Genomic DNA, 126,967 nt, shown 5'->3' with positions numbered 1-126,967 from the left:
GAACACGTGCAGGGGCTCCCTGCTCTAAAATCAAATCAAGATTGATACTATGCTATTATTTAAGTATTGGACTCCAGATTATCTAACATGAGGATCAAGCAATTTGGGGGATAAGCCATAGCTAGGTACACGGTAGCATAGTTGTCATGTCCAGGACGAGGTTCAGATCGTGGGATTGATTGTTTCGTGTATAAATTGGTAGGTTAATTCAGATTTATTCTAAAACTAGTATTAAAAAACATCATTTTGGATAAGATTATTAGAGAAAAAAAATTGAAAGATTTTACTTCGGATAAAAAAAAATTAGAGCTGATCCTGTCAAGTTGTTAGTTAAGTTAAGAAGTTATCGGTTAATTTTCAAAACAATTAGAAAAAAAAAACCCCTGATTATATTAGTTTTCACCAGTAGACTGGATTTAATAAACATTGCTGGCAGCCCTTGTAGAATGTCACCATTGGCCAATCTGCAAGGGTTTAGATTAGATAAGAGGCTTGGCCTGGTGATTCTGATAAGTTCTTAATCATAGAATAATCCTTGTGTTGCTTTGTATATTTGCCTGATATTATCATTCCCAAAGAAAAAGCCTATCTTGCTCCCCCCGTCCACTTGCCTTTTTATCCACGAACAAAACAATGCTCTGTCTCCCAAGTAAAAGTCTTTCTAAAAAGAAAAAGGAAAGGAACTGAAAAACTCCTAGAGCATGAAGAATCGTGGGAAGAACCAGCTGGCATTGGAAATGAAGACATGTTAGAAATGCTTGCAATATTCACAATTGTCATTTCGAGACCATGTTCCAAGTATATGCTATAGCTAGTTATTTAACCCATATTTTATCACGAGTCAAATAATTTTTTTAATAAAAAAAATAAATATGTAAACTTTTCAAATGTTTTTTTTCTAAATCTAATTATAAATCAAAAGACACATGCATGAGTTTAATTAAATATATCGAGAATCATATGTACTAATAAATACAAAAAACAAAATATTAATGTGTTTATTCAACTTGTTTTATTGCAAGTCTAATAATTTTTTTCCCGACGCTAAAGAATTAATGTGTAGATTAACATATTTTTTTACTTTAAATAAAAAGTATAACTAGAAACAAAAAATTCGACACTTATATATAATAAAATATAATAAAAATCTCATGTGTTGATAAAAAATATTTAAATTCTCAAGTTGATTTTCATCTTACCAGGAGAACGGAATAATGTTGCAATTGCTATAAATAAAACATTATTTCCTTAGGTGTTATATAATAATTTAAAAAAAACATGTAAAGAAAAAAAAATTACAAAAATAAAAAGATAAAAATAATAAAAATGATATAAACAGGTCAAGTGCAAAGTAATGAACACTTAAAGTGTGAAAAATAAAAAATAATATTTAAAAAAAAACTATAAAGAAAAAATAAAATCAAGATAAGAAACAAATAGTGATAAATAGACGTAGTGAAAAATGATTAAAATGTCAAATATAAAAAAGAAAAAAATATAAAAAAAACTTGTTTTCTAAATAAATAAATAAAAACAAAAAATTATATTTTTTATTTGAAAATATTTTATTATTATTATTTGTATAATAATGTACATATAATTAACATACATGAAGGTAACGCTGCTAAATATTCCAATAATAATTGCTAGTAATTCCGAGCCAATTTTCTCACAATGAAGTTAATTTTTTCTATTGATTAAGCTTTAAATAAGCTATCGATACTAAACTTATTCATTTACGATAAATTTTCCGACCCAATCTCAATCAAAAATTCTAGAATGATCATTGGTCATGCTTTTGATATGTATTTAGAAATATAGTGCAAATGTGTTTTTAAATTTTTTTATTTTTATTATTTTAATACACTGATTTTTAAAATAATTTTAAAAAAATAATTACAACTATAAACTATCCCAGATTAATTAATTACTTGAACAATGGTAACAAATGGGGGGTAATCGCCACCCAACTGGAGTGAAGTGCAGTTGTAGCAGTTAAAAAAACATCATGGTAATGATTATGCTATCACTTCTACAATTAATGGGTTTGCAGGCACAAGTGTGCAGTATAACTTAGAGATCAATCTGTTTGCTGGTGAGCCGAATCAAAGATAACGGCTCTTGTTCCCTCCACCCTCCCTACCAGTTACATTACACTCACTTGTCCTAAAACTTTCAATGTCAAGTTGAACGAACTTTCAATAGATTTACTTCTCCCCGAAAAACAGGAGTCGTGAACTAAAACAGCGCGTGCAATCCAGACCTCCTTTTTGACGTGGTTAACTGAAGACAATGCTAACGTGGTGCAAGTGAATATAGTTGAAGATTTTTAAAAAAGGTATTTTTTTAGTTGAAAATATATTAAAATAAATTTATTAAGTTTATTATTAATAAATAAAAAATATTATTTTTAAACTTTTAAAAAATTAAAAATTTAAAATACATAGTCTAACTCGGTCCCTTCTCATTTTTTTAAGAATGTTTTTTTTTTTTTAATTCATGTTATTTAAGATTTTTTTTAACATAAATATCTAGATCAGTTTACGTGCACCTCCATTAATTTTACGGACCCTAAAATTAACAACCATGTAAGTTTTCGGTGGCTCTGAGATTTATGAAACTCGAACTAGTGATATCTAGTGAGCAAATCTATAGTTTGACCAGTTAAACTACACCTCTCAGAATTAACCCCACCCTTTATATTTACCGTAGGAGAATAAATTTTGTTCGGTAATGATTTTAAAGTTTGAATTTCTTACTACTAAATTAAAACCCCCCCCCTTTTTTTTAGAAACTATTTATCTGTGGTATGTTTTATTTAGAGCTAATTTAACAAACAATTAATTACAATATAAAGATTTCCAAACTTCATCACGGTGAAAGCTAGCAAATCTCTCGTTTGTTTATCTTTTGAAAGAAAAAATTTAGCATAACAGGGAATTGAATACTTAAATTAAATAGTCCATTAATAGCAAATAATTAAATATATCGTGCACCTGTCTGCATGGTAACTACGAAATCGCAATTCAATGACCATGTGCTCTTGATCCTCTGCAGCAATTTTTTTTTTTTTTTTGAAGATCCTCCATGCCAATTTAAATGGGTGGAGAAGGTATATCCTCCATGCATGCATGTATCTAATCTATTTATAATAGCAAACCTAGCAGCATTTTCTTTTAAGAGCTGTCTTAAAAATGGAGATATTGACATTCGATACCAGAGAGTTAGCTTGCTAGTTAAGCAAATTGCAAGAAAAAATATTTTTTGTTGTAGTAAGTATAATACTCATTAGAAAAAAGAATCCTTGTGCGAGAAACATGATCCAAATATACCATTATCCTTAGGATATATTATTTTAATTGAATGATATTAATTGTGATAATGGTATATTAATTTGGATCTCAAGCATCTCAAGCTTGCTGCAACCGCAGTGCGTTTTTTTTTTAAACTTAATATTGAAGCATGATCCTAAGGCTAAATAGTCAATTCCATGAAGAACATGGAATGTAAAATGCATTCATAAAATTTTAACCCGATACCATCATCGAATCAAAAGTTACAGTTCTTATGAAAAAAATTGCTCAGATGCCCGTAAGGCGCAAATTCTCGTTGGGAAAATGGAAATTGAATCGTGGAGATAAGTTTGTAGCAGCGGCACCAGCCTCTTAATTTTATTTTTGCCTGGGAGAGATCACACGAAACCTCCTCCTCGGTGCTCAGTGCTCACAACTAGTTATCAAGCCACGTTCGGTCATTGGAGGGACAGGGTGACATTGGGACCCACTTGAAGAGGATTTTTGAGACTTTTGATGGGGGCTATCAAGCTGATTCATAGGAACTCGTATAGTAGCACGTTTCAATTAATGCTCCTGATGGACCCATCACGGGATGTTGTGTCTACGTGTCAACATCCTGCTACAGTTGAGGTTCTGGTTTAATTTGGTTACATCCTTTATCCTTATCCAACCGTGTTTTTTATTTTTATTTTTATTTTAAATTATTGTTTTTTATGTTTATTAATCATTTTAATATATTAATATTAAAAATAAAAAATATATTAATAATTTTTAAAACAAAAAAATAATTTAAAAAATAATATCTATCAACCTGATAGACAATTGTCTTAGAACGCCTGATTTAATGTTTGCTGCTGCTTGGTAAAGGGTTCAAGATTGAGCTTCAGTGGTGGATGGATAATTTGTTTGGAAAGTTGAATTCTACGGGATTCTATGGGGATGTAAGAATATGTTTGGTATTGTAGTTTAATTGTGTTTTTTTTAATTTATTTTTAGTTTTAAATTGATTTTTAAAAATATTTTTAGATGTTTTGATGTATTGATATGAATAATAATTTTTAAAAAGTAATAAAATATATTATTCTAATGTATTTTCAAGTGAAAAATATTTTTTAAAAAATAATATTTATCACTCTTAAATTGACTGTAAATTATTTAAGTTAACTATTATTATTTCAGGATAGAAAAATAATAATAAAAAAAAGAAGAAGAAGATATGTTCGTGTCTTTTTTATTTTTTTTATCTTGAGAAGATAAAAAAATATTTTAGAATTGTTGCAAAGATATATTTATTTTTATATTTTAATTTCTGCGCTTACCATTATATATACAGGACACGCGGTGCCCCCATGAAATGAGCTCAAGCTCATTTCACATTATAAATTTATTTCTATGAACACCTGGGCTTATCCTGGGAGATGAACAGGGAAGTGTAGCTCACCACGGTAAGGGTGGCAACGCCAGCGTAGCTGCTCTATGAAAGGTGGCTAGACCGCCACAAGAATAGCGAAAACTTCATCAGAATGCTTCACTTATCAAGCAAATAGCTAATCCTACCCTTATTGGTTGCTGGGAAGGCCACTTGATTGGTTGTGTTATTGTCCAGTAAAAATCGATAGCGTTAAAGGGTTAAGAATATTTTATTTTTGGATAGACAAATATTATAGGATTTTGTGCAAAGATAAGAGAGAGAATCACAGCCAGGGGGAGAAAAATAAAGAGAGAGAGAAAAACCGGGTCGGTCATTGTGGTTACTGGTTGTGCGGGCCTAGCCCACGCAACAAGACGTGGCCCAAACAGTCCTTTTTTTAATGTATTATTAGCTATATATACATTTCTATATTTTTTATTTTGTATTATCACATATCAATTCTAAGAAGAGCCAATCCGTCAGCACAGGCTTTACAATCACATAAAAAAAATATCCGTATTTATTGAAAATCGTATGATTTAGACTGGATATAATAGTATGAATTATTCCCCCCGTAAATAAACTATAGCATTTATTTTACCACACTGAGCATCATTATCTGATAATAATGTCAGGAAATTAACAGATCATATGCACTTCTTCTCTGGAGTCTTCTTCTTCTCAGCACATGCATGGCCGTTGAAACAATTACAATGAAGCAGGAAAACGTGCCTGTGATGTGATTTTCTTGAAGTATTTGACAAGCACGTAGACATGGGCAGATACAAAGGAAATGATCTGTCCAAGCTTCAGGCTCCGAAGTCCAACACGACATGTTGCATCGCTGCCTACTTTCAACTATTTAGCTCTTTCATATGTAACTCAAAGAACAGCGACGGAGCCGTCTTAAATTTTAATATTATGTTTATAGTTGTTTTTAAATATATTTTATTATTTAAAAAATATATTAAAAATATATTTTTTTCAAATTATTTTTAATATCAACATATTAAAATAATCTAAAAATATATAAAAAATCAATTTGAAACAAACAAATCAGATTTTTTTTTCAAAATTATCTTTGCTTTGCAAAAACAAACGGTTCCTAATACATTTAAATTAAGAGTTTGCTTTGTAGCAGCTGTTAAAACTATATTTTACTCCAATTACAATTTTAAAATGCCTGGTTAGTTAATATATATTATAATCTTGCATAAATTCTAATAAAAATTCCTAGTTATGAAAAAAACTCTTTAAATTTATTTTTTAAACCCTATCATTAAAAGTGTGTTTGGAAATATGGTGCAAACCACGTTACTAAAAATTTTAAAAACTTTTTATTTTTACTTAAAATAATTTTTTCATGTTTTTAGATCGTTTTAATGTGCTGATATAAAAAATAATTTTTAAAATAAAAACTTTTTATTTTAATATATTTTTTTTAAAAAAAAAACTTTGAAATTCTAAACAGGCACTAATACAACCTCACTATCGAACGTAACTACTGTTGAACCATACATGCTGCTGTAAAGGACATGGCCCATATTGAAGATCGGGAAAAGGAAATTATGAGTGTATCCTAGCTTCAGCTATCAGTGAATAACCAAGGGTTATTAAATGCATTGCCATGGCAACTTAAATTTCTTGCGGAAAGGTGACCTGATGGATGGTAAAGGGTAATGGCACACCGAGCCAGAGCGGCGCGATGATTATTCTGCGCCGACTCTCATGTTCATGGACAACATATCCATTGTTGAATTTAATGGCTAGTCACCCTCCAGAGGAGGAGTTGCTTTAGCATGAGGTCCCCTCTTTTTTTGTTTATTGATTGATGAAGGAACTCTTGCTGGCTGTTGTTATGAAGATCATTGATGCTGTGCAACGGCATGCTCGCTAGAAATAGCTTCTACATGGCTTAGGGTTTTAATTAGAGAAAAAAACAGACCATGATGCATAGACTTAATTAATAATAACCCTTTAATGGAAGGATTTTTTCTATGGATTAACCAGTTCTTGTAATAATATTTTTAGATCAGTCTAATAATTATTAAAATTAATAAATTAATTAACCTAAAATCCAAAATTAAACAATTAAAAAGCTTAAAATAAATATAATCTTTCTTTATTGTTACTAACCTTTAGAAGTGTAGTTTAATTGGTCAAACTCTAAACTTGCTCTTTAGAGATTACTAGTTCGAGTCTCACAAACCTCAGGGCAACTGGAGGCTTACATGGTCGTTAACTTCATGGCCCGTGAGATTAGTCGAGATACGTGCAAACTGGCCCGGACACCCACGTTAATAATAATAATAATAATAAATAATCTTTCTAACTTTAAATTAAATGATTCAACATGTAATCAAGAACAAGTGAAATGGTTAAATGATTTATAAGACAATTAATTAGGATTGAAAGAAGTAATAGCCACATGTTAAACATTCATTCTCGTACGTGAGAGATCAGCAATCAACTATCTATACTAGAATAATTGTTTACAATTATTAACATTATATGCACAACGTACTACCTCTTGATCTCTTGATATAATGGCGTGCCCATGTTTTTATCCTGCCCGTGGTTGCGCCACATTCAGCTTTCTGGGTCGATATTTTTCTTATGCTAATTCGAGCTTCGTTTCAGGTCCTGTGGTTAGGTCTAACTCCATGTAAAGAGGAAAAATAAAGAAAGAAAAAACATTTGCACAGCAACTTTGAGTGCAGTAAAGTGGAGTAATTTTAAAAGTCACTGCTCTACTCCAACTTTTCTTTTGTCCAGTTAATTCAAATGTCAGAAAAACATGCCTTTGGGTAATTGTCTACCTTTTCTTGCACGCATGCTTGTGCCACAGCCATGGAGCCATAGCCACTACAGGAACGGTGCCAAGAACGTGAAGACACTTTTTTTTTTTTTTGAAAAAAAGTATAATATTTTTTTTTTTACTTGAAATTATTTTTAAAAAATATTTTTAAGATTGTTTTGGCATGTTAATATTAAAAATAAATTTTTAAAAATAAAAAATATTATTTTAATATATTTTTAAATATATTATACTTAAAAAAACAACTGTCAATAAAAATCCAATCATCTCGAGGGTGGCTGGGATTACACGGGCTACAGTAATCATAATATTTTAATTATTTTTAGCCGTCAGATTTTTCAATTATGTGTAATGAAATTGGCAGGGAGGGGTTGGTTTTCATACGTAGAATCATGACCGTGATTAGTGACCATCTTTTGATTTAACTTGCTTCCGCCGAATCATTTTTTTGGATTGCCGTGCCTCTCGTTGATTTGTTCATTCTTCCCTGCTTGCAGCAAGACTGTATTTGTTCCTCGAATGTCCTTGTGTAGTTATCGTATAATTGCTGCAGGTATCTTGTAAGATTTTTTCCTTGTTACAACACTCGGGGCCAACCAACAAAATAAATCCATGAATTGATTTCTAAGGAAGAATATCCGAATTCTTTTTTTTTTTCTCAGACACCAAAATTCAATTATTATTTTGTAATAAAAAAATCATATTGATGTGCGTTTTGTGGTAGATACTATGGGACATGCAAAATGTTTGATAATAAATTCAAATTCACTTTGAGTCGAATAACTGTGCCTTGGTTTTTGACCGTGAAGAGAGAGTAGTGGGATAAAATATTCTTGAAGGTTTGAGCAATATTTTTCCGTTGATTCAGAACAAAACAAATTGATGATTCTTTTTAGCCGGGATTCGTTTAAAAATCAAGTTGACTGGTGTGCTTTTCGGACTCCCAGCATGTTAATCCACAGATGGCAACAAGTTACTGCAAAGGGAGAAGGATGTCTTCCTAATTCTCGTACCGAACATTATTATCCCGTAGGCCATAGTAGCATACTATTCAAACGAATTTAGCCTTTTGTGGTGTATACTTTTCATTCGAAGGCTAGTTCTCATTTTTCATGTAATGTTCTAGCTAGAGGGATGATTACCTTTCCCTTCCCCCTTTGCCTTGAATCTACACGTCGCCATAACTTGTGAAAGTGAAGGTGAGAGGGATGGGTGCGCAACTTTAACATGGATTTAAAAAAGAGACCAACCTTTATGGTTATTTAACTAAATTCTTCGCGTCTTGGTCTTCGATTAAGGTTAACATGTTATATGATGTCATGAGAAGTTTAATTCAATGGAAGGTGTTTGGATTAGTTATTTTTTAAAGTGTTTTTTATTTAAAAATATTTGAAAATAATATTTTTTTTATTTTTAAAAAATTTATTTTTGATATTAACATATCAAAATAATATGAAAATATATAAAAAATAATTTAAAGTAAGAAAAAAATTAAAATTAAAATTATTTTTTAAACACAAAAATAATAAGGACATTAGTATATTTGAACTACATTATCATAGGTAGTTTCAAGAATAATAATAAAAATAAAAACTATCCACGAGACCAATAAAAAAGTATACCAATGAATGTTTTTCAAGAGATTCTTCACGATGTTTCACATGAGATGCTTAATTTTCAATTACTAATTTCATCACCAAAATAGAAATAAAAAATAAAGTTTAGAATAATATTCAAAGGTTCTAAGTAGAAAATTCTTGTATGAATTTATAAAAATCATAGGAATAAAACTATACAATTAAAAATTGTACTGAGAATAACTTTTCTAGTTGGTTTGGCGAGGCTCTATTTGCTTTTGATTTCTTTTTGTTTTAAATTATTTTGATGTATTATTATTAAAGAATATATTATTTTAATATTTATAAAAAAAACATTTTAAAACAATAAACTCGGTTAAAAACACAACTTCACTGTAAAAATATTATATAATACAACAGCAACTATTAATTAATTGTAATAACAATAATTTAGAGGGTAGTATCTCGTTGACTCGGGTCAGAGCAATCAACTTGAATGGATTAACGATGGGACATCTGCCGGTCTGTATACCCACTTTGGCTTAAAGTTAGCTAACAACACACGTAGTGGATTAATACCTAATCTCAAGCATTTTGAACTACTCTCAAAGTCCACTTGTTATCAAGCTACACGTGTCCATCATGTCCACTAAACTTTACAAATTGATTATTATCGAATATCTGTCTCTTTATAAAATCAATAATTACAAAGACACCACCTAACAACAAAGAAATCTCACATTTTCTCTCCTCGAAGCAAATTCATATAATTTCGTGAGCTATAATACAATAAAAAAGATGCGATCATCGTGTAGCTCAAACGCCCTAAACCATCTCCATCAAATCAACATTATAGACAAAAATGTTTCCCTTCTCTGGTAAAATTAACTTTTTGATGCTGGGCCAACTTGAAATTCATCCTGGTGATATGCTGAAGCTACAAAATCCAGGCTTTCTTTAATTGCTTGACCGACTGATAGCCAAATGTTTCATCACGCATGTTAATAAACTTGAATAATTAATCATGAGAGATTAGTTAAACTTGTCAGGTTATAAGTTTTTTCCTCATGTTACTAGTTCGAATCAATAGAGAACCTTTTCTTTTTTATTTGTATGAATCGATATTATTACATTCCAATTCCTTCCCGACACCTCCCAAGAAAAATCCTGAATTAGATCCCAAATTGACGGGTTAGTGTGAGCTTATCCATGCGGTTATGAACTCTTCGAATATGAATTCATTTTCTGAAAGATCCTGGCTTTCGTGCTTTGGTGGGTCTTCAAGATCCTTTCAATGACTTATGTTGTGTTGTGTCACAAACCTCATGATCATTGGAGGTTTACCTGATCATTAATTTCAGGGTATTAGAGAATTAATCGAGATGTGTGTAAACTGATACAGACATTCATGTTATAAAAAAAATTAATAAACTTGAAAAATTAAAGTTTAAGTGTGGTATAGAGATCGGATAATTGGAGCCTCTACGTTCGTTCGTTATTATAACCTTGTAATATCACGTTGAATTGTTTTTTTAAGCCCAAAACAATCAGGCCTACTTTCAATTGATGCTATGTTATATAAGTTAGGCCTCCATTCTTAACTATAAACCCATGAAATGGGAAAAATGGGCTTTTGGGTTTATTATTTTTTCTGATAAAATGGGCTTCTGAGATAGAAATGGAGCAAAAGAATGGCTGAGTGTATATAATTCTTGCTACGATAACATTTTGTAGAGGGAAATCATTCTCGCCATGATGCTGTAAGAGTGAAAAATTAATCCCAAATGGTATATATAGTGGTGGGATTTTCTGTAACTTTGTAATTAAGTGTTGATCCAAAGTCTTTGGATCTTGTTAATTAACTGATGGATAAACCGATGCTATCAGCCTCCAATTCGATGTCCTTTTCTTTCAGCTTCTATCAGATTATGGCAGACTGGCAGTGAAGAACTCGCCCAAAATTAGGATATTCAGTACCCAGAAAACCTAGGTTAGGATCCTATGTTTCTCGGCTGCCTTTCCATTAAAGATCCAAACGCAGTTGCCAGCCTCACTTGGAGACTGATCGAACTGGATAGGTTTAGATTAAGTTTGTACAGGGTAATCGGGTTACTAAATATCCGTCCAATCCATTTTAGTTTTGGTCGAGTTAATATATTATCTAATTCAATTAGAAATTCAATCAATAACTATGAATCCACCATGTGAAATGGGCCCATTCAACATCCATACAACTAATTATATAATTTTGATTCATGTAAACATGGTTTTTATAATAAATTTCTATTTGCCTAAATTTCTATCAAGCTACTAGCTTAATTAATTGAAAATAGTTAAATGATAAGAAATCATCTAGAAAAAGATAATATATTTGATTTAAATTCCTAATATTTGATTTAAATTCCTATCACATGCTTTTCTCAACCTTGACTATTTCACATGATTTAGTTCTTAAGAGAAGATATATTAAACTTGACCCATCTTGCCAGGTTGACCTGGAATTCATAACCCGAGTGATTCAACATAACCCGAGTGAAACTCAATTTTTTTTTAAAAAAACCTAAAAAAATATAATATTTATTTATAAATAATTGATCTCACATATTTTTTTTATAATCTATATCCCCATAAAATATTTCTTATATTTAGACTATACATATGGAGATGTTTTTTTATTTTTCTACGTGAGATAGCTATATATATAGCATACATTCACAATGAAATATTAAAATCTCAAATATTTTTTTTAATTTTTATAGCATACATTCACAATGAAATATTAAAATTTTTTATTTTTTTTAATTTTTTTCAAGTTGACCTGGATTAACAAATACAACTCTTAACCAAGTCAACTTTTAAATTGAATTTAAAAATAATGATGCATAAAAAAAAATTCACATAAAAAGAAGAAGCACCTAGTTACTAAAACATGGTCATTTTCCCAAATTAGAGAGAGAGAGAGAGAGAGAGAATGGACATTAATTTATTGGAGGAAGAAAAAAAACAAATACGTTAAACACCATTAAAGATGTGTAAGGTAGACAAATGCCCTCCTCGCAAAGTAAAAAAAAAAAGAAAAAAGAAGGAACATTGAAACTGAATTGCTACTACTCTAAAAAAATATGCTAACTTCATAAAACTCCTCTACATTATCGAATTCTGTTGTGAAGAATGACATCAGATCAAACTGTGTGTGTATAGATGAATATTATTCACATTAGTAGAGGCAAGACCCCTCATTTCCAAATCCCATCACCACACGGAGAGCAACCCTCTTGTGCAATATCGGTGATTTGGACTCCTGAATCATATGTCATCCCAGGCTTCCAATCTTCAGGCAGGACTTTCTGAGCCCAGATCCACTTCCCATCAAATCCAGCTGTTACCACAAATCTGAATTGAAGTGCTCCTGCTGGAACTCTGTCTGTGTCCCATACTGCTCCATGATTCCTGCTCATGAAACCCCAATTTGAAGAACCAACCTAAGGAAATTTAGCAAAACCAACAACAAGTCAGCATGGTTTAAGCATTACATTGAAAAGTATGATTAACTCCATACAGTAAGTTAAAGCTCTGACCTTAGCAACGTCCATGGCTACCACCTCTGTCTGGCCGCCTTGATACAGCAGTTTAATGGCCAAGTAATTTGGTTTTTTGCTTGATTCTTCTACTCGAACAGCCAAATTCTGATTCTTGTATTCACAAGGTACCCTGATCAATGAGACAAAGGGGATGCAAATTTAGAAAAAGACTAATAAAATATAAAATACCTTTTTATACTTCTTTTTAAAAGTTAGTCAACATTGTTCTGAACTTTTTTTAAAAAGTTAAATCAATTTTCAACTAGTATATCAAATCAATTCTAACCTAGTTTATTTAAAACCTAAGCTAAGTCTCGTATCTCACCATATCATCAAGTTTAGTTTAATAACACAGAATACTAGCTGTAGAATATTGTGCGAATCCACTCAAACTCAATTATATAGTCATGTTACCTGCGATTTTATGGACAACGGTTTTACATTTCGACCGTTACCAGCATTAAATGTTCTCGTTTTTTGTTCCTAGCTATAATATATAAAATTATATAAAGTATGTCCATATTACATGTATTTCTTTTGTGGCTGGTATAACCAAACCATTACCTGCAGAAGCAACTAAAAAAAAATCATCATGTTGATCAGGTATTTAATTCATATATATGATCATTATTTTAACCAAAGAGATTCTATTATATATTATGATAATTGAGATAAATAAATCTTATAATATATGCTCTCACCTTTTATATTCCACGTCCAAAATCCCGTGTTTCAAGACGTCTTGACCCATGCCCTTGTTGGCCATGGCCATGAAAGCTCTGCTACTAAGAACAAAGTCTGTTTGGTTATTGTTATTAAGATCAGTCACAATCACTGTAGTTCCTCTGCTACTACATAAAGCTGTGTTTTTGCATCTTATCTGCCAAAAGCCAGTAAGAGATATGATCAATCATCTAAAAAATCCACAGGAGGGAAAGCAGACAAGTGGTGTGGTCTAGTACTAACCTGAAAACAAGCACCACATCCAGCTCCATCTTTGTAAAGAGAAGAAACAGCAGCCGCAAGGTGTCCACTATTAAATCCTATTGCCATGGAACCATATCCACAAGCCCCAGCTGCACAAAACCAGGAATTATCACCAATTAAAAATCCCATTCAAAATACAGGAAAAATGAAATTAAAAGAAAAGGAAAAGTGATTCTTACTTGAAAGGGCCGAGGCCTTGGAGAAATATGCAACCTTGGATTGGTGAACACATCGATCACAACCAGTAGCAGAGGAGATAATCAAGAAAAGAAAGCAAAGAAAGACAGCCATCCTGACAGCCATCCTGTTCTTCAAGATGTCACAAAAGGAAGAAGAGAAATCAAGCATTGTAGTTGACGCAATCTAGTGAAGAAAAGGAGGGTTGAGATAAGAGAAAAGAAGTGAGAAGTGAGGTATTTATAGGGTAGTGAATAAGACTGTAGAGTGGACTACAGGTCAGCATTACGGAGTAAAATCTTGATAAACTATAAAAAAGAGACACAAAACGCGGCAAGACAGAGTAAAGAAATGATGGGGTCAAGCACCGACTAATTGTCTAAGCGCTGACAGCTGTGGAGTGAGAACTAGGAGATATAATTATATGCAAGAGGATGGTGGGATTTTGTTAGTGAGGCAGACTACTTTTTGCACTCCTAGGAGAAGTTTCTTCCTCGTTTCCGTTCTCTACATGATCACACCTTCGATAATTTGAGAGAGAGGTTGCCTGAACTCACTAAAATTGTTATAAATTGCCCCCCAAAAAATGACACTTGACCTATCTTAATTCTGGGGCCATGTTCGTAAAACTTCAATAAAACTGTAAAAACAATTGATTGCTGTAATACTTATGTTTTGGTACATCCAATCCCAAAAACCCGAACTAGTCTATGTATTTAAAGAGAATTCTTGCCAATAAATTTGTTCTCTTCTTGTCTTTTCCTTCCTTCACTGTGATTTTTCTCTAAAAAAATACCAAGTAATTCAGCTCTATCTAAACTTAAGTTCATGAGTTTCAAATATAAAAAATACCAAAGATGATTACTGTGCATTAGCATGCATATATATATATATATATATATATATATATATATATATATATATATATATATATACTTACAATTTATAATATCTAAAATATATATTAAATATTATTTCTTCACTGAATTTGTTTAACTCATCCCTCTTTATTAATATTATTTTAAGGTTTTTTGTTGAGAATTCCTGCTATTTTTTTTTTGTTGGCATGCTTTGCTTGTTTTCACAAGACTTTTCATTTAGTTTTATTTTGATGTTTTAGATGCTTCATTATTACATTGTTTTATTTAAATTTTAGATTTCATATTGTAGTAAGTATTATTTGATTTTTTATTGGTTTTGAAGAATATTTTGGAAGTTTCTGAAATGCTGTATAATTCTATATAATTTATTTTTTGATATGTATGTTTGACACTTAACTTAGATGACGTGTCCATATGACATGTTTGACACTTAATTTATTGGTAATGTGGTTTAACCAGTTTTTTAAAGTATTTTTTATGTAAATTAATTTGATTTTTTGAGGTTTTTTCGATGGTTTTGATCTACTAATGTTAAAAATAAAAAAAATCTAAAAAGTAAATCATTTTAACATATTTTCAATTGAAAAACTTTTTTTGAAAAGCATTCTGTCCCACATTACTAATTACACACAAAATCAGGAAAAAAAAACTTAATTAATTTTGATATATAAAAAATTAATTTAAAATAACTTGATACATAAATATAACTTATATATATATATATATAGTATCTTTTTGCACAAGGATGTGCACTGGTGGAAAACAATATCCCTTAGTTGGACTGGGACGTATCAATTATATGTGTCTGCTGATAGTGAAATCTTTCTATGACAATAATGCACAATCAAAGATAACAAGAGATTGATTTATGGATAATTAATTTGATGTTTTAACAATAATTTTGCCACTTTGTGAGCCTCACTAAAGGTGCTTACGTGTACGGTCCCAAAAATAAAAGAAAAAAGAATAATTTTGGAGGATAAAAGCTTGGCGAAGGCGATCATTGCTGAATAAAGAGTGGGAAGATAAGAACAATCTGTGCTTGCGCAAGTCCCACTCGTCACGCAAGATTTTTGCCAGGTTGAACTCCCTAGAAGATGGTATATATGATAATCACAGGGAATGTACAATCAATTCTAAGATATTTAATGAGTAATTACTTGTACTTACTTAACACATTCACTTCGAAAAAAGAAATAAATATAAAAATAAAAGAAAAAATCATATCCAAATCCATCAAAAAAATAAAAATAAAAATAAAAATCTTCACTTAAATAAGAAATTTATCATGTGCATTTGCAAATGTCGAGTCGTTTTACATGGAAATATCCATATTCTGCGGTGGATAGATTTTTTTCACTGAGAGGAGGAGGACCGATCTCTCTCTCATTTATGTGATCGAAGCAAGTAATCAGGACATTGGATTTGATATCAGACTAAGGTTTCTTTATGGATCCACAGCCTACCATTTCTTCTGACTTTTGCCCTTGGATCTCTCTTCTCTCTACTCAAAGTCAAAGTTCCTTTGTGTTCGAAGATAAGGGTGGTGCTAGTAGCTAAGGGACATTTGGCATCCATCTAGGTTAAATATTCATATTCAAATATCGAGTTTTGTTATATCCATACTGAATTTAAATCTAAAATAACTGTTGAATTTAACTAAATATAATTTTTTTATACTTGAGTTTTGGATATTCATCGAGTATTTATAACTTAAACTTAAACTCAAATAATATAATTTAAAAATATTTAGTATATAACTAGCTTAATATAAATATATTTTTTTCAAATTTTAAAGTTATTTATTTCGGATTGAGATCAAGTTCGGAGACTAGTGTGTATACTCAACCTAAAACCATGAATTTTTGCTCTTGATTTTTTTTTTTACACATTCATGTCGTTTTAGAGGAGTATCTATCAGTTTGGGTGAAATAGCCACCCCAAATTCCTAGCGTACACCACTAAAATCAGACACCATCAATTTAAGGATGCTGGATCCAGCTGTTGATAGACGCCATGAATATGATAGACATAGAAATCTGGATTTTGGGTAGATAATTGTGAAGATTAAAAATAAAATAACCATAGACTAGAATACTTTTATCTTTGATTTTGTAGGGGACTATTTCAGTTGGCCAATTTTTTTAAATGCTATTTCTCATTAAAATTAAATGTCTTAAAAATATTTTTTCCAATTTTTCATTCTAGTAGTTATTTTCTCGGAGAAAATTTATCTCTAAATTTCATATTAAGCCTTTAATGGCATCTTCCATCCCCTGACAGTAGCTGTTCTGTCAGTTTTAACTTTTAACCAAGCAGTTCCAAAAAGAAAGCAAACGAGTACTCAATGTTTAGCCAGTCTTTTCACTGTGATGGCTATGGTTCTAAGGGACAACAGTTATCTTTAGCTCAAGCAAATCTGTGTCCTCTCTTGTAGGCTGATTTCTCTAAGGATCTTCATAAATTGCGTCAGCAACAGTATTTCCTTGGAGTGTAAGAATAACTGTATTGCCATTCCATGTTTAAAGAGTATTGTAAGATTCCAGTCTCCATTTAAAAGCAACCTGCCGAAAAATTCATGTAGCTCACCATGCTCTGGAGAAAAAATGGTGTTGAAAGTGTCAAAGTTGGTTATGCTAAAAAGGCCACATCTGCCTGGAGTGAATAATATTTTACATATCTCTTCCCCGTTTCCTATCTTTCTTTTTTCAGACACCATATCTACACACGCAGGGAGGAGGAGAGGAAGAGGCAATTTCACTAACTATTTCGTTGTTGTTTGCTTGTGTTAATATATGGAAGTATGCCTAGCCTAGCAGTTGTGACCAAGCAATTGAGCTGGAGTATACAAAAGAAAGAATTTCCCAATGGAAACTTCCAAGGACAAAGGAGAATATGAGCTATTCAGTTTGCCTTCTCAGTTAGAATCAAAATAAGATCTGTCCGAGCTTTTTCCAGGGCATTTGTCAAGTTCTCAGGCTTCCTCCCTCCTGCCTGAGCAAAATTAGGCCTGCCACCACCTCCTCCGCCACACAACTTCGCTATAGGTCCTATAAATTTCCCTGCCTGAATACCTATATCAACTACTCCTGGAGTGAATGCGGCAACCAAACTCACCTTACCTTCATCTGGACAGGAGCCCAAAATTATAGCTGCTGGGTCTTGCAGTGTATCCATTAGATATTCAGCTGCACTCTTGAGTGCATCAGCATCAAAATCATCCATGGACTCGACTAGTACCCTGAACATAATCAAAACAACCAGTCATTCTTTTGTCCCAAAACATGGTGAAAGTGTTTAGCATGTTTGACAATTACATTACATTACAGCTAACAATTTCAAAGACGAGGAACCAACCATCACACTGAAGCGACAGAGCCAAGTGAAACAACTACATTTTACGAGTCTGCAGAACTAACACTCAAATCATTGATACAGATGATGCCAGTTCTGCTCCCTCAGGATTGGAGTTTCTTCAAAAATCATGTGCATATTTAAACCATTAAATGGTTGAGATTCATTTTCTTAAGTTAAGCCTTTTTGTTTATCAAACTAGGAAATGTCTACTATTACTAGGAAAAACTATGTAAGATGAAAAAAGAAAAGGTCAATTTAACTCTTCAAGTGGAAAGCGCACGCAATTTGGTGGGTGATATGAAAATTAGGCATATTTTGAGAAGCAAGAGTTTAGACACAATAAGTATTATGAGCATGTACATGTAAGCACTCAAGAAGCACCCTTTACCTGATTGTTTTCGAAGTTCCCACTGAGAATGCCTTGCTAGCAATCATTGATGCTTTGTACACTGCTGCTTTTGCACGCAAAGCAGAAACTTCGTTTCTTACCGTCCTTAACTCCTCTAAGAGATTATCCACCCTCGTTGTCACCTCTTCTGCTTTCACCTTCAAATGCAGCAATAAATAAACATAAAAAACTATCTTCAGCTTGGAATCAAAACCACATATTTAACAAACCAATCCATCCCCAATATATCCATTTATTTACTTGCAGATTTACATATACAAATAGGCCAAATGCAGAATGGTTCTCCTTAGATAATACACACACAGGCAGACAGAGATCTGGAATGATGTAGATTAGATGGAAAAAATATACACATCCAATAAGAGGACTGAAACAAAAACATACTTTGAGAGTGGAGCATAAGAGTTTCATCTGGGAATCTCTTGCATTAATGTATTCAATGAAAGCTTCACCAGCCACAGCTTCTATACGTCTGATTCCAGATGCAATGCCCTGTTCAGATATGATCTTGAAGGCACGTATTTCAGAAGTGTTGCTCACATGGGTTCCACCACAAAGTTCCATGGACACACCAGGAACTTCTACGACTCTCACCTACAACACATCAGCATATGTAGAGATATATAAACTTGGGAACTTGTTTCCTTTGGTGCTTGATATGGTTGGTTAGTATCACTATTCAATTGTAGGTATGGCGCAAATACTTGAAAACTCTATGAGAAGAAGATACGATAAAATACACTTGTACCTGCTCCCCATACTTTTCTCCAAACATTGCAATGGCCCCAGCTTCTTTTGCATCAGTAAGTGACATCACCTTAGTCTGAAGAAGTGTTCCATCCCCAATCCATCCATTTATCAAGTTTTCAATTTCCTCCAGTTCACTGTCATGAAGTGGTCGATGGAAGTTGAAATCAAATCTGAGACGATCAAAAGCAACCAGTGAACCAGCTTGTGATGTTTCTTGGCCAATAACTTTCTTGAGTGCAGATTGTAGCAAATGAGTAGCAGTATGGTGAACCTGCAAGATATCACTCGAACAATAAGATAGAAGGCTTTCAAGGTAGAAAGTAGGTTGCATAAAACTATCATATCATTGCATATTAGCACTGCATTTGGCATACTTCAGTTTTTTTTTTTAAAAAAGGTTCTGCTTGAAGGTAAGCATCTATAGATGTCCATTTGAATTTTAACCAAGCTCATGCAGTGAGCATCTATTTAGGCAGAATAAGAGGTAAACCATGGTTAAGCACCTTAGCCCGCTGCCTCAATTTTGCATCTACTGCAGCTTCCACTTCTCTTCCAACTTCTAGAACTCCTTCTCTAATAGTACCCTTATGAACAAATACACTACCTAGAGATTTTTGAACATCTTTAATTTCCACAACAGCTGTCTGTTTGCTTTGATCTTGTGTAACATATAGAAATCCATGGTCCCCAATCTGACCACCAGATTCAGCATAAAATGGTGTCTTGTTCAGCAAAACTTCTACTTCACTTCCTTCAGAAACCTGTATCACTGATTTCCCATTTAACAAGAGGCTTTCAACTACTGCTCTTGCAGAAAGTGTGTCATATCCTAGAAATTCAGTATCATGAACATTTTCAGCAAGATCCCCTCCATTTTCAACTGCAAGTTTAACAACATTGTGTGCAGCCTGAGATTGACGCCTTTGGTTTTCCATCTCAACTTCAAAACCATCCATATCTATCTTGACACCTTGTTCTTCAGCAACTTCTGTGGTTATCTCCACTGGAAACCCAAAAGTGTCATACAGTAGAAATACATCTTTCCCAGATAAGCAAGGTAGGGTTTCACTTTTTTGAGCATTTAATAGTGCTTCTGCAAGCATTTGGTCAAGCAGCTTTTCTCCTCTCTCTAATGTCTGCACAAAACGAAGTTCCTCCCTTTGCAACTCATCAAGAATGCTATGTCCTCTAGCCTTTACATCTGGATCAATATGGGGGCTCAATTCTATTACTTTTTCTGCAATGGCTGGTAAAAACACTCCATCCTCTCCACCCCCCTTTACACCAAGCAATCTGCCAGTACGAACAGCTCTTCTGATAAGCCGACGAACCACATAGCCTCTACCAATATTTGATGGAAGCACTCCATCTGATATAAGATATACAATTGCACGCAAATGATCTCCTATAATCTGAAAAAAATGAAGAACTTCAGGTGCACGTTTGTTAAAAAGAAGACTTTGTTGAAATGAAATACTTGACATGTAGTAGGTAAGTTAAGCATCAATGTACTTTAAGGTTCATTTTTGTTCGATCATCGGCTAGAGCATATGATATATTTGCCAATTCTGCGGCCTTCTCTATAATTGGATAAATCAAGTCAGTCTCATAATTGTTTGGAACCTGCAGCAAAATAAGACTTGAAGAAAGATTAATTATGAAGCAGATACGCAATACAAATGTTGTTATGGATATATGCATCGATGAAATGATGCCCACTAGTTAAAGAAACCTCAATGGAGATATCAAAATTTCTTTCCTTTCCCTTTTCTTCTTTCTTTTATTATTTCTAAATATGCAAAAGAAAGATAGTTAACTTGCTAGTTTATGATGGTGGCAAAACTTATGAGTACCTTTTGAAGGATGCGAGCCAAACGCTCCAGGCCAAGACCTGTATCTATATTCTTTTGTTTTAAGGGTTCAAGTGATCCATCATCCATTTTATTGTATTGCATGAAAACCAGGTTGTAGAACTCTATAAACCTACTATCATCTCCAAGATCCTGCAATTAATCATCCAGAACAAACAAAAAAAGATAAAAGCAGTAGCATGAGAAATTCTACGGGCAGAAACTTTCAAACCCTCTCCCCCCTCCTCCTTGAAATAAAAAAGGGAAAGGAAAGGAAAGGAATCATAATACTTACTGTATTCTTATATCCCCTTTCAGGATGGAAATCATAATAAAGCTCGGAGCATGGACCACAAGGTCCAGTGGCACCACTGGTCCAAAAATTGTCTTCTTCACCCATTCTCTTTATACGTTCAACAGGAACACCCACCTGATGCAAAGTTTTTTTAATACATAATAAATTTTTTGTGGAAAACAACTTGTTATAACTGCAAAGGTTGGATAGCTTTGCATAAAACACAGGAGCTAGTTACAGGGGAAGTGAACATACGATCTAATGTGTTGCAATTGAAAAATTCTCATGCAGTTTACCTCATCATGCCATATTTCAAAAGCTTCATCGTCATCTTCATAAACACTAACCCATAACCTGTCAGCTGGCAGTCCAAATCTGCCAGAACAAATGAAATAAATTTAATACGTTTCTCTTTAGTCTTTCAAATTAAGAATGGATGAGCAAAAGTTTTATTATATCCATGCATACTCCTTGGTCGAAAGCTCCCATGCCCATTTAATAGCTTCTTTCTTGAAGTAATCTCCAAAACTGAAGTTTCCAAGCATCTCAAAGAATGTATGATGTCGAGTTGTTCGGCCAACATTCTCCACATCATTTGTACGAATACACTTTTGTGCAGTTGTAGCTCGAGGCACTTGTCTGGGAGCCTAGACAGAAGCACTAGAACCATCATAAGCTCAAAAATTTTAACCCATGGAAGCAAAAAGTTAATTAGACTTAGCTAAACTTAACACACATGCTACGTAGACAAATGAATTAAAACAAGTTCAGCGATTGTTCTTTCATAGTCAGTGTCCAATAACACACTACACCAGGTTCCAAACTATCAGAATCAAAATAGTTTGTCACTAACCTTCCCGAGGAATATAGGCTTGAACTGAAGCATTCCTGCGATAGTCAGAAGAACAGTGGGATCATCTGGCACAAGAGAAGCACTCGGAAGAACCTTATGGCTACGGGAAGCATAAAACTCAAGGAAACGACGACGTATAGCATCCCCACTTACAGGGTTTTCCTTAGTCTTATCCTCCACCAATTCCTCAGTCACCGGCTGTACTGACGCTGAAAAGAAACATGATAAATACTATATTCTTCAAAAATTGAACCTCATAGTTCACTCTACAAACTCATATCTCAAATTTCACACCATTAATTACATCAACCTTGTGTATTCCTTGCACCAAACCGCCTTTCCCTGGCTCCTCCCAAAATGAAATATCCACACGGAAATATACTGGGTGAAAAAAGGGCAACATTTCTTGTAGTAAAACCTGCAAAATTCCCCACACAAATAATATATCTAAAGACCAAATGATGCCACTAAATATAATGACAAGTAGAATATGCATAAGCAGGTTCCTTTTGAATTACCAATCAATTAATTTATCAAAAACGTTAAGACCCAATTTGAGATTTCAAGAAAAACCCAATATCAAACACCATCTTTGCTCAATTATGCAATGCCATAGAATGTTAATCAAGCAAGAAACAGACCATGGCAGTTTTAAATGCTTATGAATAAACTAAAAGTGCAAAGTTAATTCTTTTTAAGTCTAAAGTGATCAAATTTTGAATCTTTTTTAACTAAACCAGAGACTTGAATAACAAAAACATTGAAAAAACAAAGAACTTAAGGAAGTAAGAAGGAGCTTTTACCAGTGGAAATGGAAGAGCTGTAATTTGGTTGAATTGTGAAGGAGGGTTTTGAAGATGGAGCAGTGAGAGGTCTCCTCCCGCCATGGATACCGTGTAGAGTTTGTGGTGGCAGTTTCAGGCCACCCATGTCTGTGTCTCTCTGTGAGGAGGTCAAGTGAAGGGAATTTGCCTTTTCTTTTTGCCTTATTTTTTCAAATGGCCGTTTTTATACGTGGGAAGGATAAGCCATTTTAAGGTGTCCACATGTTTGGCACACAATTTTCTTAGATTTTTTTTTTTCCGAATTAGTGATTTAACTAGTCCCTATAATTTACAGAAGTAATAATTAGTACTTGTAATTTTATAAATTGTGAATTTAGTCCTTGAAAGTTATTTTGACTTAAGAAAATCATCCCATAAACTTCACGAACATTCTAAATTTTTCTTTATTTTGTAAGAAATGATAAAAAAAAGAAGATAAGTAAACAAGATGAAAAAAATTTATTTGAAAAGAAGTCACTTTGAATTTTTTTTTACTAAATTAAGGATAGTCAACATTGGTCAACGATTACTCAATTATTTTTATACTTATAGGGATTAATTAATTAGTTTAGATAAACTAGTGAGAATAATTAATAATTAATAATTAATTCTCTCTCTTTTTTTCCTACGGTTCGGGATTTAAGAGTTAAAAGAAATGGAAAAGGGTTCAAATAAAAGAAACATAGAGGCTACTGTACAGATTTGATTTTCAAGATCGTGAAACACACGGATAGGCAGGAGATTACGTGGGCCAAGAGTTATTGGGTAGTCCACAAAAACCAAACGGGCCCACTAAGAGCCCATTTGAAATCTACATTCACAGTATCTGGAAGTGGGCACAGAATGATGGGCTCCTCCATTTAGTTTTGAAAATTTGGGTTTGATACAATAAATAGGTGATACTTGAAATTGTCTTCCTATAAATTGTTAGGCCAGCAGCAAATTCCTAAGTTAGGCCAGCAGTCCTTTGAATGTCCTGACCGATCGGATGCCGCAAAATGACCTTTCTTGAATTTCAGCAGTTACTCTTGCTGATTTGAGGTTAGTACTAAAACAATGTCACAAGCTGGAAGCCTGTGCCAGCAAAGGGCTTCTGATGAATATACAAAACAATGAACAAAACCTCATTTTCCATTTTGAGCAATACATGATGTGACCTACCCAACGCAAGCAAAAAAACAGAACCTAATTGAGTATAATACCCTGTTTATGCTGCCCAGTTACCTTGCAGACAATAGAACTAGTCTAAATAAGACTGAGCATTACAAGATTAAATAAATAATTGCGGTTTTTGTACATGAATTTGACGGGTAGAAATGGATAATCATAAGCAGACTAGAAACCTGATGAATTATTTTTATCTTGATGGCTACAGGCCGATTTCCATATCTTGCAGACTTTCATGTTATTGGCCTTTTGTGATCTGTATGTTTATGGTCTTCATAGTAACCAGACCCTGCCAAAGGACATAATATTTTGGTAGATTATCTGCTTGAATAAAATATCTGATATCCTTCAGGGATATTCCAACATAAGTACATTCTTCTACATTGAATTCCCAGAAAAGGAATCCTATGCAGGAAGGATTGTCTCAAGTAAATCCTGTGCATATATAAGTTATCTAGTTGTTAGTCAAGAGAAAGACAGCATGATTAGTCTGAAAAAGCTCATCAGAATTGCTAGCAAGTGACAGAAGATAGGTGTAGTTAGGATTAAAAGAATTTCTTGTTAAGAATCACTAGCAAGATGGATCTTAAGAATGGCAACCCATCATTTGTTGCTAAAAAAGGGCATTTTGTTGTCTACACTGCAGATTGGAAGCGTTTTGCTATACCATTAGAGTATCTTAGCAATGAAATCCTTCGCGAACTCTTCAAGATGTCTGAAGAGGAGTTTGGAGTATCAAGTGACATGCCTATAAGGTTTCCATGTGATTCAGCATACATGGACTACATTTTAGCACTCATCCGACGAGGCATAGCCAAAGATTTTGAGAAAGTTGTGATCAATTCCATTACCACTGGGCAGTACTGCTCAATATCTGCTTCTTCAGATCACGGATATGCTTGTGCGACATGCTTATCTTGGAAACTTTGTCTAAACTCTGAGCTTCAAAGACAAAAACAAACAAGAAAGGTAAAAGGAAAAGGTCAGGCATAGGAGAGTAAGAGTTCCTTGTGGAAAATGTACAACCAGTTGTAAATTTCTGGATAAGGTATATAATCATTCTTCAGAAAGCACAATTCTCATCCAAGTAGGAACCTGTGGCTACTACTTGTTAGACAGTTAATGGACATGTTGGGCCAATAGTCCTTGTCTTCCAAAGCATATAATTGCTGCTCTCACAAAACCATCAGGAACAGATTCACATGCACATGTAGGCTTATCCATGTATCTGCCTTCTTGTGGATCACAAATTAAGTTTTGATTCGGCTAGATCAAGCGACACCAATTTTGGACCTTTTTTACTGTAAAACCGCTTGACTGAAAACATGCATGTCTGCATCCTTCCATGTCCCTACATAGGCCAACATGTCCACCTCCCAAACAACCCCACAAAACCAACCTCTCACATGGTTTTGCTTTGCATGTATCGAAGTGGGTTGGAAGTGTCGGTAATGGAATTGTCTCTGGCCTTGTGTATATATAATCAACCCACTTCCGTTTCCCTCTATCCAAAGCAGGATTAAGATTTCAATATTACAAGATCTAAACATCTCCTTTCTTAGTTTCATCAGCCTCAAGATGATCAGTGCCAAGAAGCTCGTCAAATTGGCAAGAAAATGGCAGAAACTGGCTGCCATTAGTAGAAAAAGGCTAACGTTTCCGCAAACAATTAGCAGTCTTGATTCGGATGACTGCAGCACATCATCAACAGCAGAGAAGGGTCACTTTGTGGTGTACACCACTGACAAAAAACGTTTTGTGCTTCCCTTGGATTACCTTAACAATGAAATTGTTAAAGAGCTATTCAATCTAGCAGAAGAAGAGTTTGGATTGACAAGCAATGGACCCCTCGCCTTGCCATGTGATGCTGCCTTCATGGAATATGCAATCACCATGATCAAGAAGAATGTGGCTAAAGATGTAGAGAAAGCATTGCTGATTACCTTAGCTAGCAATCGATGCTCATCATCTTTGAATTTTCATCGAGATGTAACAAATCAACAGTTGTCAATTCTTAGCTTTTGAAATACATTACAAAGTTAATATACACATTAATAAGTTAATTAAATTCCAGAATTTTTGCTTATGTTTATATGTTCTTCCATAGTAAATATTCAAGAATTTAAATCCAAAACATATTACTTCCTGTAAAAGCAACTACATCACTGACAGGTGATCTCTCTACGCAGACCTAATTTCGTTTCAAAGATTTTCTTTTTCTTTTTTGTAAAGAAAGTAATGCAGTTATTGGAATTCTACATCATAAATTTTAACAAGTTCTTCTCCCCAAAATTTTATCTTAAAGGTTAATAAGAGATGGCATTTGTGAATCGATACTTAATGGTTACACAGAAAAGGCATTCTTAAATCTTAACCGCAGCTTTTTAAAATGCAGAAGATTTTGAAAAAAATTATGGACTGTGACTGTAAGGAAGTTTTGTCTATTTAACTTTGGTTTGATGATGAATATAATTTGTGAAGTGATGATGGTTTTTTGTTGCTGGATTATTTTGACTACCAGTAGCTGGATCATCAAACAGAAAACATGGTGCGCAGTGAGAAGACAGGAGCCAGCCAATCCTGTCTGACTGATAAATGCAACACGAAAAAAAATAGATAAATAGGAATGAGAAAAGGTAAATACATGATTATCATGATTATATTTAATTATCAGTACAAATGACACCCCATTTGATGCATCCCATGTTCTATACAGAAATCTGCAGTCCTGTCAAGTACTCAACTGGCACATAATATCCGTAGTCAAGGTACAGTATGAATGATTTTATGCCTTTGGGACAAATTCTCTTCATCTCTTACCTGAAAGTCTGGCGACCAGTCGATCACTTTTTTCACTTAGACTTTGCTTTTTAGTTATAGGAGACAAAGTAATGTGAGATTCTCAACAGTACACGGACAAGGCAATCTGATACATGGATTAGTGTGTCTGTAAACCCATTAAAGTAGGCTTGGTTGAACCACATATTTCCTGTTTGGTAGTTCCTCCTGAATGGGTCCAACATGCCTGTGTCTTGAACGTGCTTCGGATTAATTTTTGTGGATCACAAAGTTTGATGGAAGCTAGGATCATGAGACATCAAATCTGGTCCTATTTTACTGTTAAACCACTTGGCCATAAACATAGATATATGCATACCTTCCATGCTCAAACTTGATGTGCTGTTATTCAAGGGGAATAGGGAAACATGTTCACCTCCCCTGCAACCCCACATAAACCCACCCGTCACGTGGTTTTGCTTTGCTTGACTGCCTGGACTGTTGAAAGTATTTATGATGGAATTGTCTCTGGCCTTGTGTATAAATAATCAACCCACTTCCGTTTCTCTCTATCCAAAGCAAGATTAAGATTTCAATATTACAAGATCTAAACATCTCCTTTCTTATTTTCATCAGCCTCAAGATGATCAGTGCCAAGAAGCTCATCAAATTGGCAAGAGAATGGCAGAAACTGGCTGCCATTAGTAGAAAAAGGCTCACGTTTCCGCAAACAATTAGCAGTCTTGATTCGGATGACTGCAGCACATCATCAACAGCAGAGAAGGGTCACTTTGTGGTGTACACCACTGACGAAAAACGTTTTGTGCTTCCCTTGGATTACCTAAACAATGAAATTGTTAAAGAGCTATTCAATCTAGCAGAAGAAGAGTTTGGATTGACAAGCAATGGACCTCTCACCATGCCACGTGATGCTGCCTTCATGGAATATGCAATCACCATGATCAAGAAGAATGTGGCTAAAGATGTTGAGAAAGCATTGCTGATTACCTTAGCTAGCGATCGATGCTCATCAACTTTGTATCCTCATCAAGAAGTCAGAAATCAACAATTGTCAATTTGTAGCTTCTGAAATACCATACAAAGTTAATATACACATTGATACATTAATGAAATACAAGAATTCTTTTCATGTTTGGTTTCTCTTTCATCAAAAACAATTCTTGAAACATCCCTTTGATAACATAGCCCCCAGATCAATCTTAGTTTAAAGTGAAATCTAAAATTGTCCTGGTTAAGTACCTCAACAACAATTAGAATGAAACAACCAGAAAATATAGCATTTAAGGTCTGAATAATGGAAAAATTCAAGTTTCTGAAATTGAAACTTCAATCTACAGAGACTACAAAGCTCTTTCTAGCCCTTCCCATTCATTAAACCAGTTGCTTCTTTTTAAATCCAAAATTTGTTACTTCCTGTTGAAGAAACTACCTCAAGACTAGTGGTGTCTATAAGGGGACTAAATTTCTTTTTGTAATAATTTTCTTAAAATCTTTTTTTGATGAATGTGTTAGTGTTCTTAGCATTCTGCATCATAAATCCCAAAAGACTCTTTCCCCTGAATTTTTTTCTTGCAGGTGCAGAAGAGTTGGCCCAGTGAATAACTATAGCTTTTTAAGATTTTGATGTAAATTATGGACTGTGAGGAGATTTTGTAGATTTGAATTTCCGTTTGGCGATGACTAGAATTTGTTAAGTGATCATGGTCTTCTTTTTTTTTCATTCATCACCAAACAGAATTTGTTCATCAAGATGGTTCTTTGAATTTTCATCAAGATGTTAGAAATCAGCCATTGTCAATTTGACTTCTGGTTTGCTAATGACTAGAATATGTGAAGTGAAGATGGTCTTTTTGTTTGCTGGATGATTTTGACTACCAGTAGCAGAATCAACAACAGAAAACATGGTGCACAGTTAGAAGATAGGTGCCAGCTTATCCTGTCTCACTGATAAAATGCAACAGAAAAAATAAAATAAAGATGAACAGGCAAGAAAGGAGCTAGTGAATAAATGAGAAAATTTAATGATCACCACAAATTAATGACACCCTGTGTGATGCAACCCATGTTCTATTTCATACAGAAATCTGCAATCCTGTCTAATAATCAAACGACACATAATATTCGTAGCCAATGTACAGTATGAATGATTTTTTGTCGTTGGGACAGGTTGCCTTCTTCATCTCTCACCTGAAAATCTGACCGTCAATGAAGAGCATCATGAGACAAAAAAATGGGACCTATTTCAATGTTAAACCACTTGATCGAAAACGTACATATATGCATACCTTCCATGCTCCACATTGGCAAACAGGTCCGCCTCCCATAACAACCCCACATAGCCCACTTCTCACATGGTTTTGCCTTGCATGTCTGCCTGATTTGTGAAAGTGTCCATTATGGAATTTTTTCTGGTCTTCTGTATATATAATGCGTTCACTTCCATTTCCTTGTATCCATCAAAAGATTAACATTTCCATATTCTAAGATCTAAACATCCCCTTCCTTAGTATAATCAGTTTCAAGATGATCAGTGCTAAGAAGCTCATCAAATTGGCAAGAAAATGCAGAAACTGGCTGCCATTAGGAGAAAAAGGATTGAATTTCCAGGAACTGTTAGTGGTAAAGATTCAGAAGATTGCAGCACATCATCAACAGCAGAGAAGGGCCACTTTGTTGTGTACACTACTGATAATAAACGCTTTGTGCTTCCCTTGGATTACCTTAACAATGAAATTGTTAGAGAGCTATTCAATCTAGCAGAAGAAGAGTACGGATTAACAGGCAATGCACCTCTCACATTAGCATGTGATGCTGTCATCATGGAATACACAATCACCTTGATCCAGCAGAATGTGGCTAAAGATGTAGAGAAAGCATTGCTGATGACCATAGCCAGCAGTCAATGCTCATCATCTTTGTATCTTCGTCATGAAGTTAGAAATCAACAATTGTCAGTTTGTAGCTTCTGAAATACATTTTAATGTTAGTATACACTTCAATACATTAATGAAATTCAAGATCTTTTGTCATGTTTGGTTGTTTTTCCATGGAAAATGGTACTCGTCATCTCTCAAAAGCGTTAAAAGTCTCCCGTAAATTAATCTGGAATACCTCGTTTTGACAGGCCCCAGATACATCTTAGTTAAAATGAAATACATCTTAGTTGAGAGTAATTACTAGATGTAGTCTACAAAGTTGAACTGTTCTTTCACTTAATCACTTGAAAAATATTCACTTGGAATAAAATAAAATGCTATTTCTGGCACTTGGCCGTTCCTTCTATTTTTCTTTATTCATGACAAGTGCAAGAATCAAACAACTAAGAATCTTTTTCCATGCCATTTCAGCACTTCCTTCAATACTATATGAGTGAGTGACGAACTCGAGACCATTACGTCCCATCCCAAAGCTTTAGATGTTAGATGAGACTCAAAAAAAATGATTTATATTATTCTTTAATATTTTTTGTCCAAGAAATTACTGTTGACTGAAAATCTCAATCCGGGCACTCATAATTCTGTTCTTTACATTTTCCTTCTTTTTTTATTTTTTATTGTCACATGGAAAAAGTAACAATAAATCCAAGCTTCTAACCTGCACATAATTCTGGGCTAAATTAGTGGATTGTAAAGAATTGTTGTGGAATAGAGATTCGGCCTGGTTTGTGTCAAAAAATACTGAGATAGAATTCCGAATTCGGCCCGGTTTGTGTCAGGAAAACTTTGAAATTGAATTCCGAAGTGGTGTGGTATTGCTACTGATGACAGAATATTCTGCTGTTAACAGAACGGTGCTAACTGCTGTGCAGTAATTCAACTAAAGGATTTTGTTTATTCTGTTTTTGTTTGATGGATTATTTCCACTGCAAGGAATTAATCAAGAAACATCAAAACATGATAAGGTAAGAAAAAAAGTTAAGCAATTCAACTTTAGACTCTGCTTTTCAATTGTTAGAGACAAAGGCAATGTGAAATTGAACGGGAGATTGAAAACATTACACAACCTCCTGAAAATGGAACCTGATAAATGGACCTCTAAGGGTGACAGCCTATTAAGGTAGGCTTGTTTCAACCACAAATTTCCTGTTTGGTAGTTCGTCCAAAGCGGGGGACCAGCATGCTTATGTCTTGCAAAGCATATGCCTAAATAAGAAGATTCATTTCAGCAATTTGATCAATTTGTTCTCTGTGGTTCTCAAGCACTAGAGCATTTATGATCAACCAGCTTGCATACCCGTTATGCCATTGAACTGCTTGACACATATTGCATTGATTGCTTACCTAAACCAAGCATGTTCTAAGCATGATCCTTCACACAAGCTGGGCCACTTGCAGGTAAAGTGTCTGCCTTTCCTAGAGGATAAATAACTAGCCAACATCATCGCTTTCTCCTCAGCTCAAGATTTGAATTTCAGTGTTTCAATAACTGAATTGATAGCCTCCTCCTTCTCCAACTTCACCAGTCTCAAGATACCATCACAATGATCAATCTCATGAGACTCGTTAAGTTCACAAAAAAGTGGAAAAAACTAGCTGCCCCGGAGAGGAAAAGAATTTCAATACCAAGAAGCGGTGAAGATGAAAACACAGACAACAATGACAGGTTACCAGTGGCAAATAAAGGCCATTTTGTCGTCTACACCGTCGATCAAAGGCGCTTCGAGTTCCCCATTTCGTATCTTAACAATAACATCTTTAGAGAACTCCTGGCAATGTCTGAGGAAGAGTTTGGCTTGCCGAGAACTGGTCCTATAACGTTGCTATGTGATGCAATGTTCATGAAATATGCAGCCTCCTTGATGCAACGAAATGTTGATAAAGATATGGAGAAAGTATTGCATATAGACATAAGTAGTAGTGGTAGATGCTCATTGTCTTTTCATTCTCTACTCCAAGAACAAAGTAGCCAGCAATTACTGGTTTGCTGAATTTTTGTACATGACCAAAGACATAGTTGTAGTTAATATTAATATACTACTTCATCAGAATTCCCATCAAGTTTCTCCATGCTTGGTTGCCTAGTTTCAATTTTTTTCAAGATTTTCCATCCAAATCCAATATTCTCTGTCACTGGGCAAGAAAATGCTCCAAATGGACCTGCCATTTTGAAGAGCAGGGGCTACCTGAACCATTCAAACGACATGTCGGTTTTGGCCAATCAGAATGGTTAAATAGAAATAGTGAAGGCAAAAGGCCCAAGGATTACAATACGTAGGCCCATCAATGGATGTCTATTCACGTTCATGTATTTAGAACACCATAGCAAATACGATAAATGAACCCGACCCGACCAAAACCCGGCAATCTTTTTAGGGTTTCCAGGTTCCCGAGTGTTTTTCCCCTTTATATTAACGTAGATTAAAGCGAGATGGATAGAAAGTTAGGTTTCTCATACTTCTACAAATTATAATTAAATTATAGAGAAATTCTCTTATTTGATTAATTTTTAAAAAATAATCTTAATTGTTCTAAAATAACATACAAAAAACTTGTTTAAGTAGTAGATTAAACTTACGTAATTAATAAAACTTCAATCAAATAAAAATATGAGACCTAATTAAAAATAAAGAAAAGATAATAAGAAAAATAAAAAAAATTCTAAACAATAACTTCTGGGATTAATTTAAGTATGAAAGCAACAAGCTATTTAGTTGGTTATTGCATCCACTGTAGAAACCAGGTCTGTAAAATACATTAGTCTAATCTCAGCCTAATCCAACAATTTAATAGAAGGTTTATATTCATTTTTATCGAACAACTTATTTAATTCATTAGACTTCTTGATAGATTTGGACTTGTTGATCATTACGTATTTCATGTAAGGAATACAATAACTTTAGATTAGTTTTTATTAACATAACTAAGCCTTTTTTAACAATCTTTTTAAATTTATAGTGTGTTTGAAAGTGTGATAGCAGTTATTTTTAAAAGTTTTTTTTGCCCGAAAATGCATCAAAATAATATTTTTTTTATTTTTAAAAATTAATTTTGACATCAAAACGATCTGAAAACACTAAAAAAAATTAATTTCAAGTAAATAAAAAATAAAAAATAAAATCAAAATTTTTAAAAAACGCTTTTAAAATATAAAAATAAATAAGATTTAAGCTTGAAATGATTTACACATCTCCTTTATGAAACAACAATTCAAAGAAGATAAGTTTTATTCTAATGGATGGGTAAATTAACCTATAATAATAGATCTGATGGTACACCAAACCATGTGCTCTTGTGAAGGCACAATTTAATTGAGAATATCTTTAGTTCTGTTGAAACCAACATAGCATATTCACCAAACTTGTACCGATCAGTTGTAATTTTTAGATTCCATTAATCTCCTAATTGATGGATCATAAGGCTGTGACATAGGATGTTAGATTCACAACCTTAAAACACAATTTTGAACCACATATTTTACTTGTTTGGCAGTTCACCTTCGACATGTTGGGACCAACATGCTGTAACTATGTCTTCCACGCACCAAAATCTGCCAAATCATTTACTCGCCCTAGTTGCCAAACTTCTTCATTCTTATGGATATCCTTAACATGGATATATAGATTTTAAGGCATAAGAGATATATTCTTGCAATTTGGTCTGTATTTCTTGTTTCTTGTGGCTCTCATGGATTCATGCCTTTATGATCCACCCGCTTGAGACCCCTCATGCCTTCAATCTACTTGGCACAAAACTTGGTTTGTTATCCATTTGAATCAAACATGTCCACGCCACTCAATCTCCCATCTCTTCCATGCTGCACATGGTTATGGCCCACCAGTTCCCTACACGAGAAAACATACAAGTAAAGCAATGTCTCTGTGGGGTGGGTCTATATAACGAGTGCATTGCCATTTCCTTCTCAACTCAAAAATCCCATTTCAATAATCACCAAGAATTACTGAATCTCCTCTTCTTCTCCTCTAGATCTTCACTAACTCAAAGCAAAATGATCACCCCCGTGAAACTTATCAAGATGGCAAGGAAGTGGCAAAGTCTAGCTGCCCTAAAGAGGAAAAGAATTTCATTACAAAGAAACCATAGTAATGCAAGTACTAGCAGTAGCAACATGCCAACAGTGGCGGATAAGGGCCATTTTGTTGTCTACACAGCTGATCAAAGACGTTTCATGTTTCCTATTTCATACCTTAACAACAACATTGTTAGAAAACTCTTGGTAATGTCTGAGGAAGAATTTGGCCTGCCAGGCGACGGACCGATCACATTACCGTGTGATGCAGTCTTCATGGAATATGTATGTTCTTTGATCCAAGGGAGAGTCGACAAAGAAATCGAAAAGGCTATGCTTATGTCAGTAATTAGTAGCAGATCATGTTCATTATCTTCTTGTCCCAGTCAAGGGCAAACTCGCCAGCAGTCTTTAGTATATAGTTTCTGATCGAGAGTATCACACAAATTTTATAATAGAGAATAGACTTTCAAAAACGCCAACCAAACTTTCTTTTTGCTTGATTATTAATTAATTATTTTTTTCTCGAATAAAATGAAAGCATCAAGGAATAGTATGGAATCACTTGAAGTTAGTTAGATTCTAATCAAATAAAGCTTCTTTAGATTCATTCGAAGGGAACCCTTGAGGTTTCAATATTTCTATTGCATTCAAGTTCCATTGTGTGGTACCACAAAAATATATATACCGAAAGCTCTGTTTATCTAGCTAGTGCCAAAATTAATGATGTTAAGAGCATAATTAGTACTCCATTAATATTCCATTTTCTTGTATATACTTGAGTAATCTGAGGCCAGAGACTAATTAACGCCAGAAATTGCCTTTCTAGTTTCTAGACTTTTTTCTTTTTGGTCTTCGAGCTAGATCGATGGTATCTTTGAACTATATGCAGCACCAATATAAGAGATACAGATCATTTACACCAAAATTGAGAAATTCGTGAGAAATTCATGTTCTTGTGGAATAACCAACCCGCAAGAAGCTAATCATTAGAAGCAACGTGCAGCTGCAAACCAGCCTTTAGCATTTCCTTGCAAAGTACATATACTATTGCATCTCTTGCGTGAAATCTAATCATAATCTCATCATTACTAAATTTTATTTTCCTGGGTAACTTGTAGTGTTATATATAATCATATGCTTACTTTCATTCTGAGGCTGGAGAATTAGGGTCAAATCCTGGTGCAAGTTGCAGTTCAATTTGAAGGTGTCGTCGTCGGTATCGTTAGCTGATGCCATAAATTCCTACGTTGCCAAGTCTCTTTCTAAAACACAGTACTCGTACAAGAAAATATAGTTCTTCATCATTCTCTAAATAATATATAGCTAGCTATAGCCACTTGTAAAACAAGTAATCTTAATTATTCAAATTAGTATATTCGGTCCAAGCTGGCCGCCAGCCGGCAACATAGAATTTTTTTTTCGTGTAAAATTCTATCATGGATTATAAGAACATCTATATATTATTTTTTTCCCCGCCCAATCATACACCTTATTATATTGGACCATGAACTGATTATTAAATTAAAGATTCTAGCAAACTGGAATGTGTTGATCATTCTATATGATTTTAGTAAATTTCTTGATTACGTGATTGCAATTTGCATCCTAAGAAACAAGATAAAATAATAATTCAGATTAGCCCTCCTTCATACACAATCTCAAACTGACTCACATCTTCCCATCAACTGTCAAAAGACAACAATTATTTTTCCCAGTTTAGACGTTGCAATGTTTCTCTATGTAGATGAGATGATTTACGCAAGGGGAAGAAAACTCAAACCTTTCGGTGGACTTAGCATATTTAATTATTAAAATTGTTGACATCACATAGAATCTGAATTCTATGCTCTGATCATCTAATATGATATATATATTACCTCAGGTTTGAAAAAAGATTTTGCAGCTACGTTATGTGAATGATTTACATGAAGATTAGAAGTGAAAAATGTTCCCTAGCTAGAATCTCTGTTCATTTTCCCTTTATAACTAATTCACGTACAGTATGAAAGGGATTTTACTGCTCCCAAAGAAGTCAGACAAGAGCTACATGTTGTTGACCATGCTGTTATAAGTGCCACGAACAATCCAGGTTGCTTCATATCTATTTTCAGCAGCAGACTTGCTTGAAATTCAACGATCAATACTTTTCTCCCCGATTTTTCTCTTGTTTCACATTTGTTTTTTGTAGGAACACTTTAAATAGTTTTTAAAATTGTTGTTTCTCTTCACTTTGATGTATAAATCAACAGTTAAAAAAAAACTTATAATATTTTTTGACAAGAAAAAAAACTTGAAGAAATAGATTGAAGCAAAGATCAATTATCTAATTTTAATTAAAACAATTTATTAACAGTTCTGTGATTGCAATATTGTTTCTTGAATTTACTTAATCTCTTATTTTTTTGTAGCACGACCAAGAATAAATTAACTAATCAAAATTTATACATCACTCTTTATAAAAATTTTGACAGAAGGAATATAAAAGAAAAAAGTTTTAAAAAGACTAGAAATTTTCTCTATTCTATAAAATCATATCAGAATTGTCTAACAATTAATTTTAACATAACTTTTAAAATAAAAGGATACTATTTTTTGATTTAAAAATACACAATTTTATTTCAATTAGACATGAATTTTTATTCACACCCTAACATTTTTATCTTTAGCTTGGGCCATCATGCTTTAGTAAAGGAACCTGTAATTAATTAGGAGGATGCAAGGGACAAACAAACATTGACCAATTCGACTGGCGTCAAAGGAAAATAATGGGTAAAGCATGGCACACATTTGCCCACTTGACCAATATTTTGATGTTATGATGATTAATTTTTTTTAATCAGCCTTCATACCTAATGGCAATTGGGAAGGGATTTGTAACTTTTTTGGGCATCAAGAATCTTTGATTTTAATCTTATATAACTAATTAACTTGTGCTATGTAAAAACAATTAATAAAATTAAGGCATGCACCATGTGGTGTGTGCTGTCTACACGTGCTTTCCCCCTAATTACCCTTGTAAACTCACTTTTTTAGTGTGAGATTAATCAATCAAACTCACCGTCAGCGTCATATGTAATTAATGGTAGCTAGCTAGGTTATGCATTAGCATCAAAGGCAATTCCAATTAAGCAACTTGATTTATATACTTAATAATGGTTTCAAGAAAGGCTTGCTTTAGCTTATAGTAGGTAGGACTGATTCCAAATTACAAGTCAAAGCCAGATAAAGATAAGGGCATTTTTAGTTTTTTTTTTTTTTTAATTAATGCATGGCGGTATGCATCCTGTACTGTGCTGACAAAAATCTTTGCAGCCAACGTAGCAGGACCGGCAGCAGAAAGGCACTACTTTGACAAGAATAGCTGGTCTTGTTCTGTATGGCTGGCTGCTACAGATCTTTTTTTTTTTTTTCAGGTCTTCGAACCCTTGTGGAATATTATTGTAGCCCTTTCTTTAGACTAGAGATTTTACAAATGATCCAAAAGTATTGTTTCTTATTTACACGCACTTTATGACCATATGGGGGTATGGAAAGTTTTTAGTGCATAAAATAGGAAATCATGGTGTCTATATATATAGTTTACTTCACTGATTAATTTGTGGGCAAATTAAGGGAGGGCCAAGAGAACACCATAGGAAAAGAAAAAAATGGGTGAAGTTGTTGATGCAAACTCTACTCCCGTGACACCAAGGCCTAATGTAAACTCTACTCCTGTAACACCAAGGCCAGCCTCAGTGTCACCAACGCCACCGATATCGGCTCCTCCGTCGCAATTTCATTCGCCGTCGTTGTCTAGATCACCTTTGCTCACACCTGATCATATTGTTCCAAGCAAAACTCCAAGGAACTCAACCCCAAGAAATGCAACCCCAAGACTTAGAACTCCTCGCTTTATGACCCCTTTAGGTAGTCCTCTTAGAAGGGCTCTCCAACTCACAAAACTTGACCCTCAAGATGCTTGGCTTCCAATTACTGAGTCCCGAAATGGAAACGCATGGTATGCAGCGTTTCATTGCCTTTGCTCTGGCATTGGTTTTCAAGCACTCGTGCTCCCTGTTTCCTTCACTGTCCTTGGTTGGTAAGTAAAAACAACATACATGATTGATCTTTGGTGTGGCAAGTTATACTTTTTGGACCAGTTCGTAGTCTAGCAGAGCTTTACTTTGTTTTTTTTTTACAGGGCATGGGGCATCATAGCCTTGACAGTTGCATTCGCATGGCAGCTTTACACTTTTTATTTACTTGTGCAACTACATGAAAACACCGAGACTGGCATTCGTTACAGCAGATATCTTCAAATTATGAGTGCAAATTTCGGTACGTGTTCGATGTTTTTTTTTAACTCCCAACCTTTAGTATTTTGATGAACTGAAGAAAAATTTCAACTTCATGAAGTACACAGCTGAAATCTTTGGAGAAATGATTTCTGAAAGAATATTCAATGAAATTAGCATTACTCTTCCTTAAAGGTCCATGTCACACTGCGTGAAAGAAAATTAACCCTGGTTTTTCTACACAAGTAGAAATTATGCTTATTTGGTAACTATGTGTTCTAAACTATGGCTTCTTCAACAATTCAGGTGAGAAGAAAGCAAAGTGGCTAGGCCTATTTCCAATCTTGTACCTATCAATAGGTACATGTGTGGCTCTAAACATAATCGGAGGATCAACATCAAAATTATTTTTCCAGACTGTATGCGGTCAATCATGCACAGTCAAAACATTAACACCAGTAGAATGGTACTTGGTGTTTGCGAGCGCTGCAGTTCTTCTGTCTCAGCTACCAAACTTGAACTCAATTGCTGGTGTATCACTTATTGGATCCATCACTGCTGTCGTGTATTGCACAATTATGTGGATGGTTTCTGTTAACAAGGATAGGTTGCCTGGCATAACTTACAAGCCAGTTCGTGGACCAAAGGAGGTTGACAGGCTCTTTGAAGTTCTTAATTCACTCGGGATCATTGCTTTTGCATTTAGAGGTCACAATCTCGTACTTGAGATCCAGGTACCATAAATTTCAGCTACTTCTCAAGATTTCCCACCCTTTTTTTCCACTTTGATGTTACATATTAGCTATCAGAGCAAGAAAAAATGTTTTGAAAATATTTCTCTTACAATTGGCATAGATAGGAAGCAATTCAAGCATAAGCAAAGACTTGGCTATGTCATCCATTTGATCCAATGGCTGATTATTCATGGATATGTAGGTGATATTGTCAAAGATTTTTCAGGTTCACAAGATCTTACTGCATCTTCACGTGTGCTGTGAGAGCGTATTTTAGAAGAGAAAAAAATCATTTTCTTTGGCCGATTTTTCTTGATTTATCTCTAAACTTGAAACTTTTTTTCGTTGTTGTTTTATCGTCTGACAAAAGGAGATTTTCTGTTAGAGTGACTTGGAAATTTAGCAAATTGGCCTACACACGTTACATATGAAACCCTTATATATATATATATATATATATATATATATTGAAACAGTCTTGCTTCAGTCTATTTTCTTATCAGTTTTTTTTCGTGCAATTTCCAAGTCTACGCAAAGAACATAGAAAATACCTCGCAGCAATTAGTTGACCATTGACATTTGACCGTGTTAAATTAAATTAAATATGATATTATTTGATTTTCAATTGTTGAGATACTAGTTACAAGAGCAGGCCTGCTAAGCCAGGGTTTTTAACCTAGATCAACTTACCCGAGCCATCAAATCAACTCTGTAACTATGAAATGTGACAGACAATGTACAAATTATTATATCATGCCCTTCGTTTTATTAGAATTAAAAGAATAACCCAATATTTCTAAAGTGATTTGGGTGCGTTTTGATGTGTTTTTTTTTTTTTTCAGGCTACTATGCCCTCGAGTGAGAAGCATCCCTCCCGTGTGCCGATGTGGAAGGGTGCCAAGGCTGCTTATGCAGTTATTGCAGCATGTTTATTCCCCCTTGCAATTGGAGGCTTTTGGGCTTACGGCCAAAGGGTACTGCTATAATTAATTTTCACCATTTCCATCTCTCCAGACTAATTTTCTGTAGAGTTTCGTTGTTGTCTTCTAAAGCAAGCACATGTTTTCTTGATTTTCAGATACCAAAAAATGGTGGCTTGCAATCAGCCTTCTACGCGTACCGAAGGAATGACACCTCGGAATTTATCATGGGACTTGTTAGTTTACTTATCATAATAAATGCTCTCAGCTCATTCCAGATCTATGCCATGCCAATGTTTGATGAGTTGGAGTCGATTTTCACCAAGAGGATGAAGAAGCCATGCCAATGGTGGCTCCGAATAATCCTGAGGGCATTTTTCGGATACGGGGTCTTCTTTTTGGCCGTCGCAATCCCGTCTATCGGGAGTGTGGGTGGTCTGGTCGGAGGAATATCATTGCCGGTCACATTGGCTTACCCTTGCTTCATGTGGCTTAGGATGAAGAAGCCAAAGAAGTATGGCAAGATGTGGTACCTTAATTGGAGCCTGGGAATCACTGGTTTGATTCTGAGCGTGTCTTTTATGGCTGCCGGAGTATATGTTATAAAAGAGAATGACAGTAAATTTGAGTGGTTCAAGCCCAAGTAATAGAATGAATATGTGATGTGAGAAAGGAGGAAGCTAGATTTATAATTATTTTTTTTGCTATTAAATATGTGATTGTGAGATTTATTTGCAGAAAAGCAAATAAATAGAAAAAATATATATATATTTCCTTAATTCCTTGTATCATAACTGTTCTGTAATACACGATTCATTTCTCTTCCTGCGGGCCTTTGTTTTACTTCCTTGAGCCTATCAATTTGGCCCACTAATTATTTCTGTATTGAATCGAGCCTTGTACTAAATTGGGCTCGTGACCAGCCCTCTTGATATTAAATTGTTATCCACTAATTTTGATCCATTTAATATATATTCACATAAAGACAAAAGGGGTTAACACGTTGGGCTTCGGCTAGCCATAATTCACTCTGGGCTCATAGGAAGTGGGCCCTTTTAGCTTGGGTGCAAGCTTCTTCGCCCATCACTATATCATCGGGCTTCGCCTCCGTGTACTTGTCTGATTGTTTATGGTGATGAAAAGGGAGTTATTAAAACCTTCTTGGGGGTAGATTTATAAAATTATTAACTTGAAATTATGATTGACTCAACTATTTAGTAACCTGATTTTCGGGTCAAATCCTGGATTGAGTCCAGCAACTAAGAGAAAAAAGTAATGAAATTATGTTGTTGGTTTTATTGAGAAGAGAATCTCATGAAAGTAGAATTTGTGATCAGGGACGTAATTAAATTATCCAACGATTCCAAAATTTAACCACATTTGCATTCCAAAACATTGACTCCGGTTGCTTTGACGATACGTGTGAATGAGACATTTTGCATATACAGAAAGTAGTGCGACTTAAATACTAATTTTAGATTACTAATTTTAGTGGGACTAAAATTTTATCTAGTTATTAATTTTAGATTATAAATTTATTTTTTAAAAATTATTAATTTAAATGTCATAAAGTTCCGTTACTAAAATCTTATCTAGATATTAATTTCATGTTCTTAAAAAATAAATCAGATATGTGGAAGTTAGCCGTACATCAACGGTTACTTAAAAAAAAAAATCAGAAGATACGCGCTTTCAAACAGTTAGTAGCACAAAATAAAGCAAAGGGTAGGAGAGGGTAATGTCTTGTACTGTAACCAACACAAGTCATCATCACACGCACATCATTTATCTTCTTTCTCTGTTCACGTGAATGACGGGTACTTTCCTTCACCTTTTTGAATTGATTGACAAACACTCACACGCGCTTGTAAAAAGATATCGTATTTTTTTTTATATATATATATATATATAGACACATATTTAGAGGTATCTCTATGCATACGTGCATTTGTGATTGTATATATGTTTTTTTTAACATTTAGGTATTTTCAGACCAGTTTTTTCATCAAACTAGATTAAAATGTATTTCATAAAACGGTTATGACAGTTTTTTATATGGAATCTAATAATAAAAACATGAAAAAAACATGAAAAACATGTTTTTATTATTTATTATTTATTATTTATATTTTTGTGTTGTTAAGAATTGTACTCGACAATAAACACAACCGCAACCTCTTCACATACAGCTTTTAATATTATTTTTTTACTATATTAAATTATTAATCACTCTTAATTATGCTATCTTTTAAGAAAGCAAGTGACCCAACTTAAATCCAAAATTTTTTATTTTTAATTTGAAGATAAGAGTATTTTTTTTATTAGCTTATCAATTGAGATCAATTTTTTTATATATACGATATTAAAGATATTTCTCGTGCGAATCTAATATATTTAATAAAAACTAATAATTTTTTTAATACTAGCCTTTAATATTTAAACCCAGGAAATCAAGTAAAGAAAAAAAAACCTTCAACAATTAAACTAAACTCCCTTGAATCCGGAATATGAAATCAAATAAATTTACCTAAACCAATCCCTCGTGACTGCATGTCCTTGTCAGTCTGGGGCCTCCTTTTCCTTATTGTCAAGATAGAGGGGTCACATTTGCCCCACCCAACAAGGCAACAACGTAATCTTGAAAAACGAAAACCAAGAAGAAGAAGAAACAGAGCAAACTTGGGTGACTACAGGGAAGATAATGTTGGCATTTTAAGCAGGGTGGGAGACAGGTAAGAGATTGCATGTTTTGCGTAACTTGTACAGTTGTATATTCGTGAACGCACAGGAACTCGAGAAATCGGTATCCATTATCCACGTTAATGCTTAATTGTAAATAAAATTATCTACTTTTCAATGGAGTGATTGGCCTTTATTTTAATTTTCATATTTTGAATTTCCTCTGAACATGAGGAGCCTGGTTATCTTTCAAAAATCATGGTTGTGACCGGTGGGTCAAGCAAGCAACAGAAGCTTTTCGCAGGTTTTTTGGCTCCATTTATAATGTAATTCTGCCCTCGCCGGCATAATTATTGGCTGCTACTTCTGGCAGATACCTTCAAATGGACGGAAGTTGACTGTTTTTTCAACGTCATGGACACAACACATCAAATTTTGTGAAGGGCCTAATGTACTTGCTAATAGAGTTAACTGCCTTGGTTCGTTCCAAATCAATGCCATCCCGGTTTTCGACAAACCTAGAATTTACGTGCGCACTAACATGGAGAGCAAGCGATGCCCATGGTGGATTCGCACGGGTTTTCTGCTCTCTTTCGGAGGAGTGGCCTTTCTTCGTAGATGTGGCTGTTCCTTTTCGGCCTAGCCTAGTTCCTTAATTGGAGGGATTACCTTACCCCTTGTACTGGTTTATCCGTGTGGATTTCTATTAAGAAAACCCATAAAAAAGGTCATGTAGTCATGTTTATCCGTGTGATGATTAGGTATTGTTTTGTGTTGGTGGTTGCCGCAGCATGGAATTTGACTGCAAAAGGCTTGCATGGCAACTTCTTTGAATTCAAAGTTGAAACCCCCATGGCAACTGATACTTGCGGAGGAAAACGCTACAGATTTTGTAGAGCATGTTAATTCACGTACAAGATCAATCTATGGACTTGTTAACATCAAATCCATAGAATCTTAATTTGACAACGTCCAATTTTATTTGTACCGCACTCCGAAGCTTCCTTTCCTGACCAATTTTATGTTCATAGCAAGTCGCAAAGATGTAAACTTTTGAAGGACATGCTGCTAGAACTTGGACACCCATGGAAGAGGCAAAATCACAAATTAAACCAAACCGCCATCCCCAGTCCTACTCGTTGGACCCAAGCAAAAGTAGAAGACAGTAGCAGGCCCCAATCAACAACCATTGTTTTGACAAAGAGTACTGTCACACTGCAAAACTATCTAAAGCCCAGAAAGGACCAACGCCAATTTTCTTTTCAAAACCTTGCAACAATACGCAGTAAAATTTACATTCCGAATACGAAGATAAATCGCTCCATTCTTCTACACCAAACATCCATCTGACAACCTTGATGAAATGTAGAAGACAACAATAACATGGTGGGCAAAAGAACGAGCCAAAACATAACTCGTTGGTGTCAATTGAGAAATAAAAATACATCTTACGAACCCCTTGAAACTGTGCATCATTCAGAGATAAACACATGCTTCTGTCAAATTGTGGGGCTTGCCCAGTTTTTTACCAGTTAGAGTAACAGTGCATCTAACACGATTATAAAACTTTGACTTCACCAATCTTCCCAGAATGTAGGCCCTGGACCTCAAGGAAAATGTCAGGTTAAGAGGCACTGCAACTTTGTTTACATGCTCTCTAGCATCAGCAAGATGGGGCACCCCTCCATAGAGGGGAACTTGGGAACTATGCACCACTGTCACCACTGTCCTCCGGCTCTTCCTCGGCTGAGAGAACTTCTTCATCTAATTAGACCCAAATAATAAGTAAAAAGAAAAAAAATATGATCTTAATCCAACAAAATCCACAAATTAAACGAGTAAATATTAACCACACAAATTAATAACTTGGATTACTTATTCTATGAACTTTGCATTCAATGAAGGCTCAAATACATTAACATGCAAGTGAACCTCGATGATACGGTCCCCTCACATGCAAAGACAACTGGGACACAGACCCTTTGGAGTTCCATGCAAGTCCAACAACAGTACAGACTTTTTAAGATCATCCATGTTAGAGATTTTTCTTTCCAAGGACCACAGCTCGAGGCAGATAAAATTGACAAAACAACAACCAAAATTAAAGATTAAAGAAACCAAATGCATCTATCCAATTCAAGATGATGGGTTCCACTACACTTCCCAACAAAAGAAACTGGATTAAAGTTCGTGGCAGTTTTTGCAGTCTTTTACAGGCACTCCAAATTTGTAACCAATAGCATTCCCTCAATCCTTCCATGTCGCATTTCCCAAGGTATCCTCGGGACCCTTAAACGACTAAAGTCTGACGACATAACAAAATGGTGAACCCGCCCCATCAATGTTATTCACAATGACCATGTTACCCGTAGCATAGCCGTTATTACATGTTAAAACCAAGGATTAAGAAGACTTTAGAAGAGTTTACCTGCCCAGAGGCAAGTTTGAGCTGGAAATAGTGAATTTCAAGAGGGGTAGAGGTGACATGGACGGCGAAGAAGGTGGCGGGATTTCTGTAATGAATCTTGACCGTGGAATTTAACGACAGCATGTCTGTTGGCACTCCTGTTTGATCATTCCCTGCTTGAACATAAAAATTCTCGAACACCATGCTCTGCTTAAAAAGAACACACAGAAAAGCACCTTTTTAATCACTTTTAATTATTTTATACCTGTGCTTTAATTATTTGATTTTTACTGATGGTAAACTAAAAATGAAATAAATTAACATGATTAAAGGCTAAAAAATAGGGATTACGCAAACCTAAGAGCAGCGGTCTAATCCTAGCCCAAATTTATAGTCCCCCTATGCCCTAGGCATCATCACCAACTATTCAATTTCCCATAAGACCTCCAAAAAACGAGCCACTTAATTGACTCGGTTGAAACACACCGATTCAACTCGGTAAATTTTTCAAGATAAAAAAAAAAAAAACGTACCTTGACTGAAATTTCAGGCTTGTAAGCCTTGCTAGCACCCCACAAGATCAAACAAAACACGGTAAACAGCAGAACAAAGAACAATAACCCAATGAAATACAATCTCACTTTACGTGCACCACCCCCGCCATCTTTTTCATCATCGTCATCACCATCATGATCATCTCCATCTCGGTCATCAATCCTTATATGTTTCCAAGCAGATAAACTTCTTGGCATCTTGAGTGAATTAGAAAATCTTGACGTAGATGACTCGCGAGAGTGGTGAATTGGTGAACAATGGTAGTAAAGGTGTGGTGGTGAGACGGTTGGGCTTGACCCGTAAGACATTTTCTCCACATCATGGTTTGATGGACTTTGAACGTAGTAGACTGGCCTTCTTGGTGACCTCGGCAGCCATGATGTGTCGAGACTAGTTCCATCTGAGTCAGTCTTGGTGTGCATCCTTTCTTTTCTTTCCCCTTGAAAACTGCTTTGAGAGAGATAAAGAGAAGAAGATAGATGTGTTAATGCTAGGGATTGGAGTTTTTGTGTTTTTGTTTATGTGGGGTATGGCATTGGAGAGCCAGAAGAAGGAAGGTGATTATGATATGATGCCGAGACAAGGTAGAGGCAGGCAGTGGCAAGCAAAGAAAGCTGACACCGGGAGAAGGATTTATAAAAGGGGTTTGAAACTTTGAATCACGAGACAGGGTAGCTCTGGAGAGTGTAATAAAATCTACTGACAAAACCTTCCTCGCGGAGGGCCAACTGTTATGAATGTGAGCTCTAGTTGCCTGGATCTTTTACTTAAAGCCTGGTGGGTTGGTCTCCGATCCTATCTTTCTAGGCCAGGTTCATCACTGATGAGGACTTCGGCAACGGGTATAAGCCCATGACTAGTGTTGATATTTATTTAATTTAAAGGGTAGTATTTATTTCCATCATAATTGTTTTTACCTGCGCGCCGTAATAGGCCGTAAATTTATCTTTTTAAAAAATTCTCTGCCTATACAGGTTGTTTTCTCAAAATAAAAATAAAATGGAAGTATTAATTAAAAAGTTTATACAAATAAATTTATATAAATAAAAAAATTGTTAACAATGATAAAAAAAAGGCTGAAAAAATTAAGAGATTAACGTGGATAAAAATATTTAAGAATTATTTATTTAATTATGTTTAATAAATTTATTTTAAAAAATAAATATATAACATAAATCAACACATGTAAAATTTATTAAATAAAATAAAATAAAAACAATTTATGCAATGCTATACATAAAAATGTTTTAAATTTTAAAAATAAATTTAATTTATATATATAATATATATATATAAAAAATTATAGATGAATCACATTAACCTCATACAAAAATTAAATACACTCAATATGATAAAAAAATAATTGTTATTTTAAAAAGGCTAAATAAGTCAAAAACAAATTACAAGAAATGGGTATTAATCTAAACATAAATGAAAATGATATTTTTAAAATAAATATAAAAACAGTAATTATAAAAAAATTAAAAAAAAATGAAAAGAATGAGGAGGTGATGTGGGCATGGCCCATAAAGAAAGTGCCCGTGTGTGGGTCATGTTTTTTTTAGCTTAATAATACAGATGACGCGTCGCTCGTCCCTTTATTTTACCAAAAAAAAAAAAACGCGTCATCCTAAATTTATTTCTTATATAAAATTTTATCTTGATGGTCCACATGTATGACAAAACATTGACTCATGAGTGGAAAAGGAGAAGATTTGGAGAATTTCGGAATCCTTTGATCAAGGAAGAGGTACGGAGAAAGAATTTCCATTCCTAATTTATTGGTTTTTCATTTTTTAAATGGAACATTTCAACATTCCTAACATAAGTAACTGCCACTCCGAGACCGTTTGATTTGGTATGTTAAGAGTATTTTTTAAAAATAATTTTTTATTTTTAAATAATCTTTTTTATTTTTTAAATTATTTTAATTTATTAATATTAAAAATATTTTTTAAAAGATAAAAATACTATTTTAATGTATTTTTAAATAAAAAATATTTTGAAAAGTAATCACTACTATATTTCTAAATATTTTTAAATTTATTAGTTTGATTTTATATTTGTTAAAATTAAACTAGCCTAATTTAAATTAATAAATCTTTAATTGAATTATTTTTTACAGACTTTAACAAGCGAGCTTTCAGTCTATAATGGGAGTTTTCGATTTAGTGCGATTCATTTTTTTCTTGTTCAATTCTATGTAAGTTTTTTTTTTGTTGTTGTTTCTAAAGTCTTGAATTTACACGAACATAGCTGATGTTTTTTTAAAAAAAAATTCATAGCTAAAATTTTTCAACAAATTCAAAAAACTATCTGATCGGTTAATTTTGGTTTGGATTTTACAGATATTTTGAACAATTCAATTAATTTTATCGCCAGTAACAATATTTTTCAGTAAAAGATAGAATTAATGTACAAATGATGATGTTTTTGTTCGTGATAGGGGTTGATTTTAATGTTTATGTTCAGACATGCATGAGATTTTGTGTTCATCACTTTTATCGATGTTTTGAAACCAAGGATTGTTTTTAACCACCAGTTAATTTTTTTCACTGGTGGTCGTAGTTTTTGAAGCGTGCTATAATTATTTAGTTTCTGACGAGGAGTGTGATGTGTTTTTTTAAAAAATATATTTAAATATTTATTTTTTAAAAAAATATTTTTGATATTAACACTATAAAACTATATATAAAATTAATTTAAACTACAATTTTTTTTATATTTTTTCTCAAGATATAACACCACTTTTAAATATAATTATAATCTAAGTTAACCCGATCTAAAATTCAATTTACACATCATATGATCAACTCATAAAAAAAACTCGAGTTAAACTAATGATGATCATCGGGTTGAACTCGAGAGCCAAGCCCGTTCTAGAACATCTAATTTGAAAGGGAAGAATAAAAGTTTGATAATTGAAACCCATGTCCAAAAATTTAAAAAACAAAAACATATGTTCTTAATGATCAGTTCTCAAGACTTACAATTGAAAGAGCTTCAATGCATAATATTTCCAAACCCAATTTTCTCCATTTCAAAGTTAACAGTGACAAATTACAAATTGTGAAAGAAGAAGATTTTATAGCCCATCACTACTCAACTGGGCCTCAACACTTCCAACTCCATTGATCTGTCCCTCCTCAAACTCCTTGATCAAATCAAGATCAACATTCTCTTCAGGCTCCCACGTGGCCTCATCAATATCCGTCCATTTCACAAGATACTCATTCTTCCCATCATCACCTAGCCTCTTACCCACCACTCCCTTTGCCACGGCATACTCTAACCCTGCCTCAAAATCCATCACCAAATCCTCCCCTATAAACTTTGCTTTCACCCACTCATTATCACTGCCATCCTTCCATTTTACCAAATACTCCAAGTCCTTCCCTTTCCCTCTTTTCTCCAGTATTTCCTGTACCTCAGCGTACTCGAATATTCCCTCCTCTAAGTTTCTTATTACACTTTCTAACCCCAATCTTCTCCCGAATTGCATTGGGTTCCCTTTTGGGGTCACTCTTAAAATTTCCTTGGCCAAATCCAAGGGAGTTAATCCTCTATCATCCTTCACCTCAGGATCAGCACCTAGGTCAACCAATAACTTAACGACACCTGGCTTAACATAGCCAGCTGCCATATGAAGAGCCGTCAGGCCACCACTGTTGTCTCTATGATCCAGTTCAGCTCCAGCTTCGGCTAGGAGCTTAACACACGGCTCAGAGCCGAGCCCAGATACAAAAAGCAAAGCTGTGCGTCCGTCACTATCCACAGCATTAACATCACGTCGTTCATCTTCATTCTCCGATAGAATCTGACTAAGAGCCGACGAGTCGGCCTTCTTGGCTGCTGTCCACCATGGCGTCTCGTACTCGGCCACCACATCTTTAGCTATGAAATCTGATGGGACCCACGAGGGCGTATGGCCGTCTTTCCACTCAATGAAGTACTCCATGCCTTTACCACCTTCAACTGCTCTGCTTCCGATGATCTTGCTGACTTCTCCATACGACTCGTCGTCTTCGATGTTTTGAGTGGTTTCTTGAAGTGGGTTTTGTGTTTCTTGTTGGTCTTGGATAGCAAAGAGTGTGAAGGAATTGTAGGGTTTTCTACCATGGTTTTGTTTGAGGTGTAAAGGAGATTGATAGGAAAAGTAAGAAGGGATTGTGAGTTTTGGAGAGAGCTTGAGGCGTGAAAGAGCTTGGTTAACAAAGAGAGAGTCCATTGATGAAGCGAAGTGAAGGATTTTGTTCTTCTTTTTTAACCTTTTTAAATATTTTTGGTTAAAGAAGTGACTGAATTTTCATTGGTGGGGTCTTTTGTAATCTGAAATCTTGGGCAGGAGAGATGGAGGGAGGGAGGGAGGGAGAGAGAGAGGATAAGAAATCCCATCCATTTGCATGGTTTTGATTATGGCATGGGCAGGGGAACGATGGAATTGTGGTGTTGAATTTGTTTGGTCTATGTAAATTATTGGAAAAACCTTTTTTTTTGTGGTTAAGAATCAATACGACTACAAACTGGGTCGTTTATTCTATGGGTAGGTGATGGCCAATGGTGGTAAACACAAAACAAAACCTATCAATCTTGCCAATCTCTCGTTTTATTCAGTTCTTATTTCCTCCCTTTTAATACAAAAAGAAATATGGATGTAAAAGAATAGAAAAGAAAAACAATTCATGTCCATTATGGGATTGTGGCTATGGTTGTATAAATGTTATTAAATCAAAAGTATTATTTTAAAGTTTTTAGTTTAAGAACGTAAATGAAATCACAGTGGCGATGGTGTTTTCAAACAAATATTTAATTTATTTTTTTGTGTTTTCAAATAAGTATTTATTTTTTTTTTGAAAAAATGCATATAAATATTAGTTTCCTCCCATATATTTTGAATATTTTTAGAATAAAATCAATGTATAAGATTAAATAAAGTTTTATTAAGTGATCTGAACAAATCCTTTTGTTTTCAAGCAATTTTAATACATAAACACACAGCTTGTTGAGTTCAGAAGAGAATTGTAATCAACGCCAATGAAATATCAGCTTTGAACATGATAGGGGTTATCTTTCCATGATAATTAAGGTAATGGTATCTATATATATATATATATGAAAGTTTTCCCTAGTGGTATTGGCGACATGCAGGCAAGAATGGCTTCGAGAGACGGGCTGAACATTGCGCGGGAAGAAACCAACTCAGGGCCATGGTGAGTTGACTAATGGCGACGACGATGATGGGCCATTTGACCATGTTTCTCCGCCAGTTATTCTGCGCATTCCAAACCCAATGTTTGTTAGTGGAGACGGGCTGGTTCTATGATTTGAGAATCTGCATATCAATGGTATACTTTGCTCCATGTATCTATTCAAACTTTTATATATAGTGCTGCTTCTAAGCTAGCAGCTCTACCCCAGCAAAAACAACCAACATTTAAATGCTTGCTCTAAAAAATAGTGCTGATGACATCTTGATCAACTTTGTTGAGATAACTAAACCAGAGTTTCCTGATATATTACATTTAACATGTTAAGCATGGCTCCCCAGAGTGTCGGGCAATAAAATGGGATGTATTCTTTAAGTTAACCATGGGAGAAACAAGGAGATTAGCTTAACAAAACAAGTACATAACATCAGGGAGTACACAACTCAACATGAAAAGAAGGTATACAACTTCCTTATTACACCACAATTATGGTGATTGCATAGTGCTATATGTAAAGAAGAGAGGCTCAAGGCACTTCCTTATTATTACAAATCAACAACTGGAAATACGGGAAACAGTACCAAGTATCTATGAAGGGTTCACCCATTCTTGAGACTGAAGATCCTCCACAAGTTTTTTATCCAGGTGGAATGCTGTGGTGAGAACTTCAGCATTAATAGGCCAATTGGCTCCGAAGATCGCATTTGCTACCGTGTTTACTCCAGGATTTTGGCTTGTTAGTGCAGCAATGGCAACTGCGGGGGTGTTTCCAACATTCATTTGAAAGTGAACGAGGCCAAATGGAAACACAAAGAGATCTCCTGGTTTCAAAATCTTTGAAAAGAGGCGATGATCTGGGTTTGATGTGACAAAACCAGCATAGAGAGTGCCTTCTAAAACCAAAAGAACCTCCGATGCTCTAGGATGATAATGTGGAGGGTTTAAGCCACCATTTGGTTCAAAGTCTATACGTGCCAAAGATACACCGAGAGTATTAAGCCCTGGCATTAGATCAGCCGTTATGAGATTAACATGCCCTCTAAGTTGAGTTGATGTGTTTCCAGGAACATTAAGTCCTGAATACGAGAAATCATCCGCGGTGGCAAAGCTCGGATTCTTGCACAGTTTTCCATTAACAACCACTGCACACACAAGCAAAGTGTTAATATTGATATATATTATGAGTTCGTCACTCGAAAATATAATGATTTTATAAAGAAAAAGGAACATTGCATGGTCCTAGCTAGATGATCATACGAGCCCCACAAGGCCGGCGTAACAAATTTTATGTGCGAGCATATAGAACTCGACCAAAACTGTAAATATATATAGATCACTCATGTTGGATTGGGATTTGGGATCTTAAAACTCAGATGAAACGTTGAAAAATGGCAAAAGTGAGAGAGAGAAAAAAAGGATTTACCAGCAGAATCAGCGTCATTTATTCCTACACAGAAGTCTTGGAGGGGGCTGGGATCATAGGCAGTGGCGAATGAGGAAGCCAGAGCCAAGAGAGCAGAAACCATTAGCATACCAACAACTTTCATCGTGCTTAATTTCTCTAGTTCGCTACCTTGGATTTTTTTTTCTAGTACCGTTCGTTAATTGGTCAAGGAATGAGAACTTGCATGCAAAACCTGGGTATTTATAGATGAGTAATTATACTCGTTTAAGAATGGGTCATAGGCAGTGGCGAGTTTTGTCTTGAACATTGAAATTTGACAATTGTATGCGGAAACTGGTTCACCAATATACACCTTCACTAGTTAAATTTACGTTCTTGGTGCAAAATATATACGACAACAGTTAGTTAGCCAAGGAGAGCTCGTGATAAACAAAATTAATCACGACAACAACAACGCCGCCTGGAGCCTAATTATACGACGACTGAATGGAGGCAAAAGACTGGGCAGAGTGACAACCTGACCACATCATGCTTAACATAGATCGTGTTTCATTTTAAATTATTATTTTATTGACGTAGATAAACTCAAGAAATTAATTCGAGGAATTCATCTATAATTTAATTAGGTTTATCAAAAACAGTCAAGTCAAAACTTAAAAAAAAACTAAAACTGTGTTATTAAAAGTTAATATTATATGTTTTTTATTACTTTTTTATATGGATTTCCAAAAAAAAGAGAGGCTATCACACCAAACTTCCAAGTACTCAATTAGGCCTCGTTATATATTGGCAAAAACAAATTGTTTTTTAGTCGCATGCATGTATTAAGAAGAAATCTGATCTTAATTACCTAACTATCAAGAACTTCTAGATTTTTCAATTTCTTATACTCGGAGAGAACGTTTTCATCTTGTAATCTTCATTGTCTTATTTTTCATTCCGTGAACAAAATATCCAAAACCATATATTTCACAGCCAACCTATTATGTCGTTTTAATTTTTAATTTTTTATTTTGGTATGGTTTTCTGTTGTGCTTCATACGACGCTAGCTACATGAAGTTAACGAAATCCCCTAGACCGAATGAAAACTTTTGGTTTGCACCCACGGTTATATATCAACTGACAGAACAGAACGAGTTCAGGTTAATTATACTTGATCATGAGACAAACTAAAAAACAGAGTACATGTTTTTACCTTGAGTTCAACTCATTGCTTTTGACGGTATTTGATAATATGATTGTAGTTATTTTTTTAAAATAATTTTTTATTTAGAAATATATCAAAATAATATTTTTTATTTTTTAAAAATTATTTTTAATGTTAGCGTATCAAAACGATCTAAAAATACACAAAAAAATTAATTTTAAATAAAAAAATATTATTATTTTTTAAATTAAAAAAACACAGTTTGCACCACATTTCTAAACACTTTTTAATCTCTCCAAAGAGTAGACTGCATCGTTTCGCTCTTGATTATACATGTCTTCGTCTTGTTCAAGGGCCCTAATCAGTGGCGGAAGTAGAAAATAAAATTAAGAGGGACCAAGATTTTAATTGCTTTACTACTTAAGCTAAAATTATAAATATCATTAAAGGAGGGGCTAGAAAAAAAATTCCTTGCAGGGACCGGGTCCCTGCTAGCCTCTCCCTGACTCCGCCCCTGGCCCTAATCATATTGGGATTGTATTCTCATATATATATATATATATATAACATGCAGTACAGCTCCAAATACATTGTTTTTTTTTTTTCAAGGAATATTGCCATCTTCAAGAGACATGCATGAAATGATAAAGGTACCCTTACATGCCAGATTTCTATGCAAAATGGTGATGGGCAGTTGGCACCAGTTTATCATTTTCAAACGATAATTTTGTTTTTTTCTTTTGATTTTCTTATTGAGGATGTTAAATAGGCGTGTTTATAGGCAGAATGGTGTAGGCCTGGGTGTTAATTTCCCTGGTGCGGATAGACTTCATTCATTTTCCCCTTCAACTCTTAACAATCTTCGTTGTTGTCTTGGCCACTGCCACTTAATTCACCATTGTCTTTTTGGTCTTTAAGTACTATATATTCTTTTCATGGCCATTCACACCATTCAATTTGAGTAGTGCCAAGTTCCATATATATTTTGTGGATCGTCAACATGAATCGACTAATTGTGCGTAATGGAAAATACAATGAATAGGAGTTGAGGTCCGTGACGGTAGGGCAAGAGGACTGCTCTTCTTCAATAGCGTTACGTCCATAATTAATTTGTGCAGATTTTTGTTTTTATTTTTTGCTTTAGTTGCCACCCACTGTTGTTTCTTCGATAAGGAGTGAGAACTTGCATGGATTATATATATAGGTGTTTATAGACGAGCACAAGTACTCTTCCCAGAAATGAACCCATAGAGAATTGAACTCGCCAAATCGATCGTCTACATTTTTCGATTCCTATTCCTCTGAAGATGGTGTCTTCATCTTGCTCTGATCTCCATGCTCCTTTTGCCTTTAAACTCCTTTTGGATGTTGCTTTTTCTGCTGTCTATGACATTCTCGATGCTATTAAGGGTTCAGCTAGCAGATACCCCAATGAGTCCATTATTCTTCATCAGCATTGGTAGCAATGATATTCAAACACTAGTACTGTACCCGAGCAAGATTTCATGTCTGCTTTGGAATTTGAATACGAGAAACACTTGAGGGTAAGGTCTTTCCTGCCTGTTTGGTCCATAATTCTATCATATTGTTCAAAAGCATACTGGAGCAACTTTTCTGCCCTGTTGATTTTTGCAGAACCTACTTAAGCTTGGAGTAAGAAAGATTGCTGTGGAGTTAAGAGGTCCAACGGTGAAGGCATCTGCTACAAAAATGCAAATCTCTGCTCGAATCGCCATGAATATTAATTTCAAACAATTGGCTGAGGCTTGGTTAGCCAAAACTAGTTCTTAAAGATCCCACCACGACAGTAATAGAGAAAAGAAAAAATGATTTTTATCTCTTATTTTTACAGCTTGGGAAATAGTGAAGAGTCAAAATAGTATTTTTATGTTGGAGAGTCATTTCTATGTATTCATCAAAAGTGTTAAAAATTTATTTAGTATATTTATATACAAAAAAAAGGGTTTTCATTGGAGTTGTAGTAGTTAGTTGCAATTAATAAATAATTTTATTAATATCAAATATATTAAATAATTGGTTTTTCTAAAAGGTTTTTTACTATTAAAGTATACATAAACAAAAAAAATAAAATTAACTATATTTTTCTACCCCTGCAAAACTATTAAAGTATATTTTTTACTATTAACTATATTTAATTAAAAGGTTTTTTGCTCCAGGTATCTATTCAAACTTTTATATATAGTGCTGCTTCTAAGCTAGCAGCTCTACCCCTGCAAAAAGAAACCAACATTTAAATGCTTGCTCTCAAAAATAGTGCTGATGGCATCTTGATCAACTGTGTTGAGATAACTAAACCAGAGTTTCCTGATATATTACATTTAACATGTTAAGCATGGCTTGCAATCTAAGGTCCAAGCTGGACCAGGAGCTTTTTCCCCAGAGAGTCGAGCAATAAAATGGGATGTATTCTTTAAGTTAACCATGGGAGAAACAAGGAGATTAGCTTAACAAAACAAGTACATAACATCAGGGAGTACACAACTCAACATGAAAAGAAGGTATACAACTTCCTTATTACACCACAATTATGGTGATTGCATAGTGCTATATGTAAAGAAGAGAGGCTCAAGGCACTTCCTTATTATTACAAATCAACAACTGGAAATAGGGGAAAGAGTACCAAGTATCTATGAAGGGTTCACCCATTCTTGAGATTGAAGATCCTCCACAAGTTTTTTATCCAGGTGGAATGCTGTGGTGAGAACTTCAGCATTAATAGGCCAATTGGCTCCAAAGATCGCGTTTGCTACCGTGTTTACTCCAGGATTTTGGCTTGTTAGTGCAGCAATGGCAACTGCGGGGGTTTTTCCAACATTCATTTGAAAGTGAACGAGGCCAAACGGAAACACAAAGAGATCTCCTGGTTTCAAAATCTTTGAAAAGAGGCGATGATCTGGGTTTGATGTGACAAAACCAGCATAGAGAGTGCCTTCTAAAACCAAAAGAACCTCCGATGCTCTAGGATGATAATGTGGAGGGTTTAAGCCACCATTTGGTTCAAAGTCTATACGTGCCAAAGATACACCGAGAGTATTAAGCCCTGGCATTAGATCAGCCGTTATGAGATTAACATGCCCTCTAAGTTGAGTTGACGTGTTTCCAGGAACATTAAGTCCTGAATACGAGAAATCATCCGCGGTGGCAAAGCTCGGATTCTTGCACAGTTTTCCATTAACAACCACTGCACACACAAGCAAAGTGTTAATATTGATATATATTATGAGTTCGTCACTCGAAAATATAATGATTTTATAAAGAAAAAGGAACATTGCATGGTCCTAGATGATCATACGAGCCCCACAAGGCCAGCGTAACAAATTTTATGTGCGAGCATATAGAACTCGACCAAAACTGTAAATATATATAGATCACTCATGTTGGATTGGGATTTGGGATCTTAAAACTCAGATGAAACGTTGAAAAATGGCAAAAGTGAGAGAGAAAAAAAGGATTTACCAGCAGAATCAGCGTCATTTATTCCTACACAGAAGTCTTGGAGGGGGCTGGGATCATAGGCAGTGGCGAATGAGGAAGCCAGAGCCAAGAGAGCAGAAACCATTAGCATACCAACAACTTTCATCGTGCTTAATTTCTCTAGTTCGCTACCTTGGATTTTTTTTTCTAGTACCGTTCGTTGGTCAAGGAATGAGAACTTGCAAGCAAAACCTGGGTATTTATAGATGAGTAATTATACCTGTTTAAGCATGGGTCATAGGCAGTGGCGAGTTTTGTCTTGAACATTGAAATTTGACAATTGTATGCGGAAACTGGTTCACCAATATACACCTTCACTAGTTAAATTTACGTTCTTGGTGCAAAATATATACGACAACAGTTAGTTAGCCAAGGAGAGCTCGTGATAAACAAAATTAATCACGACAACAACGCCGCCGCCTGGAGCCTAATTATACGACTGAATGGAGGCAAAAGACTTGGACCCTGGGGCCTGGGCAGAGTGACAACCTGACCACATCATGCTTAACATAGATCGTGTTTCATTTTAAATTATTATTTTTTTATTGACGTACGTAGATAAACTCAAGAAATTAATTCGAGGAGTTCATCTATGATTTAATTAGCTTTATCAAAAACAGTCAAGTCGCCACAGTCAAAACTTCAAAAAAAAAAAACTAAAACTGTGTTATTAAAAGTTAATATTATATGTTTTTTATTACTTTTTTATATGGATTTCCAAAAAAAAGAGAGGCTATCACACCAAACTTCCAAGTACTCAATTAGGCCTCGTTATATATTGGCAAAAACAAATTGTTTTTTAGTCGCATGCATGTATTAAGAAGAAATCTGATCTTAATTACCTAACTATCAAGAACTTCTAGATTTTTCAATTCTTATACTCGGAGAGAACGTTTTCATCTTGTAATCTTCATTGTCTTATTTTTCATTCCGTGAACAAAATATCCAAAACCATATATTTCACAGCCAACCTATTATGTCGCGGTCTTAATTTTTTTTATTTTTTTTTGGTATGGTTTTTTGATATTGTGCTTCATAGGACGCTACATGAAGTTAATGAAATCCCTTAGACTGAATGATAACTTTTGGTTTGGGCACACGATTATATATTAATTGACAGAACAAAACGAGTTCAGGTTAATTATACTTGATTATGAGACAAAAAAAAAAAAATAGTGCATCATTTCGTTTTTTTTTTTTTTACGTAGATGTCCGAGTCAGATTGCGCGCACTTCGATCAATTCTACGGGCTCTAAAATTAACGACCATGTAAGTTTTCAGTAGCCATGAGAGGACCCGAACTAATAACTATTGTAAAGCAAACTCAAGACCTGATTGGTTGAGTTACCTTTTCGTCATGATTATTGTAAAGCAAACTCAAGATAGTGTTCTTCTTGTTCAAGGGCTCTAATCGTATTGGGATTGTATTCCCATACATATAAAAAAAAATATTCAGTACATCTCCAAATACATTGCTATTTTTTTCAAGGAATATTGCCATCTTCAAGAGGCATGCATGAAATGATAAAGGTACCCTTGCATGCTAGATTTCTATGCAAAATGGTGATGAGAAGTTGGCATAATTTTATCATTTTCAAACGAGAATTTTATTTTTTCTTTTGATTTTCTTATTGCGGATGTTAAATAGTCATGTTTATAGGTGCAGGCCCGGGTCTTAATTTCCCTGGTGCGGCTAGACTTCATTCCTTTTTCCCTTCAACTCTTAACAATCTTCGTTGTTGTCTTGGCCACTGCCACTTTCATCGTTATCTTTATGGTCTTTAAGTACTGCATATTCTTTTTCATGGCTATTCACACCATTCAATCTTTCAATTTGAGTAGTGCCAAGTTTCATATATATTTTGTGGATCGTCAACATGAATCGACTTGTGCGTAATGGACAATACAATGAATAGGAGTCGAGGTCAAGAGGACTGCTCTTCTTCAATAGCGTTACTGTTAGACTTAGTCTTAATAATTTTAATAAGTGTCCTAGTTATTAGGACAGTGTTGTTAGCATTTGATATTCTGTTTTAGTTTTACCTATTCTTAAGCAAGGATCCACATCTTCAGGGTGTTGAAGACGTGAACTTATTTTTAGCTGTTTCTGTTGTTTCTTGTTCTGGCTATTTAAGCCTTAGTCTCATTTGATCAATTTATTGTATTATTCTAAGCATCCTGTGTGAAAGAATAATATACATCAGTTTTTTATCATTTGGTATCAGAACCTAAAAAAAGGGGACCTGATTGTGTGGGGGTGTGAGCAAGTATAGAGTGTGTGACAGTGAGATCAAACACGAGTGTGAGTGAAAGTGTGTGAGAGTGTGTGTGACAGTAAGAGCAAACACGAATGTGAGTGAAAGTGTGTGAGAGTGAAAATCAACACAGAGTGTGTGAGGGTGAGAGTGAAAATCACACCGTGAGAGTGCAATCAACACAGAAAATCGGGATGTCAACCACAGACAAATTCGTGCAGCCTTCCATTCCGAGATTTGATGGCCATTACGATTTCTGGGCAATGACAATGGAGAATTTCCTTAGGAGCAAGGAGATGTGGAATCTTGTGGACGAAGGGATTCCAACACTGGCTGTTGGAAATGCAGCAGCAAGTGAGGCACAGAGGAAGAGTGTAGAGGAGATCAAACTCAAAGACTTGAAAGTTAAAAATTTCTTGTTTCAAGCAATTGACAGGGAGATTTTGGAGACAATTCTCGACAAGAGAACATCAAAAGCTATTTGGGACTCAATGAAGCAGAAATATCAAGGGTCCACAAAGGTTAGAAGAGCACAACTTCAAGCTTTGAGGAAGGAATTCGAGTTACTAGCCATGAAAGAAGGAGAGAAAATTGACAGCCTCTTGGGTCGAACTCTAGCCTTGGTTAACAAAATGAAAACAAATGGTGAGGCGATGGAACAAAGCACAGTGGTGGGTAAGATACTTAGATCATTGACTCCAAAATTTAACTATGTTGTTTGTTCAATAGAGGAGTCAAATGATCTAAGTGTCCTGAGTATTGATGAATTACATGGAAGCCTGCTTGTCCATGAACAAAGGATGCAAGGACAACAAATAGAGGAACAGGTGTTGAAAGTCGCATATGATGAGAGATCAACCAGAGAAAGAGGCAGAAACATGTATAGAGGAGGACGAGGTAGAGGACGAGGCAGACAAACATCCAACAAGGCTCTGGTTGAATGTTTCAAATGCCATAAATTGGGACACTTTCAATATGAGTGTCCTGATTGGGAAAAAAGGGCTAATTACGCTGAGTTGGATGAAGAAGAAGAACTCCTTTTGATGTCTTACGTTGAACTTCACAATTCGAAGAGAGAGGTCGTATGGTTTCTTGATTCTGGTTGCTCTAACCATATGACAGGAAACAAACAATGGTTTGTGGAACTAGATGAAGAATTCAGTCACTCGGTGAAACTTGGAAACAACCTCAGAATGCCAGTGGAAGGGAAGGGCAACATCAAGACTTGAAATAGAAGGTATAACTCAAGTAATATCAGAAGTTTACTATGTTCCTGAATTAAAAAATAATCTGTTGAGCATTGGCCAGTTGCAAGAGAAAAATTTGGCTATTTTGATGCAAAATGGAGAATGTAGAGTTTATCATCCTAGAAGGGGTTTAATTATGCATACACAGATGACATCAAATAGGATGTTTGTAGTATTGGCAAATATTGTGTTGCATGCATCATCTACCTGTTTAAATGTGAGCAGCAATCATCTCGGTGATTTATGGCATAAAAGATATGGCCACCTAAGCTTCACAAGTCTGAATTTACTGCAACAAAAGGAACTTGTCCAAGGACTTCCAAAGTTTCAAGTGCCAACCTCTATGTGTACAAGCTGCATGAAAGGAAAACAACACCGAGAAATTATTCCAAAGAAAAGCAATTGGAGAGCAACACAGCAGCTGCAGCTCATACACTCAGACCTTTGCGGACCTATCACTCCGGAATCACATGGCAACAAAAGGTATGTGTTGACCTTCATTGATGACATGAGTAGAAAACTTTGGGTGTATTTCCTGCATGAGAAAAGTGAAACTTTCATGACATTCAAAAGTTTTAAAAATGCTGTGGAAAAAGAATCTGGTCTATCTATTGCTGGGTTAAGAACAGATAGAGGAGGGGAGTTCACCTCCAAAGAATTCACAGAATTTTGCAGAATTGAAGGCATTAAAAGACAATTGACAACAGCTTACACTCCTCAACAAAACGAAGTTGCGGAGCGCAAAAATCGTACTATTCTAAACATGGTACGATGTCTGCTAGAAGAGAAACAGATGCCTGCTCGTTTTTGGCCAGATGCTGTGAAATGGACATGTCATATCCTCAACCGAAGTCCAACCTCTGCTGTAAAGAATAAAACACCAGAAGAATGCTGGAGTGGAGTCAAGCCTAATGTTGATTATTTTCGAGTGTTCGGATGCATAGGAAATGTGCATGTATCAAATCCACAGAAGCTGAAATTGGACGCCAGGAGTCAAAAGTGTGTGATGCTGGGGTATAGTGAAGAGTCCAAAGGATACAAGATGGTTGATCCCATAACAAAAAAGGTGATAGTTAGTAAAGATGTTGTGTTCGAAGAAGAGCAAAGCTGGGATTGGAGAAAAACAGAAGAAGACAAGAATGATATGCTTGATTGGGGAGAAGTTGATGCAGACATATATGCCTCCAGTGATGAAGAAAATGAAACTGAAGAATCACTAGAAGAAGGAGAATCCAGTCAATCCAATGATGCTGCAATATCTCACGGTAGCATCCCCAGTAATGCTGCAGCACCTGCTCTGCCCGAGAGAAGAGTCACTCGAGCTCCAGCCTATCTTCAAGACTACATAAGAGGGGAAAACTTTGAAGCAGAAGAAGAGGTACAAAGTTTTTCATTGTTTATGGTTTCTGCTGATCCTATTTATTATGAAGAAGCTGCAAAAATGAAACAATGGAGGGATGCAATGGATATGGAGATTGGTGCAATCTTAAAGAATGAGACCTGGGAGCTTGTTGATGCACCAAAGCAAGCAAAAATAATTGGAGTAAAGTGGGTTTATAAAACCAAGTTAAATGAAAATGGAGAGGTGGACAAATGCAAGGCTCGGCTTGTGGCAAAAGGATATGCACAAGAGAAGGGGGTAGACTACAATGAAGTTTTTGCCCCAGTTGCTAGGTGGGACACAATTCGCACAGTGATAGCTTTGGCAGCAAGGAATGGATGGACACTTTTTCAACTTGATGTCAAAAGTGCTTTTCTTTATGGCGAGTTGAATGAAGATGTATACATTGCACAACCTCCAGGCTATGAGATTAACGGGGAAGAGAAGAAAGTTTATAAATTGAAGAAAGCACTTTATGGCTTAAAACAGGCGCCAAGAGCATGGTTTAGCAGAATTGAAGGTTATTTTGCTAAGGAGGGATTTGAGAGAAGTAGCTATGAACACACATTGTTCATAAAGAAGGAAGAGAAGAACAGAATTCTAATTGTAAGTTTATACGTCGATGATCTCATTTTTACTAGCAATGATTCAATTATGGTGAGCAAGTTCAAAGAGTCAATGAAAAAGGAATTCGAAATGACTGATCTCGGTGAAATGAAGTATTTTCTGGGAGTTGAAATTCGGCAAAGTTCCAAAGGCATTCATATTGGTCAGAAAAAGTATGCAGAAGAAATCTTGAAAAGATTTGGGCTGGAAAATTGTAATGGTGTTAAGAATCCCATGGTTCCAGGAAGCAATAGACTGACAAAACAAGAAGATGGCAAGAAGGCAGATGCAACCTTGTTCAAACAAATAGTGGGGAGTTTAATGTATATAACAGTCACAAGGCCTGACTTGGCTTATAGTGTGTGTCTGATAAGCCGTTTCATGGCCAATCCTATGGAATCTCACATGATGGCAGCCAAAAGAATTCTCAGATATATTAGAGCCACTACTGATCTTGGTGTATTCTACAGAAAGGGATGTGAAGATGAGATGCTAGCTTATACAGATAGTGACTATGCAGGGGACTTGGATGATCGAAAAAGCACTTCTGGATATGTTTTCATGCTAAGTGGAGGAGCAGTGGCTTGGTCATCAAAGAAACAGCCGGTGGTGACACTCTCAACTACAGAAGCAGAGTTTGTGGCAGCTGCATCTTGTGCATGTCAATGTATTTGGCTGCAACAGATACTTAAACAGATTGGAGGTACTGAAAGGAAGTGTGTCAAAGTTCTGTGTGATAATTCTTCTACAATAAAACTTGCCAAGAATCCAGTTCTTCATGGTAGGAGTAAGCATATTGACGTAAGATTCCATTTTCTGAGGAATCTTACAAAGGATGAAGTAATTGACATAGAGCATTGTGGTACAAATGAGCAGCTGGCTGATATTATGACCAAGCCTCTAAGGCTGGAACTGTTCGAGAAATTCAGAGCTGCACTTGGGGTGAATTCAGCTGAAGAAATAAACTAAACTGCTTCAAGCATGTTCAGTTTAGGGGAGCAATTGTTAGACTTAGTCTTAATAATTTTAATAAGTGTCCTAGTTATTAGGACAGTGTTGTTAGCATTTGATGTTCTGTTTTAGTTTTACCTATTCTTAAGCAAGGATCCACATCTTCAGGGTGTTGAAGACGTGAACTTATTTTTAGCTGTTTATGTTGTTTCTTGTTCTGGCTATTTAAGCCTTAGTCTCATTTGATCAATTTATTGTATTATTCTAAGCATCCTGTGTGAAAGAATAATATACATCAGTTTTTTATCAGTTACGTCCATAGTTTGTGCAGACTTTTGTTTTTAGTTTTTGCTCTAGTTGCCACCCAGTGTTGTTTCTTTGATAAGGAGTGAGGACCTGCATGGATTATATATATATAGGTGTTTATAGACGAGCACAAGTACTCTTCCCAGAAATGAACCCATAGAGAGTTGAACTCGCCAAATCGATCGTCTACATTTTTCAATTCCTAGTCCTCTGAATATGGTGTCTTCATCTTGCTCTCTCCATGCTCCTGTTGCCTTCAAACTCCTTTCGGATGTTGCCTTTTTTGGTGTTTTCTGGGGACTTCGTTTTGTACTTTAACTCTCATAAATTGAACGAGTTCTTTATTATTCTTGTGGCTGCCGTGGTTCTTCTATCTTGTCTTCCATTCTTTAAAGCACTGTTCTTGGCATGGGCAGCCACGCCATTCACTCTCCTATACACTGCATTAACTCTCCACCTTGCAACTCCTAGACATACGACCAAAGTATTTTTCTAATTTTCTTGGACAAAACCGTTTTTTAGGCCAAATTACATTAAGATAGAGTTTGACAGTTGATAAATGATAACTACACTTCCACCCTGTAAAACATGAATACAAAGTGATGGAAGCTTTCAAACTCGATTTTAATTTATTTTTAAAAATAACTAAGGTGTGGTTTGTTATTGTAGTCATATTTGTTTTTTAAGATGTTTATGCTTTATAAATGTATAGAAATAATATTTTTTATTTTTTAATTTATTTTTGATATTAACACATTAAAACATTCTAAAAATATAAAAATATTAATTTTTTTATAAAACATTGTTTACCCATCTCCAAATGACACCTAAATTATCGTATTAAAATCAAAATCAATTCTTTTATTAAAATGATAAAGTTATTCTTTATAAATTTTTTATGTTGATGGTTATAGTTCGAAATGATAAATTTATATGATAAATTCACTTTTACCCTTAAAAATATAAATTTAGGCAAAAAGAATGTTAGTATACATCAGCAGTGCAAAAATGCATGCAAGAACCATGTCAATGCATAGTGATGAACTGGACCTTTATTATACTAGACTAGGCTGATATTAACCAAATTGGGCCTACACTCAGAGAGTATGGATCTTGGTTTAAATTTCTGTATGAGATACATATGGGCTCAATTATAAGCCTTGCTAGGATTGGGCTCATTGACGTTGTCTTTCCATTTTCCTTGAGTGGAAGTACATATCTGATAAATATGGTGAGGAGTTTGTAAAGCATATATTTATATTACAGCAGCTTGGATGCTTTCTCTGTGATAAGAACTTTGATATCAGCTGAAGCACTCTTTACTAGGAGAACCAACTTGGAAATGATTTCGCGGTGACTGAGATATTTGATGCTAGCTAATCCGGTGCTTCAGATGGCAATATTTCATGGTATGAATCATCCACGGGCAGAGTACTTTTGACAGTCGAGGTGGAGTCGTCCATTCTCCAGGTGAACTTTTCTTCTTCGGACTTAGCGTTGAGGAGCTTGTCTCTCTCCCTCTGCATATTTAACCAGTATTCTGGCTCCTGAAATAGCCTCAATATCTGCTCAAACAGAGCAACATTGCAATCCTTGTTAGGGATTTTAGCCTCCTATTATAGAAAGGACATGTGATGACATTTTCATGGAAGTTTTGTGCAATATTTTTATATGGAGAGAGATGAGAAATCTAACCATTTTCATCGTTGGCCTCCTAGAAGATGAGTGTACAAGGCAAAGGCGTGCTACAGAAATCATGATTTCCATCTCTTCTCTCTTGTAGTCTCCACTAAGGTGGGGATCAATGAGACGTTCACATAGACCAGAGTTTAGTAAAGACCTTGCCTGCAAGTCAAGGAGACAGTAACGCCTCAAAAATTAGAGGTGAAACCTACTCTCTTCAAATTCATTCAAATTCAAAGGACTTCTTCTCTTACCCATAGAACTAAGCTTTCATGATTTGCCTCGTTTGTTTGAATAGCCTCCTGCCCAGTGATAAGTTCCAGGAGTACAACCCCATATGAGTAAACATCAACCTTCTCATCCACTTTCCCATACATCATGTACTCTGGAGCCAAGTATCCAAAAGTCCCAACAACTTTGAATGGCTTTGTGCTTGCTGAATTTTGTTTTGATGGTTGGTTTACCATTGCTGCTCCAAAATCTGAAAGCTGAGTACAAAAGAAACATATTTTGTCAATGTTGAAACACGTATATACAAGGGACTATATTCTCATATAAGTTCTCATGACGCAAATTCAATCTAGATGGTGATAGAACTTACTTGAGGCTGGCAAGTGCCAGAGAGGAGGATGTTAGATGACTTCACATCTCTATGAATTATTGGAGGGTTGAAAGAATGATGAAGGTATTCAAGTGCCTGTGCTACACCAACGGCAACTCCCATCCGCTCATTCCACTTGAGTTGTCTCAAATTTTGCTTTAAACTACCTATTAGTAGATTATATACAATTGCATGCATCTCCTTACTGTAGCAGTACCCAATTATCTGGATTATGTTCTCATGTTTTACGTCAGATAGAATCCGCACTTCGTGGAGAAGATCCTCAGCTGGAAAATGTGTTTCTTTCAGGATTTTCACAGCTACAGCCTGACCATCCACGAGGTTGGCTCGATACACTTTACTGTGCCCACCTACTCCAATCACCATTTCAGGGCTGAAATTATTAGTAGCTAAATTGAGCTCTTGAAATTTGAAATGCTTGACAAGTCCCTTAGCTTCCAGGATAAGCAATCCATGAGACACCTTTTCTGCCCAAAAGTCTGGAACCTGGACTGCCTTCCTGATATTGTTCCTAGCTGTAATATCTGTTTGCTGTATTGATGATGCTGTTGAGGAAGATGGCACAGTCAATGATTTTCGTAACTGGGAGGCAGCTCTCTGTTGATGAAAGTAACTTTTTTTTGATGAAGACGATAGAGGATGTCGAAAGAGTGCATAAATCGAGCCTTGTTGAGAGGTACCTTGCCTCTGGAGTGCGATTTTTCCAGACTTATCCATCACCAGAAAGCTGCAAGTTGGGGGCAACTCTTTTAAGCAATCATTGACGACTGATTGTCTGATCCTGCAATACAAGAACCATGGGAGTGAGAAAGATGAAGAGAGACGCAAATAAATATATGGATGTCAGCTTCAATACCCTGAAAGGCTGCGTCCAACTGCTAGGATTGTTGCATAGTTGACGCGTACTTGATAGCCTAATTCTGAAATGTAGGAGTCCCCATTGCAAACCTTAACTAGGAAATCGACCTTCATAGAATAACGGATTAGAATAGAAACAAATAATCCTATGAAATTCTTGTAATGCCAAAATTGCATACCTGCTTGGCCTTGCAGATATCTTCATGGATATAGAAGGTGTTTGGATCGAAAGTATCAGATGGTTCTTGAACATGTATAGCAAGCACATTATCCCTTGGATTGACAACTTTATGGAGAAAACGCAGGAGCATTTCTCTGCTATAGTTATCTGACTTTAAGCCTACAATAATTGTCCTCTTCTTTTCTTCCTTCGATTTCACGAGTGGAAAAACTTTCCACTCTCTGCTTGCCTTCCCCGCCATCGCAAACAATACCGGTGTTTATTATCCAGCCACCACCTCATTCCAGAACCAAAAAGTGTTGCTGTGATTGTTAGTTGCAGGTCTTTATTTCTTTCCACAGCTTCCCCCATTGCCAACAATGTATTTATTAGCTATGGTACACCTGCTCTCATAGTTTGATTTAAAGTTTTTCTAATAAGTAAATTGCAACTTGCTGATAGATTTAAGCATTCACTATTCACTCAAGTACCTATGCATTTACCACAGTGAATGCCACCAGTTCTGTCTAATAACGAGAAATCTCTTATTGGACTATCATGCACAATGGCAAAGATTCCCCGCAATTTAACTTCACGAAAATGTAGACAGCCTGCAGACTTCCTATTTATTGACAATAGAGACAGCACACTTCAAGGCTCCCTACCCCATGACCCAGCAATGTGTCAACAATGAGAAGTAATTGTCTGTATCAAAATAATTCTCCTCTTTTTTTATTGTATGGAAGGTTTATATATACATGTACAGGAATCCTATTTACGGATGGAAAACTAAGAATATGAATATACATGAAATCTTTCCTAAACTTATTCATGATTTCTAGTTTCCTAATTTTTAATATTGCTAAATTAATTCTTGTCAACGCCCCCTCAAGTTGGTATGAAGATATCTCGTATGCCCAACTTGTTGAGAGAGCAGTGAAACACTTTATTAGATATTGTTTTAGTAAGTATATCTGCTAGTTGATCCTCGAATTTGACAAAAGAAAAAATCATAGTCTTCTCATCAAGTTTTTGCTTGATGAAGTGTTTATCTACTTCCACGTGCTTAGTTCGGTCATGTTGAACTGGATTATTGGCTATAACAATTGCAACTTTGTTGTCACAGTGTATCTTGATTTCGGTATCCATAGGACATCCCAGCTCCTTAAGTAGCATTTTTATCCATAGTACCCCATATAATCCTTTGATCATCCCCCTGAATTCTGCTTAAGCACTAGATAGAGCAACTACCTTCTGCTTTTTACTTTTTCAGGTTATCAAGTTTCCACTAACAAAGGTAAAGTATCCTGAAGTAAACTTTTTATCAGTCAGATTCTCAGCCTAGTTTGCATCAGTATAGCCAATGAGATTAAGGTGATTACTCTTCTTGAAAAGAATTCCTCTTCCCGAAAAAGATTTAAAGTATCTAAGTACTCGCAATGTTACCTTCATATGTATCTCACTTGGTTTGTGCATGAATTGACTGATTAGACTGACTGCATATGCGATATTAGAACATGTATGTGATAAGTAAATGAGTCTTCCCACCAATTTTTGATATCGTTCTTTATTTGTAGGAACCCGATCCGTATATTCAGCTAAACAATGATTCTGTACGATTGATGTATCCACATGTTTGCAATCCAACATACATGTCTCAACTAATAAGTCTAATACATATTTCCTTTGTGATAGAAATATGCCCAGTTTTGATCTGTATACTTCAATGCCCAAAACATACTTCAACCCACCCAGATCATTCATTTCAAATTCACTTGCTAGATATTTTTATATTTCTGAAATTCTATCTTCATCATTACCTGTGACTATCATATCATCAACATAAATTATTAAAACCATTATTTTCCCCCCATTTCTTTTCAGAAATAATGTGTGGTCCGAGTTGCTTTGGCTGAATCCATGCTTCTGCATTGCTAGACTGAATCTTCCAAACCATGCCCTGGGAGACTATTTCAGTCCATAGAGTGATTTTGTAAGCCTACACACCATACTTTCTGCTCTTCCAGCAAAACCAAAGGGAACATCCATGTATATTTCCTCCTTTAGATCTCCTTGAAGAAATGTATTATTTACATCAAACTGATGTAAAGGCCAATCCAGGTTTGTTGCAAGCGATAAGAGTATCCAAATTGTGTTTGGTTTGGCTGCTGGTGAGAAAGTTTCCTGATAATCTATGCCATATGTATGTGTGTATCCCTTAGCCACCAATCTCGCTTTGTATCATTCTATTGTCCCATTTGCTTTATAATTCATAGTAAACACCCATTTACATCCAACTGTCTTTTTTCCATCTGGCAATGTAGTTAGTTCCCAAGTATTATTATCCTGGAGAGCCTTCATTTCATCATAAACAGTCAATTTTCAATGTTCATCTAGCATGGCCTCTTCAATGTTTTGTGGAAGCTATTCTGAAGATACTTTTTCTATAAAAATATTTGTTGTATTTGACATGTTATGAGCTGAGATAAAATTCGTAATGGAGTATTTGGACTTTCTTCCTTCTGTTTCTGGTGAGTACCGGTTTGGAGGTATCCCTCGATTATGCTTATGAGGTAAACTATATTGCATAGCATCAGATAATGTAGGAGAGTCAGGAGAACCATCTAAAGCCAGTAGTAGTCGTAATGGGTACAGAACCCCATAAATCAGAGTGAATAATCTCAAATGGTACATTACATTTATTATGACTGATTGAGTAATTTGTTTGATGACTTTTACCCAGGATACAATCCTTGCATTTAAAACTAGAGAGCAGTACATTTTCAAATAAAGAGGGGAATAAATGTTATAAATAGCTGAATGATGGATGTCTTAATCGATAATGCCATAACCAGATGTCTTGTCCTTGCCGCTGTGATGATTGAGCAAAATAAACTTTACCAAGGTCCAGATCATCCACATAATATAATCCCCTTATCTTAGCAGCACGACCAAAAATCTTCTTCGTGAGAACATCCTGAAAAAGAGGTTTTGTTGATTTAAGGGTCAATTCTGGAGTTTGTGGTTGTAATCTGGGCATGGTTATGTGGGTTTGCTTCTACCATATTTCAGGGTTTATGATTTGAGAAAAAGAAGTTAGAAGTTAGATTTGGATGGTTGCTCTGATACAATGTCAACAATGAGAAGTAATTGTATGTATCAAAATAATTCTCCTCTTTTCTTATTGCATAGAAGGTTTATATATACATGTATGTATAGGAATCCTATTTACGGATGGAAAACTAAGAATATGAATATATATAAAATCTTTCTTAATTTTATTCCTGATTTCTAGTTTCTTGATTTATAATATTTGCTAAATTAATTCTCGTCAACGGAATGGATAATTTAGTGAAGCGAGTAAATAAGAAAAGCTTCTCCATGCTGTCCATCTTTTCCAAGGACATTTATTGGCATTGCCTCACCCTACCAGAAAAGGAATGCCAGTGATGATTTAATCCATCCGATACATATACGTCAACTTCAGTATGCTCCTCTCAGCCACACCCCAACCCGAAAAGGATAAGAAAAGTAGAAAACATCGCTTTTGATTGATTCTGGTGCATGATGAACGCCATGCTTGCATTCATGGAAATAAATTATTAGCTCAAGAAATGCGTTCCATCCAGTTCCAGGATAAGAGTGGTAGATGAAGGTTGTTCATGGAAAGATTTAACCTTGATAAATAGATATAATACATCCCACCTAATTTTTGTGCTCGAGTTGGCAGAACATTGAATCAGAGACAGTTTGAAGACATCAATTGCCTAGCCCCCAACGTCTCAATTTTACTTGATTGAAAGAAAATCATTGCCCGGCATAAATGGCGGTGCACCAATTTCACTATTATTAGTGATGGGGTACAGGGAATGCAAGCATAAGTGATATGGCAAATTATTAGACAACTCATTATTTGACTTAAACGGAGGGTCGGCCAGGCGAGCCAACCCTGTGCTGTCCCACAAATTATGTCAGCCATATGTCTTGATAGCCATACGGCACTCACCAGACTAGGGCGAGTGTGGCATATTTAGCCAACCGACCCTTTTAAGTTTCCCATCGCGTTCGTTCCCCTTACTTGTACTTGCGCTTGCTTGCTTTTGTTTCTCACTCTCGATGTGGGATATAACAGCAATCATCTGCGCTAGCTAGTTGTTATAAATAAATCACATATATTAAACTTAATTCACTAGTAGATAAAAAATATATATATATAATTAGAGTTTAGCTTAATTTGGGTTTCACTTTCCTAATCCAAATCCAAGTGGATCAACATAAAAAATATTATTTTTTAAAAAATAAAAATATGTCATTTAAATAAAAGATGATTTAACCGGCGATTTGTAAATTCATCAAATGACCTGGTAACCCAGATCCACACTTCAGGTATGACAACTAAGAAATAAATACACTATCCCCACAGAATTTCAAGTCTTCACAACCTGACCTTGTAAACCATATGGGGTGAGAAAATGGAATGAAATATTATAATAGCGAAGGTATTTTGTAGCTATTAGAAGTTTTTAAGAACCAAACGATTGATAGCATATGATTTGTGTGTGCAAGAAAAAAAGATGGTCGATGAAGACTTCAAATGATTGATGGAACCGGCAGTGAGCAAGACACCGCGGGCTGTGTTTGTTTACCAGCGGCGCAACTCGCGAACACGCACTCTGAGTTTCTCAAAGGTCCGCACATTAAAAGATTTCAAACCAAACACTTGCTTTACATGCTCAGACGGTGACGTATCCCATAATCTTTTACCTTTTGGGTTCCAAACAGGTGGGGAAGGTAACGACTTACAAGTTACAACCCCTTGTCCAGACAAATCCTTTGGCAAGCGCATAAGTTTTAGCATGCCATATGGTTCACCCTTCCAACCAGAGCTGTCCCAAACTCCGAATCCTCCAGGCTTTGATAATCTTAAGGACTGTAGGAGTCCAGGACGGATGAAGTCGGTGACTCTATCGTGATGCAGAAATGCACAAAAGAATCATGGCATTGACTTTACCTATGTCAACCAGGCACGAACAATACATCATCGGAACACAACATACTGCTCAGCAAATTGTGAAATAACATTTCATAAAAAAAATGAGGCCTTGCAACAAAGAAAGGATTGCTTATGCCCCAGTTGTTATTGGATTCAAATTTGGCTGGCAAACATACATACAAGTTTCATATAAGTTTATTTGTCCACATATCTATGATAGGATGCCCAGCGAACCTCTCCTTGACAGCAAGTCCCAAGAAAACACAGCCCATGAAAATGCAACGGCTTTCACTCACTAGCCTGCATATCCAAAATGGTTATCGATTAGATGACTTCAGACACGGTAATCCAGTAAAACAAATTCATTATAGTCATGCTACTAAATGACTAAATTTTTCTTTTTGATTAGAGAGAGATGCCCTAACAAGAAACTTATCAACCAATAGAGTCATGCCTCAAAACCAAATGAGTAAGAAATGACCTTGGGGATCTAGCATCAGAAGTGATAAAAAAAGATAACGTTAAAGCATAATTAAATTCCCACAGGAGTCAAGAAATCCAAGGACAACTTAAAGCTAAAATTTCAAAAACAACACTCAGAAAAACCTTAGAGGCCATAGTTTAAAAGTTACAGATTATACCTGGTTAAGAGGATTGTCAGGAGATTTCTTCCATAGCTTCCATATCATGTCCTTGTATTGTGTATGTGTAAGGCCTGGCTTCTCTTCCTTGAGCTTGGGGAGCTCAGCTTCTTCAAAAGCCTAAGAATGTTTAAAACATATATATGATTAGAAGAACAGGAAGAAGAAAATATCCCAGCATTGCTAAAAGAAATAGAAAAGATACTACCTATATGAGTACAGAAATTCAATTAAAGAAAGATGTACCATGATGAATCAATCACCAGTTACCAATGGAACAAATCACTAGAAGTTGATTTGAAAAGGAATGAGTAATTAAACACATCTGTGACCATCTAGCATGAGTGAGAGGATGCATGCATGCTACCACAACTCAATACAGTGTTACTTTTTCACCTCTTTACACCATAATCATGTGATGCCACAAACTACAAGCTCATTTCAATATACACTCTAAATTCATTTACGTGCCCCACATTATCTTAATAGTCAAACTCTTCAGAACAGCTACCATCCAACCATCCATGTCTTCCCAAAAACTAAAATAAATGGCATTTTACATCACCACTTCCTCCCAAAACAGCACATTTAGCATATTACGCTTCTGATTCATTTCTCTGGTTTCTCATTCTCACTCCTGATACCGCACACATTCCATTCCTGCTCTCTATCCTAAAGGCCAAACTTGCATTATACGACTTAACACTGCTTAACAACCTCATAACTCTACTCCAACACGCTCTGCTCGTATCCATAAACACTGTACCTCCTAAATTTCAATCAAATTTACAAATTTCAACAACACAATTGTACACATCAACCGAACACGCATGTGCTAACATTCCAATCAACAATCCCAGCACAAAATCACCAGTCCTAAATTCCCACAATCAAAATTTCAAAAACTTTCTATGCACCACATTCATTACAATAATAAACCCTACAACAAAACAGACAAAAGCACCAAATACAATGCCAAATTTTCAGTTTCCAGTTTTCAATAAAAAAAAAACAATAAAACGACGCACCTTAAACGAGGCCTTAAGCCTCCTCTCAGGATGCCGATCAGCAGGCAAGTTATCAGCAACACTGATCCGCGCAATCGCTTCCTCAACACTACTCGCTTCAATAATCGAGTCATCCCTATTCGTATTCGAAACCAGCACCATCCTCTCATACTCCTCTTCCTCCGCGGTCCTATCCTTTCTCTTCTTCGCCTCATCCGCTTTCCTCGCCATCTCCGCTTGTTCCTCCTCCCTCCTCTTCATCAACTCCGCTTCCGTCACCTTCACCGGAATCGAAACCCTATTCGCCTTCTTATCCGGCTTCTTCATAGCCTTCTCCAGCTCCTTCTCTTCCTGCTCCGCTAATCTGCGCGCCTCGGCTTTACGCGCGGCGGCTTCAGCTCTTTTCTCCGATTCTTCCTCACGTTTCTTCGCAGCGCGTGATTTCGACCCCTCGGCTTCGCGCCAGTACTGTTCCTCTTTCTCGCGAGCCTCGCGAGACTTTTTATCGGCTTCTGTTGCGTTCTTACGAGCTCGAGCCTCTTCGGCTTTGCTGTTCACTCCCATCTTCTTCGGCATCTTTGATTAAATTAAATCTAGGGTTTCTTTTACGTTTGGATTCGAGAGAAAGAAAATTGGCAATTTTGATTCCGCTGGTTTGTTTTGGTGGGCAGTTCACGGAACTTGTAATGTGGCGGAATGGTATTTTGGTGATGACGGTGGCGGTGTGTGGGGTTGTGGGGTCAAGTTCGGATGGGTCTGGACTTGACGAGATATGGGCCTTCGCTAAGATTTGGACCTCTTTTTCTGTGTGGATTTTATACTGTAAGATGAGATAGAGTATTAATTAGATACGGGGGTTAAACCTTTTTTTTTAATTTAAATTTATTTTGTTTTAAATTAATTTTTTTTAGTATTTTTGGGTTTTTTGATGTGTCAATTTAAAAAATAAATTTTTAAAAATAAAAAAATTATTATTTTTGATGTTTTTCAGAGTTGAAAAACACTTTAAAAAGCAATTACTATCATATTTTTAAAAATCCTCATATAGCGTGCAAAATAACTCAATAATAAGTGAATTGGTTAAAAATTATGAAGAAAAAAAAATATGAGATAACAAATAAAAGTTTTAATTATAAAAGTTTTTTAAAAAATATTTGATTTAATTTAGGTTTTGGATTTTAGAAATAAAAAAAAACTGAACGAAATCAATTTTTTAAAATATAAAATTTAAAGAGATCAAAGATTTATGTACCAATACCATCTTTTTAAATAGAAATCAAATTATTTGGTTTGAATAAGTTGTTTGATGTACCTCAAAATTCTTTTTTTAAAAAGAAAAACAATTCGATTGATATTTTTTATATAAACAGAACAGAATCAACGGATACTCACCTCTACAAGCTATGCCATGTAAATAGGAAGCTGCAACTTAAAAAGGTGAGATAGAAAGAAATTATTGGCTACGCGACCAATTTCAGTACATCAAGTTTATTATACGAGAATCTATTGGATATTATATAATTTAGCTAAAACGACAAGTTATTGTATGAGCCTGGTCGACCTCTTCTGTACAACCTCAGGGTGAGCCAAGTTAACCAACACAAAGAAAACACGTGGATGAAAATCATGCATTAAATTTGGTTGAGCACTTCATCCCGCTTTTTATTTTTATTTTATTTTTATGTTGTTTTTATGCATTTAATTATGGATTGCACAGTGTGGTCCATAGTGAAAAGACTCATTCTTTTATTTTTTTTTCTTTTTAATTAATTTTTTTTGTTTAATTTAAATTGTTAATGTTAATTTTTTTTCTATTTAGTTATCAAACTTTCATGACACGGATTCCGGGTTTGACAGGTTAACCTGGTTTGACGAGTTAGCTTAGTTAATTCTGGGTTAACCCATTAGTTTGTTTTTTTTCCTTTTTAATTATCAAACTTTCACGATACGAATTTAAGGTATGACGGGTTAACCTGGTTTGAAGGGTTAACCCAGTTAATTCATATATTTTTTTCTTTTTCTTCATTAGTTTTTATTTTCCTGTTGGTTTTTTTTCTTTGTTTTTTTCTTTTTAACTAATTTATTTAATTATCACACATTTATGACACGACCTTGCAGCTAGACCCACGTCCAATGTTATTGGGTCTGGTATTGCAATCAAACCTACTTAAATTTAGGACATGTAAGTTTAATGTTATTATTAATATTATAAATATTACTCTTGGATTAGGCATTGCAACTAAATCTAAGATTCTTGGGTATAACTTTATAAAAAAACCTAATATTTTTAGATCTTAGTTTTTTATAAAATATAAAAAATAATTGATCCGCCAAGACACGCGAGGCGGCGACACGCTAGGCATGTAACTAGTAACAGCTAAATAAATATAAATCAATCTGACAGAGCAAGAAAGAGAGGGGAGCGAGTATCAAGAAAGCAATGATGCGCTATATTAATATATTAAATGTAAGTTTATTGGTTCAGGAAATAATACGTGGGTAGTATCCGTACTGTAAAACGGCAGGCAGACATTAAAAAAAATAAAGAGCGAGGGGACCAGATGCCACTGTCTGTCTCTCATCATTTGGAATATGCTGTAAATCCAAGCCATGTAATAAATGCATAAATTCCACTCGAAAGAACTGTGAACGTACGAACAACTGGTGACTGAAACCATGGCTGTGAGACTCGCCTGAGCCTGCCCAGGAAATGACTGGTTAATTAAGTTAATTATTTCTGTTAAAACAACCTGAGCTTTCCCACGAACAACAGTCGAGTTAGTTGAATTTCATCGTATTAATATTTTTTCTAATTCAAGTAAAAACTTAGCAATTATCACGTGAAATATATATTTATTGTTTTCAAGAGCGAAATGGAATTGAAGAGATTTTTTTACCAGTGAAGACAATATTTCTTGAAAAAAAATCACAGATGTGGAACAACATTATCAGTGCATATTTTACGTCTGCGTGGATGAAATGGAACTGGAGACGTTGAAGATCAAGGAAAGGAGATAAAAGAACACACAGTCGGTATATACCTGAGAAAGGAAAAGAACGATTCCTTTCCTCCTTTCATTTTCAAACGTTTTAATCCACTCAAATGGAGAGTAGAGAAAAGGAAGATAAGAATTGGGCAGGTTTCATCTCACGTGTTTCCTTTCCTTAATTATTGTCTGTTCATCATTTTAACACCAGCATGGAAGAATTATTGTACAAGAAATCTGATACTCCCCAGAACAATTTAGTCTGGTTAGTTTTCAAGAGATATCTACGACTGGGATTCTTGTCTCAGTTGTAGACAAACAAGATTGTTTTAATTTATATCCTTATCTTCTCAACCACTCACTCCTATCAAATTCGTCTCTTGCTAGCATTTTTTCTCGTTTGAAGAAGAGGACTGTATTCTCCTTTAAACATGGCAGCATCCAAAACTGTTCATCTTAGTCCAGATGCAGCCCGATACGATCTGGTGACTTGGTGCTATGAAAGGGGAAAAAAACCACCATAACTCTGCCCAATTTTAATTCCCGGCCAATACAATCATTGTTCCGGGTTAGGTTTTCAAAAAATAAGGTGGAAGTCAAGCCAGTTAAATTTGGTATGATCCGGTAAATTAAGCTGTAATGTAGTCAAAACTTAATTATTTTTAAAAAATTAAAAGAAAAAAAAATGAAGCCAGTTAAATTCGGTATGATATAGTAAATTAACCCGTAATATAATAAAAACTTAATTAATCTTTTAAAAATTAAAATAATATTATTTTAAGTTTTTATTATTTTATTTTAATTAATCTTAGTTAATTCATTTAGAGCATGTCAGTTATTATGATAACAGGCTATTTTTTAAAATATTTTTTATTTGAAAATATATTAAAATAATATTTTTTTTGTATTTTAAAATTTAATTTTTATATCATCACATTAAAATAATATGAAAACATCCAAAAATTAATTTGAAATAGATAAAAAAAATTAAAATACTTTTAAAATAAAAAATAAATAAGCTTTTAATCTTTAATTCTGGAATCTAAGTTGGGTGATATATCTAATCTTTAATAACTTTGAAAAAATAAATAGCAGAAAATCAAACACACATTGACCATGCTAATGACATCGGAAAGGTTGCCCGTGCATGTGAATCAACAATATCACTTGTACTATCCCTTAATTGTTGCTGGGATTGGGACTTTTTATAATCTCATGTGCTCAGAGGGTATCATTAACTCCGAACTTCGAAGTCAATAACTCATGAATCATCGAATTAAAAATTACACATGGCAACCACTCCATGTCCCCACGAGACCAAACCATCTTCTTCAATCATTATGGTCCCCATGGACTGCCCACGGTCGTGATTTCTTTAATCGAGCAGCTACAGGATATAACCATGCTCAACAAGCACAGCCAATACTTTTCTCTTCTTCCTGGTAAAAAACAAACGGTCCCTTCACGCCATCTACTTTATGGGCTCGTCCACAATTCCAACATAAGGGAACCTGACAAGCCGACCTGTTGTTTCTATCCTTAGGTTTGTTGCCTCTATAGTATTAGGCTGGTCCCCACTACAAATCAAAAGCCTGTATCAACTTTACATTCCATATTCACAGCCGGGGCCTACAACCTGTGTCAACGGCCCAGATTTAATTCGACGCCACTTCTACCTCATGCCTATATTTTATGATATCAAGGGCCCGGATTCAATTTCATCGAAATAACCATAGTTGTGGTGCTCTATCTGAGGCTGACCATATAAAGAATATAAAGTTTTTATATCATGGAAGTCAATTTGAGTTTTTTTTTTGTTTTTAATTTGATATTGTTAAGTTTAGTTAGGTCAACTCATTAAATTATTTAAATTTGATCAGGTTAGTGTTACCATAAATTAAAATTTAATCTAAACCAAATCATACCTTATTCTTATAAAATCAATTCATGTGAAATTATTTTGATTTTAATATTCAAATTCAAATTCATGTCAAAAGAAACCAAAATAGAATTTATTGCAAACACAAAAATTTATATATTAATGAGATTTTTCAACAAAAAAAACACGTTAATTCATATGGGAAAAGGCTGGTTTCAATTTCATTGCACGAAAAATTTAGCCTGAATACGTATAAGGTAGCCAACCAGGTGAAAAAACATTAACTAGATCCCCTGTCCTCACCAATGTTGCCCATCAGTCTATCTCGGTGGTCTAGATTCAGTTCAATGATGATTGAAATGACACGAGCGTTTGTAAGGAATAAAAGGATATAGTTTATAAATGTCATCAAATCACAATCATCTGATTAGTGATCTAAATGACGTGTAAGAAACCTGCTTCGAAAAGATCAGCACGTGAATACATAGTAAAATCATAATTATTCAACCACTTGACAGAAACCCCGATGATAAAAAATTGTACGATCCAATAAGGCAATAACATAGTTTTACATATCTCGAGCATCAGATCCGGTATGACAAATATATGAATAATAATGAATATCTATATGTTAAATTCATTAATATTTATATTCTATATATTATTCAACAGCTAAAAAATTATGAATATATATGTATGTGTGTGTGTGTATGTTTTATATCAATAATGAATATATATATCATGTTATATTAAAAAAATTAAATATTTCACAAATATATATATATAATATAATTAAATATTTCATGTTAGTTCGGTAATGTTTTATCAGATTTAACCATATCTATTCTCTAGCAATTATCTACAATTTCCAGTAAAATGAGCTGTTTTGGACGTAAACTCGCACTCGATCAGAGATCACATATCGTCCTCGAACATAGAAAAGGGAGTGCGTACCATGGGATTGATTTTGTAAGTGACTACACGTAATCAAATCCACAGCGAATACTTCTCCTCCACACATTGTCAGGCTTTTAGCCGCTTGGAGATTCTATCGGATACTCTCAGTCACTTGGTGAGATCAAGACCGTCGATTTAATAGATTTCATATGATCAAGACCGGTCAATACTATGTGAGATCTTCAAGTCGTTTTGCACAGCGTTCTAAGAATCCAATTTCCCGGCATTAACCTTTCATAGCGAACTACATCCAAACCCTTCAGTCCCAATTCATGTATTTTCCACCGCTCGTGATCAATGGAAATATATAAAACTAAAACATAACTACTTAAATTTCCCAATCAGTAATATCTTTAACCATTAAAAATAATAAATTCAGAATATTTTTTAATATTTTCGTTTGTCTTTTGTTAAATGTTATTGTGTGAATTTTGATTAAAAAAACTTCTTTTTAATATATATATATATATAAAAAAAAACACAAGAAAACACGAACTACATGCTAATAAAAAGGACGCCATGATGCCATATGATCATTTAATGAGCATAAAGCTGGAATCACGAGGAGGGTATTCTCACAAAATATCTGCATAAACATAGACAAATGTTGGATTAGAAGATCCCCATTGCATCCATCCAGGTATTTTAGCCTCAAAAGTCGTCATGGTTGAGGGACCTGATCAAGACATGTTCAATAATTGGAGGGTCCAGCTCTAATTTGCCCCTTTCAAAATCAATTAAGCATTTCTTTTGAACAAATTAAGCATTAATTACACCTCTTTTGTGCACTGAAAAAGATGAAATTAAAATAATAAGCAATAAGTAGCCTAATCGAACGCTTTGGAATACGAGTCCAGGGCTCATTAACTGAGTACGCTTGCTTTGTATCTTTGTCCCGCCAAAAAAAAGACCGCCGTTACACTCGTTTGCACGTTATCGGCTATTCCCTCCATTACCAGCCAAATCTTTGGGTTCTCGTTTCTCCTCTGTCACTAACACAAAACCTCACGCCTCAACAACACTCGGTTGATCCTTGATAATAGCTACTTAATCATTAAGATGAGCATGCAAATAATTTGAGTTTTTTTATTGGTTTTTTTTTTTTTTGCATTGTAAAGTGTCTATGTAACTTATAAATTATATAATGTAAATTATAATTTATAAAAACATAAAAATAAAATAAAAAAATAACTAAACTATACAATGGTGAAAATAATTTCTCATAAAATAAAAGAATAAATTTTTAATGACACGATTACAAGCCGCAAGTGCTAATCAATACCAACCAAGCAGTTACATCATCGTGGAGATCCATGAATATTAATATCAAAATGCTTGTAATGGTAACACATGTTATGCCCGTAAAATTCCAATTTCCAGCTTATTTAGTAGTGCTTATAGTTATTTTTTAAAATATTTTTTATTTAGAAATATATTAAAATAATATTTTTTTATTTTTAAAAAATTATTTTTGATATTAGCGCATTAAAATCATCTGAAAATACTAAAAAAATATTAATTTAAATTTAAAAAATAATAAATATTTTCAAAAATATTTTTAAAACATAAACATGAACAGATCCTTAGCAAACACTGGGTTACTGCTTGCGTTTTATTGACAATAAAAACCAATTATTTTTTTAAAAAAATATAAAAATAAAAAGAAGAGAAGGCCGGCTTTAATAATTTGTTTTTTTATTTACTAATAAAGTTTTAACTAATTTTAGATTTTAGTTAGTTAACACGCGGTATACCCCGATAGCATCAAAAGTTTCTTCAGCATCGGGAAAATAAATGTGCAGCAGTTCCCGACGTGTTTTGACATCAAGAAAAAATATTCATTAGGAATTTAAAAACTTTTTTCATATATTTAACTAAACAAATCAATAACTATATTAAATTTTAAAATACCATGAAATAAAAAAAAGTGGGTGGACAGTGGACTAAATAAGACTTACCATGAAATTTCTTCTCTCTTTTTTCCACACTTTGACTCTATTTTGTTGGTTTTTTTTCCTTTCTCAAACAAATTATAACAAATTAGTTAATAATCTGATCCTAAAAGTTTGTAGTTGAAAAGAAAAATCTGTAATGCAGTAGTTTTTTAATATCTCAAAAAATGCTTAAATTACTCCTTAATTCACGCTTACATAATTTGCAATGTTTTTTATATTTATAGTAAACATTTGTTTTTCCACACCAACAAGTTGATCATAATTTATCAAATATCATTCAAATTATTCATTTTCAGGTCGATCTCCGACCGTGCTTGATAACATGAAAAAAAAAACCAATGGGATTTAATAATTAATTTAAAAGTAAAACATGGTGGTCCCCACATGAAAGAAGGCGTGTCTGGTGCTAAACCCTCCTGTTACGGAAAGACGAAAAAACTAAGCTGTAGCAGTAGCAAGCGAACGTCCGTCTCCGTCTCCTTTCCTCTCTCGCCTCATCAACAGCAAAGAGCAAACTACTCTTCACTACACAATCCTTCAGCCACTGATTATATAAATAAAAAAAAAAGTATTCTGAAAAAGCTCCAAACACGAACACCATTCTTTCCAGAGAGAGAAACACACTTACTACACTCACATTTCCAGCCAACCAGCTACATTGACCGTACAGTGAGGAGAAGCAGTTAAGATCTTGATTTATGACCGTCTAATCTTGTTTAATTTTTTTTCATCAAGATGGGGAGTGTGTCTTCTGATGATGACGGTGGTGGTAGTGAGAGGTGCGGGAGCTATAGTTTGAGTGCCGACGTCAGCGAGTCGGAGAGCTGTACTAGTTCGAGTAATTTCTCGTGTCGGCGAGGGCTTGGTCGCGATGGTGGTTGTGCTTCGAGTTCGATGACGTCATCTCCGCGTCCGGTGGCTGGAGGTTTCTGTTTTCCGGCGCCGGTTATGGTTCCTGTTATTGGTGGTAAAGATGTGGTGGTCTGGGGCTCAAAGAATGAGAAACGAAGGGAGACTGATTTGTCTGGTAAATATATATATATTTTTTTCATTTTAGTGGATTTTAATTTTTATGATTTTCTAGTTACTATTTTTTTTTAATCATTTTTTCAAAGAAGCAAAAAAATTGATTCTGAGATTTATTTATTTTCTGAAAAGACTGATTTATTTGCTTTAAATTTCTTTACATTATTCAAATTTATTTTCACTAATTTTGGATTTTTTCATTAACATTTTCATAGAGGTTGAGATGATGAAAGAAAGATTTGCCAAGCTTCTACTAGGAGAGGACATGTCTGGTGGTGGTAAAGGAGTCTGTACTGCACTTGCCATCTCAAATGCCATCACAAATCTCTCTGGTCTGTATTTTCATTGGCTGTATTAGTGTTGTTAATGTGTGCGCACCCATATGGATTTGAGTTCAATCTTGGGTTGTAATTGCAGCGACTGTTTTTGGCGAGTTGTGGAGGTTAGAGCCATTGTTGCCGCAAAAGAAGTCGATGTGGAAAAGGGAAATGGAATGGCTGTTATGTGTGAGTGATTCGATTGTTGAGCTTGTACCTTCGATGCAGCAATTTCCTGGTGGGGGAACTTATGAGGTTATGGCAACTAGACCACGCTCGGATTTATATGTGAATCTGCCCGCGCTCAAGAAGCTTGATGCTATGTTGATTAGTATGCTTGACGGGTTTTGTGAAACGGAGTTTTGGTATGTTGATCGGGGGATAGTTGTGGCTGATGGTGGTGATTGTGATGCCTATCCGTCGGGTATTTCTGGCGGGAGGCCTTCTATTAGGCAGGAAGAGAAATGGTGGTTGCCATGTCCAAAAGTGCCACCAAATGGGTTGTCAGATGATGCAAGGAAGAGGTTGCAGCAGTGCAGAGATTGCACCAATCAGATATTGAAAGCAGCAATGGCTATTAATAGTAGCGTGCTAGTTGAGATGGAAATACCCACTGCTTACATGGAGACCTTGCCCAAGGTAAAGTTTTGTGTCTCTTGAAATAACAAGTCCTTAGGACTAGTATAATTACCCCCTGCAGCATGTGTCTTGTTCTGCTTCATTCTTTGTCTGCACCATTTTTTACTTGGCAAATTGATTGATTACATTTGGCGGAGGTTCTGTTGTCATATTTGCCTCCTAGCTATAACTTTTATCTTTTAAAACTGAAAGAGTTAATAAATCATGCACCTTGAACTTTTTCTTATTTTAATTTTGCTATTGTGCTTTTGGATGCTAAACTCACAATATGCTGTATTTTCTTCTGTGATGCTATCAGAATGGAAAACCTTGCCTCGGTGATATCATCTACCGCTACATAACCGCTGAGCAGTTCTCACCAGATCGCCTCCTCGATTGCCTTGACCTTTCAACAGAACATCATACTCTGGAAATAGCAAACAGGATCGAGGCAGCGGTGCATGTATGGAAGCAGAAAGATCATAAAAAACATACCCATAACATGAGAATTAAGCACTCGTCATGGGGCGGCAAGGTCAAGGGCTTTGTTACAGATTCGCATAAGAACCAGATTTTGGCCCAACGAGCAGAAACTCTCCTACAGAGCTTAAGGCTTCGTTTCCCTGGCCTCCCACAAACAACTTTGGATATGAACAAGATTCAATATAACAAGGTAGTTGCTTCAATTCTTCGTCGGAATCTAGAATTCTAACCTAATACTCCTAATCAGCATCATAAAATAATTTTGCATGTGGTGAATCCCTTTCAGATGAATCCAAAAGTGCTGCAATAACGAATAAATAGTTCAAGAGACAATTATGTTGTTGCATTCATCACTCAAATACACTGTTTAAACCATCCAGACAGGGGCGGGGCTACATGTAAGAGAACGGGGGCAATCGCCCCCCTTAATCTTACCAAAGAATTCGTAATAGTCCCTGATAGTTTAAGGATTTTGAATTTACCCCCTTTTTCTAGACATTTTCTCCCCATAGTTTTTGAAGTTTTCCCATTAGTCCATAACATATCTACTAAAGAATAATTTACTTAGAATAATTGTACATGAGATTATCATTTTTTATAATACAACCTTGATGTAATAATTTTGTTTAAATCCAATATTACATAATAAAATAATGTTATTTGTGTAATAATACCTATTGAAATAGTATTTTTATTTTTGCCCCTCTTAATTATGAATCCTAGCTCCACCCCTGCATCCAGCTACAGTTCTGCCCATGCTAGACATGATTTGCGGATTATGAAAGGTTTATTTTCTTGCAGGATGTCGGGCAGTCAATTCTCGAAAGCTACTCAAGAGTAATGGAGAGCTTGGCCTTCAACATTATGGCAAGGATAGATGATGTTATTTACGTAGATGATGCAATAAAGCAATGTGCTGCAGCAGAATCGATGTCCCTCTTCAACAGAGGAGGATTAGGAGGTCTTCCCATCCAGAAGAGAATGTCTCCTAGCCCCTTCTCAATCCAACAAAGCCCTTTTGCCTCTCCATTTGCAACGCCTACGTATTGTGCTTCGACTCCAGTGTCCGGAAGTCCAGAAAGGGTGCCATCCTCCCTAAAGAGGGGCAAACCTAAGGAAGCACCTGATCGTAAGTTGGAAAAACCACTGTCATCTGACTTTGAGACGGTTTGGACATACACAGGCAACCTTAGTTCAAGAAGAGTTTCTGGAGATGCTCCTGAACGAGATTGACTTTGAAGCTCTCACCATCCTGAGTGAGATTAATTGTTATTCTATAAATGCAATCAAGAAAACACACTAATGTGATCTGGATGGATATATAATGGCTGAGGAGCATGTAGAATTCATATCTCTAGCCTTGTATATTGTTTAGCAATAGATAGATTATGCTCTAAATTTTTGATGTAGTCCCTTTTCAATTAAGCTGCAAGTGAGGGAAAGATTACTTCTATCTATGTCAGGAGAAAATTATGCTCTTTTTTCTTGAGTCAGCCAATTGGCACACTGGAAAGAGATTACCTACATTTTCAGCGTTGACTAATTGGATATGGGCATGTACAAAATCCAACTCAGTAGAGTTAACTTGCTGAAGATTAATTATAATAATAATAACAAAAATAAAAAAAAAGGTTAGTCAACAGCACTTGTTTACAGAAAACAAAAACGATTAGTTCTGAATCCAGAGTCATTTGGATCTTTCTACTCAAGGCAATAAATGGAAACTACAGGAGCGCTCACGCAAACAACCAGCTTCGCACCCTCCACGATCTGATTGCAATGAGTTTTTACTCAAATTAATCAGGCAACCTTTTGGTGATGAGATTTCATCCACTTGCTAGACTGAACAAAAGCTATTGCCTAGCTCTCAACCACCATGAGATAGAAGGCTCAAATCTCTTAAACATTTTGGTATTCACAAAGAAAGTGAAAGCCATAACTGAGTAAACTTCTCAAATATCACTGGAAACTTCAGCTCATCGCTTCACTTCTAAACCTCCTCGAGTCATCAGGTAAGTACATTAATGGACAGGTATACGAGCACCAAGCTCTGCTGATATTTTATCAGAGCGGCCATGAAAAGGACAACTATTATTCACTTCTCTATCAACAGCTCTTCCAGTTGGTTTTGATTCTGCACCTGTTGTATTGACCATATCAGCAAAGAACATGTCATTATACAGAAAAAGAAAAAAAGAAGTGGAAGAATGTTTATAAATAAAAAATGAACGTGATATCAGATACAAGGGCAGATGTACTAATGCATGATGATTGTACTAAAGCTAAATAATAGCATCCATCCCACTTAAATTTGACGGTCACATTGCAAGGCATATGTTCGTACAGTCCAGCAGGAAAGATTTGCCACTTGAAATTACAATCAACAATTAATTAACTGATTCGATTAAGAAAACAGTGAGATATGAATGTCCTGTTACCAACTATCAAAGCAACTGAAATTCTGTTTTTTGGCAACAATGTTCAAGCATTCACAAAGAAGCCAAAAAACTGGAAGGACACAGGGTTAGGAGGAAGGAAGGATTGCCATGTAAAGTAGAACCTTGAAGTAAAACATTTCTTAGAACCTTGAAGTAAAACATTTCCAACAGAATCCAAAATCAGTTCATAGTGTTGCCTTGAGATTATGTAATTTGACAACTCTCTTTGGAAATGCTCAATTACAGAAGTTGATAGGTGACCCATGCTCTCTCACTCAAAAAGGGCATATTATTGACAGTCTTGGCTTGTCGCCACTCACATTTAAGGTTGAAAAAGAAAACCAGAAGGATCTGTCCTGAGCCTCTGACACAATGGAGGGATGTAAGTTGATGATGCAAATGCATAGGAATGCAGGTCGGGGCATAGTTTCCATTATTCCTCACAAATATATTAAGTGGTCTAGCCAGAATCTAGCCTTCTAGAGATAGATCGTCTCAGAAAAGGCATCACTAAATGCCTCACCTAGAATGGGTTCCCCTCCCACCCAATGGATCTATACCTATTTTCAGCACAACATTGCCAGTTTGCTTATCATGGATCAAATATGACCTGTGATTCCAAGGGCCATTTGGATACACAACTATCAAGACATGAAGCTGAAAAACACATCCAAACTGCAAGCCGAACAAGTTGAGAAATCTACAGAGTAAATAGCAAAATCCAGGCAGGATAAACTAGCACACAAAAATAAAATTGAAACTTCATGAAAACAATTACACCGTGGGAACAAAAAAAAGTGAACACTTACTTCCAATGAAGTTGAAGCAATCCAATCAGGAGGTGGCCAGAACATCTTGGAGTAATCAGGAAAATTCCTTAAAGGTCCTATACAACCACTCTCCAATTCGAACACACCTATATCACGACCAATCATTGATCCATCATCTCCTTCCTCTCTCGAATAAAAGAAATTATCCTCAAAAAATATACAATTGCCCTTGCAACCAGAAAGCTCAGAAGCCGATGCAGAAAACGTGGAATCATCACCTAAAAACAACACTCGATCTTCCAAATTCTTCACCTCGATCCAACTCTTCCCTTCTTCATTCAACTTAAAAACCTTAAACCGAACCGTCCTCTCACTCATATACTGAACAAGATCCTGCACAACATCGTTGCCAATACTCAACCCTTCATCAGTATCAATACTCAAATACATATCAACCAGCAACAAATCCCCCTTCGACTCAACCAAGTACTTCTTGTCCCCACCAAAAACGGGATCCCCAACCAAACCCAAATCTGTATCCAACGCAACAACCACAGTCCTGCCGGTATTATCCACGGCATAAAACCTCCCTTTATAAACAATAACGTCATCGAAAGGCGATGGCATTTCATTAATAATAGTCCATCTCTTATCACCACTCTTAAACATAGCCAACTTCCCAGAAACATGAATTGTTAACAAAACAAACTCGGTTTCGCAATTTAACCAAATCATTACAACTTTCTCCATATATAAATTACCAGCATCAGTAAAACTCGACGAATTCGGCTTGTAACTAACATGATGCAGAACATATTCATGACCCAATTCACGAATTCTCAAATTCATTAAATCTAAAACACGAGGAAGACTATGATGCAAAGAAGTTGACCTGCACCGTGATAAAGGATCAAACAAGTGTTTTTTACCAGGCACATCTTCTTCGATTTTGACAAGCCAGCCTTGTAGGTCTGTCTGGTTATGGGAATTCGGCAACCCAATGAGGAATATACTTCGCTTGAACAGAGAAAACCCAAAAGAGGTGTGAGAGATACCGTCATTTGGGAGGATCTTGAAGGTGTTTGATGATAAACGGGGTGATTTCGGAGGGATTGATGATCGCCATGAATTGCAGACGGAACGGAAACGGAGGAGGTCTGTGGAGGTGTCTAGGCATTTGGAGATGAGTTCTATGAGATCTTTTGGAAGGTGGGTCCACTCTGCCATGGTGGGTTTTTCTCGAGAAAGTGAGGGAAAATTGGAAAGAAAGCACCGTGGATGGGGTGAGAATTTATAGTTGTATGGATTTTCCCCTGAAGCTTGTTAAGATTGAAGATGGGCTGCGTTTTGCTTATACAAGCCCATTACAATTTTGCCGATGGCATCTATGATATAATTAAATTGTGATTTGAATAAATTTTTTTCTTAATAATTTTTTTCTATACTTTTTAATTTCTTACATGGGAATTTTAGAAGCTACAAGCAAAAGAAAAAAAAAACCAGAAGCAATTTTCATGAAAAAGTAATATAGTGTTTTTTTTGGCATTTAATCTCAATCTATTCTTATGATATTTTGTCTAGAAATTTGTCATTCAAAATTAAAAGAATTTAATATGTTGCAGCATATAATCTGTTAACACATTTATAAACCAAATTGTCCCCCTTCTTTTTTAAAGAAAAATACTATTAATAATTTTGTAAAAAACAAGAACGAAATTCTATTAATTTAAAACGGTTAAATAAAGTAGTTATTAACAGAAAAATACTAGTTCTTTCACAAAAATGAGGATACATAGTTGAAAGCCTCGTAAACAGGACTATTAACCAAGTAAAGAGTTAGAGAATAATAAATGTTTTAAACACATGTTGGACAGGGGCCGCGGCTAGCGCAGGCCCCCTCTATCACAAATTTTGACGTACACTCTCCCACTTGGGGAGATGTTAGACAGGTGCACCCGCGTAGTGCAATGCTAGCCACAAGCCTAGGCATGAGCCTTTTTGATCGCCCAAAGACCCCGTCCAGGTAAGTATGTTGTCGAGTAGCCCGTCCATTCTATTTTATACGCTTTTTGTTCTATCTTTATTACTTTCTTTCCGATATGGGATAACTGTATCCTGTTCTTTATATACGTGTAAGGTGCCAAAGATAAATAAATTAATAGTATGTAATTTTTTTTGGTTTTTGTAGGAAATGAAGAGGAAAGCAAGCCCTTAAGTGGGGGGGGTGTTCGACACCATTTATATTTTTGTTTTTATATGTTTTTTTAAAATATTTTTGGATTGAAAAAATATTAAATTAATATTTTATAGTATTTTTTATAGTTTTATATATTGATATAAAAAAAACTATTTTGATAAAATTTTAAATCAAAAATTATTTTGAAAAGTACTCTATACCATAATCTAAAACACTCTAAATTTCTAAAACAACATATTTTTAGATCTCGAGATATTTGGTTGAATCAACTTAATGATTTGTTGATTTAGAATTTGCTTGAGGCTATATTGGTGAAAAAAACTTGATTCTTTTACTAAAAGTATATTGTTTTATTTTTAAAAAACCGTCATTATGTTGAATAGCTTTTCTTGCTATAACGTTGAACTCTCTAAAATAAGTTGTAATTAATAGTATGTAATTATTTGACGACATTTAAAAGTTTAAATGAATACAATTTGAATTTTTATGCCGCAGGAGAATATGGTTGACATGTAAAGTTCAGTTTTTTGTACGAGCAAGATGTGGTTTCTTTGTGCTCCGATATATTAAATTTTGGGTGGTATGAATAAAAATCAACTGCAATTAAAGGTATGAGAATTCGTCAGTGATAATCACATAAGAAATTGATCTCAAAGTACAAGTTTAATTATTACGGTAAATTATAGCTTGATCTTTTAACCTGACATTCTCAGCCTCTTTTAACGCGTTCTAGAAAGTTCGAAAGTACACAAAAAACGAATTTTCAACATATATTGGACAGGGGCCGCGGCTAGCGCAGGCCCCCTCTATCACAAATTTTGACGTACACTCTCCCACTTGGGGAGATGTTAGACAGGTGCACCCGCGTAGTGCAATGCGAGCCACAAGCCTAGGCCTGAGCCTTTTTGATCGCCCAAAGACCCCGTCCAGGTAAGTATGTTGTTAAGTTGCCCGTCCATTCTATTTTATCCGCCTTGCGTCCTGTCTTTATTGCTCTATTTCCGATGTGGGATACCAACAACAAACTGTATATTACTCTTTATATATGTGTTAGGTGCCACAGATAAATAATTTTGGTTTTCAAAGGAATTGAAGAGGTAAGCAGGCAGAACATATGTTTTTAATTTTTTATATTTTTTATTTTAAAAAATATTTTTTTAGTATTTGTTTTGATAGTTTTGTTATGTTAATTAAAAAAACTTATTTTAATATATTTTTAAATAAAAAATTATCTTGAAAAATATTTTGTACCACAATCCAACCAAAACTTTCTGTATTCTAAAAAACTCGGCTGAATCAACCTAATGATCAGTCGATTTAGAATTTGCTTGAGGCTAGATCGGTGCAAACATATGTATAGCTACAGTTTCCTTGGCACTTGCTAAGTTGCTGCAGAAGTGGGAGAAGGGATTGAAGAATACCATGCTCCGTGAAAGCATCTTTAATTCGGTTAAAAAAGAAGTGGGAAGCATTTTAATAGATTGTAGCCTGGGACTTTTAGTTACTCACACCAAGATCGGAGGGTGGTTTAGGCTTGAAAGTTTTTTTTGAAGGAATGGAACTCAGTCTGTGTTGACAATGGTTCTTTAAGGGTTGCTGGAGGGTAGAGTTGCTGGAGGGTAGAGTTGCCGGGGAGCTCAGAATTCCAAATGACCGTAGTTGGAATGGGAAGAAAGTTCTAAAACTGGGGTCTGATTTAGGATTACATGTGTGGAGCACAGGTAGGGGAGAGGAAAAAAACATTTGTTTACGGTGGAATCATTGGCACTCTTTGGGACCCTTGGCTAAAGAGACCTGGAAGGAGGATTACCGATGAATCTGGCTTGATCGATGCTACAAAAGTTCAGGTCTTTGCACAGTTGAGATGGCCAAGCCAAGATCAGATGACATGATGAGCATTCAAATCGCTATTTGCAGTAGTAATAAGGATTCGGTAATATGGAATCCATCCAACCAGCCATCCTTGCTATCTTATGCATCAGAATCATTAGTTACATGGTAGCATTCAAATCTCACTGTGCATTGTCAGATACCTTGAGCCTTTGAAGGATGCCAGTTCAAGCCATCACTTTAGAGACATCACGCCACGTTATAACAACGAAAGCCACCACCACATCCAGAACTGAAAACTGACTCCATGTATCTTACACAGTTGGCTCTTTATAAAACTTATGCTCATCTCAAAAGATTTCATGCTTAGAGTTTGGAGAACCAGAAGAAAAAACACTTCGGCACTTTGCTAGTACAGGATAATAGTTTCTTGAGGACCCAGAGAGTTGATATCCCACATCGGGAAGAGAACACTGAAGGCGGGACCAGAGTCATGTAAATTATAATGGGTGGGCCCCAGTATTTTCTCAGACTGCGTTTCGGGCAATCAAGGCCCAGGCCTAGTCTGGTAGCCCGCATTGCACTCGGTGGCTGCGCCCAAAGTGGGAGAGTGTCTGTCAAAATTTGTGGTTTTTAATGACTTTTTGACGTAAAAAAAAATATAAAAATATCATTTTGTTTGAAAAGCATTTTTAAAATGTGTGAACTGAAATATTAAGATTGTGTTTGGTATTGTGGTAGCTGTTGTGGTTGTGCTTTTAAAAAAGTTGTTTTATAAAAAATGTTTTTAGTTGAGGTTAGTTTGGAAAAATATATGTTTGGTTAAAACTGTGATTGAAATTGAGGTTGAACAAAAAGTAGTTTAATGTGTTTGGTTAAAAAATGTTTTTCAAACTGAGGTTATAAAATAATTAAAAAAACATATATTAATATTGATAGTTTTTCATTGAAATATTATCGATTTAACTACTGTTATTACATCATGAAATAAATAATACTTTATATAAAATATTTTTTATTGTTCCATTGAACTATCTATAATTTTATCACATACAAAATTCATTCGACAATAACTATATTTTTTATTATTTTATAAGCATGAAATTTAATAAAAATTATTATTATTAAAAAACATGATATATTTAAACATCACGCTTTTAAAATACAACAATTTTAAATATTATATTTTAAAAACATTTTTTAAAACATAATAACTTAAAATATCTGTTTTGAAAGTGCGAAATCAATTATAATGGAAGATATTTTTTTTATCCCATTAGTGAGAGCTAGCCGAAACTTGCAAAAAAAAAAAAAAAAAAACTCAGCATAAAGATTTGATATTATTTTTCTTCCCTGCATCTATTATTTTTAGATGGGTTTTATCAATAGCTTAGGGGGCTGTGACCAAGAGGAGCAACTAGCGAAAAGGAGGAGGTCGGCGTGCAGGAGCTGCTGAAGGAGATTCTGTCACGGCTTGGACAGATCGGGTTTGGTTGAAGGTGGAGTTGGTTCTGCTATTACATACGTAGTAGCTGTTGTTGCTGACCACGGTGAAGAGGGGAGGAGTTGTTGGCTGTCGGCCGGAGGATGAAAGCTTTTTGTGTTGTTGGTGGTGAGGAGTTGCTTGCCATGAGTTGAAGGGAAGGGCTTGGTGTTAGCAGTGGAGAGTGAAACGTAAAAATACAGAACGCTGGATGAGAAGCATGAAAAAATTGCTTCGCCAAAACTTGAGGTTGAACCTCATTTTTAATGGGTCCCATGAACCAAATTGCAGCTTCATTTTTTAACCAAACACCATATTATCTGCGTCTGAACAAAAACGCAGCAGCTACCGCAAAGACAAACGGCCTCTAAACACATCATCAGTCCAGTGCTTATATATACATGTGTTCTCTTTTGAGTTGAATGATAAAGAAGCTTGAACAAATCAACTTAGGCAGTGCTTCTTCCTTTTCTTTTCTTTTTGGCTGTTGGTACGTGTTTTTAAAAAGATTTAAAAAGATTTAGTTTTAAATTATTTTTAAAAAATTTTATATCTATTATAATCTCAAATTTAGTTTTAAGCAAGCCAGGTCTAATAAAGCCCTTCGTGTATATTATTGTGTTTTTTATAATACCCAATCACATATAAATTTCATTTCAAACATGAGATTTTATTAATTTTTTTTACAATTATATTGTTTCAAACCGTGACATATCAATAAATGGGATTGAATCTAAGAAAAAAAATTTAAATGATTAAATTAAGAAGAGTTCACAGTGATATTTTCAAGATTTGACAGAGCCCGTAAACAATCATATGTGATAGTAATATAGTATAGTTGCGGTTGCTTTTCAAATAACTTTTCGTGCCAAAATGCATGTCAATGATTTTTTTTATTTTTTAAAAATTATTTTTGACATCAGCACATCAAAATGATTTTAAAACATTAAAAATATATTAATTTGAAGTAAATAAAAAAATAAAATTTTTTTAATTTTTTTCAAAAACACTTTTAAAACGCATAAACAAACAGGCCAATATGTCCTGTTAAATTGAAGTGCAATCGAAAAACAAGATCTGATCCAAGTGCAATAACATAATTTTGTCAAGATTTTCAAGGCCATATTAATAGATTGCTTTGAATCCGTAGAATACGTTTGGGAACGCGGTGCAAACCGCATTCCCAAAAAATTCAAAATTTGTTTTTCGCTAAAATTTTATATATCTTATATGTTTTAGATCGTTTTGATATGCTGATATCAAAAATAATTTTTAAAAATAAGAAAATATCATTGACATGCATTTCAGCATGAAAAGTTTTTTAAAAAACAACCGCAACCACACTGCCAAATACTCTCATAGACATGAAGCAATGTTCTAAGTTATCCTCCGTGTCTCTTTTGTTTATGTAAAGACTACTTTTCTTGAGATAGTGTAGAAGATAAAGTTTAGGCTTTTCCTTAGTGTTTTTTTTTCTAGGAAGAGATGCATATGATCATAAAGGGTACTTTAGGAAGTATAAATAGAAGCTGGGCTATTTTGTAAACAAAGTTTAGCATTTGTACTTGTTTGTAATATATATAATCCCATTGTATAATCAGTTAATCACAAACCTATGTACAAACTCAAGCCCAGTCCTCCTCTGAACCCAAGCCCAAAACCACTCCTTCTCTCCTGGCCTCTCTCTATAAAAACCTTCACCGCAAGCCAAAAGCTTCGGCTCTCTCTATTCCTGTCTGTGCCCTCCTAATCAAACCGAACAAGAAACAGAGAAAGGTCGAAAGCATTTTAAACATGGACGTCAACAAGCAGAACATTAGTAGAAGGAAAAACCAGACAAATCCCTCAACTTCAACTCAAAAGATTTTTGGAGCCAACAAACTAGAAATTGGTGAAAATGATGCTTCACGTTTAATTGGTAGCATTATTGAAAAGGGTATTTCGGAAACCCCACAAAACAAGCCTACTCCTCCTCCTCAGCTCACCGTTTTGCCTTTCCCTGTTGCTCGCCACCGCTCCCATGGTCCTGTAAGCCCCTTTACACAGTCTTTTGCGTTTTAGACTATCAGTTTTCTCAGCTTCAAATTTGAAGCCAATATATTAGACATATTGAGTCTTGTTTCTTGTTAGTGAAAGAAAAGGTCTTGAGCTTTCGAGAAAGTTTTGAACTTTGGTTTTTGTTTCAGAGCTGGAGAAGAGAAGTAGTTGATTTTATCAGGGCTAGGATATGGTTTAGTTGAGTTTCTATTGCTTTAGAGCTATTAAAATAATGGGACGTGGTGGATAGTTAAAAAAGTTTTGAATTTCACACAATTTGACCAATCTTGGTGGTTCTTTTGTTTTGTTTTGGGTTTTGATGAAATTATTCATGGTTGCGTGGTGGATGTTTATGAATTTATATGTTGATTTGATTAATTGCAGCATTGGGGTCCGATAAGTAGCAGAAAGGATGCTAATGATGATAATGAGGATGATGGTGAAGAAGATGATGATGATTCTATTTACTCTAATCCAATATCGGCTTTTGCGCATCCAGTAAAGAGGAAGCAGAAAAAGGGTTTGGATCTTAGCCGGTGGAGAGAGTTGGTCCCGAGTGATAATTCATTGGAGATTGACGAGGTAGAAAAAAATAGGGCTGGATTAAAGAAGACAGGAAAATATAGGAAGGATGGAGAAGCAGTAGATCACGTGGAGAATAGAAAGTTGTTAAATGACCCCTTTCGAGCTAGCGAGGTTCCAATGGAAGTGGATATAGAAACGGATTTAAGTTCTTCTATGCCTCCAGCTAAAGTGAAAGAGTCTGTCACTTCTGTAGCTGATATGGAGATAAATAACCGTGCATTGTCAGAGATGCTAAAGAAGCGAGAGCAGCTCAATCAAACTGTAGTTTCTAGCTCTGGTTTCAATAGTCATGGGAATGAACAAGGGTCTAAGCTTCTCGAGAGTGAGATTGATGCAGAAAATCGTTCCCGGTTGCAGAGCATGTCAGCTGAAGAGATTGCAGAAGCACAGGTTGAGATAATGGAGAAGATGAACCCTGAGTTGTTGAACTTGCTGAAAAAACGTGGCCAAGAAAAATTGAAGAAGAAAAATGTCTCGAGTTCAGACGAGGCTGTCAGTAGTCAAGTGGATAGTATCCCAATTGAGAATCGCTTGATCAAACACTCAGAGATTTCTCCTCATGCAGGGAGTGAGAGGCCAGAGATGATGACAACGAATATATCAAAAGACACAAAGAGTGGGCTAGATAACAATGTGCTGCATGATTTAAGCACAACCAGTGGCTGTTTGTGGAATACTTGGAGTGAGAGGGTTGAGGCAGTTAGAGGATTAAGGTTTTCTTTGGAAGGGACTGTTATTGCAGATGAACCCGATACTGGTATGACTAAAGTCTTATTCTTATCCCTTTTGTTGTTAGATTATTTGTTCTTTATCCATATCACCCATTCATTTTAAAAAAAAAACGATGACAGAAATTCTGATTCTCTAATTTACTCCACAACCTATTGTCATTCGGTTTGTTTGGGTGATATCTTTTTAGTCATATATCATCCTCAGTTTTGTTATCTTTGGTGGATTTATTGAGCATTGAGTAATTAGCAATTACACCTCATCATGCTATTTGATTTACTTAATTGATTGCTGATGGTTCCTCCCATAATCACGAAGGCCAAAACCTATACCTGTAGGTTTTGGTATCTTAGGCAAGAAGCTAATCAAGTAGCCAAGTTTAAAATCTTCAGTAGACAATAAGAAGTTCCAATGTCTAACATAATAATAACCCGAGAAAGTTTTGTAGCTCGGTGATCACCTTTGCCCATTGTTAATGAGCACTTTTAGATATAAAGGTTATTCAAACTTCCTCACCTTTGGTCATAAACCAGTAATAATTTTAGTATTCACAGTTCTTCTTTCCAATTTCATGTTAAACCTCTTTGAAAGCATGTTGTTGAACCTGGTTCTGTTATCTGGAATAATAGTAGATTTTTTTTGCGATAAACTTACATTTTAGATGCAGTCTTTATTTACAGGGGTAACAGATGCCGTGTCATGAAATTGGGCATTCTTTTTTGTTTTGTAGGTAATATATCCAGTGACAATGGGCTTAGCGCTGATAATGTAGCTGAACGTGACTTCTTGCGGACTGAGGGAGACCCTGGTGCAGCAGGATACACAATCAAAGAAGCAGTTCAACTTACTAGAAGTGTGGTCAGTTAACATCATTCATAGCTCACCAATTAGTTTTAAGTGAATTAATTTCAAATTTTGGCTTTCTTGAATAAATGGAAAGCAACACCTTATGATTTTTGTTATATGATTCTTGTGCAAAGCTAATTTTGGTAGTTTCAGATTCCGGGACAACGGGCTCTTGCATTGCATCTTCTTGCATCTGTGCTTGATAATGCGATACATAGTATCCAACAAAATAAAGTTGGATCTACTGTGAGCAATGCTAATCAAGTTGACAAGTCAGATGATTGGGAGGCTATTTGGGCCTTTGCACTTGGCCCTGAACCTGAGCTTGTTTTAGCATTGAGGTTGGTCACTCCAGAATTCTTTTACTGTTTATTGTCACTGCCCTTTGACAATGATGATTGAATCACTTGCTTCATACAATGACACAATAGTAAACTTAATGTTGTTTTGATTTGTAGGATGTGTCTTGATGATAATCACCATTCTGTAGTTTTAGCCTGTGCAAAAGTTATTCAGTCTGTACTCAGTTGTGATTTGAATGAGACTTTCTTTGAGATTTCAGAGGTAAAGTTCTGGACATTTTCTTCGTAGCTGAGCATATCTCTGGCATCAGTTGACTTTGAGTTTGATATATTGTGCTTGCAGAAAATTGCAACTTGTGAGAAGGATATCTTCACTGCTCCTGTTTTTCGAAGCAAACCAGACATTGATGCTGGTTTTCTTCATGGTGGTTTCTGGAAGTATAATGCTAAACCTTCTAATATTATGGCTTTCTCTGAGGATATCGTTGATGATGAGATTGAAGGCAAACACACAATTCAGGATGATATTGCTGTTGCTAGCCAGGATTTTGCTGCAGGTTTGGTTAGGATGGGAATCCTTCATAAGATGCGCTATCTTCTGGAAGTAAGTGTAGTTATATTGACAAGAAAAAAACATTTTGTGATTAAAGTCAATGTGGGTGAACTGACTATCACTTCTACAATGTTTTACTTAAGGATGAATTCTGTTGGAGGTCTGTAAAATGGAGATGGATGTGAATTTAGTGTTTTTTTTTTTTTTTTTTTTTGGCGCTTGTCACAGAATTGTTCTTAGTGCTTCTTTCAGAATAACGGATGTTTGAAATTACTAACACTCAAATCGGAAGGCATATTTTAGAACCATACGTAATATAGTTTACTCTCTTTTGTTGAATTATTGTGTCCTACATTATTGATTTAAATGATCGTTCCCTCGTGCATACTTATTGTATTTTGATCTGCAGTTTTCTATGTCCGATTTCAGGCTGACCCTTCTGCTCCTTTGGAAGAATGCATAATTTCTATACTTCTCGGTATAGCAAGGCATTCCTTAACATGTGCAAATGCAATTATGAAGTGTCAAAGGCTTGTCAATATGGTTGTCCACAGGTTTACTATGGGAGATAATATAGAAGTTCGCCCTTCTAAAATAAAATCTGTTAGGCTTTTGAAGGTAAGAAGTTTCTGCACGTTTCTGAACAGTTATAAATTGGCGCCTGGTCCTATTTATTCTATTGCATGGTTAATGTCTCTAATGCTTCATTCAAGACGGCCATTTTAATGTTCTATTTTGATGTCAAACAGGCGTTGGCTCAATCTGACAAGAACAATTGCATTGAGTTAATAAAGAATGGGTTTGTCCAGGCTATGACATGGCATCTGTATCGGTATACTTCCTCCCTTGATTACTGGCTAAAATCTGGGAAGGAGATCTGTAAACTATCATCAGCTTTGATGGTTGAAGAACTACGTCTTTGGAAGGCCTGCATCCATTATGGGTTCTGTATATCATGCTTTTCAGATATCTTCCCTGCATTGTGCTTGTGGTTGAATCCACCAACATTCACGAAACTTCAAGAGAACAATGTTCTCGGTGAATTTGCTTCAGTCTCTAAGGAGGCATATCTTGTTTTGGAGGCATTGTCTAGAAATCTTCCAAATTTCTATATGCAGAAGCATGCAAGCAATCAGATGTCAGATTGTGCTGGTGATGAACAAGAAAGTTGGTCTTGGAGCTTCGTGACTCCAATGATTGATTTAGCTCTAAAGTGGATAGCATCCATAAGTGATCCATACATTTCTAAAATCTTTGAGTGGGAGAAAGGAAATAGGAGTGAATTTGTTTTTCAAGATTCATCTATTAGTTCCTTGTTGTGGGTCTATTCAGCTGTCTTGCATATGCTCTCCACATTGCTTGAGAGATTGATCCCAGAGGATGCCTTGAGACTCCAAGGAAGTGGTCAGCATGTGCCATGGTTGCCAGAATTTGTTCCTAAGATTGGACTTGGAGTTGTTAAAAATGGGTTTTTGAGCTTCATTGATGAACTGTGCCATTTGAGACAGCACAGTAACTCTGAAACATCATTAGCTTCTGTTTGTTGCCTCCATGGGCTAATCCGTGTTTCTGTATCCATTGATAATTTGATTCAATTAGCTAAGAGTGGGGTCCATAGTCCACCTTCCCAAGAATACAGATTCTCAGGAGAATCAAAGATACTCGAGGATGGGATACTAAAGAGTTCTTTGGTTGAATTGAAATGTGTGCTTAATCTTTTTATTAAGTTTGTAACATCAGAATGGCACTCTGTGCAGTCAATTGAGACATTTGGTAGAGGAGGACCAACTCCAGGGGCAGGAATTGGTTGGGGTGCCTCTGTTGGAGGATTTTGGTCCATGACTGTTTTGTTGGCTCAAACAGATGCGAGAATGCTAACCAGCATGCTAGAAATCTTCCAGAACTTGTCTACCACAGAAGTTCCAACTGATGAAGAAATGGTGTTCGCAATGAACATGATCTCTTCTCTTTTAGGAGTTTTCCTAACCATTGGACCAAGGGATAAGCCTGTTATGAAGAAGGCGCTGGATATTTTGCTTGATGTCCCTGTTCTTAAGTATCTTGACTTCTATACACGGAGATTTCTACAATTGAATGAGAGAGTGAAACTTTTTGGATGGGAATATAAAGAAGAGGACTATGTGTCCTTTAGCAACACATTGGCTTCTCACTTTAAGAATAGATGGTTGTCTGTGAAGAGGAAATTGAAAGCCACACCAGAGGACAATTCCAAGGGAAAATCATCCCTGGAAACCATACATGAGGATCTGGACATATCAGACATGACATGGCAAGATAATCACTTAACTTCTTTGACAGCAGAGTGGGCTCACCAGAGACTGCCGCTTCCCTTGCATTGGTTTCTCAGTCCAATCGCAACCATCTCCAATAACAAACAGGGTTGTCTTCAAAGTTCTTCTGATACACGGAATCCTACTGAGCACACCCATGATACACTTGAAGTTGCTAAAGGCGGGCTTTTCTTTCTGCTAGGCCTGGAAACCATGTCCTCTTTCCTGCCTACTGATGCTCCCTCTCCTGTTCGCTTCACACCTTTAATTTGGAAGTTGCATTCTCTATCTGTCATGCTACTTAGTGGAATGGGTGTGCTTGAGGATGACAAGAGTAGGGATGTTTACGAAGCCTTGCAAAACCTCTATGGTCAGCTTCTTGATGAATCAAGATCTGTTAGAAGTGCTGAACACTTTTTGGAGGATAATGTAAATGTAGTTCCAGAAACTGGGAAGAAATCTGCCTTGGAGTTTTTGAGGTTTCAATCAGAGATTCACGAGAGTTATTCTACATTTCTTGAAACTCTTGTAGAGCAGTTTGCTTCTATATCCTATGGTGATATAATTTTTGGACGGCAAGTGGCTGTATATTTGCATCGTTGCACTGAAACTCCTGTGAGACTTGCTGCCTGGAATGGATTGGCCAATGCTCATGTTCTTGAAATTCTGCCACCTTTGGAGAAATGCTTTGCTGAGGCAGAAGGCTACCTTGAACCTGTTGAGGTACAGCTGCTAACCTTCAACTTCTATATTGGCCATGAACTTATTTTAGTTGAATTTAGTTCTATCTGCAGTCTAGTTCGAGCTTGCATGATTTCCATTCTTTGTTGCTTGGACTTGGGATCCATATACGACATGGGTTTGTGTCTGACACATGTATGTATGCCCGAGTCAACTATTTTTAAGAACTTTCCTTCATTTCCAGATAATTGGACTGTCCGAATGTCCATAGCCGTGTCCAGTGCTGGACGCAGGTGCTAAGATAAAATGAAGGGTCAGAGTAACATGGGTTTGATTTAATAAGAGAATGAAGCTCTTGTCTTTGGCTGCAACTGGTGGAAATTTCAGGAAAAAAAGGGGAAAGAACATAAATTTTTGTGTGTTAGGTTATCTTGAGGTTTATAGGAGATATTAAGTGCGTTTTCTCTGTTATAATTTGTCTAGGCAGAAATGATGAGATATGAACTAAATGCATGGTTGTGTATTGGTTTCGAGAACAAGCACAAGATCTTGCTTTACTTTTTATCTCAGGAATAGTGGTCTTTAGTTTGTCATGGTCTCAAATTTTCACAATTTCAAATAATTTTTGGTCAAGATTTTGCAAGAATTTTAGTATCCAGTAGATTCTGAGTTTAATCAAAATATGCAGACACTTTTTATTTATGAAATTTGGTCCTTTGCAGGACAATGAAGGCATTCTGGAAGCTTATGTCAAAGCATGGGTTTCTGGTGCTCTTGACAGAGCTGCAACTCGAGGATCAATGGCATTTACCCTGGTTCTACACCACCTTTCATCCTTCATTTTCCTGTTTCATGCCAATGACAAGATAACGCTGCGAAATAAGCTTGCAAAATCTCTTTTGCGAGACTACTCCAAGAAGCAGAGACACGAGGTATTAAACTTTTCTGGAGGGCGAATTACCTATTGGTTTGGTTCTGATTGAATAAGTAGTTTTCTTGACATTTGCATATCTAAGCCTTAAACATTGGTGAGACATCATTCAAAGAATTCAATATCAAAATCGAAGTGTTTATTTGCTGATATTATCTAGGTGTTCATAATCTTCTAGCAGCCAATTGTTACTCGTTTATTTGACTTGGTAGCAATCTGGAATGACAATCCATTGTTGCCCTTTCTGTATTTGGACAAAACTAGATTTGTTTTGCGGTCAAAATAAATAAAAAACTTGTAAATGGTGAAGATGTTTTCGGTTTAGGAGCAAGCATCAATATGTTATCTGTATAATAACTATCCAGTTCATGTTGCAGGGAATTATGCTGGAATTGGTTTGTTATTACAAGCTATCATCTCGCTTGCCTGAGAAGCAGGAAGGTTTGCCACTGCAGGCCAGTGATATTGAGAAAAGGTTTGAAGTCCTCGTGGAAGCCTGTGACAGAGATTCATCTCTTTTGATTGAGGTGGAGAAATTAAAATCTGCTTTTGTGAAGAAACAGTTTGTTGATAGACTCTGATGTGTACACCATATGCAAGAAGATATATATATATATATATATATATATATATATATAGAGAGAGAGAGAGAGAGAGAGAGAGAGAGTAAAAAGGAAAGGAAAGGAGCATGAGTAATCTACTATGTGAAGTTCTCAATCATGGATTCATGACAAATTTTTGATCGACTCATCAGTAACTTGAACGGACTGAGCTGTTGATTACTTTATCTGATTATTTTGCCAAGGCACTGTTGGGCAGAGGTTGTTTTGGCCCTTCTACTGTGGGAGGGAATTCCTGCAATGGCTCCCTTCAGTTCAGGGTGAAGCCCTTCAATTTCCCATGTCAAACCTTTTGATTTCCAGCATTGCCTAGAAATCCTCCACTTCTTCTTCTTCTTCTTGTCCGAAAAGTGATTATCTTGCAGTTAATTGCATCTCCATCCATCACCATGGCTGTTGCCAGCTGTGTTGAGGTAGTGTTTGAATTATAAAGTTGGTTGTTTTTTAAAGTGTTTTATTTAAAAATATATTAAAATATTTTTTTATTTTTAATATTAATATATTCTGAAAGCAAAAATAATCACACTTTTTTATCTCCCCACAGGACATTACATGTGCCCTGAGGTCAGCCAAAAATGGAAACATAATATGTAGTGTCCCCATATGTCGACCTGACATGTTACCAAAAATATATTAAAACTGGAAAACAAGATTGGTTGGTGTCCAGTTGATAGCAGCAACTGAGTAACCTCATGCAGGGAAAAAAAAACAAAGAACGAGTAAGTAGAGCAAGCAAACCACATGTTTTGAAATGCAAATGGCTTCCTCGAGGAATTCTTATACTCTGCGCTCTATAATTATATATTAAAGTATAAACTTTGAACCAATGATTAACCAATAATATATTGAATGAAAATTTTGTAGTGCTCTTTGTGGTGGTAGTTGAGTAGTGTCTGATTGTGCGGAAAACATGTTCAACTATTTGGGATTATATTTTAATTTCCAATGATATATATATATTATTTTTACAGTTTAAGATCTGTTTTGGATTTTGATAGATTTTTAAAATATTTTTTATTTTTAATATTAATACAAACACGTTTTTTCTCTCCCCACTGGACATTTACATGTGCCCTGAGGTCAGCCAAAAACGGAAAGATAAATGCAGTGTCCCCACATGATGTGTTTTTTTTTTAGTTTAACATGGGTGTCCGGGCCAGCTTGCGCGTACCTCGACTAATCCCACGGGTCCTGAAGTTAACCATCATGTAAACCTCTCCGGTGGTCATCTATTTTTTTTTTTTGTTACAGTCACATGATGTGTTACCAAAAATATATTAAAACTGGAAAGCAAGATTGGTTGGTGTCCAGTTGTTAGCAGCAACTGAGTATATCTCATGAACCACATGTTTTTACGTCTAATGCAAATAGCTTGCTCGAGGAATTCTTACACTCTTGTACCGAGGGTGTCAAAGATATTTTATTTTATTTTATTTTATATAAAAAATATAATATAAATTTAGATTGTAAAATTATAAGTAATTTTGTTAATTAATTATATATTGATAATTCCAATTAAAAAATTAAATTACATTAAAATCTGATAAAATGAGTCAACAATATTATAATCGGATAAGTGATCTAAATAAAATAAAATAAATAAATAACATGAATCAATAAATTAATGACAAAAAGAAATAAAAAGTTTCATAACAAAACTTCTCATTACATGAGAATTACTGAATGGTAAAAAGTACACACGAACCTGGTGACAACTTGGTTGTTCTTATCAGAATAAGTTCTAACGGACCCATTTTAGATTGCAAGCTAATGAGTCTAAGTTAGTAATTAACTAACATAAATTTAATAATGAAATAAACTCCTAAACAAAATCTAATGCACTAGAAAAAAATTCAAATTAAAAATAATTATTCAAAAATAAATAAAATAGAATAATAAAAAAGTCTTAATGTTAAAATTTCTTTATGTAGTCCGAGTCTTTAATTTTCGTATATTTTTGACAGATTTAAGTCCTGATTTCAAACATGTTATTCTATCTCGTCTAGATAAATTACTGGGCCTACGATATATAGTTGGAAAGCTTCAAATATCTAGCTTCCAGCCCAACTTTAATCGCAACAAAATTCCACCGATAGCTCCATATATGTCCTAGCACACGAATGTCTAGTTTGACATATTTAACAATATTCATCTACCACATTTGACACCCTGAACTATTATGTTTCCAAACTTCATTTGACCTGAAAATTTACCACAATATATTTTCATGTGTTTAATATTTCATTGTAAAATTTCATCTCTGTCCAATGTACGGTTTGAAAAGATATATTCAATCTCGTAAAATTGATCAGCAAATATTTTATAGCTAATTTTGAACCTAACTTGATTCATATCACAAATTTAGTAAACTCATAAAATCAAAATAAGTTTACCGAGTTTGCACAAGTTAAGTTTAATTTTACTAGTTTCGAGTTTTTAGTCTAATTTTATATATTAGATACATGCATGTTGACTCGTAAAAACATATGAATTTTACAAGTTAACTCATGATTTTAATAATAATCCATGTACTCTATAATTATATATATAAAAACATATAATGCAAATAACTTGCTAGAGGAAATCTTTTACTCTGTGCTATGATTAGTTAGTTTAAGGTCTGTTTTGAGTTTGGTAAGTTTTTAAAATGTTTTTTATTTAAAAATATATTAAAATAATATATTTTAAATTTTTTAAATTTATTTCTATAATCTAAAAACACCTAAAACATTTAATTTAAAACTAAAAGATATTCAAATTTTTTCAAAAATATAACTATAAAGTAATGCTAAGATAATGCCAAACAGGTAATCGTGAGCGGATCTATCTTACTGATGTAACGTATTTTATAATGTGATCCTGTTTTGGCAATATATAATTGAAGCTTCAGCTTGGAAGCTTTTGTGCATAATCAAGAAAACCCAAGACTGGTAAGAGAGAGAGAGAGATGGGATCAGTGACAAAAATAGATGAAGAATAAGAGAAGATGAAGAAGAGGCACAAGCAAAAGTTGAAATATGGAAATACATATTTGGCTTTACTAATATGGCAGTTGTGAAGTGTGCCATTGAGCTTGGAATAGCTGATGCCATTGAAAACAATGAAGGCCCTATGACACTATCAGAGCTATCATCCTCACTTGGATGTGCTCCTTCCTCTCTTTACCGCATTATGAGGTTCTTAGTCCATCACAACATTTTCATAGAGAAACCTTCTAGCCAAGGCACCACGGTTTATGTACAGACAGCACTTTCTCGCCGACTACTTAAGAAGGGAGAAAAGAGCATGGTTGATCTTCTTTTGTTGGAGAGCAGCCATGTAATGATGGCACCATGGCATAATCTTAGTTCCCGTGTCCTGAACGATAACAATTCACCATTTGAGGGGGCTCATGGAGATGATATATGGAAATATGCGTTGGCAAATCCAGTTCACAGCAAGCTCATTGATGATGCAATGGCTTGTGATGCTAAGCTGGTAGTGCCAGAAATAGTTGAAGGTTTTCCAGAGGTGTTTGATGGGGTTAAAACTTTGGTGGATGTTGGTGGGGGTAATGGGACTACTTTGCAGATGCTGGTTAAGGCTTTTCCTTGGATCCAGGGCATAAACTTTGATCTTCCCCACGTTGTTTCCGTTGCTTCAGAATCTGAAGGTGTTAAGCATGTTGGTGGTGACTTTTTTGAGAGTGTTCCAAAGGCTGATGCTGCTTTCCTAATGGTTAGTAATAAATGCATTTTTTTTTCCCTTCAAAATTGGTTTACTATCACTTTCCTCCAAAGTTAGGACATTGATGATGAAAGAATCAAGTTACTAACCGACCTTTGTCCGATTGTTCAAGTGCCTTGTCAGTGCTTCAGCGAAATAATATTATTCACTCACTATACTTGCTAGCTTATTGGAACAAGTCCAAATGGCTAGATTTCTCCTCCTCCCACCTCCCCATTTCCTACTAACTTTCTGTGCAGAAAGGCATTAATTAGAAGCTAAAATCAGAAGTTGGTCAACTGGCTTGGGAAAGTTATCGGTTTCCAAGTCTGAATTCAAAGAATATGTTCAATGGTATCTATCACTGATGCATAGGCAATTTACCTGTTTTTTTTCCTCCTATTGCAGTGGGTTCTTCATGACTGGAACGATGAAGAGTGCATCCAAATCCTGAAAAACTGTAAAGAAGCTATACAGAGTGACAAGGGGAAGGTGATAATTGTTGAAGCTGTGGTTGGTGAAGAGAAAGGCGACAAACTTGAATTTGTGAGGCTAATGTTAGACATGGTAATGATGTCTCATACCGACGCAGGCAAAGAAAGGACCTCTAAGGAATGGGGATACGTTCTTAAGGAGGCTGGCTTTAGCAGCTACACCATAAAACCAATTCGTGCAGTGCAATCTGTCATTGTTGCTTCCCCTTGATCTCCACAGTGATTTAAGAATTAATAATTATGAAGTTAATTTGTATTTCAGTAAAGCTCAGTCTAATGACGCTTTTACTTGTACCCTGCCTTGTATTGTAAGAATGGCTACTGCATGCTGTTTAATATGTTTTCTATGTTCAAAATCGGTCTTCTACGTCTGCTTGTTCTATATCTTCATCTAGGAAGACTCTGTAATATCTAGCAGGATTCCTGATGTTGTAGATTGTCATTCATAGAGGTCACTGTTCCATATCAAAAGATCAAAAGACAAGATGTCAATTCTATATATGATGAGTCCCTTGTTTGCTTTATTATGGAAGAATATTTCCACTCTTGTGAATAGTGAACAAGAGCTGAACTTAGAATGTTGACAAAACCTTTGTGGTTGAGGCAGCGGGCTACCATTGAATTATTGACAAGGTGTGTCTAGTTATTACTAGTTGAAAGTTGGATCACTGTTTTTGTCAGCCTTTCTAAAGTGGCAATTGCTATGTCATCCCTACCCTTTGGAAGCCAGCTTTCACAAACTCTTAAAATTTCTTTTAACTGGTCCCATAAAAATTCAAGTATAGGAATAGGAATTCTGAAATGAATAATCAGTTAATTAATTGTTCTAAGAATCTCATTCATTTTTCCTAATTAAAATGATTGATATTTTATATTTAGTGCATGATATATTAAAATAACTTATGACTAGTACTGCAAAAAGTAACCATGAAGGCACAATCCCAACTAATCTGCTTTTAGTCATGGTGGTAGTTTGATTTTCAACACCTCAAAAACCCTAACTAATCCCACCATGAAGCTACAATCCCAGCAGCCTCACGAGGGAACCATAAAAAAATACCCACCAGTTTACTTACACGCCAAAAAAGCAAGGCCCAAATCAAAAACCAAAACTTTGATCATTAGTGTCTCATCGACATCAGCATTCCGTTTTGTTTCTATTGCTATTTGCGTCTTCTGCATGCACAGAAGGCGAAAGATTGCAAATAGAAACAAATGGGCAATCTCCAAACCCAATCCAATTCACATTCCACATATCATGCGCTGTGTGCTGTTCAGCAGGTGTGATTTTTTGATGTTTAAATAAATATTGTTTTTTAAAAAATATAATAATATTTTAGAAAAAAATGCTCTAAAAGTATATATAGAATAAAAAAATAAAGATTTTAAACCTTTATTTTGATCATTCTTATGGACATGTCTAGAAATAATGATTTGATCATTTATTTGGTCGTGCTATACGGAGGATACTCATTTTCATAGATATGCTTAGGAAAGTGCTTATTCTCTTGGGCATGCATGGCATGCATGGGGCTTGGCAAATTATCAAGGCTAGCGTATCCAAGGTTTGGCATACTACCATGTTTAATTGTGATTGGGTCTACGCTACACCCAGCATACCTTCACTAAAATGTGTTTATATTTCAAAAAAATTATATTCATAATTTTTTTTTTATCTAATATTCTTTTGATGAAGATACGTCGATAAAAACTTTATCCTTTATCTACTTATATATTAGCACGTGAAATATACTGCTGAGCCTATTTTGACTGGATATGGTGTCTTGCTAACATGATTAAAGCCATAGTGGGACTTTATCATCGAAAGATTTGAAAGGATAATGTGATTAAATTGATTTGGGGAAAAAGACATGGACCCACGTATTCATGCATAATTGAACTTAAACAACAACGTGAATCATACCCGGAACTTGTCCAAAACAAGCAGTCAATTTCATATAATAAAAAACAATATGAAAGTGGTAGCGTAAGAGAATATATTGCTAGTTTAATCTGAAACTACTGTCCGAAAATATATCCGTACGTATCTTATCGTAGATTTGGGGATTCAAACTGAAGTTTTTCTTAAGGATTTCATTGATAAATTCAAAGGGAAAGATTTGCACAAATAAAAGAGATCAGATGGAGAGGACATCAAGAGATTCAAAAATGAAAGAGGAAGAAGATGTGCAAGCAGGAGTTGAAATATGGAAATATGTACTTGGGTTTTCTGGTATTGCTGTAGTTAAGTGTGCTATTGAGCTTGGAATAGCAGAAGCCATCGAAAACCATGAGGGTACTCCTATGGCATTATCAGAGCTATCATCCACCCTAGGATGTGTTCCATTCTCTCTTGATCGCATCATGCGGTTCTTGGTGCATCACCATTTTTTCAAAGAGGAACCAACTATCCAAGGCACCGCAGGTTATGTGCACACACCTCTTTCTCGTCGTTTACTTAGGCAGGGAGAAGACAGCATGGCTGATTTTATATTGTTGGAGAGCAGCCCTGTGATGCTAGCACCATGGCATCATCTAAGTTCGCGTGTTCGAATAAATGGGACTGCAGCATTTGAAGCGGCTTATGGTGGTGACATATGGAAATATGCAGCAGCAAATCCTGCTTTCAACAGGCTAATTAACGATGCCATGGCTTGTGATGCTAGACTGGCAGTGTCTGCTATAATTGAAAGCTGTCCAAAGCTGTTTGATGGACTAAAAACTTTGGTAGATGTTGGTGGCGGTAATGGGACTGCTTTGGGAAAGTTTGTCAAGGCTTTTCCTTGGATTGAAGGCATCAACTTTGATCTTCCTCATGTTGTGTCTGTTGCAGCGGAATGTGAAGGAGTAAAGCAAGTTGGAGGAGATATGTTCGACAGTGTTCCAAAGGCTGATGCTGTTTTTATCATGGTTAGTGTATTTTCCTTGAATTAATCACCTAACCAAAAATTTCAGCTGCAACTTGGTTTATTATTGGGCCAAATCAAGATAGGGTAGATTTCGGCTTATTCTTATGATTAATCTTCTTTGGTTTTTGCATTAATCTCAACCAATAATTCCAATCAAATACGTCCCACTAAATATGAGTCTTTTATACGAATATAATTTCTTTGTTTCTGATCAAACCTCTGTTGGCATTTACTATATAAACTGCAGAAGGTTTTGCAAGACTGGAACAATGATGATTGTGTCCGAATTCTTAAAAAATGTAAAGAAGCTATTCCAAAGGACAAAGGGAAGGTCATTATTGTTGAAACTGTGATTGGAGAAGAGAAACAGGACAGTTTTGAGTTTGTGAGGTTCATGAAAGACATGGCAATGATGGCTTTCACCAACTCAGGAAAGGAGAGGACCTCTGAGGAATGGGATTGTGTCCTCAAGGAGGCTGGCTTTAGCAGCTACAACATCATACCAATTCGGGCTGTGCAATCTGTCATCGAGGCTTTCCCTTAATTCACAAAGCAATTTCAGAACGTGTATTTGTAGTTTGCCTAGTCCAAGTTCGCTTAGATGATGTTTTCTTTGTTCAAAAGCAGGCTCCTACATGGATTGTTTGTTTTCTATGTTCAAAAGTGTCAATTTCTCATCATTTTTCAGTTATCCTTTCCTTTGATTCAACCTTTATGGTGAAGTCCCTCTGTTTGCTCATATTCAACACTTGCAAAAATAACAGCCAAATTTGCAATGTTGAAAATATCTTGTGTGGAGTTCCGACAAGGTGCATCTATTTCTGATAGGATTTGTGAAGTCATGGTCTGTCATTCATAGGGGTACTTATGCAATCCTAGCAGAAGGTGATTCAACCTTTATGATGAAGTCCCTCTGTTGCTCATATTCAACACTTGTTCTGCGAAAAGAACAGCTAAATTTGCAATGTTAATGTTGAAAATATCTTGGTGGAGTTCCGACAAGGTGCATCTATTTCTGATAGGATTTGTGAAGTCATGGCCTGTCACTCGTAGAGGTACTTCTGCCACTTGTTCTGCGAAAATAACAGCCAAATTTGCATTGTTGAAAATATCTTGTGTGGAGTTCCGACAAGGTGCACCTATTGCTGGCTAAAACACCATTGTATTCAGCCCTTCTACGGAGGGAATTTCAGGAAGAGTCCTTCAGGGTGAAGCCATAAAATGCAAGTTCATATGATCCCTAGCTGCTACCCCATCTGGTTGTTGGGTTCATCTCACGATTTCTTAATAATACAGAAAGCACATAACTATAAGCACAAGTTAAGACGTCGATTGTCGGCATCAGAGTTCTCAAAATGTCTTTTCATGGCTAGTATATCTTCCTTGAATAAATCACCTAGTTGTGTGAGTTTGTAAAATGACCAACTGAGATCTCAAAATGATTTCGAGTCAATAGAGAAAGGAAGCTGGTGACATTTGCATCTTTGGGATGCAGTAGATGTTGCAGGCTGGCATTTGAAAAAGGAAAGATTAGACGGAAACAATCTTAATCTTGGTTATGATCATTTAACTTCAACAATTTAATGAAAACACATGCAAAGAATCAAAATCTTTACTAATTCTCAAGGAATTCTTTGTCTTCTGATTTTCTTATTGCTGTCCAAAGGCTGGTCATATGGTTGTTTTCATTATTATTGATATATTCTTTCATGAAACCTATATGCTAGCTCTTCAAGTCTTATTCATTAAATTTAGTTTTGCTTGAAGGGTTGACTTAAGAAACTCATGATTTGGAGTCGGGTTCAGGCTTAATTTAAATTTAATTTAGTTTTAATATTGGTTTAACTAAAATATGTTGATAGAAAAAATTATCAAGGTTTACAAGATATCATTGAAAAATGATGTTTTTTGCATTTAAAAGTGATAATTAAATTTAAAAGGTTTTATATCTCTATCTAATTTGCAATTTTCTTTTGTTTATATCCATACTATTCCATAAGTTCTTAAAAGAGTTTAATTTGTAAATGGTTATAATTATAATATCTATGGAGAAGATTACGTCAAGTTAAAGAAAAAAGCATTCCACCCCACTTAGTGGGAATGCTTGTACACCCAACTACTCGTCCATTTTGATGAAACCACATCACTAGCACAATGGCATTCGAGCCGGTCGCTGATCAAAGACCTCCTGCGGTGGGCCTGTGGCCATTCCAATTCTGTCAGCTAAGTTTGCAGCAAAATCTGAAGAACAAGGCTTTATCGCAAGCTGGTGACCACACGAGGAAGTACTCAACCGTCTATCAGCTAGAGGGTTTCTAGCTCATATATAGAGAGCCTGGATGCAGGAGTTTGTTGCCCATTAATTCTTTACAAATCAATCATCTCTCCCTCCCACAAATCTCTCTAATGATGTCTAAAGTCATAAACTGATTGTTTGACAGAAGCGCTTCACCGACCAAATTCTCCAAATCAATGGCTGATAAACCATTTGGTCTGGTGGCCTCTTGAGCTTCTTTTTTTCCACTCACGAGTCTCTTCTCCTTCCACTTCTTTCTCTGTGAAATCATTATCAATTTCCATGTCCACTCTCCATTGCAGCACATCTACAAAGCAACGAGTCGTAGATATGCTTTCCAGGGAATGGACAGTTGGTTTGGAGATTGATAGTGTTGTCAACAGGGAAGACGGGGAAGATTGTTTAGCTAAAGGAATCAAGGAGAGAGGGCAAGAAAACGAGGGAAAAGGTCAAGGACTGAAAAAAAAAAAAGGAAGATTTTAGATGGTGATCAAATTGAATATATATTAAAGACCAAATTAAGAATATTTTTAAAGTATATTTAGTATCACAGGCAGTAGCTTTTTAAAATATTTTTATTTAAAAATATATTAAAATAATATTTTTTATTTTTTATATTGACATATTAAAATCATATGAAAAAATAATTTAAAATAAAAAAAATAAAAAAATGCTTTTTTAATTAAAAAAATCCATTTTTTTTAAAATACAAAAAATAAATAAAATTTTAATATGAAACTTTACTGTGAATCAGTTCATAGTTGGGGGCTAATGAGATTGACCCAAAAATGATTGCAAAAAAACATATTGTATATTGTAGGAATGTATCTCTATCTAATTTGCAATTTTTTATTTACATACATGTTGAATTCTTAAAGCTTTCAATCTATAGGCAGAAATCCAAGCTAACCATAACAAGCCATTGCATTTCCTCCCTGTAAGCTTTATCAGACCTGCTGATAGAAGAAGAACAGATTACCAGGTACCAGTGATTTTAAACACTAAATTTATTAATTTTTATGTTTTAAAAGTATTTTTAAATTTTTTATTTATTTTTTTTTCTTTGCTTTAAATTAATTTTTTGTAGTGTTTTTAAAAAAAATTAATGTTTTTTATTTTTTTTGTATTTTTATTTTTTAAACACTAAGAGTATGTTAGTTTTTGTTTTTATTTTAAACACTTGTTTTTATTTTTTCTTTACTTCAAATTAATAATTTTTTAATATTTTTATATTATTTTAATATATTGATGTCAAAAATAATTTTTTAAAAATAATAATAAAATATTATTTAATATATTTTTAAATAAAAAATATTTTAAAAATAACCACAAACAGGCAATGAGTCTAAAAGATGAAATCAATTGCAATCTTCCTGCAAAAGGGAGCAATTTAGTTGCCCAATGCTGAAGCTTTGCTGGAATCTTACGATAAAAAGACCAGTTCGAAGCTGGACTGCAAGCCTGAACTTGCAGTGTTATAATCCCACATCGACAAGACATAAAGTAGAGAAACAAATGGTGCAATATAAAAATGAACCCGTGTCTTGAAAATAAGTTATCTTTGCGCTTGGGGCAATGACGCAGCTAGTGAGGTTCTAACCGAGGCGCGTCAATTGCTGGTTGAAAACTATTTCCAAACCCCCTCTTAGGCCTGGGTTTGGCCCAGTGCCTTCGAGAATTTCTGGAAGGGCTCCCTTCGGGGTAAAGCCCTACAATTCCAAGTTTAAATCTTGTGATGTGCTAGGGTTGATCAAAGTTATTCGATCATGTCGTCAAGAATCGTTTTATCTTTGGACTACGAAATATCTAGTAGAGACGGGACAGCATGAAATAAAGAAGGATGGATTTAGTCACAGATTCCTCATAGCATAACCACTGCCAAGAGGGAAGGAGCTCAAAACAGCCAACTCAGTAGGCCTCACAAGACAGATTACTTAGGCCGGAGCCCAAAATGAGAATTACACAGCACAGCCCATTTCACATGCCAAGAGCAGAAACCGCCTTAGAGACTAGCACTCGGGAGATGATGCCAACTGTATTGTCACTCTGCTTAATGTGGTCCTACATGTCGAAGCCAGTTCAAAGAAGAGACCTGGCAAAGCAAACTCTAAGAATATTATAGACAGGTGTACACTTTCTAATATTTTTCAATATACTTATATATATATATATATATATATATATTAAAAAATAAATGTTAACCAAAAATATTATACTTCTATGTAATTCTTCCAGTAAAAAAAATGAAATGCATTTGCGGAAAAAATAAAAATAAAAACAGTATTATTCAAGTAATCAAGTCGAAGGTTGCCAATTTGCTAGTTCAAGACACTGAATAGATTTAATTTCAATTCATCTGAAATATTTATGATCATTAAATCATTAAATATTAAAAAAATAATAAAACTTAACGGCTAAATCATCGCATAACAAATATGATGATTTTGTCAAGACATACTAACCCATACTCAATGCAACACTCATAAGGAGGCTCCGTGAGACTTTTGCCACCACAAATACACACAACCGAAACAAAACCAAGCTTGTCATTCATCAGCAATGGTTACATAATTTTTTATAAGATCAACTAACTAAACTATAAAACCCCATTAAATTACCTTTTATCATTACATGAAAACAAGTTCTGTAGTTGTGTTTTCAATTTAGTACTGCTTTCATTCATTAAAAAAAAAATGACAGTGCATTTCCTCTCGCTTAGGTAGCAGCCAATACTCCAACCCATGACGACAAGTCAATGAAACCTTTTTCTCCACTCCCAAATCCCATCCGATCCATCGTAAATATGCACCGAACTCCATTGAGAGAAACACAGGTTCTGTAAAAAAAAAAAATGGCTCTCTCTCTCGCAGCGTTACCATCACCATCTATTACTCTCTGTATCCCTAAAAAAGGCTCAAATCTTTACCCTCCGAAGCTAAACAAAATGTCACCAATTCAATGTTCTTTATCAGTTTCAACCCATTCAAAAACACCCCAGTTTGATTTAAAGACTTATTGGACAACCTTGATTCTAGAAATCAATCAGAAGCTTGACCAAGCCGTTCCTATTCAGTATCCAGATAAGATTTATGAGGCCATGAGGTATTCTGTTCTTGCTAAAGGTGCTAAAAGAGCCCCTCCTGTTATGTGTGTTGCTGCTTGTGAGCTCTTTGGTGGTAATCGTCATGCTGCCTTCCCTACTGCTTGTGCTCTTGAAATGGTAAGAACCCCCATCTTTGTATTTTGACTCTTTTTTAGTATGGTTTTTAATTTGATTTGGTTTTTGAATTTTTTTAATGCTGTTTAGTTAAATTTTTTTTTTTTTTGAGGAACTTAATCAAGAAAGGAATTGAATTTGATGTTGTTAGGTTCTTAATGATGTCTAATTAGTGTGTAGGGTCAAGTGGGTTAGGTAGGTTCTTTGATCGCACTCTTAACATTTTTATATGGGTTTTCATGATGACTGTTCTGCTTTAGATGTCAAATAGCAAATATGAAGTTTAGGTTGGTGTTAGTCTTGTTTTTTAGTTTCTCATCCAGAAGCTGTCAGAGTAATCTTACTGGAAACTCTAATCTTGGGTTAGCAGGACTGATGATGCTATGATGTCCTATTATGTTGAGCAACTTTATGTTTTAAGGTGTTGAATATTGGATATGTGAAACGGATATTGTTCTTTTTGTGGAATCTTTTCATTTAAGGAAGGATCCAGGGTGCTTCTCTTAAGGTGGAAATATTTTGATTTCCGCTTGTTCTGCATAGCAGAATCAGAGAGTAAATATGGAATTGCTTTTAACTGCTGGTTCCAATACTGAGGAACAACTCTGTTTATAAAAAGGAGAAGGCTAACTCTTCTTAAGTCACTTGGAGTACTTCCATTGTTGGAGGAAAGGGAAAGTGTTGTAGAGGTCTGTCATCTATGTATGCATGACAACTTTGCTGATTTGCAATCACCTTCCTTGTGGTAATTGAATCCATTATCCTCTGGTTTTGACAGGTTCATTCAGCTTCGTTGATTCATGATGACCTTCCCTGCATGGACGATGACCCATCACGTCGAGGCCAGCCTTCAAACCACAAAATTTATGGCGTTGATATGGCAATCCTTGCCGGGGATGCACTCTTCCCTCTTGGCTTTCGCCACATTGTATCCCACACACCTTCTGACCTTGTACCAGAGCCACGACTTCTCAGTGTGATTGCAGAGATTGCTCGTGCTGTGGGGTCCACAGGCATGGCTGCTGGGCAGTTCCTTGACCTTGAGGGTGGCCCCAATTCCGTTGAATTTGTTCAGGAGAAGAAATTTGGTGAAATGGGTGAGTGCTCTGCGGTGTGTGGAGGATTGCTAGCCGGTGCCAAGGATGATGAGATACAGAGATTGAGGAGATATGGAAGAGCTGTTGGGGTATTATATCAAGTCGTTGATGACATCTTGGAAGCAAAAACGATGAAGAGCAAGGTAGATGAGGACAAGAAGAAAAGGAAAGGGAAGAGTTATGTTGCTTTATATGGGGTTGAGAAGGCTATAGAGGTAGCGGAGGAGCTGAGAGCCAAGGCTAAAGAAGAATTGGATGGGTTTGAGAAATATGGTGAGAGTGTATTGCCACTTTATAGCTTCGTGGATTATGCTGCTGATAGAGGTTTCAGTTTTGGTGAGTCAAGTTAGTGATGAGGCTTTAGCCCTATCGTCTTCACGCTGTCTCTGTGAAAAGAGGATGGCTTGTTTGATGGCAAGAGATGTATCTTAGTGACAAACATGATGAGATACAGCGGCGAACAAGCTTCTAACTTCATCGGCAGTGAAAGCTAATTGCAGATAGTCTGGTTCTTATGCTGCTTTCCCGTATAGAGGAGATGCCCTCTTCACCAATCTGGATGGAGAAACCTGCGGGCAAAGTTAGAATTTAATCGCAGATAGCTGAGTGTTTTAATTTTCTTAGTATAAATCAGACAAGTAATTCAATAGCTGCAAGTTTAATTTATGGATGACCGGTATTAGTAAACTATTTGTGTATTGAAACACATAAAAAGTTAGTTTAGGGAAGTAAAAATATTATTTTTAAAGTGTTTATTTGTTTATACAAAACAGCAACTTCAAGATAAAATTAAACTCTTTGAAAAAATAAAAAAGAAAAGAAAAGGGAAAGGATAAAAATACTAATATTTCTAATAAAAAAAACTAATATTTCTAACATATTAAATTTCAAGTGTAATTTTTTTATATTATAAATAGTTATATTATAGCATTAGAAAGTGTATTAGTAGATCTCATCTATCATGGTTTTTTATTTAATTTATTATATAATAAAAATCTATATTTATAAAAACTTTAGTAGAAAAGTATTTTTTAAAATATAGAATAAAAAAATTTTTTGTTTTTATTTACTTATAAACTACATCACCAATAAATTAAATGGGACGGATGCTCCTCTATTCTTTTTCAACTTTCAATTACAAATTTATATTAAGGTGTTTAAAACCAAATAGTTCAGGGATAAATAAATTAATTGAAATATCTAGAATATTTGTAAAAATTGACTTGAAATTAACTAAACTTAATAATGTTTTAGATAATTTTTATTGGCACTTTTTTATAAGAAATTATTTTGGTTTTAGTTTCAAAAACCAAAATAAATAAAAAATCAGAATTGTATTAAAAATCAAATAAAAAATTTATTATACCGGAAAAAAAATAACTTAATTAAAATATTTATGAATTAAATTAAACTTATTCAATTTTTAAAATATAAAACTGAATCCATTAGTTCAGTTTAGATTTAAATTTTTGAGAAAAAAAAATCAAGCATGATTAAATTATTATTTTTTTGAATTAAATCGTTTTAACTGATGCTCAAGTGACTTAAGATTTGACAATATCTTGATAACACCAATAAGAATATGGCAAGTTAATCTTGAGATCGCACCATAGGCTCATAGTAAAGAAATGCTAAAATGGAGATTGGAGAAGGAAAACTATACGTTTAATTAATTCAACATAAACATTTCTCTCTTATGAACTGCAATTGACGGCTTAACAACCGACATGTAGTTCTCGTGAAACTACCCTTTATTGAAAAGATACCTGTCGTTTACATTCGATTTCCAGGAGACCTCGGATTTTCCAAAACGTCCTTGACTCTTGAAACTATTTCAATTCAATCCTTGAATTGCAAATTTCGGAAATTTTACTACCCAACTAAAAAGCTATAGCGACCTATGAATGAGACACCAGCTTTCCTTTCACGAGTAAAAAAACAAAGTTTGAATTATCTGCTTTTAATTTTCAAAATTATGGCATCAAACAAAATGTGACGCTTATTGATAAAAATAAATTATGAATTACTCTTCATTTATTTTCTCAATGTTCGACATAAATAAATCATAAATAAACTTAAAATTTGAAATTAATATCTTTGAAAAAATAATAAATAATATGAATTTTATAACTTATAAACTGACATAAATTAAAATAAAGTAAAAAAACAAAAAAAAAAACAATGTATTTAGATCCTAGTACCATGAAATATGAAAAAAATTCAATAAACATATTTTTCACTCATATATGAATAAAATTGACATGAAGGATACAAAAGTTACTTTGATAGAATTGATGAAAGAATTTAAGTTTTAGGTCAATAACAGTAAAAAAAAAACAAAGGGAGAGAATAGTAATAATTTCAACTGACATATTATGTTGAAACAAATAAAAATATTAAAGGACTGATTTACACCAAACCCCAAATAAAATGAAGGACAGTTGAGTAGTTGACGCATCACAGTTTTCTGTTTTTATCATCGTCATCATCATAGCTTCCACCACATCGTGTCAAGGCAAAGCCATTGAGAAAGATGGCTGACCCTGACGAGGAAGAAGAAGGGAGCTTGGATCAGCTACCAGCAACGGTACTTGAAACCATAGTATCAAAACTCGACGTGGCATCAATCTGCTCCGTTTCTTCCACTTGCAAGACCTTCAACGCTTGTGCTTCTCATATCCTCACTTTCATCCCCAGTTTCGACCTCCTTGTAAGCCAACCATTAGAACATGAAAAACCCACAACAGATCTCAACTTTTCATGAATATTTGATTTTTTTTATTGATGGGTTTCTAATAATTTTTTTTTTTTTTGTCATAGGATATTGCACCGTCAATTGATTTATTAAGGCCTTTATTGCCTCCAAATCCTTACCTTAAAAGCTTAAAGCTTGATTGTGGTCGGCTTGATGATTCTGCAATTAATGTTGTGGTTCGGGATTCCTTGCATGAGCTTTATTTACATAATTGCGCGGATTTTAGTGGGAAATTGCTTTCTGAGATTGGAGGAAAGTGCGCGGATTTGAGGTAAAAAGATGTTAGAAAAGTTTTTTTTTTTTTTCCTTCTTCTGACTGTGCATGCATTACTTGCCCGATGGGAACTGTTATGAACTTATGGTAAAACGTTCAGAAATGCAATAGAAAATGTGGGTTCATGTTGATGTGTGTGTTTGCGTGTGAAATGCAAGCAGTCGTGGCTGACACTAGACACTAGTAGTGATCAAAGTTTAATGAATATGCAAGAAAACATGGGTTTGTGTTTGTGTGGGTTATCTTGGGGTAATTGAGCAATGTGTGTGATGGTGATATGTGATTATCTGGAAGTGTTAGATTTGTTGCGTTGTTATTGGTTTTGTATGTTTTTGAATTTTGGTTCAGGTATCTGTACTTGGGATCGGTGGCGGAAAAAAGAGGACGTGCTATTCATATATCTGATCTGGAGGAGCTACTTAGAGGTTGCACACGATTGGAAGTAAGGCTCAAGTGCAAATTGAAGTAATTAATGAAGATTAAAATGTAAAGTAGTAATTGAATGGCAAAGAAATGTTTGGTGAGATTTTACATTGGATTGCTTAATCTTTAGCACATTTATTGCCATTGTAGTTTAGTCCTGGTGTTCCTGTTCCATAGCTGGATTTAATCTCTCTTAGATGAAAGAAAATCTTTACATATTCTAGAAATCGTTGTGATAAAATATTAATTACTGATTCCTTACCTAGTTAGTAGTATGGATGCGAATAAATGTAAAATCAGCTTCATTTAACTTTTCATTACCTGACATTCAAAATCATATATTAGATGATCAAACAGGATGAAGAAATCCCTGTTGATTTAAAAAAAAAATTGTTCGAGTACTCCAACTGTAGCATTCATTTCATCGTTCAAACAGCTACCGAAATGTACAGCTTTGGAGCATAAAATTAATCTGCTATTTAGTATGATGGTGGGCTTAATATTGTTATGTGAGTTTTTGGATTACTCTATTTGCTATCCAAAAGCTTTCTCATAATTTTGAATATCTCTTCTTTGTTAGTTTTACGTGCACATGCAATTACAAGCATACATCTACAAAGCTTGTTGTGAGTGTGTTTTTTTTGTGTCAGATTGAGGACAAGAATAATATAATCAATACAGATTAAATTTGTGGACTTTTTGCTCTTTGATAAATTTTGTTTAGTCATTCTGCTATAGAGCCTCTTGTTTATTTAATGGGTGCTGTCCTGGTCTGTGGGCCACCTCATGCTGACATTTATTGTGTTCTTGAATTTAGTCGGGCTGGCAGGGAGACTAAATTGGGTTTACATGAATCTGGTTTAATAATTGAATGATAGGTTATATGTTCATGCATATCACTTAGCTCTTACAATAGTATGTACCTGGATTATTTTGCATTTATGTGATGTATCTTTGTTCAAGATACTCTGTCAAGGTTTCACAGATTTACAATAAAGCATGATATTCCAATGACCTTTTGGAACAAATACATTCTGTCTAATATGCGCTTATTGTTTTGCAGGCGCTGATTTTGATGTTTGATGTCTCATTATTTCTTCGTCATAATTTTGCTCTAGTATGGGCTTTGGTTTCAGAAAAACTGACTTCTCTTGAGATTGGGTATGTTTCTTCAGTGATGGTGACTGAACTGGTTGGCCCAAGTTTGGGACCTCATCAATCACCAAATCATGTTCGACCATCCATTCTGCCTGGCATTCAGAAATTGTGCCTTTCTGTAGACTATATTACTGACACCATGGTTAGCACAATATCGAAAGGTCTCATGTCCTTAACACATTTGGATCTTCGAGATGCTCCTCTCATAGAACCAACAATTACATTTGATCTCACCAACTCTGGTCTTCAGCAGATTAATCAGCATGGAAAACTGAAACATCTCTCATTGGTTCGGAGCCAAGAATTCGCCATTACATATTTTAGACGTGTTAATGATCTTGGAATGCTATTAATGGCTGACAAGTGTGAGAACATGGAAAGTATTTGTCTTGGAGGCTTCTGTCGAGTTACAGATACAGGATTCAAAACAATCTTGCATTCATGCTCTAGTCTGTACAAGCTCCAGGTGTCTTATGGAATCCATTTGACTGATCTGGTCTTTCATGATATCTCTGCAACATCCCTGTCTTTGATACATGTGAGCTTGAGATGGTGCAACCTTTTAACCAACCATGCAATAAAAAACTTGGTATTGAATACACGCCTTAGAGTTCTTGACTTGAGAGACTGCAAACACTTTGGAGACGAAGCCCTTAGAGCTATCAGCGCTCTTCTGGAATTGAAGATTTTACTGCTGGATGGTTCCAATATAAGTGATTTTGGATTGTCTTACTTGAGAGGAATTATAAATTCATTAGTTTCTCTGTCTGTGAGAGGATGCAAAAGACTAACAGATAAATGCATCTCTGCTTTATTTGAAGGCTCTTCTAAACTGAAGTTACAACAACTGGACCTATCAAATCTTCCTAACCTGTCTGATAATGGAGTTCTGGCACTTGCAAAATGCCGGGTTCCAATTTCTGAACTTCGAATGCGGCAATGTCCACTTATTGGTGATACTTCAGTTATGGCATTAGCTTCAATGCGGGTTGATGAGGACAGATTGCATGGTTGTAGTTTGCGGCTGTTGGACCTTTACAACTGCGGCGGTATAACACAACTTTCATTCCGGTGGTTAAAGAAACCCTATTTTCCAAGGTTGAGATGTTTGGGGGTGACAGGAAGTGCAAGTAGGGATATTATAGATGCTTTAGCTAGGAGTAGACCATTCTTGCATGTGGCATGCCATGCCGAGGAGCTGGGGTCCAACCAGTGGGATAACTTGCATGGTTTATACATGCATGACAACGATGAGGTGGATGAACTTGAACAATGGCTTCTCGAAGAAGAGGGTGGCTATAATGATGAGGAGATGATGGATGCTGATGATGATGCAGAACTACTGGATCATTTAGCCTTGTAAAATGCTCCATGTATTAGCATTTATGTTGTATATATATTTCTCGATTGGTTTTACCAGTTGCAGATACATGTAAAGAGACAGTCCACTGATCTTGTGAGTGGCCTCAGAATCTCTTATTTTAAAACAGAATTTACTGTATCTGTGTAATGAAAAGTGTATTGTAAATGGATTGCCAATTGCTTGCTTGTTTAGTTTTTGATTCGTTTGGCTCTGACCGCAGCCCCTTCTACTGCTGAGCGGAATCATGATTACGATCACGGCAAGTAGATAATCAGTGGATTGAAGCACGACAAGATAGTAGCAGATAAAGAAACGTAAAAGATAGATTGAATTTGGATTAAAACACTAATAACCCTAAAACTTTATTTTATTTTTGAAATATTAACCTTACTAAGTTTGCCTTGAAATATTTTTTACAGGCTAAAAAAAACGATCTAACTAACAGAAAGGAAATTAACACTGAATAGATCCAAAAAACCTAGAATAAATTATAAAAATAAGGCCTATTTTCTAATTATAGAAAGTCTAACGTTACAATAAACGATGAAATGGCTTCCCATATAAAAATTATTTATAAAATTATCCAGAAAAATTTAAACTCAGTTCAACGATTCCTTATATAGTCTATTTGCAGCAAATGCTTATATAACTGCTCACACTCCATCCCTGAAAACCAGCTACATCTCACATTGTTAATACATTGCAGGGATTTCCTGAAATCCTTGACCAGTGCGATGCTTTTTCTTTAAGACTTTATCATTAGTGTGTAAAGAAAAAAAATAGAACAATCATCCTAAGAAAAATCGATAACAAAAAAAAAAAAAAACACTCCATTTCGGCTGTTAAAACTATATAGCTCACGTATATTTTAAGCGAATGAAGAAAATTATTCAATAAACCATTGTGTTACTGGTATCTATTTGTTTTTATGTTTTAAAAATGTTTTAAAAAAATTTAAATTTATTTTTTTTTATCTTAAATTAATATTTTTTTGAATGTTTCAAATTATTTCAATGCGCTGATATTAAAAATAATTTTTACAAAATAAAAACATATTATTTTAATATTTTTTAAAAATAAAAAATATTTTAAAAAATAATCATAACCACTCCGTAAACATTGATAAAGTAGAAACGCTAAACTGTTTTAGGGATTTTCCCTCTCTCCAAGCCAACCTATTTAACTGCTCCACATTATCGGTTTGCATCCATTTTTTGCCATAATTGTAAGACTTGGATCAGGATTTGATATTACGTTAAGTCAACTTGACTTAATATTTTTTTTATTATAAAAATACTGTTTTGTTTTTTTATAAAAAAAAATCTTTAATTTTAATATAACAGGATTGAAATCAGGTTTAGTTAAGTTGTGAGTTAACTCACTCAATCATTCGAGTTTAGTTATATTAATATCAAATTAAATATTTTCTTCTTTGAGGAATTTAACAACGATCATGAGTTCAATAAATCATATACATTTTCAATAATTTTGAGATAAGTAAGTGTTGTTTTGCAAACATTGCTGGAAGAAAGAAAATAATAAATATTTCTAGAAAAACATAATTAATTTTATTGAGATTTTAGTAATTTAATTCATCCGATTAATCAAGTTCAATCTTAGCCGTGTGTGTGTGTGTATATATAAACAACACTACTTGAATAAAAACAATTAATCTATAGTAATTAGTGAATTAATCTAATATTTTAGTAACTTAAAACTTTTCTCGATTCTCAAATCGGGAATGATAGGTATGTTTCATGATTTTCAATGCATAGAAAATGATATTAATTGGGGGGGGAAATCTTAGGGTTAGATTTTAATTTTACATGCACAAAGTAAGATATTTAGGATTGGAATTCAACATCCTCCCGTTTTCATTTACTAGTAGTGCCTTTGTCATTGAAATATTATTATTTCCACGCGGCACAACATAATTTCTTATTTTCCTGATAATTCACCATCCCATATATAAAATAAAATCCCCGTATTGTTGCAGAGGAATAAAAAATAAAAAAAAAACAAAACACGATGCAGCAAGACTAAAGTTCACATTCAAAGAACATAAAAATCGTCCAGATTAAACTATCTAGGTGGTGGTCCAATGATAAAAACTTAAAATTAAAAGATTTGTTCTCTTTGTGGTCTCAGGTTCGAGCTTTGTGGTTACTCATATGATGATCAATGGAGGCTTATATGGTCGTTAACTTCAGAGCCCGTGAGATTAATCGAGGTGGGCGCAAGCTGACTCAGACACCCACGTTAAACTAAAAAAAATATATCGTCCAGATTCAGTGAATTTCTCTAATCTCAATCCGATGCATCCTGTTAAAACTCGTCCAGATTCAATGAATTTCTCTAATCTCTACCCGATGCATACTGTTTATTTATTTTTCTACTACTGATAAGATATTTTAATAATTTGGATAATCTACTAAAACGTGTTTGAAAGGGATTTAAGCGCAAATAAATTAGCTAAAAATATCGTGATAATTAAGAAAATCATTGCTCACCAAGAGTCACAAAATCGTAGCTGTAGGTGACGTTGTGATCCATACCCGAAAACATTTTATAGTAGTAAGCAGCAATGCGTGTGAATCTACATAACACTAGGCTTGACTGTTTGTTTGTTTTCCTTTTGCTAGTTTAATTTGTAGCTTGTAAGCTCCCCAAATCATTTTTATTATTATTATTATTATTATATATGAGACAAATGTTTGTGTCTATGTATTTTTGTTAACCTCAAGAGGTAGAGTTTTGTCTTTCTAGGTTTTAAATTTAAATTCTCTTGCTAGCAAAAAAAATATTCTTTGGGCCATGGGATGTAGGGTGACATGTGTAATTATTGGTTACAGGTTGCATAAACTTTTTTTATTATTATTAATGTGAGTGTCCAGGTCAGTTTACACGCATCTTAACTAATCATATGAATCCTGAAGTTAATGATCATGTAAGTCTTTAGTGGCTCTGAAATTTATGAGGCTCAAACTAGTGGTCTCTGGAGAGCAAGTTTAGAGCATGACTAGTTAAGTTACACCTTTAAGGATTATTTTATATTTTTTAAAACTATATATATCCTAAAAATAAGTTTTTTATTAATAAAAAAAATAGGAAAATGGAAAAAATCTATGTGTCTGTATTTTTGTCAACCTCAAGAGGTTGGTCTGGCATTGGTTTTAGCATATATCAGCCAAGGCATGAGAGTTTGCTCTTTCAGGTTTCAAGTTTGAATTCTCTTGCTAACAAAAAAAAAAAAAAAAAACCTCTTAGAATCACAGGCTGTAGGATGACATGTGTAAAAACTGGTTCCGGGTTGCATAGACTTATTATAATGCGTGAAAGCTTGTCTAGATATATATATATATATATATATATATATATATATATATATATATATATATATATATATATATATATATATATATTCCTCGAAAATAAGTTTTTTTATTAATAAAAAATGAGAAAATCTTTCCACGCCTTAAATTGATGCCGGTACAAAATACATTTACTAAAGATAAGTTTCTTTTTTACAAAAAAAAAGAAAACTGGATCGAAGATGAATATATAATGAAAAATTAATGCAATGGAAGTTTAAGAGATCAGACTCGAGGACTGTATTTTTGTATACGAGACAAATACCTTAACATGATGTCCTCGGCGTACAAATTTTCTTGTGTCATGGTTCAAATTACGAAGCCCAGTCACTCCAAAGAAGGAGGCCCAATTATTCATTAAAAAAATTTAAGTTTCACATTGCCAGCAATAGATCACGTGAGAGTTTTTGTTCCCGAGGCCGTTGGTAGTTCGGCTTGCTTGTTTTCATTCCTTCTTCAGAAACCCCAAAAACAAATCACGTGAGTGTTTTTTTCCTCCTCAAGATAAAAACTTTATTATTGTCAAAAATAAAGTTCTAAATTAGAGTGGCAGCTCTTTTTTATTACAACTAAAACCAAGGATACGATCCTTAATTTGTTAGTAAGAGAGTAGCAATAACTTACAAGTCACTCACCCACTTCACAATTCTTAAATAAGATTATTATTTTTCCGTAGATAGGAATCATAATTAAACATAATTAAATAAAAGTGTGTTTGGCATTGTGGCAAAAATGTTATTTATCAAAACTTTAAATTTTATTTTATTTAAAATTATTTTCCAATATTTTTTTAACGTTTTAATATATTGATGTCAAAAATAAATTTTAAAAAATAAAAAAAATATATTATTTTAATATATTTCATAACAAAAAATAATCATTATCACAATACTAAATACACTTTAGAATGTCAATGTTATAAAATAAAAAAAATCAAACAAGTTCTAATTTGAGTTGCATTTCAATCTAGGGTTTGATTCAGAAAAAAATCTTAATTACTAGATTACCGAAACAATTTTTTTATGAAGATAATGTTATCTTGTTTTCTTATTTTTTTTTAATAATGATTTGATTAGATTTTATCAGGTAAGCTAGAATAATAAATTAATTTTTCAAGTCATCCAGTTTGGCTAAATTTTGGTTTAAATTAAAATTCGGCCGAGGTTAAAATGTTTATTACGCTGGCCAAAATTGTCCGTTTAAAGAGATGGAATGCAAGAGAATATAAATATACACACACACACCTCGTCATGTTGTAGGTAAAAAACGATACAGTTGCCAGCTTGCCGGCCTGCTGATTTGGTCATCTAATCTAATCTACAGGAATATTCAAACTGACAAACTCTATCTGTAGAAAGTTGGCCCATCAAAAGTGAGTATATGTTTTTTTATATTATTATTGTTATTATTGATCAAGTGAGTTTATGTTACCCAGTATGGAATTTTCTAGTTAAAAAAATAAAAAGAAAAGGTGTGAGCTAACTTTCTGTATAAATATTTTTTTAAAAAAATTAAATAGGTTTGGTTAAAGTACTTAGACTTGAAAGTTAATAAAGTTCAAGGTAACGTGAATTTATCAAATATATCAGATCCATGACATTTGAATTTGATAATTCATCGAGTTTAAAGTGACGTGGATCTGAGAAACATGTAAGACTCTAGATATTTGAACCTGGCAGTCAGCCACGTCCAGGATAACATAAGACCGGTAAACATACTAGACCCAAGACATTTAAGCTTTATAGTCCGCGCACATCAAAGGTACTTAGACTTGGCAATTAGTCAAATGTAAGGTAACGTGGGTTAGACAAGCATTTCAGACCCAAAATATATGAATTTGGCAATCAACTATGTC

General features: G+C 34.9%; 21 protein-coding genes, 4 non-coding genes and 1 pseudogene across 34 annotated transcripts; 14 read left to right on the top strand and 12 right to left on the bottom strand.

Annotated features, from left to right (window-relative positions):
- Window positions 1–12,065: 12,065 nt before the first annotated feature.
- On the bottom strand, window positions 12,066–14,222 carry LOC7472089 (expansin-like A2). The gene is made up of 5 exons (XM_002313646.4): window positions 13,850–14,222; window positions 13,650–13,759; window positions 13,385–13,563; window positions 12,681–12,813; window positions 12,066–12,584 (listed from the first exon to the last, which is right to left on the bottom strand). The coding sequence occupies exons 1-5, from the start codon at window positions 14,016–14,018 to the stop codon at window positions 12,339–12,341; spliced, it is 837 nt and encodes a 278-aa protein (XP_002313682.3). The 5' UTR covers window positions 14,019–14,222; the 3' UTR covers window positions 12,066–12,338.
- A 3,113-nt stretch (window positions 14,223–17,335) lies between these two features.
- On the bottom strand, window positions 17,336–23,237 carry LOC7472090 (alanine--tRNA ligase, chloroplastic/mitochondrial). 5 transcript variants are annotated; one of them, XM_024608889.2, is made up of 13 exons: window positions 23,046–23,237; window positions 22,553–22,660; window positions 22,243–22,473; window positions 21,858–22,036; window positions 21,686–21,764; window positions 21,390–21,524; window positions 21,098–21,247; window positions 20,757–20,867; window positions 19,748–20,656; window positions 19,243–19,515; window positions 18,879–19,088; window positions 18,474–18,631; window positions 17,336–17,969 (listed from the first exon to the last, which is right to left on the bottom strand). In XM_024608889.2, the coding sequence occupies exons 1-13, from the start codon at window positions 23,127–23,129 to the stop codon at window positions 17,633–17,635; spliced, it is 2,964 nt and encodes a 987-aa protein (XP_024464657.1). In that variant the 5' UTR covers window positions 23,130–23,237; the 3' UTR covers window positions 17,336–17,632. The 5 variants fall into 5 exon arrangements, with proteins under 5 accessions (XP_024464657.1, XP_002313683.1, XP_024464655.1 ...); XM_002313647.4 differs by having other exon boundaries at window positions 22,243–22,451; XM_024608887.2 differs by having other exon boundaries at window positions 22,243–22,445.
- Window positions 23,238–24,812: 1,575 nt separating this feature from the next.
- Window positions 24,813–25,226, top strand: LOC18102171 (auxin-responsive protein SAUR61). The gene has a single exon (XM_024608794.2). The coding sequence runs from the start codon at window positions 24,813–24,815 to the stop codon at window positions 25,224–25,226; it is 414 nt and encodes a 137-aa protein (XP_024464562.2).
- Window positions 25,227–25,452: 226 nt separating this feature from the next.
- LOC127905751 (auxin-responsive protein SAUR63-like) lies at window positions 25,453–26,282 on the top strand. The gene has a single exon (XM_052455680.1). It carries the CDS (start codon window positions 25,812–25,814, stop codon window positions 26,256–26,258), a length of 447 nt encoding a protein of 148 aa, XP_052311640.1. The 5' UTR covers window positions 25,453–25,811; the 3' UTR covers window positions 26,259–26,282.
- Window positions 26,283–27,398: 1,116 nt separating this feature from the next.
- On the top strand, window positions 27,399–28,161 carry LOC112328596 (auxin-responsive protein SAUR63-like). Its single transcript, XM_024607945.2, has one exon. The coding sequence runs from the start codon at window positions 27,655–27,657 to the stop codon at window positions 28,099–28,101; it is 447 nt and encodes a 148-aa protein (XP_024463713.2). The 5' UTR covers window positions 27,399–27,654; the 3' UTR covers window positions 28,102–28,161.
- Window positions 28,162–29,365: 1,204 nt separating this feature from the next.
- On the top strand, window positions 29,366–30,061 carry LOC7474968 (auxin-responsive protein SAUR64-like; annotated as a pseudogene).
- Window positions 30,062–31,512: 1,451 nt separating this feature from the next.
- LOC7474969 (auxin-responsive protein SAUR64) lies at window positions 31,513–32,202 on the top strand. The gene is made up of 2 exons (XM_002312891.4): window positions 31,513–31,950; window positions 32,071–32,202. Exons 1-2 carry the CDS (start codon window positions 31,513–31,515, stop codon window positions 32,200–32,202), a joined length of 570 nt encoding a protein of 189 aa, XP_002312927.4.
- Window positions 32,203–33,865: 1,663 nt separating this feature from the next.
- Window positions 33,866–34,705, top strand: LOC7474970 (auxin-responsive protein SAUR68). The gene has a single exon (XM_002312892.4). It carries the CDS (start codon window positions 33,978–33,980, stop codon window positions 34,425–34,427), a length of 450 nt encoding a protein of 149 aa, XP_002312928.2. The 5' UTR covers window positions 33,866–33,977; the 3' UTR covers window positions 34,428–34,705.
- A 2,867-nt stretch (window positions 34,706–37,572) lies between these two features.
- On the top strand, window positions 37,573–40,755 carry LOC7474971 (lysine histidine transporter-like 8). Its single transcript, XM_024608108.2, has 5 exons — window positions 37,573–38,079; window positions 38,182–38,318; window positions 38,582–39,009; window positions 39,852–39,983; window positions 40,088–40,755. The coding sequence occupies exons 1-5, from the start codon at window positions 37,649–37,651 to the stop codon at window positions 40,574–40,576; spliced, it is 1,617 nt and encodes a 538-aa protein (XP_024463876.1). The 5' UTR covers window positions 37,573–37,648; the 3' UTR covers window positions 40,577–40,755.
- Window positions 40,756–43,836: 3,081 nt separating this feature from the next.
- On the bottom strand, window positions 43,837–46,395 carry LOC7474973 (uncharacterized). The gene is made up of 3 exons (XM_002313648.4): window positions 45,549–46,395; window positions 45,037–45,222; window positions 43,837–44,372 (listed from the first exon to the last, which is right to left on the bottom strand). Exons 1-3 carry the CDS (start codon window positions 45,990–45,992, stop codon window positions 44,085–44,087), a joined length of 918 nt encoding a protein of 305 aa, XP_002313684.1. The 5' UTR covers window positions 45,993–46,395; the 3' UTR covers window positions 43,837–44,084.
- Window positions 46,396–48,586: 2,191 nt separating this feature from the next.
- On the bottom strand, window positions 48,587–50,104 carry LOC7472092 (signal recognition particle 43 kDa protein, chloroplastic). The gene has a single exon (XM_002313649.4). It carries the CDS (start codon window positions 49,796–49,798, stop codon window positions 48,656–48,658), a length of 1,143 nt encoding a protein of 380 aa, XP_002313685.4. The 5' UTR covers window positions 49,799–50,104; the 3' UTR covers window positions 48,587–48,655.
- A 1,073-nt stretch (window positions 50,105–51,177) lies between these two features.
- Window positions 51,178–52,411, bottom strand: LOC7472093 (germin-like protein subfamily 1 member 13). The gene is made up of 2 exons (XM_002313650.4): window positions 52,201–52,411; window positions 51,178–51,919 (listed from the first exon to the last, which is right to left on the bottom strand). Exons 1-2 carry the CDS (start codon window positions 52,322–52,324, stop codon window positions 51,366–51,368), a joined length of 678 nt encoding a protein of 225 aa, XP_002313686.2. The 5' UTR covers window positions 52,325–52,411; the 3' UTR covers window positions 51,178–51,365.
- Window positions 52,412–55,790: 3,379 nt separating this feature from the next.
- Window positions 55,791–57,017, bottom strand: LOC127905747 (germin-like protein subfamily 1 member 13). The gene is made up of 2 exons (XM_052455629.1): window positions 56,808–57,017; window positions 55,791–56,532 (listed from the first exon to the last, which is right to left on the bottom strand). Exons 1-2 carry the CDS (start codon window positions 56,929–56,931, stop codon window positions 55,979–55,981), a joined length of 678 nt encoding a protein of 225 aa, XP_052311589.1. The 5' UTR covers window positions 56,932–57,017; the 3' UTR covers window positions 55,791–55,978.
- A 7,588-nt stretch (window positions 57,018–64,605) lies between these two features.
- On the bottom strand, window positions 64,606–67,474 carry LOC7472095 (PTI1-like tyrosine-protein kinase 1). 2 transcript variants are annotated; one of them, XM_024608549.2, is made up of 6 exons: window positions 66,914–67,474; window positions 66,733–66,842; window positions 65,856–66,657; window positions 65,509–65,742; window positions 65,267–65,416; window positions 64,606–65,184 (listed from the first exon to the last, which is right to left on the bottom strand). In XM_024608549.2, exons 1-6 carry the CDS (start codon window positions 67,154–67,156, stop codon window positions 64,948–64,950), a joined length of 1,776 nt encoding a protein of 591 aa, XP_024464317.1. In that variant the 5' UTR covers window positions 67,157–67,474; the 3' UTR covers window positions 64,606–64,947. The 2 variants fall into 2 exon arrangements, with proteins under 2 accessions (XP_024464317.1, XP_024464318.1); XM_024608550.2 differs by having other exon boundaries at window positions 64,606–65,136; window positions 66,914–67,466.
- A 3,343-nt stretch (window positions 67,475–70,817) lies between these two features.
- On the bottom strand, window positions 70,818–70,944 carry LOC112328708 (U11 spliceosomal RNA). The gene has a single exon (XR_002983897.1). It is a non-coding gene; the product is annotated as a U11 spliceosomal RNA (small nuclear RNA).
- A 1,007-nt stretch (window positions 70,945–71,951) lies between these two features.
- Window positions 71,952–74,256, bottom strand: LOC7472096 (uncharacterized). Its single transcript, XM_002313653.4, has 3 exons — window positions 73,557–74,256; window positions 72,529–72,648; window positions 71,952–72,187 (listed from the first exon to the last, which is right to left on the bottom strand). Exons 1-3 carry the CDS (start codon window positions 74,109–74,111, stop codon window positions 72,176–72,178), a joined length of 687 nt encoding a protein of 228 aa, XP_002313689.1. The 5' UTR covers window positions 74,112–74,256; the 3' UTR covers window positions 71,952–72,175.
- Window positions 74,257–81,738: 7,482 nt separating this feature from the next.
- Window positions 81,739–85,236, top strand: LOC7472097 (rop guanine nucleotide exchange factor 1). The gene is made up of 5 exons (XM_002312895.4): window positions 81,739–82,340; window positions 82,555–82,671; window positions 82,757–83,295; window positions 83,594–83,947; window positions 84,559–85,236. Exons 1-5 carry the CDS (start codon window positions 82,049–82,051, stop codon window positions 84,988–84,990), a joined length of 1,734 nt encoding a protein of 577 aa, XP_002312931.2. The 5' UTR covers window positions 81,739–82,048; the 3' UTR covers window positions 84,991–85,236.
- Window positions 85,237–85,332: 96 nt separating this feature from the next.
- On the bottom strand, window positions 85,333–88,294 carry LOC7474974 (F-box protein SKIP23). Its single transcript, XM_002313654.3, has 2 exons — window positions 87,005–88,294; window positions 85,333–85,897 (listed from the first exon to the last, which is right to left on the bottom strand). The coding sequence occupies exons 1-2, from the start codon at window positions 88,190–88,192 to the stop codon at window positions 85,853–85,855; spliced, it is 1,233 nt and encodes a 410-aa protein (XP_002313690.1). The 5' UTR covers window positions 88,193–88,294; the 3' UTR covers window positions 85,333–85,852.
- A 542-nt stretch (window positions 88,295–88,836) lies between these two features.
- On the bottom strand, window positions 88,837–88,996 carry LOC112328712 (U1 spliceosomal RNA). Its single transcript, XR_002983901.2, has one exon. It is a non-coding gene; the product is annotated as a U1 spliceosomal RNA (small nuclear RNA).
- Window positions 88,997–89,940: 944 nt separating this feature from the next.
- Window positions 89,941–90,100, bottom strand: LOC112328703 (U1 spliceosomal RNA). Its single transcript, XR_002983892.2, has one exon. It is a non-coding gene; the product is annotated as a U1 spliceosomal RNA (small nuclear RNA).
- Window positions 90,101–94,199: 4,099 nt separating this feature from the next.
- LOC7472098 (transcriptional elongation regulator MINIYO) lies at window positions 94,200–102,381 on the top strand. Its single transcript, XM_024608608.2, has 10 exons — window positions 94,200–94,503; window positions 94,897–95,854; window positions 96,557–96,684; window positions 96,826–97,013; window positions 97,131–97,236; window positions 97,318–97,578; window positions 97,957–98,145; window positions 98,277–100,541; window positions 101,222–101,431; window positions 101,808–102,381. The coding sequence occupies exons 1-10, from the start codon at window positions 94,270–94,272 to the stop codon at window positions 102,009–102,011; spliced, it is 4,743 nt and encodes a 1,580-aa protein (XP_024464376.2). The 5' UTR covers window positions 94,200–94,269; the 3' UTR covers window positions 102,012–102,381.
- Window positions 102,382–104,975: 2,594 nt separating this feature from the next.
- On the top strand, window positions 104,976–106,773 carry LOC7474975 (acetylserotonin O-methyltransferase). Its single transcript, XM_002312897.4, is given in 3 exon segments — window positions 104,976–105,025; window positions 105,028–105,767; window positions 106,164–106,773. Coding segments are annotated over 3 exon segments (1,065 nt in total). The 5' UTR covers window positions 104,976–104,997; the 3' UTR covers window positions 106,461–106,773.
- A 1,451-nt stretch (window positions 106,774–108,224) lies between these two features.
- Window positions 108,225–109,996, top strand: LOC7474976 (acetylserotonin O-methyltransferase). Its single transcript, XM_002312898.4, has 2 exons — window positions 108,225–109,159; window positions 109,406–109,996. Exons 1-2 carry the CDS (start codon window positions 108,392–108,394, stop codon window positions 109,700–109,702), a joined length of 1,065 nt encoding a protein of 354 aa, XP_002312934.1. The 5' UTR covers window positions 108,225–108,391; the 3' UTR covers window positions 109,703–109,996.
- Window positions 109,997–113,011: 3,015 nt separating this feature from the next.
- Window positions 113,012–113,163, top strand: LOC112328714 (U4 spliceosomal RNA). The gene has a single exon (XR_002983903.1). It is a non-coding gene; the product is annotated as a U4 spliceosomal RNA (small nuclear RNA).
- An 808-nt stretch (window positions 113,164–113,971) lies between these two features.
- Window positions 113,972–116,521, top strand: LOC7474978 (heterodimeric geranylgeranyl pyrophosphate synthase small subunit, chloroplastic). Its single transcript, XM_002312900.4, has 2 exons — window positions 113,972–114,674; window positions 115,450–116,521. Exons 1-2 carry the CDS (start codon window positions 114,306–114,308, stop codon window positions 116,116–116,118), a joined length of 1,038 nt encoding a protein of 345 aa, XP_002312936.3. The 5' UTR covers window positions 113,972–114,305; the 3' UTR covers window positions 116,119–116,521.
- Window positions 116,522–118,214: 1,693 nt separating this feature from the next.
- LOC7474979 (F-box/LRR-repeat protein 10) lies at window positions 118,215–121,932 on the top strand. 5 transcript variants are annotated; one of them, XM_002312901.4, is made up of 4 exons: window positions 118,215–118,478; window positions 118,589–118,794; window positions 119,146–119,239; window positions 120,284–121,932. In XM_002312901.4, the coding sequence occupies exons 1-4, from the start codon at window positions 118,302–118,304 to the stop codon at window positions 121,739–121,741; spliced, it is 1,935 nt and encodes a 644-aa protein (XP_002312937.1). In that variant the 5' UTR covers window positions 118,215–118,301; the 3' UTR covers window positions 121,742–121,932. The 5 variants fall into 5 exon arrangements, with proteins under 5 accessions (XP_002312937.1, XP_024464581.1, XP_024464579.1 ...); XM_024608811.2 differs by lacking the exon at window positions 118,215–118,478 and having other exon boundaries at window positions 118,739–118,794; window positions 119,146–119,317; XM_024608813.2 differs by lacking the exons at window positions 118,215–118,478; window positions 119,146–119,239 and having other exon boundaries at window positions 118,651–118,794.
- The last annotated feature ends 5,035 nt before the right edge of the window (window positions 121,933–126,967 follow it).

Source organism: Populus trichocarpa, chromosome 9 (genome assembly GCF_000002775.5).
Source record: "Populus trichocarpa isolate Nisqually-1 chromosome 9, P.trichocarpa_v4.1, whole genome shotgun sequence".
NCBI lineage: Eukaryota > Viridiplantae > Streptophyta > Magnoliopsida > Malpighiales > Salicaceae > Populus > Populus trichocarpa.
The sequence above is the reverse complement of the archived record's forward strand: the minus strand, read 5'-3'. Positions and strand labels throughout refer to the sequence as shown.

Bases quoted from the DNA above. Each gene is read 5' to 3' on its own strand.
- LOC7472090 (XM_002313647.4), bottom strand. From the start codon at position 23,172: ATGGGTGGCCTGAAACTGCCACCACAAACTCTACACGGTATCCATGGC. The intron at 21,765-21,857 runs GTATGCATGGAT...TTGTTCTGGCAG, and splicing joins TGGGAGCTTTCGACCAAGGA to ATTTGGACTGCCAGCTGACA. The intron at 20,657-20,756 runs GTACATTGATGC...CATTTTTTTCAG, and splicing joins GAACAAAAATGAACCTTAAA to ATTATAGGAGATCATTTGCG.
- LOC127905747 (XM_052455629.1), bottom strand. From the start codon at position 56,931: ATGAAAGTTGTTGGTATGCTAATGGTTTCTGCTCTCTTGGCTCTGGCT. The intron at 56,533-56,807 runs GTAAATCCTTTT...TTGTGTGTGCAG, and splicing joins AAATGACGCTGATTCTGCTG to TGGTTGTTAATGGAAAACTG.
- LOC7472095 (XM_024608549.2), bottom strand. From the start codon at position 67,156: ATGGCGGGGAAGGCAAGCAGAGAGTGGAAAGTTTTTCCACTCGTGAAA. The intron at 66,658-66,732 runs GTATTGAAGCTG...CTTGTATTGCAG, and splicing joins GTTGGACGCAGCCTTTCAGG to GATCAGACAATCAGTCGTCA. The intron at 65,417-65,508 runs GTAAGAGAAGAA...CTTGACTTGCAG, and splicing joins ATGAAAGCTTAGTTCTATGG to GCAAGGTCTTTACTAAACTC.
- LOC7474974 (XM_002313654.3), bottom strand. From the start codon at position 88,192: ATGGCAGAGTGGACCCACCTTCCAAAAGATCTCATAGAACTCATCTCC. The intron at 85,898-87,004 runs GTAAGTGTTCAC...TCAATACAACAG, and splicing joins TTGCTTCAACTTCATTGGAA to GTGCAGAATCAAAACCAACT.
- LOC7472092 (XM_002313649.4), bottom strand. From the start codon at position 49,798: ATGGACTCTCTCTTTGTTAACCAAGCTCTTTCACGCCTCAAGCTCTCT.
- LOC7474979 (XM_002312901.4), top strand. From the start codon at position 118,302: ATGGCTGACCCTGACGAGGAAGAAGAAGGGAGCTTGGATCAGCTACCA. The intron at 118,479-118,588 runs GTAAGCCAACCA...TTTTTGTCATAG, and splicing joins TCCCCAGTTTCGACCTCCTT to GATATTGCACCGTCAATTGA. The intron at 119,240-120,283 runs GTAAGGCTCAAG...ATTGTTTTGCAG, and splicing joins GAGGTTGCACACGATTGGAA to GCGCTGATTTTGATGTTTGA.
- LOC7472089 (XM_002313646.4), bottom strand. From the start codon at position 14,018: ATGCTTGATTTCTCTTCTTCCTTTTGTGACATCTTGAAGAACAGGATG. The intron at 13,760-13,849 runs GTAAGAATCACT...GGTTTTGTGCAG, and splicing joins CAAGGCCTCGGCCCTTTCAA to CTGGGGCTTGTGGATATGGT. The intron at 13,564-13,649 runs GTTAGTACTAGA...GGCTTTTGGCAG, and splicing joins GATGTGGTGCTTGTTTTCAG to ATAAGATGCAAAAACACAGC.
- LOC7472093 (XM_002313650.4), bottom strand. From the start codon at position 52,324: ATGAAAGTTGTTGGTATGCTAATGGTTTCTGCTCTCTTGGCTCTGGCT. The intron at 51,920-52,200 runs GTAAATCCTTTT...TTGTGTGTGCAG, and splicing joins AAATGACGCTGATTCTGCTG to TGGTTGTTAATGGAAAACTG.
- LOC7474973 (XM_002313648.4), bottom strand. From the start codon at position 45,992: ATGCACACCAAGACTGACTCAGATGGAACTAGTCTCGACACATCATGG. The intron at 45,223-45,548 runs GTACGTTTTTTT...CTTTTTAAGCAG, and splicing joins AGCCTGAAATTTCAGTCAAG to AGCATGGTGTTCGAGAATTT. The intron at 44,373-45,036 runs GTAAACTCTTCT...GGGTCTAATTAG, and splicing joins TCAAACTTGCCTCTGGGCAG to ATGAAGAAGTTCTCTCAGCC.
- LOC7474976 (XM_002312898.4), top strand. From the start codon at position 108,392: ATGGAGAGGACATCAAGAGATTCAAAAATGAAAGAGGAAGAAGATGTG. The intron at 109,160-109,405 runs GTTAGTGTATTT...TATAAACTGCAG, and splicing joins CTGATGCTGTTTTTATCATG to AAGGTTTTGCAAGACTGGAA.
- LOC7474978 (XM_002312900.4), top strand. From the start codon at position 114,306: ATGGCTCTCTCTCTCGCAGCGTTACCATCACCATCTATTACTCTCTGT. The intron at 114,675-115,449 runs GTAAGAACCCCC...TGGTTTTGACAG, and splicing joins CTGCTTGTGCTCTTGAAATG to GTTCATTCAGCTTCGTTGAT.
- LOC7472096 (XM_002313653.4), bottom strand. From the start codon at position 74,111: ATGCCGAAGAAGATGGGAGTGAACAGCAAAGCCGAAGAGGCTCGAGCT. The intron at 72,649-73,556 runs GTGCGTCGTTTT...AAACATTCTTAG, and splicing joins GGCTTAAGGCCTCGTTTAAG to GCTTTTGAAGAAGCTGAGCT.
- LOC18102171 (XM_024608794.2), top strand. From the start codon at position 24,813: ATGGATCTTAAGAATGGCAACCCATCATTTGTTGCTAAAAAAGGGCAT.
- LOC7472098 (XM_024608608.2), top strand. From the start codon at position 94,270: ATGGACGTCAACAAGCAGAACATTAGTAGAAGGAAAAACCAGACAAAT. The intron at 98,146-98,276 runs GTAAGAAGTTTC...GATGTCAAACAG, and splicing joins AATCTGTTAGGCTTTTGAAG to GCGTTGGCTCAATCTGACAA. The intron at 100,542-101,221 runs GTACAGCTGCTA...GGTCCTTTGCAG, and splicing joins GCTACCTTGAACCTGTTGAG to GACAATGAAGGCATTCTGGA.
- LOC7474969 (XM_002312891.4), top strand. From the start codon at position 31,513: ATGATCAATCTCATGAGACTCGTTAAGTTCACAAAAAAGTGGAAAAAA. The intron at 31,951-32,070 runs GTTTGCTGAATT...ATTTTTTTCAAG, and splicing joins AAAGTAGCCAGCAATTACTG to ATTTTCCATCCAAATCCAAT.
- LOC7474971 (XM_024608108.2), top strand. From the start codon at position 37,649: ATGGGTGAAGTTGTTGATGCAAACTCTACTCCCGTGACACCAAGGCCT. The intron at 38,319-38,581 runs GTACGTGTTCGA...TCAACAATTCAG, and splicing joins AATTATGAGTGCAAATTTCG to GTGAGAAGAAAGCAAAGTGG. The intron at 39,010-39,851 runs GTACCATAAATT...TTTTTTTTTCAG, and splicing joins ATCTCGTACTTGAGATCCAG to GCTACTATGCCCTCGAGTGA.
- LOC127905751 (XM_052455680.1), top strand. From the start codon at position 25,812: ATGATCAGTGCCAAGAAGCTCGTCAAATTGGCAAGAAAATGGCAGAAA.
- LOC112328596 (XM_024607945.2), top strand. From the start codon at position 27,655: ATGATCAGTGCCAAGAAGCTCATCAAATTGGCAAGAGAATGGCAGAAA.
- LOC7474970 (XM_002312892.4), top strand. From the start codon at position 33,978: ATGATCACCCCCGTGAAACTTATCAAGATGGCAAGGAAGTGGCAAAGT.
- LOC7472097 (XM_002312895.4), top strand. From the start codon at position 82,049: ATGGGGAGTGTGTCTTCTGATGATGACGGTGGTGGTAGTGAGAGGTGC. The intron at 83,296-83,593 runs GTAAAGTTTTGT...TGATGCTATCAG, and splicing joins ACATGGAGACCTTGCCCAAG to AATGGAAAACCTTGCCTCGG. The intron at 83,948-84,558 runs GTAGTTGCTTCA...ATTTTCTTGCAG, and splicing joins ACAAGATTCAATATAACAAG to GATGTCGGGCAGTCAATTCT.